At 40.0% G+C, this 144,179-nt stretch overlaps 1 protein-coding gene and 1 long non-coding RNA gene across 2 annotated transcripts; both read right to left on the bottom strand.

Annotated features, from left to right (window-relative positions):
• Positions 1-23,630: 23,630 nt before the first annotated feature.
• On the bottom strand, positions 23,631-25,565 carry LOC129628320 (uncharacterized). Its single transcript, XR_008702774.1, has 2 exons — positions 24,716-25,565; positions 23,631-24,477 (listed from the first exon to the last, which is right to left on the bottom strand). It is a non-coding gene; the product is annotated as an uncharacterized LOC129628320 (long non-coding RNA).
• A 1,060-nt stretch (positions 25,566-26,625) lies between these two features.
• Positions 26,626-103,879, bottom strand: SESN3 (sestrin 3). Its single transcript, XM_055547740.1, has 10 exons — positions 103,540-103,879; positions 52,133-52,198; positions 48,586-48,783; positions 46,399-46,581; positions 43,585-43,821; positions 42,813-42,987; positions 37,864-37,982; positions 36,849-37,039; positions 33,884-34,028; positions 26,626-31,457 (listed from the first exon to the last, which is right to left on the bottom strand). The coding sequence occupies exons 1-10, from the start codon at positions 103,615-103,617 to the stop codon at positions 31,371-31,373; spliced, it is 1,479 nt and encodes a 492-aa protein (XP_055403715.1). The 5' UTR covers positions 103,618-103,879; the 3' UTR covers positions 26,626-31,370.
• Between the last annotated feature and the right edge of the window lie 40,300 nt (positions 103,880-144,179).

Genomic DNA, 144,179 nt, shown 5'->3' with positions numbered 1-144,179 from the left:
GAAAGCCCTAAGGCTGAAGAGATGAGTGTGAGGATGAGTGGGGTGCAGGAGTCCACCCCCGGAGCCTGGGCCACCGTTGCACACATCACAGGGAAACTTGTTAGTGCTTGACCCCAACTCCCATGAACCCCCTGGATCGTGGCTCAGGCATAGATCTGCTCAGGGAGCATCTGTTAAATGGACAAGCCTAGCCTCTCTGACCGGAGAAGGCAATGGCAACCCACTCCAGTACTCTTGCCTGGAAAACCCTGTGGACGGAGGAGCCTGGTGGGCTGCAGTCCATGGGGTCTCAAAGAGTTGGACACGACTAAGTGACTTTACTTTCACTTTTCACTTTCATGCCTTGGAGAAGGACATGGCAACCCACTCCAGTATTCTTGCCTGGAGAATCCCAGGGACAGTGGAGCCTGGTGGGCTGCTGTCTATGGGATCGCACAGAGTCAGACATGACTGAAGTGACTTAGCAGCAGCAGCAGCCTCTCTGACTCTTGCCATCATGCCTCAAATGAACATAAACCTGGGACCCACTTCGTAGGGTTGTCCTTGAAAAGTTAAATGAGGTAATGAAAGGGAAAATGCCTTACAAGTAGCAGGCACTCCGTTGTATTTTAAAGATACAGGTTTGAGGACCTCATTGTCTCTCTTTTTTGTAACTCAGGTTTGTATGAACTTTACGGTTTATATCTCTTGATGGTGTCTTCACAATTATTAATAATTCCTGATGCGTGCATGGTAAACACTGTTACTCTCATTTTATGGATGAGGAACATAGGTTTGGGAAGGTAGTGATTTCCTGAAGGCTCACCTCTGATAGTGACTCCAGCGGCTAGTGTATCTGGGCATGTCTGTGCAGGCACTGGGTTGATGATCTTGCCTGCATCTTGCAACAACACCCTGAGGTGGGTATTTTACCCTCTTTTGCAAATAAGAGCACTGAAGCCTGAAGAGGATGGCGCGCTTAGTCAAGGCCACGAGGTGAGTGAGTGGCAGAGCCAGGTCATGAAGCAGACCTCCCGGTCCTTGCCTTGAATGATCTGTTCGCATCCTCCCAGGTCCTTTTCATGGTTGGCATCCTAGACTCTGTCCAGAGCAGGGCCTCACCATGGGCAGCAAGAGTGGCTGTCTCCTGGCTCTGGAGTTGGCCAGATCCTCTCTCCTTACATTCTCTTCTACCAAGCCTGCTGCAGGATGTGAAAGTTCATTCACTTCTTGGGAACTTTCTAGAGCAAGCTAGGGCAAAGCATTTTGGGTCATTGCTCCCTCTCTTTGAAATGTTCTTTCCCTTCTTGATGTGTGGTCTTTGGAATTCTGGGGAGCTCCTGGGTGTTTTTCCAAATCCAGCTCTACTGTAACACTTTCTTTGCTTGTACCGGACAGAGGTAGTCACTGCTTGGTTTCCATGACACTTTGTTCACACCTGTGTCACAACAGTAAAGAGTCTTCTATGCATTTGACAGATACCACCGTAAAAATGTGATCTTATTTTTTTTAGGAGAACCTACTTTTTCATGACTTTGTATCTGATGTGGTCTTTGCTTCTGAAACACATAAATGAATGAGTGACTTTCAATAGTCACCATCAAAATGATTTTCTGGATATCAAATACTGTTTCAGAGATGAGGAAATAGACTCGCAGAAGTGACTGCCCAAAGCCATTCAGCTAATTAAATATTGGAGCCTGAGCGCCGGAGAGGTGATGAGGTTGTGTCTTGTGAAATCTCTTGACAACTGGTGAAGCCCAAAGGTTCCACACCAGCCTTGCTTTCTCTTTATGATGCCATCCAGGGTCCCTGAACTCTCCCTCAAATGATCCTGCAGGTGGCAACAGAAGCTAAGTAAAGGTGCAGTGTCCTGGCCCGAGCTGGTCTGGAGGTGTGTGTAAGGAAGGCAGAGTTTTCTACAAGTGGAGCAAGGTGACTTGAAGAAATCCAAGCAAGAAAGAACATCCTATGCCCCATCGCGTGGAACTCAGCAGCTGTTTAGACACTTTCAGGGAGAGCACTGGTCCTGACGTGGAGAAACGTGCAACATGACGAAACGGAAAAGGCAACAGAAATAAAAGGACATCAGATAACAAAGTGAAACCTTACGTTTAGATGGAAAAGCCTCAGAATCCACCCCAAGTTACAGAACGTGGGACAGTGAGGGTCAGTTTCTGGACCACTATGCCTTGTTATCTGCAGAGCAGGTTTCTGTCTGGTGGCTGAAATCAGAGGAACCACGTGTAGGTTCGAGGACATTTGACGTGACCCAGAGGCTGTTTGGTCATCAGCTGAAGGCCACCTGGACCATCAGAGCTTCTGGCTTGTGAGTCTGTGTCCCCATCTCTGGCCTTGTACATATTTACCCAAGGCTCACTAAACAACAAAGGAAAGGTCATTAATTTTGCCAGGATGGGAAACTCTGAGTCCTACAGTACCCAGATGGAAGAGTGGTCAGGGGGAGATGGAACAAGGGGACATTTGCCCTATACTCAAAATAGCTGGGAGCTTCCCAGGTAGCTCAGTGGTAAAGAATCTGCCTGCCAATGCAGGAGCTCCAGGAGACACGGGTTCAATCCCTGGGTTGAGAAGATCCCCTGGAGGATGAAATGGCAACCCACTCCAGTATTCTTGCCTGGAGAATTCCATGGACAGTGGAGCCTAGTGGGCTACAGTTCATGGGGTTGCAAAGAGTCAACCACAACTGAGCAATTGAGCTACTGAGCATGCATGCATGCAAAGTAACTGGAGAAGGGCACTGCACAGAAGTGGCGTGGCTGGAGCAGTGGTGTATGTGGGGAAGAACGGGGCTGAGGCTTTTGTGATAACAACTCCTGTTTGGGCAGCACTTGCAAGGCACTTCCATGATCTCTTTACTTCTCTCCACACACTAGGAGGTGGTAATGGGGAAACTGAGGCTGGGAGCATCTCGTCTACCTGTCCGCTTACCATGGAGCTATAGTATCAGTTGTGTTTCTGTGATGGATTATTCTCTGCTTTGGGTCCACATCTTTAACCAGGCTACATGATCTGCTTCTTCTTTTTCCAGAACATCGCTCATCTCTAATCTTGCCATCTGCCTTCGTATAGGAGCTATTATTATCTGACTCTTTCTGGGACTGTTCAGCCTCTGCATTTGGTCTCATCCTTTCTTTCTCCCTGTTGGTTTGATATATGCCATAGGAGTAGGGTTGCCAGATTAAACAAAAAACAAACAACAAAAAGAGATGCTCAGTTCAGTTTGAAATTAAGAAAATTAATTTTTATTGTAGGGACATATTAAAATGTTTCTAATTATCTGAAGGTCAAATTGAAGTGGGTGTCTACATTTTATCTGGCAACTCTACATGCAGGTGACTGTCCTGAACACCATTTCCATCATTCTGAAAATGTCCAGTTTCCCAGGAATCCATAGGGCGGGGGCCTCAAGTACCTATGGTGCCTGGGCAGGGAGTGTCAGTGTCTGCATTGGGCGATGAGTAGGAGGAATGGTTATGGAGCTGAGCTGAAAACCGAAGAGCGGATGTTCTCCCACTCCAGACTTTCAAATTCAGAGTTTTATAATATCATTAAATATTTTAAATAAAACATTGAAGGGAAAAGCATGCCAACACGCACACAGGCGCACACATGACGGTCGGAGTCTGGCTTCTTCTTGAAGCCCAGGCTGGGCTGAACCACCGGTTGGCCTTGGTGGCCCCCGATCACATGTTCCGCCCTCCCCCTCCTCCCTCCTCTTCTGTCTCCCCATGTCCCCATCAGCTCCTTCTCGCTCATCACATACCCCTGGCTGTCTTCCAACCTGCCAGCCCCACTGGCCACTCAGATCCCCAGTGATCTTTCTCATTCCAAGTTCCAAGTGCTCTTCTCCCAGGAACCCTCCCCGCAATCGTATCCAGAGCCCAAAGGAGGCCAGGGAGTGACTTTGAGAGGCCCCCTACCATATATCAAGACCTTTACATACAGATCTTTGTTTCTGTTTGGTCTCCTGTCCTTTGTAGGATGGTGAATCACTCGAGAACCGCAACCCTGTGACATCCACCTTTGATTTCCGTATTGCATTTTGATATAAATATGTGCTCAGAGTACACTGAGCAGCGGGGTCAGGAAGGTACAAACTCGTGACCTCAGTAACTGCAGGCTGGAGGCAAGGTCCCAGTGCCTCCCCACCCCCGCATTTCCTCACCACATCCCCGTCCCCTCCCAAGTCTAGTTTCAAGCGTTTTTCTAATTTGAGGCTTGCCCAAGTTGAAGCCTTGGCTTACACATCCATCTTTTACAGAGCTGATGAGGACCTGAGTTGGAAAGATATTGATTCTCTTTTTGACCTCCGTCCAAAAAAGGTTAGTTTTATTAGGGAATTAACCGGAGCATCTTAAAGACCTCCTCTTGTGCAGTGAGTCAGACTCGGGGCTTTGAGAGGAATGTCGTTTCATCTTGACAAAGCCCCATCTTTTTATTTCTAAGAAGAAAAAAGTCCTGAGGAACATGGGTGACTTGGGGCAAAAGGCCAGTTGGTCCCAGGCATGATCTGCTTCCAATGGGAAAAGGACAAGAATCCTGGAAACACCTGATTTAGGCTTGGAAAAGGAAAAAAGGCACAAGCACTGGCTAGGCAACCTTCCCGTCTTCCTAGCTCCAAAGATTTCTCAAATGTTCCTTCCCTGGAACTCCTGGCCTCCCCCCATGCCAGTGCTAGCTGGGAGGTGCGGAGCTGGGCTGGGGACCCAGGCCGCCGCTTGGGCATGCCTTTGTAGCCAGTCGCACCTTCTTCACGAGCTCCTTCTTAAGACTTGCTCTGGGACCTGCCCTGACAGGGAACTTTCTGGAAGTCTGGTTGCCTTTGAATTCTGTTATTACTCTTTTTTAATATATGCTTACTAATACAGTTATGTAAAGTTTAAAAATAAAATAAAATTTAAAAAATAAAAAAAAGAAAAATAAAAAAAAAAAAGAAAATACTAATTAGTTACCTACACTAGACTACCTTATTGGAATTTGATTTTAATATATAAATATGCAAGGATAAATGTAATTCTGATAAGGAAAATAATGAAAGAGTGCCAGGCTTATGAGATATTAGAGGGTATTTTAAATCAAATGTCATAACATCATATGTTAAGTGATAAATGAATAAAGAAATCACTGGAAAAAAAAATAAAAAAATAAAAAAAAATAAAATTGGAATGTAATTTCTTTACAATGTTGCTGTGTTAGTTTTTTCTGTACAACAATGTGAATTCTCTTCCTTTCAACAGGAAAAGATCTCATGACAAAGACTACGTCTCTGTTTTATCATTAGGCTTCAGACCTCTCCATGGGGGAAAAATAGCTGTTTTTTTTTTTTTTAAGTTCAATAAACTTGAAGAAGCTCATTATTATTCATCAACTTCAAAGAGACCATCCTGGGCCCCTTGGACAGGACTCAGAGCAGTTTCCTAATCACGGGCAGAAAGAAAAGGAGACCAGGACACATGAGTGAGTTTTCCTGCATTAGTGGTTTTTCCTAAAATAGTCTCTGGTTTGCTGTCTGGGGGTGGGGGCGTTTTCACGTGCCTGTGTGCCAGCTGCTGCTGGGACCCAGGGTCGCCGAAATGCACGAGGCGCAATCCCTGGCTCTCCCTGCCCGCTGGAGGAGATGGGCTTGTGGGGAGAAGCGGGATAGTGCAGTGGTTACCGGTGCCGGCTCTGGGTCGGAAGGCCTGTGCCCTGGCTTGGCTGTTGCTGGGCTGTGTGGCATTGGGCAAGTTACTTAGCTTCTCTGGGCCTTAAGTTTTGCATGCTAAAATGGGGTTCATTGCAATACCTACATCCGTTGAATGAGCTCAAACAAAGTGCTTCCACCCAGTGCTTGGTCCTCGTGTTTATTATGATCATTCAGAGGGTGGAGAGGAAGTGTGTGGGAGTGTGGAGGAGCATGCAGCTGATTGCCTGGAGGTGGCAGGGGTGGCTTCAAAGAGCAGGTGACATTTGAACTGCGCCCGGAAAGGTGAGGAGGAGTTCGGTAGACCAAGGTGGTGCCGGCTGAACCCAGGGAGAGGGGAGCGTGGTCAGAGGCGTGAACTGCTGGAAGGAGGGCCGGGGGGCCGGTGGGGCTGTAGCCGAGGACTTGTATCTGGCCTGGGGAGGGAGTGAAAAATCACAAAAGGAGTCTGGAAATGCGGGGTCAGGCTGGATTGGGAAAGGCCCCCAGTTCCATTCATTTGGTCGTTAAGTCCCTGTGACCACATGTGATGTATTTGAAGTGCTCAATAAATATTAGCATTGTCATTATTATGATGATTTTCAAGTCTTCTACAGATATCATCTCACTGAATTCTCATAAGACCCCTGCAAAGTTGGTTCTATCATCCCCATTCTGTAAAACCGAGAAGGAAGGCAGAAGAAAGTTTCAGAACCTGCCCAGCATCTCTGAACCTGTAGAGTGGAGCCAGTGGGTGATGGAGCTGGATTTTGAACTTGAGTTTGTCTGAACCCAGAGTCTAAGCTCTTCCCTGTGACTTTGTGCTTTCTCACAGTGCTTAAGGAGGATGCCTTCAAACAGGGCTTCCCATGTGTGTAGTTAATGGGATTGTATATGAATGATTGGGGCTTCCCAGGTGGTGCAGTGGTAAAGAGTATGCCTGCCAATGCAAGAGGTGCAAGAGACATGGGTTCGATCCCTGGGTCAGGAAGATCCCTTGGAGTAGGAAATGGCAACCCACTCCAGTATTGCCTGGAGAATCCCATGGACAGAGGAACCTGGCGGGCTACAGTCCATAGGGTTGCAAAGAGTCAGACACGACTGAGCACACACTGGAGAAGGCAATGGCAACCCACTCCAGTATTCTTGCCTGGAGAATCCCATGGACAGAGGAGCCTGGCGGGCTGCAGTCCATGGGGTTGCAAAGAATAGGACATGATTGAGCACACACACACACATATGAATAATACTATACTGTTTACTTTGTAAGAAATTTAATTAAAGAGATCCAATAGAGGAGTCTGACAAGGGCCTTGAGAGAATAAATGCACCCTTCGGTTGGGGTGTCTTTCAGACAGCCTTCCCAGGCAGGGAACTCTTTTTTTTTTTTTTTAATTTTATTTTATTTTTAAACTTTACATAACTGTATTAGTTTTGCCAAATATCAAAATGAATCCACCACAGGTATACATGTGTTCCCCATCCTGAACCCTCCTCCCTCCTCCCTCCCCATTCCATCCCTCTGGGTCGTCCCAGTGCACCAGCCCCAAGCATCCAGTATCGTGCATCAAACCTGGACTGGCAACTCATTTCATGCATGATATTTTACATGTTTCAATGCCATTCTCCCAAATCTTCCCACCCTCTCCCTCTCCCACAGAGTCCATAAGACTGTTCTATACATCAGTGTCTCTTTTGCTGTCTCATACACAGGGTTATTGTTACCATCTTTCTAAATTCCATATATATGCGTTAGTATACTGTATTGGCTTACTTAGTTAGTATACTTAGTTAGTTACTTAGTTAGTATACTTTCTGGCTTACTTCACTCTGTATAATAGGCTCCAGTTTCATCCACCTCATTAGAACTGATTCAAATGTATTCTTTTTAATGGCTGAATAATACTCCATTGTGTATATGTACCACTGCTTTCTTAGCCATTCATCTGCTGATGGACATCTAGGTTGCTTCCATGTCCTGGCTATTATAAACAGTGCTGCGATGAACATTGGGGTACACGTGTCTCTTTCCCTTCTGGTTTCCTCAGTGTGTATGCCCAGCAGTGGGATTGCTGGATCATAAGGCAGGTCTATTTCCAGTTTTTTAAGGAATCTCCACACTGTTCTCCATAGTGGCTGTACTAGTTTGCATTCCCACCAACAGTGTAAGAGGGTTCCCTTTTCTCCACACCCTCTCCAGCATTTATTACTTGTAGACTTTTGGATCGCAGCCATTCTGACTGGTGTGGAATGGTACCTCATAGTGGTTTTGATTTGCATTTCTCTGATAATGAGTGATGTTGAGCATCTTTTCATGTGTTTGTTAGCCATCTGTATGTCTTCTTTGGAGAAATGTCTATTTAGTTCTTTGGCCCATTTTTTGATTGGGTCATTGATTTTTCTGGAGTTGAGCTGTAGGAGTTGCTTGTATATTCTCGAGATTAGTTGTTTGTCAGTTGCTTCATTTGCTATTATCTTCTCCCATTGTGAAGGCTGTCTTTTCACCTTGCTAATAGTTTCCTTTGATGTGCAGAAGCTTTTAAGGTTAATTAGGTCCCATTTGTTTATTTTTGCTTTTATTTCCAATATTCTGGGAGGTGGGTCATAGAGGATCCTGCTGTGATGTATGTCAGAGAGTGTTTTGCCTATGTTCTCCTCTAGGAGTTTTATAGTTTCTGGTCTTACGTTGAGATCTTTAATCCATTTTGAGTTTATTTTTGTGTATGGTGTTAGAAAGTGTTCTAGTTTCAGTCTTTTACAAGTGGTTGACCAGAGTTCCCAGCACCACTTGTTAAAGAGATTGTCTTTAATCCATTATATATTCTTGCCTCCTTTGTCAAAGATAAGGTGTCCATATGTGCGTGGATTTATCTCTGGGCTTTCTATTTTGTTCCATTGATCTATATTTCTGTCTTTGTGCCAGTACCATACTGTCTTGATAACTGTGGCTTAGTAGTAGAGCCTGAAGTCAGGTAGGTTGATTCCTCCAGTTCCATTCTTCTTTCTCAAGATCGCTTTGGCTATTCGAGGTTTTTTGTTTTTCCATACAAATTGTGAAATTATTTGTTCTAGCTCTGTGAAGAATGCTGTTGGTAGCTTGATAGGGATTGCATTGAATCTATAGATTGCTTTGGGTAGTATACTCATTTTCACTATATTGATTCTTCCAATCCATGAACATGGTATATTTCTCCATCTGTTAGTGTCCTCTTTGATTTCTTTCACCAGTGTTTTATAGTTTTCTATATATAGGTCTTTAGATTCTTTAGGTAGATATATTCCTAAGTATTTTATTCTTTCCGTTGCAATGGTGAATGGAATTGTTTCCTTAATTTCTCTTTCTGTTTTCTCATTATTAGTGTATAGGAATGCAAGGGATTTCTGTGTGTTGATTTTATATCTTGCAACTTTACTATAGTCATTGATTAGTTCTAGTAATTTTCTGGTGGAGTCTTTAGGGTTTTCTATGTAGAGGATCATGTCATCTGCAAACAGTGAGAGCTTTACTTCTTCTTTTCCAATTTGGATTCCTTTTATTTCTTTTTCTGTTCTGATTGCTGTGGCCAAAACTTCCAAAACTATGTTGAATAGTAATGGTGAAAGTGGGCACCCTTGTCTTGTTCCTGACTTTAGAGGAAATGCTTTCAATTTTTCACCATTGAGGATAATGTTTGCTGTGGGTTTGTCACATATAGCTTTTATTATGTTGAGGTATGTTCCTTCTATTCCTGCTTTCTGGAGAGTTTTGATCATAAATGGATGTTGAATTTTGTCAAAGGCTTTCTCTGCATCTATTGAGATAATCATATGGCTTTTATTTTTCAATTTGTTAATGTGGTGTATTACATTGATTGATTTGCGGATATTGAAGAATCCTTGCATCCCTGGGATAAAGCCCACTTGGTCATGGTGTATGATCTTTTTAATGTGTTGTTGGATTCTGATTGCTAGAATTTTGTTAAGGATTTTTGCATCTATGTTCATCAGTGATATTGGCCTGTAGTTTTCTTTTTTTGTGGGATCTTTCTCAGGTTTTGGTATTAGGGTGATGGTGGCCTCATAGAATGAGTTTGGAAGTTTACCATCCTCCGAAATTTTCTGGAAGAGTTTGAGCAGGATAGGTGTTAGCTCTTCTCTAAATTTTTGGTAGAATTCAGCTGTGAAGCCGTCTGGACCTGGGCTTTTGTTTGCCGGAAGATTTTTGATTACAGTTTCAATTTCCGTGCTTGTGATGGGTCTGTTAAGATTTTCTATTTCTTCCTGGTCGAGTTTTGGAAAGTTGTACTTTTCTAAGAATTTGTCCATTTCTTCCTCGTTGTCCATTTTATTGGCATATAATTGTTGATAGTACTCTCTTATGATCCTTTGTATTTCTGTGTTGTCTGTTGTGATCTCTCCATTTTCATTTCTAATTTTATTGATTTGATTTTTCTCCCTTTGTTTCTTGATGAGTCTGGCTAATGGTTTGTCAACTTTATTTATCCTTTCAAAGAACCAGCTTTTGGTTTTGTTGATTTTTGCTATGGTCTCTTTTGTTTCTTTTGCATTTATTTCTGCTCTAATTTTTAAGATTTCTTTCCTTCTACTAACCCTGGGGTTCTTCATTTCTTCCTTTTCTAGTTGCTTTAGGTGTAGAGTTAGGTTATTTATTTGACTTTTTTCTTGTTTCTTGAGGTGTGCCTGTATTGCTATGAACTTTCCCCTTAGGACTGCTTTTACCGTGTCCCACAGGTTTTGGGTTGTTGTGTTTTCATTTTCATTCGTTTCTATGCAAATTTTGATTTCTTTTTTGATTTCTTCTGTGATTTGTTGGTTATTCAGCAGTGTGTTGTTCAGCCTCCATATGTTGGATTTTTTAATAGTTTTTCTCCTGTAATTGAGATCTAATCTTACTGCATTGTGATCAGAAAAGAGGCTTGGAATGATTTCTATTTTTTTGAATTTACCAAGGCTAGCTTTATGGCCCAGGATGTGATCTATCCTGGAGAAGGTTCCATGTGCGCTTGAGAAGAAGGTGAAATTCATTGATTTGGGATGAAATGTCCTATAGATATCAATTAGGTCTAACTGGTCTATTGTATCATTTAAAGTTTGTGTTTCCTTGTTAATTTTCTGTTTAGTTGATCTATCCATAGGTGTGAGTGGGGTATTAAAGTCTCCCACTATTATTGTGTTATTGTTAATTTCTTCTTTCATACTTGTTAGCATTTGTCTTACATACTGCGGTGCTCCCGTGTTGGGTGCATATATATTTATAATTGTTATATCTTCTTCTTGGATTGATCCTGTGATCATTATGTAGTGACCATCTTTGTCTCTTTTCACAGTCTTTGTTTTAAAGTCTGTTTTATCTGATATGAGTATTGCTACTCCTGCTTTCTTTTGGTCCCTATTTGCATGGAAAATCTTTTTCCAGCCCTTCACTTTCAGTCTGTATGTGTCCCCTGTTTTGAGGTGGGTCTCTTGTAGACAACATATGTAGGGGTCTTGTTTTTGTATCCATTCAGCCAGTCTTTGTCTTTTGGTTGGGGCATTCAACCCATTTACGTTTAAGGTAATTACTGATAAGTATGACCCCGTTGCCATTTACTTTATTGTTTTGGGTTCGAATTTATACACCATTTTTGTGTTTCCTGTCTAGAGAATATCCTTTAGTATTTGTTGGAGAGCTGGTTTGGTGGTGCAGAATTCTCTCAGCTTTTGCTTGTCTGAAAAGCTTTTGATTTCTCCTTCATACTTGAATGAGATCCTTGCTGGGTACAATAATCTGGGCTGTAGGTTATTTTCTTTCATCATTTTAAGTATGTCTTGCCATTCCCTCCTGGCTTGAAGAGTTTCTATTGAAAGATCAGCTGTTATCCTTATGGGTATTCCCTTGTGTGTTATTTGTTGTTTTTCCCTTGCTGCTTTTAATATTTGTTCTTTGTGTTTGATCTTTGTTAATTTGATTACTATGTGTCTTGGGGTGTTTCGCCTTGGGTTTATCCTGTTTGGGACTCTCTGGGTTTCTTGGACTTGGGTGATTATTTCCTTCCCCATTTTAGGGAAGTTTTCAACTATTATCTCCTCAAGTATTTTCTCATGGTCTTTCTTTTTGTCTTCTTCTTCTGGGACCCCTATGATTCGAATGTTGTAGCGTTTAATATTGTCCTGGAGGTCTCTGAGATTGTCCTCATTTCTTCTAATTTGTTTTTCTTTTATCCTCTCTGATTCATTTATTTCTACCATTCTATCTTCTAATTCACTAATCCTATCTTCTGCCTCTGTTATTCTACTATTTGTTGCCTCCAGAGTGTTTTTAATTTCACTTATTGCATTATTCATTATATATTGACTCTTTTTTATTTCTTCTAAGTCCTTGTTAAACCTTTCTTGCATCTTCTCAATCCTTGCCTCCAGGCTATTTATCTGTGATTCCATTTTAATTTCAAGATTTTGGATCAATTTCACTATCATTATTCGGAATTCTTTATCAGGTAGATTCCCTCTCTCTTCCTCTTTTGTTTGGTTTGGTGGGCATTTATCCTGTTCCTTTATCTGCTGGCTATTCCTCTGTCTCTTCATCTTGTTTAAATTGCTGAGTTTGGGGTGTCCTTTCTGTATTCTGGCAGTTTGTGGAGTTCTCTTTATTGTGGCATTTCCTCACTGTGTGTGGGTTTGTACAGGTGGCTTGTCACGGTTTCCTGGTTAGGGAAGCTTGTGTCGATGTTCTGGTGGATGGAGCTGTATTTCTTCTCTCTGGAGTGTAATGAAATGTCCAGTAATGAGTTATGAGATGTCTATGGTTTTGGGGTGACTTTGGGCAGCCTGTATCTTGAAGCTCAGGGCTGTGTTCCTTTGTTGCTGGAGAATTTGCTTGGTATGTCTTTCCCTGGAACTTGTTGGCCCTTGTGTGGTGCTTGGTTTCAGTGTCGGTATGGAGGCGTTTGATGAGCTCCTGTCAATTAATCTTCCTTGGAGTCAGAAGTTCCCTGGAGTCAGGGTTTGGACTTAAGCCTCCTACTTCCAGTTATCGGTCTTAATTTTACAGTAGCTTCAAAACTTCTCCTTCTATACAGCACCACTGATAAAACATCTACATTAAAGATGAAAAGTTTCTCTACTGTGAGGGTCACTCAGAGAGGTTCACAGCGTTACATGGAGAAGAGAAGAGGGAGGAGGGAGTTAGAGGTGACCCAAATGAGATGAGGTGGAATCAATAGTGGAGAGAGTGGGCTAGCCAGTAGTCACTTCCTTATGTGCACTCCACAACTGGACCGCTCAGAGATGTTCACGGAGTTATACAGAGAAGAGAAGAAGGAGGCAGGAGGCAGAGGTGGTCAGAAGGATAAAAGGGGGAAATGAAAAGGAGGGAGACAGATCCAGCCAGTAATCAGTTCCTTAAGTGTTCTCCACCGTCTGGAACACACAGAAATTCACAGAGTTGGGTAGAGTAGAGAGGGGTTAGGGAGGAGATACAGGTGACCTGGTGGAGAAAATGGAGAGTCCAAAGGAGAGAGAGCAGTCAAGCCAGTAATCTCGTACCCTAGTGAAAAGTGGGTCCTGAAGATTGGGTTCTTAAAGGTACAAAATTGGTAACAAATACATAAAAGCAAAAATTAGAAATCTAGAGTAGAGTTTGGAATTTCAAAAATGCGATGTTAATGAAAAGAAGAAGGAAAAGAAAGAGAGAAAAAACGAACAAAGAAAAACAAATAAGGTCGCGAAAATTATAAAGAAACTACAGGTACAAAATTGATAACTAATACCAAAAAGCAAAAATTAAAAATCTAGAGTAGAGTTTGGAATTTCAAAAATACAACGTTAAAAAAAAAAAAGAAGAAGAAGAAAAATAAAGAGAGAAAACAAACAAACCAACAAAAACAATGTCGCAAAAATTATAAAGAAAATACAGGTACAAAATTGATATCAAATACCAAAAAGCATAAATTAAAAATCTTGAGTAGAGTTTGGAATTGCAGATATATGATGTTATATAAAAGAAGAAGAGAAAGAAACAGGGAAAAAAAAGTCACAGAAATTATGAAAAAAACTATAGGTACAAAATTGATAACATATACCCAAAGGCTAAAATTAAAAATCTAGAGTAGAGTTTGGAATTTCAAAAATACAATGTTAAAGAAAAGAAGAAAAAGAAAAAAGAAAAAAAAAAAACACGGTCAAAAAATTATAAAATATATATATGAAGTTTGCTGAAGAAGAAAAAAAAATAGGGTCTTTTTTTTTTTTGCAAAGTAATAGTTATAAAAGTGAAAATTAAAGGACAATAGAGGACTTAAAAAATTTTTTTTTTCAATTAAAAAAAAAAGAAAGAAAGATTGATCGTAAAAATAGTAAAAATATATCTAGGTCTTTCTCTGGTTTTGTTGTGAGTATTGTGGGTTCAGTTCATTTTTGGCTAGTTCCTTAGTCCGACTTATATTTCTCAAGATCTATAGGCCCCTTCCTATGTAATCCGTAGTAACCACAGGGTTTTAATCTATGGCCTGTAGCTTCCAAGGCGTTTCCCTCTGTTATAGCTTCTTCTGTTTGCTGGTCTCTTCAGTGTCTGGTTCCCGCCCTGACACAAAGGGGATGGTTGAGGACACTATTTTTTTTTTTTTTTTTTTTTAAATTTAGGCTCACTTGTTCAGCCGCGCTGTGGGGAGGGAGGGAGGGATGCTGCAAACAGATAACACTGGTGTGCGCTAGCAGTGCCTCAGCCACACTGGGTCTGCCCCCGCTCACGGCGCATGTAGCCTCCCTGCCCACACTGCTCGGGCTCTAGGTTGTTCTGCCGGGAACAATCAGAGGCCGGCCCTGGGCTGAGCTCCCAGGTCCAAGCCGCTCAGGTTCAGGCACTCGGGTAGTCCTCAGAGGCACAGACTCGGTTGGGCCTGCATTTTGTGTTCTTCCCAGATTCGAGCAGCTCAGGTGATGAGGTGTTTGGCGGGCGCCAATGCTGCGACTTATCACCTCCCCGCCACTCAGTTATCTGGGTGTAAAACCGGCGCACCTTCTCAGGCAGCTGTTGACCGTCCAGACCCCCAAGAAGTTTTAGTTAGCAAAGAAGCCTGCTTACAGTTTTATAGATAGTGTCTCTCTGGGGCTGCGATTGCCCCCTTCCGGCTCTGGCTGCCTGTCACCAGAGGGGGAAGGTCTGCAGCCGGCTATCTCTGTTCAGTCCTTTGTTCTGTGCGCGGGCCTGGCGGTGTCTTAGGTTAGGGCTGGCTTTTCGCGTGGTAGATATCCCACAGTCTGGTTTGCTAGCCCAAATTATTTCGCTCAGATAGCGCTCAGGACATTCGGCCCGATTCTTACTCTAAGGGACACAGCCCGCGCCGCACTTCCCCCAGGCAAGGAACGCTTGGGCTGTATACTCAAGGCGAGGCCCCAAGGCCCTGCCATCTAACCCCCAATGCCTGCAGCACAAAAGTCACCATGGCAACCCTGGTTAGCATTTCTTTGCAGACTGCTTGGCAGGGCTGAGTGGTACCTGACACCCTCTGGGGCACTCAGCTTTGAGCAAGTGCTTGGCTCCCTTAGGGGCCAGGGCAGGCCAGGTCATCAGGTCTCCAGGCTCAGACAAGAGCCCAAACATCTTCTGATTGGCACAGGGCCTGTGACAGCTTCTCTCCCACCCATTCACAGCTGGCCAGGCCTTTGTGTCTGGGGTCACAGTTCTGTAGGTAGTCTCCCGTTCTTTGGGGAGACTCACTGGGTGAGGACACTTAGTCCCTGGTCCCCCAGCAACCTCAGGGAAGATGCTGGGGAGGAAAGAACATTCTCTAGTGGGGAAGCAAGTGGCAGTCACCCAGGAATTCCCCTTCCTCTAACACCTCCCTCATCATTGTTCCCCGATGCCACCAATGCCAAGGCTTTAAGAAATCACAGAGGAACTGGTGACCTTGGCCCTGGGACAGCTGCCCCAAATTAACATCCTATGCAAGTGAGCTAATCTGCATAAATGTAACCTCCTCTGAGAACCCTGCCAGACCACAATTCACTCTTGTTCCCTGTCTTTCCCTTCACAACGTTTATTGCGATTTCTAGGCTATGATACTAAGATTTTCTTGCTTACTATTCCCTGCCCCCTTCTCCTGACTGTAAACATCTTGAGGGCAGGGAGCTCCTGTTTTATCGTCTGTTGCCTGCTGGCGGCATTGAGAATAGGCTCTGCACGTGGCATGTGGGTCCAGTCTCTGGAAGCTCTTGCCCCACCTCCTTCCCTGGCCTTCTCCTCATGTTGGCCTTGACTATTGAGTTTCTCAAGATGGGCTCTTCTTCTGCACAGCCTTTCTGGAAAGCAATTCGGCAATGAAGAACATTAAGAGTGGTTTTGCCTTCCGGCCGAGAAGTTCCATTTCAGGAATTTCCACTTCAGGAGATGTTTGTATCTGGAGTTTATGGTAGGGGTTTCATTTTCACTATGGGTAACCCGTCTCTGACACAGCTTCTTCTGGAGGCCTTTGGACTAGCTGCTTTGTTAACATGCAGTCTTCTTTGGTTTCTCTGTCATATACTGAACATCCAGAGTGGGTGAAGACAAAGTGGATTTAACACTGTGTAACTCTGTGTATAAAGTTGTCCGAGGGAGGGGGTGTCCCCAAAGATAGATGGTTCTCAAAAGGAGCCTCTTGTGGTGCAGAGTGCATAAAAGTTGTGTGGGGAGCTTGTAAAAAGGGACATTTGTATTGGTCCCTTACCTCCCATTCTGATTCAGTAAGTTTGGGTGGTTTCCAGGAACGTCTGTTTTTAAGAAGCTTCCCTGTAAATTTCATCGCACAGGGAGGTGATTTGAACACCATTCTTCACACTTGTAATCCCCCAGAGCCCATTTCATTTTTAAAATTCCCCTAGGCCTTATTTTCATGGAACTATTTTATGTCATACAGGATCTGTGCATTCAATAAATACTGAAATACCAGACAAGCATTCTTACCACAAAGTTATAGAGAGAAGAGTTAATTATGAAAGACACCACGTAACTGGTATACCACGCTTTCAAGGGTACACACTGCATACAGAGACAGACATCTAGAATGACTTCAGTCTGCAAAACTTGCTCTGCTCACAAGCAAGCATGGGCACGGCCTTCTTTTCCTGGGGTCACGTGAACTGGTTGTATGTTTCCATGTTCACCACCCATCTCAGCACTTCTAAGACTCTGCCATAAAGAGTGATTTTAGAAGGAGCTTGGAATTCCTTTTTGCCTCTCCCTAATCTGGTTCCCTTCTCTCTATTCTGCCTGGAGGTGGGAAATCAGGCTGCAGTTCTTTCCACTGTTAGGAAGGGGTCTACGTGGTGGGAGGGGTTATTAATTTCGCTCACTGGTTCTCAAAATGTGCTGGACATTGGAATGACCAGGAGAACTTTTCAAAACCAAATGTCTTGCATGCACCTCAGACTAACGCCACTAGAATCTCGGGGTAGGATTGGGGTTCTCAGAGATCAGTGTGGTTGAGAACTACTAATTTGGCCTAAACTTCACTTGGGGCAGGAATCGAAGTAGTGCAGGAAACTTTATTGAAAAGCCTGGAGAAAAACATTCCTTTTCCTTGTACCTTATTTATGATTATTTTCTGTGTTCACTTGTCTTCCTGTTGATTGGTTTGCTTTTCTTTTCACAGACTTCAATTATTACCCTGTTGTATCACCCTGTGGACTTTCCAGGTGGTGCTAGTGGTAAAGAACCCGCCTGCCAACGCAGGAGACCTAAGGGGCATGGGTTTGATACCTGGGTTGGGAAGATTCCCCCAGAGGAGGGCACGGCAACTCACTCCAGTATTCCTGCCTGGAGAATCCTATGATGGAGGAGCCTGGCGGGCTATGGTCCATGGGGCCGCACAAAGTTGGACACCACTGAAGTGACTTAGCATGCATGAATGCATGACTCTGTATTGTAGCTTCATTCCATTCAGAACTGGAAAGCTCATCTTGTAACCCAACCATTTTCCCCTCAAAGTCTGAGCATGTGGCCTCCCAGTTACCACGGATGCTTTTTAAAAGTGGAGATTCCTGGTATCTGCCCCATATTCATGAAATCAGAATTTCTGGGGATGGTTCCATGAACCTGGATTTTTAGCAAGTTCTTCAGTGATTTTTATAGTCTAGAGTTTGGGTATTTTGGCCCTAACCTCACCAGCCCAGTTATGAGTACAGTCATACTTTGGATCCAAAATATTGAGGATGAAGTCTTAAGAACAAGCTTAACAGGAATGCCATACATTTTACCCTGTGAAGATGGACATTCTGAGGACAAGGATGAACAAAGGGCTGATTATTAAGTTACCAATGACATTGACTCTAGAGATTATAAGTGGAAACCCCTATGACTGTTTTCAAGGCTCCCCTTCATCAACTGTAATATAAGAAGAAATTTCCCGATCTGGTTTCTCGGAGGGTGAAGAGCTAACTGCCTCCAACTGGTGTTCTATCAGTTATCCATTGCCACAGACATGCTGTGCGACATACAACTGCAAAACCTCAACGGCTCACAATGCATACTGAGCTCTGCTCATGAGCCTGTGGGTTGGTGGGGTGATTTTGCTGACCTTAACTGGGCTGGGTGAGGCACCACCCCCAAGTCAGGAGTCAGTAGTCAGGCTAGCATCCAGGCTATAAGACTTAACTGATCATGGGTGAAAAGACCCTGATGCTGGCAAAGATTGAGGGCAGGAGGAGAAGGGGATGACAGAGAATGAGATGGTTGGATAGCATCACCAACTCAGTGGACATGAGTTTGAGTAAATTCCAGGAGTTAGTGATGGACAGGGAAGCCTGGAGTGCTGCAGTCCATGGGGTCTCAAAGAGTTGGACACAACTTAGCGACTGAACTGAACTGACTGAATCTTGGGTAAGCTTTCTCACATCTCAGCTAGAACCACTGGGGCAATTCAGCTTGCTCCAAGTGGCTCATCCTCTGAGAGAGTGGAAATGGCCAAGGCCTCTTAGAACCTGTGTCTGTGACTTGTACGTTGCACCTCTGCCACACTGTTGGTCGGCTCAGCCACCGAAGGAGCCCACGTTCGAGGAGGAGGAGAAACAGACCCTCCCTTTTGACAAGTGAAGTTGTCAAGTCATGTTCCAAAGCATGTGGCTATAGGGAGGACATCCGTTGGTGCCATTTATGCAAACACATCGATCACTGAATCTTTTTCTCCTTAGGTACCACATGGTTAGAAAGCACCAAGCTCTGAAGGGTCTTACATTGGTTCTAGACATCAGGAGTGTCTGTGTGCACACAGGTGGGAGGGTACGCCAACCTGAACGCCAACAGTTTGCTTCGAGTGTCTTAGGCTTTACCAGTCATGGCCTGGAGTATATCACTGAGGGGGATATGCAAAAGCATTTGAGAAATTACTCAAGGCATTCAGAAAACATCCCAAAGAAGGCATCACAGTCACCTGGCAGATGCTGTTTCTATGTGTGCATGCATGCTCAGGCACTTTAGTCATGTCCGAGTCTGTGCATCCCTGTGCACTGCAGCCTGGCAGCTCCTCTGTCCCTGAACTCTCCAGGCAAGAATACTGGGGTGGGCCGCCATGCCCTCCTCCAGGGGATCTTCCTGACCCAGGGATTGAACCTGCATTTCCTGCTCTGCAGGTGGATTCTTCACCGCTAAGCCACCAGGGAGGCCCTTCTGTTTCTACACTGCCCTGAAATTCTAGTCAGGCTCTGGTTGCCAAGGAGATGCTATTGTTTCAAAATAAGGGACAACTCCATGCCAGTGCTGGAAAATGGTTTCCATCTCCTTTTCCAAATGAATAAATACAAGTTCTTTAGCCTGACCTTTCAGGCCCTGCACAGTCTGACCACATTACAGCTTCCAAATCCATCTTCTACTGTAGATTCCGCACATACACACTGCACAGTGCAGTGGGCGCTTGCCCCTGTCCTCCCTTCTAAAGGTGTAGCTCCTCTATCACTGCAAATCCAAATCTTAGCAATTCTACCAGCACCTGTTTCAATACTGGCTGCTTGAAAAACCATCACCATTAACAGCTAACAAAAATGCATGATTCTCCCAAGTAAATGGCAACCCACTCCAGTATTCTTGCCTGGAGAATCCCAGGGACAGGGGAGCCTGGTGGGTCAGTCCACGGGGTCACAAAAAGTTGGACATGACTTAGTGACTCACTCACACACACATATCTCTTTATTTGGCATCGAGGGGAAAGACGAGTGGTTAAAGCCAGACAAATCTGAGGATAGTTCTACCATCCACTTGTTCAGCCTCAGACAAGTTGCTTCATTTTGCTCTACCTCTATTTTTATCTCTCTAAAATGGGGAAGATACCTGCTTTCAAGGGGATTAGGATAAAATAATGTATTTAAAGTTCTTAATGTTTAGATAGGATACATGATAACTTAATAAATGATGGCTCTTTTTATACCATGTTACAAGTTATTATCTTCTTCTTTCCTATGTTGTCTCATGTTACCTCTCTTACCCACATTCCCCCGCCCCCCACCCCACCTTTTAACGACAAGGGCCATGTCTTCCTTCTTATTCCTGTTATCTGCAAGTATAGATGAGAAAATGGAGGAACCATAAGATCTGGTGATTTGTTCATGGCCAAATAGTTTGCCGTGGTGGAGCTGAGATTTGAATTTATTCTAGGACCTGCCACCTAAACCCCTGCACTGCACTGCCTTATCTTGCTGTGGACTTCCAGGAAGCAAAGCCTGAGATTAAAGTTTATTTGAGCTTGAGGGGCAGAAGTGGAGGACAGGGGGAGTAAAGCAGGAAAAGGAGGAAAGAGTGGACTGGTACTCAGTTCCACCAGGTCCTCTGAGTCTCTAAACAGAGACCCAGCAGATGGAAAGAAGCAAACAGTCACCCCTGGTCTCTGGTTAGTCACTGTGCAGGGGTTGACTGCTAACTCCTCACCCTTGTGGTTGTATGCGATCAGCATGGAGGTGCTGGAGACGACTCTTGAGAGTCCCTTGGACACCAAGGAGATCAAACCAGTCACTCCCAAAGGAAATCAACCCTGAATTTTCACTGGAAGGACTGATGCTGAAGCTGAAGCTCCAGCACTTTGGCCACCTGATGGTAAGATTCGTCTCCTTGGAAAAGACCCTGATGCTGGGAAAGATTGAGGGCAGGAAAAGAAGGGGATGACAGAGGATGAGATGGTTGGATGGCATCACCAACTCAATGGACATGAGTTTGACAAGCTCTGGGAGATAGTGAAGGACAGGGAAGCCTGGAGTGCTGTAGTCCACGGGGTCACAAAGAGTCGAACACGACTGAGAATCTGAATGACAACAAGGTCCTTCTAGTACCCTGCCACAAGAGCTCAGAGCAGCCCCAGGGCAGGAAGCCAGACCTAAGAGGTGCTTTCCCACTGTCTCTGGGAAAACCTGGCCCCAGCCTGTGTGAAGCTGGTGGCCACAGCATATGGTAAAGTGGTTGGTGTGTGAAGTGGCTGGTGTGTGTGAAGCAGTTGGCACTAATGCCTCAGCAAATAAAGGAAAGAGTCAATGGGTGGTAAAAGTGTAACTAGGAGTCTTCCTGAATTTCACGTTGATATGAGGATGAAGGGTTCATTTATGTTTATTTTAGAAGCAAGCTAGTGCAAGAGGGATTATTAAGCATTCTTGTCTCAGATCCCTTTAAAGAATTCTATGGGTGAATTAAAATAAGAGTTTTATGGAAAGGTGTGGACTCACCTGTGTTTTGAAACATGTCAAGTATGTGAGATTATGGGAGAAGAGACATTTTTCTGAGACAGACTTTCTTTTCAATTCAGCTAGAAAATTACCTGAGTTAGAAACTATGCCTTTGTATTGGTAACTTCCACCACATAGAAAGGTCCTAAAAATAAACAACAACAACAACACAGTTTTAAGTTTTTCTGGGTCTTCTTTAAGAAAAGGGTCAGTCGTTCTTTGCAACCGCATGAACTGTAGCTCACAAGTCTTCTCCGTCCATGGAATTCTCCAGGCAAGAATCCTGGAGCGGTAGCCATTCCCTTCTCCGGGGGATCGTCTTGACCCAGGGATCGCAGCTGGGTCTCCTGCACTGCAGGCAGATTCTTTACCATCTGAGCCCCCAGGGAAGCCCAAGTCTTCTTCAGGATCAGGCTTATTGTTCTCTTGGGAAAAACTTCCAACCTTTAAGCTGACAGGTGAACCTCCCCCCTAAGATATCATCTTTTAAATCAAAAGGCTTATTCAGGACTGGAGGGGGGAAAAAAAACCTATTTTTTGAAATTTAAAAAAAGTTGCAAGTTAGCCAGAAAAGTAAGTTATCTAAACTTTTGTTTGGGAGTTTGAACTATTCTTTAATTTTTCAAGCAAGATGTCATGTTGCAAGCATAGTCATTTATATCATTAACCAAGAAACTTAGGCTGGATTAAGGTAGTGAAGTTCAGTGTAAAAGTGGCGTCAGAAAGATGGAATTCAGATCCCCACTGTGCTGATTCTAAGGCACCAACTCTTGGGCAAAGCTCTCAAGACTGTTTCCTCTTGTGTAAAATATTATCAGTTCTTTACAAAGTTATTATGAGGATTAAATGAGACCGTATATGTGAAAAGACCAAGTACACACGTAAGGGGTTTCATTTTACTTTTAAAAATGGCTGAAGTTATTAATCAGTTCCTAGGGAACTAGGGTCAAAAAGCTGGATCTTGAATTGGGGAAGAAGTGGAAATTTAGCTGTTGGCTGAGTGTGGTCTGACATGCCCTGTCCTTTCTCTCTCCTGCTACTGCTGCTGCTGTTTCCTTGCCAAGTCTTGTCTGACTCTTTGTGACCCCATAGACTGTAGCCCGCCAGTCTCCTCTGTTCATGGGATTACCCAGTCAAGAGTACTGGAGTGGGTTGCAATTTCCTTCTCCATTATCTCCCCTAGAGGTCACATATTATTGAAAATGACAGACTCTAATCAGCAAGAAGCTGGTTTTTGCTGATCTCCCAGTACAGCTGGGGCTTCCCAGGTGGCACTAGTGGTAAAGAACCCACCTGCCAGTGCAGGAGCGGCTGAAGATGCGGGTTCCATCCTGGGTCAGGAAAATCCCCTAGAGGAGGGCACAGCCACCCACCTCAGTCTTCCTGCCTAGAGAACCCTGTGGACGGAGAAGCCTGGTGGGCTACAGCCTATCGGGTCACAAAGAGTTGGACATGGCTGAAACAACTTAGCACGCATGCGTGCTGTACGGCTGGACACATGGCACAAAGGGAGAGTTCCTGCCTTTGCTATGAGTTTTCGTGTAATTAGTGAGCTAAGAAAAATAGAAAGTTAGGGCTCTCCTTGGAATACCTTGCACAAAAGACTTTGCACATCCTCTCTAGCTTTCCCAAAGACTACCTTACATTTCTACTTGACAGTCTTACTATCACCTCATTACACGTGTATATACACCCCCGCCTCCGAAACTCTCCTTCCTAACTCTTTATTTCAATTAGCAACAGCACTATTCTCTGGGTTTTCTCAGGCATCCAATCAGACTCATCACTGTACTGCGTATTTCAAATCCCTTCTTACACATCACCCAATCTCAAGCAACTATCTCAAAAAGGCAATTATCTCCCTCAGATTGTGGTACAGAAATCATGGACCCTAGAAATCAAGTTACTTAAGGTCACAAAGCTTAAGTGGAAAAGAATAAGCTTTGAATTCAAGCTCTGACCCCAGGTTCAATGCCCCTTTCCCTATTCTACCTTACTATTTTTGGTTAGTAAGAGATAATAGTGAAATTAATTTTCCTATTGCTGAGATCACAACGGACAATTTCAAAGTAATAATAACTCTATATTTTGCACAATTTACACTATTCCATTAATGCAATATTAAGTGGTTGTAATAAATGTCACAAGAAAACTGTGGGTCAGGAAGAAACATGAGGGAAAATGACTCTTAAAACAATGCTGACATCTTTCAGAATGCATATCCAGTAATTAACAAACAAAACCTACATTAGAATGCTTCTTGAATATTCAATTAAATATATATATATATAAAGGCAAATAGTCAGTGTTCAGTTTTGCCAATTTTATTGAACCAATAAAATTCCTACTAATAACAATGAAATAAATTTCTGCAAGTATAAATGTGATACAGTTTAACAAAACCCATTGTTCTGTACCTATAAATAGATTTTTAAAATGTCATAAAAAGTGCAGTTATGAATTGTTAACATGTTAATACACAGTTGCTTTATTTCAAATGTGTTTGCCTTGACTCACCAACAGTTCCTTCTGTAGCTGTTCAAATAATATTACCCATCCCTCCAAAAAACAAAAAGAGGCATTAAAGCACTAGAATATTACATATAAACTGATCCATTGAGGTCAGCTTTAGTCAGAATTGTAAAATCAGCAACATAAGAGAAATAAAACCTAGTTATACATACAAAAAGCTTTCATGGGTTCTATACTCGTCTTAACTGCTGACTCATGTGGAGGGCATAATAGTTGAAAAGGCTTATATGGTTAACTAACTTAGACTACATCTACAGCAGGGTCTGATTTGCCAGAACAAGTTTAAAGTGGCTGTTTATCAAGTTTGTTGTCTTCAGAATTGAAGCTATAAATGTAAGATCACCATTTGACACTGAAAATTGTGTGAATCCTAAATTGCATCAATGATCTATTTGATAAAAGCTTATTCTAATTGAAAACCTTATATAGTAAGAGACTGATAGATATATAGCAGTCTTAAAGATCACGTCATCCGCCTCACATTAGTCCAAAGTCACGTGCTTCGTAAAAAAGAAAAAAATTACAGTAACAAAGCACAGGACTACAAAGGCAAAACATCACAGCTTCTGATTACATGGAATAAAAAGTACCAAGAAACGCAAAAAGATAATTCTGTATTAATACTGATGAATTAAAGAACTATAACAGACATTTCACAGCATGCTACATATATCGCTCACAACTTAAGGATAAAATGATGTCTAAAATTGAAAGATAAGAAGTTGGCAATCTGATTTCATGTGCAATTCAGCTACAAAGTCTTAATATATACATTCATGATGTAGCTGCCCTGCAAAATCAGGTTCTTTTTAAAAAAGAGAGATTTCAAGTTCAAATCCTATTTCATAAGCTAAAGGATACATCCAGTTCTTCCATGACCAGGAAAGTTATTTTCAGGGTTGAAGGAGCTAATCCAAGTAGCAAGGCCATGTTCCACGCTGGCCTGACAGGGTTCTGTGTAACCTTGCCCCAACTGTGCATGTGGCTGTTGAGTATTCTATCAGCATGGAGAAGATGCCAAACTGGCTTGTGGTTTGCTTTCTTTGTCTATCTTATCTGATTAAAAAGAGTAGACGTGAAAAGAGAAAAGAGGAAGGGAAAAAATGGTGTTTTCTTTCCAGGGAAGATATATAGATGTAAAGGGAATATCTGCACTAGGTATAGAGTTGGGATGACTTCCCTTGGTGAACAAGGGTAGCATTTAACTCTTTCCCTTTATTTTAGAGAATCAGTAAAATTCAGGAAGGAGAAAACAAGTCTCAACATTACAAAGGAAATTTCTTGGCTACCAACTGATGAATTCCCTTGATCCTACTTTTTGATCCTTCCTTATCAGATTTGGGAATCAGTCGACAACTTGTAAAGACTGATTAACTTAAGAAGGAGATGTATAATCAGTTTCATTCAGTAGGTGTCATAATGCATAAACTTAAGCTAATCAGGATTGATAAACAATACTTTAGCATTAAAGACTAGAGAGCCTCTCTCCTTTTGATTTTTTTATGAAGTTAAACTGAGGAATGCAAAATAGACTGCTTTAGCAAATTTATATACCCAAAATTACATTTATCATAGTTAGACTTACTAACATTTGATGTTGTACTATGAGCTGTAAAATACGGTGTTTGTTCTAATGGCCATTCTATAGTATGAATTTCATTACTTCAAAGATTTCCACAAGCATTGAGAAGAATCAGGTATTCATCCCCCAACCTGTCCCCCCCGCCCCCCCCACCACCCTCATATTCCTTCTTTTTCAACTCTGGACCTCACGGTGGTGCACTCATAATTAATTTAAAGCTAGAAGGAACATTTTATAACATAGGATTTAAGAAAAACTATTCCTTCAGGCTCTACTTATTCAAGTCTCATTTCTTAACTAGGCATATATTCATTCCTGGGCCCTTAAAGGTATTTACTGGACTGTTTTCGAGTTGGGGTGTTCACAAATGGGCATGGAAGGCGCCCGATACCACCACAGATCATAATATTTTAATCTGTACTTTCAAACAGGGTGGGGTTTGTCTTCAGGTCAAACAACTGTCTACAGATGAACACATCCCCCGTTAGAAACCTGACAGCATTCGTCTATGGACCGCGCTAAGCAGGCACTGGCCAGACCGGAAGTGCTGTGGCTTCTTCCCCTTCTGTGCGCTCCCTGTTCCTGGATGATACTGCCAGGATATCCTGGAAGTACGCCAGGGGAATAAGGACTATGAAGGAAGTGCATTCCCTTTTCATCTCACAGCTCATTTTCCCCAGCGACAAACAGGGTAGGAACAGGGGCTCCAAGCTTAGTCCAATGAGGGAAGCTTGATCAAATCCTTAGGTAGCCAATTTTGTGGTATTTTATCTATATTATAAATCCAGTGGGCTTCTGTGATCCAATGGGACTACCTAAACGCCGTTTATCGTATGTCCTTCTATTGGAAATACGTTTCAAGGCCCAAATGACACCCATGTCTATGCCAGAAATTTCCTGTTCCACTGATTGGTTACAGATTAGTCTGGACTGCTGGAGAATTTTCACTTTACATTCAAATAACGTGGACTAATGCAGGTATTTACTACCTAATATAGATCCAGGTTAGGATGGCATTTCAATCACTTTAAAATCCTGCTAAATGCTAAATTCTGCATGGTAGAAATAGTTCGATTTCTTATCATGTATAAATATAAAGATTCCTACTTTGATAGAAGGCAAAACTCTTCTATGATTTATTTAAAATATGGAAGTAGTACTTCTGAACAACAGAGAGTGAATCCATGAAAATGGTTGGATACTCTGAGTTTATAGGCTCTTTGGGGATGAGGTAGAGGAGAGCAAGATATTCTGGCAGCTGGGAAAGGGCAGAACAGTATGGGATGGACACAATCACACGTGGTGCTACATAATTTCCGGTAGGGGATCGAGGGCAAAGGTGAGCCAAAATATACCTAGATGATTGAGGGATTTGAAGGGAGTTGGGACAAGTTGTATTCCTCATGAATGGAGAAAAAGTAACTGGGAAAAGTAAATGCTGGTGATGATCAGCAGGTGGCTGGTGATGTCTGGTTTGTGAAACGGCGTTCACACCAAGATGGGCCGAGGGGAGGGGAGGAGAGTGAGCATGGTTGAGGCTGAGGCACTTGGGAGGAAGAATAAGCAGGCAGGAAAGGGTGGGCTGAATGTAGGCAGGAGCTCCCCCAACAGGAAGGGCTCCTTCAGACCGGGTGTGTGATGCTGAGGGCAGCCACGCTAGTAGAGTTATGGTCCATGTGTTCTTTGAAAAACTCTTCCTTCCTCACAGGGCTCTGCCTCGACAGGTACCTCTACCCCTGCGATCCATTTCACTCCAGCTGTTTTTGTTCTAGGTCTCACCTGAGCAGACACTACTGATGAAGCCAAATTAGCATGGAAGTAAGTTCCACATGGAGGGGGCACTGAAGTTCTGTTGACTGAGATGAATACATTCATGTTACAGTACTGTTTTAAGGAAAGACTAATTTGATTCTCAGTCTTCAGATGGATATAATCGGGAAACAGAGTTTATGATGATGGCCACCTAGAATAGGTTCTGACTATGAAATTAGGTAATTTAAAACTCAGTCTGAATAGAGGAGCCACATATCTTTCAGTTTCCTGTTAAATTATACTATTAGCAAATTTCATATACTATTTATATAACATTATAGTTGCATAATTTTCACTCCATGCAAGACCATCTATTTGCATAAAAGAAGAAAAAGTCCCCCTAGATAAAGAGTTTAAGGTCTTGCTTTCCAGAGGAATGATTTAGAATTGTCTTTAAAATACAACATAAAAAAAAAATGAAAACCTCATTTTACTAGCACAGTGCAAATAATTTTCATAACATGCACTGAAATTTATTTTTTTCCCTGATGAACTGCCCTTAGAGTTTAAAAGAATCTTACCACCATATAGGCATGTACTCTGCACAAAAATGGTGAACTATTTTTAAGTACACATTTTTAACTGCTGGTTGATAATTTCATTTTGCTGTAGCATAAAAATTTAATATTTTGGATTTAAAAACTCTGTAAGGTGGGAAAAAAGTTGCTTAGGAATAATGTTAACTAGGTTTTAGAAGCATTTGAAATCTTTAAGGGACTTTATAGCACAATTAAAATAGGGGCTCTGGTTCAAATATGATTTTGATATAGAGCTGACATTGAGAGTTCTATTCTAAGACAGTCTTGTGTTGTTATTATTTGGGTTTAAAGCTATAATTACAAGCCAAGACCATGCCCCAGGTTCCACATTAGCCATTTTTTAGTTAAAAGGTACCCCAAATGGGACAAAGGTTCTTCCTGAGACTGAGACAATATCCTTAGCTCAAAAAGGTGAAGAAAGTTACAAGTTGTCCCATCTCAAAAGCCTGCTTTCCTCTAATTATCACGAGTCCATCTGAGGAAGCCGAATCCGAAGGATTTAAGGAGGTACCTGTCTAGCCACTCCCATAGTCAAGGGACTGGGTTCACCATTTACTTTCAGAGAGAAGAGTATTTGGATTTTCTTAAGGTGATCCGAGAAAACTGAGCATTCTAACTCTAGTGGGAAAACTCGAAATTCGAAAGTAAACAGAGAACCATTTCAAGCATATACATCAATGGATTATCAGACTAATTTGAAAATAATAAGCAACGGAGTTAGAGACTTCACATGTGCTTTTTGTTTTTTTTCACGTACATGTGCACATCTCAGTTTGGCACAATGTGAGCCCAAGGGGTAGGTTAGCAGATCGTATAGTCACATCATGACACCAATTGAACCAGAGAGCTCTTTTAAAAAATATCACATTTTAATATAAAAAGCTATACTATAAATTACTACATAGTAAATTCAATACTCTGAAAAAATACCACCCTGGAAAACCGCATCAGAATTTCAAGTTTGCAGCAGCTGAAGTTCACAGCAAACTCGCTGTACAAACGGTATTCACAACCTAGAAGGCTGTGCAGGCTGCATCTTGGCAGGTGCTTTGGCACCTCCAAAGTCAATTTTTCTAGGCTGATTCAGTGAGGTTCATAAATATCTTATTTTTGTTTATAGTTCCAAGTCAACTGATTTTCCTGATTAGTGATAAGATACATCTATGCTAAGCTAAAAAGAAACTTTGCTAGGAAAGAGATCTAGTAAAGGCACTAATAATATTCCCATAACCCAAACTTCAACTACTTACATTTCTGGGGTGGGAAATGCAAAAACAGAAACTAAGTGGCCATTTTAGTTACTTAAACCTTGTTTCCTCTTTTGGTTTAAAGCTCTTATGATGTTCTATGAGAATTTTTCCTCCTTTTCAATATATAAATTATTTTTCAACCTCTAATACAGGTCACCTGCACAAAAACAAAGGGATATTAGCTGAAAGAATTCTAGTTAAAAAAAACAAAATGTCAAGAGTAAAGGGTATCCTCAACTTGAAAGTTTTAAAATTAGGGAAGTCAAATGGACATGCATGTTGTCATTCGTATTTTGCCATTCCCCTAAATACTTTCTTTGTAGTTAGTACCTATCTATATAATGTGATATGGAATAACATCAACATATGGTATATGCAATAAACAAAACAGACTCGATCTGGCATGAGTTCTTTGAATAATCTTTTTAAATAAACCACCCTGTCTTTAAAAATATTAGCAGTTTTTTTCCTCACATGGAAGATTTCAAACAAGATCCTGGAATCTAAAAATGCAGAACTACCTTATATTCATAGGTGTACAGTCATCTTTCTATTTTCTTACCTAGAACAAAGCCTAACAGAAAGCAACCTAATGGATTGTACCAGAAAAGAATGATAAATGGAAGGGGAAAATGACTGATGAGAACACTAGCCCACAATTCTTTCATGAGAGGAAAGAAAAAGTTAAGTCCTAGATTACAAGTCTAAAATGTGATCTTTGTGGGAATGCTAACGGAAAAATTTATCTTCTTTACTGTGAAAAAAATGGATTTTTTTTTTAAAAAATTAGCATGTTTGTGTAAAATTCAAGTCACTCTTAGTTAACCAAAAAGTGTTTAAGCAGTGCAGTCGTGTCCTACCGGATAGCTGTGAGCATCTCTTTAGGCACTTCACTGGTTCATTAACATAATACAAATTAAAGCTATAAATGTACAGCATTGTGCTCTGTGAAGATAGTCTAATCAAGCAACATAAACCAATGCAAAAATGTGACTTTGGGGATGCTTTTTCCTCCCGTAAGACTTGAGATCTTTTTTAAACCAGTTGTCCAAAGAGATTGTTCTGGGAATGGGGATGCTTTGGCATTGTAAAAGGAACATTGTTCAACCCCAGGAAGGCAAAAGCCTGGTGCGATAAAGAAATCTGAACTAAATTTCTTTATAGCTCTGTGGTAAAAGGACACTTCTGCAGTGACATACATAATAGGGGGAAAGTTTGTTGAGTCTTTTTCTCTCTCTCTCTTTTTTTTACATATTGCACTCTTGGGTTGTTGTTGTTCAATCACATTAATGCATAGAAACACAATTTTTACCTTTGAATAATCAACTGTTTAACCTATCATAAGAAAAACCATGGAAAGTAAGTTCTAGAAGCCTAACAGGAAAAAAATATAGGCATATTAACCTTCCTCTGCTTACTGTAATATAGAAAACACTATGAGAAAATAAAAATGTGCAAAGAAAATTTTTGGTCAGTCTTGTGTGGGTACATGTTTATATGTGCCAACTAAATGAACTGTAAGCAGTCCTGTGAGCACTGATTACTCTGATGACTGAGGATTACTGTCAGTGATAGAAAGGAGTGTGCATAATTCCACTTTGAATATATACATCTGATATGGAAAATGGAAGCTTCTGTTTCAGAAGAGAAAGAAACTAGCTGAATTTGGCATTTCAGTAGCATGCTATAGAATTCATCATGATCAATTTCACATTAAATTATGGACGATGGCTGTATCACATTTCATGTTATCGCCAATAGCAGTAAAAAAACAAACAAATAAAAAAAAATAAACAGTGCCTGACAAATAAACTCCTGGAGACACAGATGCGTGTCCTGTGAGCAGCTTAGTCCAACAGCGCATGCTTTTCCTCCACCAGGTGTAGGACACAACCTTAAAGTTCTAGAATGGCCAGAGGAGGTCATTCATTGCTGAATTCCGATATCTGAAAAACAATTGCTCGAGCAGATTGTAAGCGCTTTTCCTTATTAAAAGAAAAAAAAGGAAAGAACAAAAATACACATACAAACCCCAAAGCACTGAAGTTAAGCATTAACAAACCAGGTTCATGATTTATGATCAGTATCCGAAAACCCAACTACAAACAATGCCAAGTAGTGCTCCTCAGTATTATTTTTGCAATTGTTAGTCATGTTAAGCATCAAGGAAAAGAAAACACATCATTGCACATTACAGCCGCCCCCAAAAAACGGCTAAAACTTTGACACTAGAGAATTGAATAATGTTTGATGCTACATCACAAACAGCTTCTGATGTATATCCTATGTGAAAAGGTCTTTACACATATATGATATCTTCCCTGGGTGATGCTTCAGGTCAAATGCCGAGTTATGGCACGAAGAGCATAGAGAAGCTCAGCTTGCATCCGTGCTTCCATTAGAAGTAAATTGACATGAACCTAGAAATCAAAGTGTTACCGATTTAGTGCCCATTATAAACAACTGAAAAAACTTTAATTTATTTCATATAATCAGACATTCACAAATGTATTCTAACATTAGATATTATACTTTCACCAGTTTTATAGACACACATACAAACACACATGCCTGTGCGTGTTTATGTGTGCACATGATGTAAGACTCATAAGAAAACTGTTCATTAAAAAAATGTGAGCAGTAAAAATGACCCCTAGAATCTTAAAAAGTCCAGTAATTTTCTTAGGAGAGCTGTAAAGCCAGACAATCCTTTGGGTTATAAAACAAAAATAATTTTTGCAAATTACAGTTCTCCTACAAAAAATACTTTCTTCCAGATGTAAAATTTTATATGGCTGAAAATCAGCCTGTACTTATTCCTTAGAAAGTTCTTAAAAACATTTTTTACTATTTACAGGCATACCTCATTTTATTGAGCTTTTGCTTTAACGCACCACATAGACACTGCTTTTCTTTCTTTTTTCACAAACTGACGAAGGTTTGTGGCAACCCTGCATTGAGCAAGTCTATTGGCGTCGTTTTCCCAACAGCATTTGCTCACTCCTTTGTCACATCTGGTAATCCTCACAACATTTCAAACCCTCCACCACAAAAAAGATTATGACACTGAAGGATCAAATGGTGGTTAGCATTTTTTTATCAATAAACTATTTTTTAATTAAGGTACACATACTGTTTTGTTTTTAAAGACATGATGCTTTATACACTTAATAGGCTACAATGTATTATATATATATTTTTTTTTTTTAAATTTTATTTTATTTTTAAACTTTACATAACTGTATTAGATTTGCCAAATATCAAAATGAATCCACCACAGGTATACATGTGTTCCCCATCCTGAACCCTCTTCCCTCCTCCCTCCCAATAGGCTACAATGTATTATAAACTCAACTTTTACATGCACTGGGAAACCAAAAGTTCATGTGTCTTGCTTTATTGTGATATTAACTTTGCTGCAGTGGTCTAGAACCAAACCCAGAATATCTTTGAGGTATGCCTGTACATGGGAGAAACCAAGGTGAAAATCTGAAGCTTAAAGCAATCTGAAATTAGTATCTGGTAATTTACTGAGTGGTGGCTAAATTTTGGTTCTGTGTTTTGTCCAATGTGGAGTATAAAGTAAAAGTTTAGCATTGGGCTTTGAAGCACTGGATCTGACCCTGATGCCGGGAGATTGAGGGCAAGAGAAGGGGGCGCCAGAATATGAGATGGTCAGATGGTATCACTGACTCAAAGGACATGAATGTGAGCAAACTCCAGGAAATAGTGAAGGACAGGGAAGCCTGGAGTGCCGCAGTCCATGGGGTCGAAAAGAGTCAGACACGATTAAGGGATTGAACAACTTAGATATGCTTAGCTTGCCTACAGTCTTTCATATACAGCTGTGAACAAGCACCTGGGGGAATTTTTGAGGGGGATTCATCTCACCTGACAGGTTAAAATAAGCACCCCCCCAAAAAAATAAGCACCCACATATCTTCAAAAGCTTTTACAAAGAAGTATGATATATTTAAATTATTTTGATATCTTTCTACAGGTTAGATATATCATTGGATCTATTCTCTTGATGAGTAAGGAGAATTTCTAGATACCACTGAGCAAAGGGAGAAACTGTAATACAAACTTGTAAGTAGAGCATACAGATCTATCAAGGAGAGATGCTGGAGGTAAATGGATGTTTATCTGATGTGTGATTGGCTCTAAGACTTCAAGAAAGACTGCTAGGGATCGAGGTCATAACATTCTCTATCAAAGTCATATAGTTAATTAGTGAATATTAGGACTCTAAAAAGGTTTTCTAACTCTCAAGCTTAGGAACTGTGGTATAAATGGAAGATTCTTGGATTTAAAGGTCAATAGACTCATGATTTAAGGCCATACTTATACTATACCATTATAATGGTCATTTATTAGGTCTTAAATAATGTTTCCTATATATTGATATTTCAATCCAAAAAATTCCTCATATAATAATATACTTGGCTCAAAGGTCTGCATTATATTGTCAAATCACTAAATTACCAAATTGGAATGAGAACTATTGTTCTGATAGGTTAACTGTAAAATGGCTAGAATGAAAAAATTCTCTAAATGGATATGTCTTCTGAGCCAAGATCCAATTTTCAGATCCAGTCTTTCAAAGGCCAATGCTAAGCTTTTACTTTATACACCACACTGGGCAAAACACATAACCAAAATTTAGTCACCATTCAATAAATTTGAATTTTAAAACATTGTAAAAAAAAAAAAACAAACTGATGGCCAAATGATGCTACTTCCAACTTCTCTGATGGTGCTGATTTATTACTATTTTCACATTTAATTTTTCATAATCATTACTCCTTATGTGGAATATATGTCTATGTTAAGTCATGAAACACACCTTTTCTGAGTGTTTGAACTGACGCCAGTAACTATCATACATGCGCTTGGTAGTCCTCTCAGGATAGCAGGTCACTGTCTTAATGTAAACCTTCAGGCTTCGTTCAAGTAATTGATTAACTTCTCCATAATCATAGTCATCATACCTAGAAGCAATATGATGACAAGCTTTAGGATGGCAGAATCAACATTTCTGATTTCTAAAGTTATACCAAGACACAACAATTATCTAGTAATTAAATACCAAAAGCTCATTCATTAACTCCTTTAAATAATAAATGTTTGAGTGCCTACTATAAGCCATGTAGTTTCCATGTACTCCTTCAGGCACTGATGAAGCACAAATGAACAAAATAGACACAAAGCCCTAGTCTCATGGAATTTGAATTCTATTGGAGAAAAAAGAAAAATGAAAAAGAACACCATATAATGTATCAGATGGTGACAACTGCTATGGAGATAAAATACAGCTGGGCTGGGAGGAGAGTTGTGATTTTAGGTAGAGTGGGCAGGAAGGCTTCTCTGAGACTGACATCTAAGCTAATACTGGGAGGAGGAGGAGCAAGTGTGAAACCCTAAGGTAGGAGTCTAGGGTCTTAGTGAAAGTGAAAGTCGCCCAGTCATGTCCACCTCTTTGTGGCCCCATGAACTGTATCCTGCCAGGCTCCTCTGTCCCTGGAATTCTCAAGACAAGAATATTGGAGTGTGTAGCCATTCCCTTTCTCCAGGGGATCTTCCCGACCCAGGGATCAAACCCAGGTCTCCTGCTTGGCAGGCAGATTCTTTACTGTCTGAGACACCAGGAAGTCCCTAGTGTCTCAAGGAAGAGGGAATAATCTATTATGTCTGATGCTACTGAGTAGGCAAAGAAGATACCACGGAGAACTGGTCGAGGCAAGGAGCTATGGAGAGGTGAAGGGCAACCTTAGAAAGAGTAGTTTTGTAGTTCTGCTGCTGTGCAGGAGTAAAAGCCTGACACTGCAGTCAGTTCACAAGAGAACAGGGGATAAGAAAATGGTGACAGTAGATATACAAAATGTTTTCAAAGGGATCTGCTGTGCATGGGAGCAGAAGTGTGAGGCAACAGTCAGAGGGAAATGAAGGATGAAGAAAGGATTTCTTTTTTTGAGATGATGAGAGAAATAAAGGCATGTTTACATATTGATGGGAAAGATTCAATTAAGAGAGTAAAGCTAATTATGCAGGAGAGAGAAGGGAGAATTGCCAGAAGAGGGATCTTTAGATGAGAGGAGATGGGATTCTGTGCCCTAGTGCATAGGAGTGTAGATAGTTCATTCATAAGATGAGAGAATAACAGTGTAAACGGGCACAGAAATAGCTATGAGAGTAAATGTAGTGGTGGGAGCTTGTGGGCTTTTTCTTCTGTATTTTTGGTTTATTTTTAATCCAAACATAATACTTAGTTAAAAAAAAACAAACTCTGGGATTTTACATAAGCTTTATTTAGTAGCACCCAGCAGAGAAATATCACCAATTTATTGCCTTAAATATAATATTATTTTGAATATAATATTAATTTATAACATGTATTGAATTAAAATCTATTACTGTTTATTTTTCTTAATTAGGTTGGTATATTAAATTTTAAAATGTGATGATTCTTTCTAGAATAGTAAATGGGCAATAGCGAAGCTACTATTTACCATCATAATAGTATCTTTTAGGTAGAATATTTCATATTAGTTGACTTTTCCAGGAAATTTGGGATTTTTTTTTTAAGTCAAAGTTACAGAAACCACTTTGCTTAACAAATAGAATTCTAATTCCGTTCCATAAGGGCTTTGTGATACTATATCAGAAAGGATACAGTACAGAGTCAATTGAATGTATTCATAACTGGGGATTTTCTCTTTTGGCAGATCTATCTCCATAGACGTCTTCAAAACCCAGCTCAAAAAGGATGTTCTCCAAGAAGAGCTTTCCTGATTACACCATTCAGTCTTATTCACTCCTTCACTCTCAGTCCTCTCAATTCAAACTTTCTAAATTTAGGTGCCACTAATTTATTCTGACTTACAGTTTCATTTCAGTATTCTTACATGAGCTTATGTAAGTTTTATGAAGGCAGACTCTTATCTTAGTTTCATTTATACCCAAATTATACCATACCTTCAAAAACCAACCAACCAACCAGCACTTGCTATAGTTATCTAAGAGGGTATCATGGGCTTCTCCTGTGGCTCAGCAGTAAAGAATCTGCCTGCAATGCAGGAGATACAGGAGAAATGGGTTTGATCCCTGGGTCAGGAAGATTCCCTGGATGAGGGCATGGCATCCCACTCCAGTATTCTTGCCTGGAGAATCCCAGGGACAGAGGAGCCTGGCAGCCTGTAGTCCATGCGGTCGCACGGAGTCAGAAAACGACTGGAGCGACTGAGTACGCCTGCACAATGGCATATCATCTATACTTCTGAAAGGTTCAGTTCTTCCAGGAGGGATTCTCAAATGGAGAGTTTTACTACTGTCCCCAATGATTTCTGATGTTTTTTCCCTCCTTAGTAAGATTTTACTACTGTATTATATGTGCATATTAAGACTTTTAAACAAAGACAAATGCTCTTCTAGAAAATAGAGTTAATTTTTTATAGTCAGGAGTCTGCATGTAATTTTCTCCCCAGAAGTATATACTCTTTAACAGGAAAAAGGTAAGACTCCTGTCAGAATTTTCATTTAGAAACATGTACAACTGTCTCTATATGGCTTTCCAGGCGGCGCTAGTAGTGAAGAACCTGCCTGCCAATGCAGGAGACATTAGAGACACGGGTTTTATCCCTGGGTTGGGAAGATCCCCAGGAAAAGGGAATGGTAACCCACTCCAGTATTCTTGCCAGAAGAATCCCATGGACAGAAGAACCTGGAGGGCTACAGTCCTTGGGGTCTCAAAGAGTTGGACACGACTGAAACAACTTAGCACACACACACAACTGTCTCTATGATGACCATACCTGATTCCAAACATACAGTGAACGTAGTTAAATAAAGCTCTGCGCAGCATGGTTGTGTCAACATCCTCATGGGTGGCCATAGTGTTATAGGTGAGATTGTAGACCATGCGGAACTTCTCGTCAAGAAGATGTCCAATATCAGAGTAAAGTCTGTTCACCAGGGAGAACCCGTGATTTTCCCAGGTATAGTCCTAAAAGAATAAAATGTATCAAAAATGGTCACTCTCCATTTAAAGTCTATGTTTTTGTGAAGTATAACCACTGAAGCAAGTGGAGATATTTCAAAGTCTGTAATCCTTTCACGGATTCTAAGTTTGTCACTTTACCAAGATTGCTTTACCAACACATCAGTTTGTAGACGGGAGGGCCGTGCTGTTTCCTCACTGGGTCCAGGATGAGGGACATTGGTGATAAACTCTGGCTACTTCCCACGGTCATGTACTATGCAAACTACACTCTCATCTGGAAGAACCCTAGAAGGCCCTGGAATAGTCCTACATGACTAAACCTACTCAGTGACACGGGTGGCTAGCAGATCATCTGAAACAAGCACAGAGGAGTCTGTCTTTGATCTCGCCTGCACTGTCTTTATGAACCACATCACTACGGTGGCTCTTATCTAGGGATGGGGAACAGGTGGCCCTTCAGCCCATAATTATAGACATATGGCCTTTCTATAAAAATGCGTTATTATAAATGTGAACATGTCACTCAGTTTCCTCCCTGCTTCTCTCCAAAACATGAACATGATACTACTACCATGCAATAATGCAAGTAACCACATAAAGCAGTTGCCTTTGCCTTCTTGGGGTTGGAGGTAGAGGGGATGCTGAAATACTAATCCATCAACTGGGACATCAAATTAGACAAGGCTGAAAAGTAGGTTAAATAAAGATATTTATAGATTCTATCAAAATGATCTATTAGTTTCTATGGGAGTCAACTTATTCAAAATTTCACAGTTAAAGTAACAGTATCTCTTCTCCAATTTCTCTGAATTAAAGGCGTCTCATACCTGAGCTCGGAATGTTGGCAAATGTTCCTCCCCTCGTCTGGCAAAGTCTTCATATCCAAAACCAGGGTCTTCAATATATCGGGAGACATCAGATGTTATAATCATGTCATCCTCAAAATCTAAGGACAATAATGAACAATTTGGTGTTAAGGAAACTGTACAGAGTTAGAACAATTAATTAATTGTACTTTCTTCCAATTTTTTACTATAGCTTTTCCAAGGATTTCCATAGTGACAATATTGACTACATGCCTTACATTCACATAAAATACCTTTTGCTCAAGTTTTGAATACAATTTCATTACTAAATGCTGGCAACTGTAACATTTAGCTGTAGCTATTCAGGCAAAAAATTGACTAAATTAAAATATCTAAATATTAGTTTAGTCAAAAAGTTCACTTGGAATTTTCTGTAAGATGTTACAGAAAAATGTAAATGAACTTTTTGGCCTACCCAATACAAACATTTTTTTCCTAAATTTACCTTAAGAAGTTAAAATTTTTTTAAAAAGGAGTTAAAATTAATATTCTGACAAATCTAAAACTTTAATTTTAATTCTATTTAAACAAATATTTCAAACTCTGGACTCAAAGGAAATGGTACTTTGCATATTATCCACATTCTTCTGCTCCTAGGAGATGGATACAAATAAAATACAGAAAATACTATGTTACAGTAATGGAACATCATTCTAATTTGAAAAGCAAAAAACTAATAAATGTTAGTCAACTCTGTTACCAAGCTATAGAATAGTACCCTTGTAGAAAACTTCAAACATTTTCTTCAAAAGACTTGAAAAACTATTCTTAGAATCTCTAAATGGAATCTGAAATGCTTTATCATACTGATCAAACCAAGATACTTGTTATAGGGAAAAATAAGTTTCTATTTCCATTTTAAAACACGGTAAGTCTACAAAAATAACTCAGCCACATACTGAGTCATTTTTCTCTTATCTTCGTGTGACCAGCAAATTCAGTACTGGGAATGGTGAAGAGTAAAGAATGAAACAATTTATTTCCTAATTTATAAATGATGTAGCCTCTTGTTAAAATCAGAATATAACTTTCCACCAAGGTCTAAGACTTGCTTAGTAAATTCAAAATTCACTTTAGAAGGCAAAAGTTCTTGCTCAAGCATCCAAGAAGAGAAAGACTGACATTCTAAAATATACTTTCAATAATAAGAAAAGGGCTTCCCCAGTGGCTCAGTGGTGAAGAATCTGCCTGCCAATGAAGGAGGTACAGGTTCGATCCCCAGTCTAAGGGGATCCCACATGACACGGAGCAACTGAGCCTGTGTATCTCAACTACTGAGCCTGTGCTCTAAAGACAGTGCTGCAATTACTAACGCCCGTGTGCCTAGAGCCCATGTTCTACAACAAGAAAAGCCACAGAAATGAAAAGTCTGAACACGGCAACTAGAGAGTAGCACTATTACAATAGCCAGGACATGGAAGCAACTTAGATGTCCATCAACAGACGCTTAGGCAAAGAAGTTGTAGTACATATATACAATGGAATATTACTCAGCCATAAAGGAACAAATTTGAGACAGTGATAGTAAGATGGATGAATCTTTAAAACATTTTAAAAAGAGAGTAGCCCCCACTCACCACAACTAGAGAAAAAGCCTGTGTAGCAATGAAGACCCAGTACAGTCAAAAATAAATAAACAAAAAATTAAAAGAAATAAAACATTTATGTCCTTCAAGCTCTAGTTGTCTTGCTGCTGCTGCTGCTGCTAAGTTGCTTCAGTCGTGTCCGACTCTGTGCGACCCCATAGATGGCAGCCCACCAGGCTCCCCCATCCTGGGATTCTTCAGGCAAAAATACTGGAGTGGGTTGCCATTTCCTTCTCCAATGCATGGAAGTGAAAAGTGAAAGGGAAGTCGCTCAGTCATGTCCGACTCTTAGCGACCCCATGGATTGCAGCCTACCAGGCTCCTCTGTCCATGGGATTTTCCAGGCAAGAGTACTGGAGTGGGGTGCCATTGCCTTCTCTCTAGTTGTCTTAGACAAGCTTTAAAAAATCAATGTCTAGGGAATTTCCTGGTGGTCCATTGGTTAGGACTCTGAGCTTCCACTGCAGGGCACCTGAGTTCAATCCCTGGTCAGGGAACTAAGGGCTTACAAGCTGCCCAGCATAGCCAAAAAAAGATAAATAAATAAATACTGTCTGTGCCATCTTTCACTGCCATTCAGCTCCAAATATTTTCTAATTTCCACTGCAACTTTTTATTTCCCTATGAACTATTTAGAAGTATACTGTTTCATTTCTAAACATCTGAGAAACTTCTAGTTATTCCTTACTGATTTCTAGCTTACTTCTGTTATAGTCAAAAGTTATACCCTGTAAAGTTTAAATCTCTTAAAATTTGCTGATATTTGCTTCATTAACAATATATGGTTGATATTGGTAAATTTTCTATGTGCACTTGAAAATAATGGTACAGGTTGCAGTTTGGGATATAGTGTTTTATTTATGTCAGGTAAAGTATGCTAAATAAGTTTACTCTCTTTTTCTGGATTTTGTGTCCACTTATAGTTATAAAGAGATGTATATTAGAATTTTTCACCCCATGTGACCCCATGGACTGTAGCTGCCAGGCTCCTCTGTCCATGGGATTTCCCAGGCAAGAATATTGGAGTGGGTTGCCATTTCCTTCTCCAGGGGATCTTCCTAATCCAGGAAAAGAACCTCCATCTCTTGCATTGCAGGTGGGTTCTTTACCACTGAGCCACCAGGCAAACTCAAGTTTTTCACACTTACAAAAATTAATGTCTAAAAGTAAATGCATACTATACTAACTTTAATACAATGTTTGCATTTTAAAATATTGGCTTCCCTGGAAGGTTTACCCTACGCTCATTACTTTCCTTTGTCCCACTTGTTTTCTCTAGATGATTTTTTATAAACAACTCTTTTGATTTTAACACCCAAATATATACTGATAACTTCCAAAACTTTATTTCGGGCTTAAAACCCTCTCCTGTTCAACCCTGGCTTTCCAAGTGTGCAGACCAGGAGCATGGGCATTACATGAAGCCATGATTGAAACGTAGCTCCTCAGGTCCTGGCACAGACAGACTGAACACAAAAATCTGCATTTCAACAAGATTCCTCAGTGATTCACATGCATATTAAAGTCTGAGAGGCACCTGTAGCTGTTTCCAGACTGGTGGTTTTGTAGACATCACAAGTCAACATGTCGCAAATATGGCTGGTTACATGATCTTTAAGGCTGGAAAGGTCATCATGATAAGGTCTCTATCTACCTAATCAGCTTCCTGTTCACAATACCAACCTCATGTGTCACATCCTAACAACGCAGAACCAATTGCTCCTGCACCCACCATCCTGTTTCCTCACCACTGTGTGCTGGCTCAGGCAGGTGTGCTATTTACCAACTCCCCCCTCTCCCCCCCAGCCACTGCCTGACTCCCTTGCACTCAAGTCTCTAAGGTTTAGCTCAGAGCCAAGCGGCTAGAGGAGGTCTCTCCCTAGGACCCCTTCTGTGCACATTCCTAACTCTCCAACACTGCTCCATTTACTCCTCACATTCTGCTTCATATTGCATTTCTTTCTCTCCCACTAGCAATGAGAGCCTGCAGAGGGCAGCAATCACGTCTCACTTAGCTTGGAAGCATTACTGCCTACCACCCTGCTGAGACTACGTAGAGTACAATAAATGTCTGAATAGCAAACCAATAACTGAAACGCTTCTTTATATTTGGGATTTCCTGCTGGTCAGAAGTTCTGAGAAATCATTATTAAATATACTCAATTTGGTAGATAAAATCTTTCATAAAAGAAATCGCTGGGGAAATGATAAAAGAGGGATCTTGCTCTTCCTGGTAAAATTTCTGAAAGCTATTGGTCAATGTCATATTTAATATTAACAAACCAGTCACGGCCAAATCAATTACTCTCAGGATTTATGAGACTGACTAACCTTACGACTAGTCATTTTGAAGCCCTCTTTTAAACCTACAGAGCTCTACTTTAAAAATAAATGTTATGTAGATTGATGAGTTGGAAGGGTTTAAGCTTTCAAAGTCTACTGACTCCATGCTATTTTAATAACATGTACTATGTGGTATTTAGTATCTTTTTAAGTTGTAATTGAAAAGTTTCCCTCCTATTTAAAAGTCTCTCAGAGTATTAGGAAAAGAAATATATTTTAAAGACTAAAGCAAAGAAGCCTTTTGATACGGAAAAGCCTAATCAAAAGGCTTTTTTTATACAGGATGAATTTTTTTAATACATTTTTTTAATACAGGATGAATTCCTCCAAATTCAACCTAAGAAAATGACCTAAATAATACATTTTTATATAATTCCAAAGGTTTCTGCAAAGAAATGCAAATACAAGTGCAATGTAACTTTGGTGTAACTTTAGAAATAATCTGGAAAAAAGCAGCATTGTGAGAACAATCCTCCCACATACTCCACACCCACGAAAAAGGAAGAGATATTTCTTACAAATTACATCTATTGAAACAGGATTTTACTTATCATTAAAGAAAAATCACACAAGTAGGATGGATTAAATACTCTTATCTAACTTTATAAGCAGTTGGTCTGCTCTGAATAACATTTTATCCAGGATAAGAGCATGAACTACATACACAGCTGAAGTACCTCTCAATTGGATTTGAAATATATTCAAAGATGCAGCAACACAAGAGGGGAAGCAATAGCATCAGCATCAGGTAGAAGAGAACTAAATGAAAGGAACACGATAGTGGAATCATTCCATTATCCATATGGAAAATACTGAAGGTGGTCTGAGGTGGTCAGTCAGGGTTCTAAGAACAATAGGGACCTTCCCAACCCAGGGATGGAACTGGGTCTTCTGCATTGCAGGCAGATTCTTTATCGTCTGAGCTACCAGGGAAGTCAAAGGCAAAGAGAAAAGGCAAAGATAGTGAAATAGAAAAAGCACCTGAATGAGGAAATGAATGAAAAGTATCTCCAGAGACCACAAAAAGACTTTCTTTCTTCTCCTTCTCAAAGCGAGTGGTCATTTCTTCCTGAGACGCCTCTTCATCTTCCCTTTCTTCTTGAAGCCTTTTCATTCTTTCCATTAAGGCCTCTAGCTCACTTAGAGAATCGACAATCTGGAGCCAGAGAAGATAATATTGGGTGTTATTAATATTAAAAGTTGTTCGGGTAAATGTCTCCATCTCCCAATATCACCTTATGTACAGCGGCACTAGCATAGCCATTAATTTCCTAAGTGGGCTTTCCATTAACTCCAAAGAAAATCATATGGCAAAATCGAACATTTTCAGAGGTACAGTGTTTCTGCTTCAGCTATAAACACAGAAAGTTTATATGAATGGATTTATTTCATCTAGAATTCTACTGGGTTGGCCAAAAAGTTCATTCAGGTTTTCCCATAACAGCTTTCATAAAAATGCAAACAAACTTTTTGGCCAACCCAATACAACAAAATTTGATATATATTAGATTATATTATTACTTGTTTCTAAAACTGGGGCAGCCTTACAAGTCTTATGATTTGTAATTGCTTTAAAAGCCTCCTTAAGACAATTCAGAACTTCAGCAACGGGTTAAATTTTTAGGGTAATAAAAGATTATACAAAATATTTCAAGCATATAATATCCCGTTTAAGCAGATAATTTCTCTGGATGTTGTTAATGTAGCAAGTTTAAAGGCAAAGTAGTAAAGACAAACAGTTAAGAAAACGAACCCCGAAGTTGCTGCCTGTAAGGGATGCATTCTCTATGTTGTTGTCATTAGCGAGATCACACACACAGAAGTTGTTGACTGGTATTAGCCTGAATCCATTGGAGATTTCTGGATCTCTTTCTGGATTGATGCCACTACCAAAAACAAAGCTTGCCAAAGCGTGATAATGAGCCAGTAGGACCACAGCATGTACCAGTTCAGGCAGAGACCAATTATTTTCTCCAGTTTTGACAAGTTTCTGAAATGAGAAAGCCAATCAAGAATAAAAGTGAAAATCATAGAATATTACAAAGCAATTTCAAAAAGTATGGAAAAATGTATAAAATTTCATATTTCCATTTATAGTAATAATACTAAAAATTCCATTTAAACTGTTTCATATATTAAAGATACAGCTTTGGTCAAACAATATTACATTAAACTTATCAAAACTAACAATAGAATTACATTGTAGCTTCTCTGAAATTCCTTATACATATACTGGAGTTTCTGTTTCCAAAGCATTTTTCTATATTATGCTATTTTAATAAGGTATTTTAGAGAATCCAAGAACACTGATGCTAGAAGGGACTTTAAAGTTTCTCTAGCAAGACCACTTATTTGAAGGTTTTAAAGGTACAGACTCTACCTTAAAAATAACATAAATATTTAAATTCAGTAGGTCAACTTTTAATTGTCTTGGATATCGTCTCTGACAGAGGAAGAACCTACAGCAGATGATAGACACTGTAGAAAACTACCTCACATTTGAAGGGACATTTAAAAAAAATCTGCTCTATTTAAAATAGATAACCAACAAGGTCCTACTATACAGCACAGGTAACTCTGCTCAATGTTATGCAGCAGCCTGGATGCAAGGGGAGTTTAAAGGAAAACGCATATGTGTATATGTATGGCTGAGTCCCTTTGCTATCCACCTGAAACTATCACAACAATGTTAACTGGCTATAATCCAATACAAAATAAAAAGTTAAAAAAAAAAATATCAGAGCACTTTTTTTACATGCTATTTTACTGGATCCTCCAGATGAATGGGCTTCCCTGATAGCTCATCTGAAAAGAATCCATCTGCAATGCAGGAGGCCCCAGGTTGGATTCCTGGGTTGGGAAGATCCACTGGAGAAGGGGAAGGCTACCCACTCCAGTATTCTGGCCTGGAGAATTCCACAGACTGTATAGTCCATGGGGTCACAAAGTTGGCCATGACTGAATGACTTTCACTTTCACTTTTTCCAGATGAATGTTGGAATCATAAGTGAAGCCATTAAACACAGTAATCATTACAATTCCAGCTATTAATCCATTCAAGGTTTTCCCCATCAATCTTTATCTAATTAATCTTTCAGTGTGTGTATGGGGATCTGTTCTCCAATCTAAAACTTTCACTTGGCTCACTTCACATCTAAAAACTAAAACCAAAAAACTGCTTTTCTTTACTCTCCATTATTTAACTACATACAAATTTAATACATTACCAAAAGCTCAGGGAGAAAAAAAGGAAAAATCAATCATATTCTACCACTTTTATGTAACTTTTACATATCTTCTTTTTTCAAAGTATAATTAAATAATCAGAGTATACATCCATTTTTCTCTGCTTTTCAAACTTTTTGAAAAATTTGATTTTCATGAGGCTCCACTGTCTTCAATTAATTATTAAGCATGGGCATATTGTAGCCCAGAACTACAGTTACATCTCCTTACACATGTAAATTGCTTCTAAATTTCTTATTTGCTATTATAAATAGCACATTTTTGCTATAGCTTTGTTCATATTTTATAAACAGACCCTAATAGATAATACAAATCTGAGAGTACACAGACTGACAAAAGCTAAGTTTGGTTTAACTGGGCAAATAACTAACAAAATGAGGGGAAAAACTAAACCAAGAACATTTCTAATGCATTGGAAGAAGGGATTTTAAGTACATAAGGCTTCTGCTGATAATCATTTAGCTGATGACTCCTACTAACTGAATAGTGCCAAGCATGGTGCGAAGCATTAATTCAACAACCTCATCCTGGAGGCTTTTAACAGATGCTGCTTTTGAAGGGCAAGTGCTCCAGCCAATCACAGTTCTCTTTCTTATCTAAGTTCTAGTCTCTAGAAGCATGTAAGTATATACACATCAGTTGGCAAATCACTTTTATTTGAAAAATCATTTTTTCAAAATCTTAAAATTATGAAATGTTAGAATTGCAAAGAGTTTAGAACTCATTAGGCATCTCATTTATAGAAGGGTGAACTACCAAGGCCCACAAAAGTTAACTTACTAAAGGTCACATACTTTGTAGTTAAGAGTTAAAGACTAGAACCTATGTATGTTATCCTCCTAATGCATTTTCTTTGTTCTGCCTACTGCTTGAAAATAGAAATCAACTTTTCTTATAGCTATTTGCTAATTACTGATTACTTAAAGAGAAGTGGGCTTTCCTGGTAGCTCAACTGGTTAAGAATCCACCTGCAGTGCAGGAGACCCCTGTTCAATTCCTGGGTGGGGAAGATACACTGGAGAAGGGATAGGCTACCCACTCCAGGATTCTGGCCCAGAGAATCCCACAGACTGTATAGTCCACGGGGTCACAAAGAGTTGGACATGACTGAGTGACTTTCACTTACAGAGAAGTATTCACTTATATTTAACTTAAACCCAATGACTTACATTTTCTACACATTTCAATACACTATTTTTTTTTTTTTCAAATTCCTAACATGCAAGTATTTCAAAGTAAGTCTTAGGCAAAATACTTAACTGAAAATAACTCTAAGAATCATTAGTAAAATTTCTTTCTCCCCTAAAGAAATACTCAGTACCTGAATGTGCTCTTTTGTGATCAGCCAGGGTCGGTGTGCTAACAGCTTGTTTATTTCATTAAGATTTTTCAGTCTTTGTGGTACATATTGCAAACCATTCAACCATTCAGCAATACCTCCTGTCTTTAAAAATTCATCCACATGCATGTTTATTAAGTAAGAACACTGATGTCTAGCTGCAGCCTACAACACAAAGAAAAGATTTGGTGGATAAAACAGTCATGGTACGGTTTTATTCTACAATTACTAGGACAGTCATTATGGACTCCGTGGGAGAGGGAGAGAATGGGGAAATTTGGGAGAATGGCATTGAAACATGTATAATATCATGTATGAAACGAGTCGCCAGTCCAGGTTCGATGCACGACACTGGATGCTTGGGGCTGGTGCACTGGGATGACCCAGAGGGAGGGTATGGGGAGGGAGGAGAGAGGAGGGTTCAGGATGGGGAACACAGGTATACCTGTGTCGGATTCATTTCGATATTTGGCAAAACTAATTCAATATTGTAAAGTTTAAAAATAAAATAAAATAAAAAAAATAAAAAACAAACAAACAAAAAAAGTTCATTTTTATAGCTAATAATTCTTTTCTTAGAGAATGCTCTTCCTAAAACTTTCATCACAATGTTGTCATAGATTCTTGAATTGATACATAAAGCTGACATATAAGTAAATGTCACATGAAGCCAATTACTTCCTCATCCAGAAGTGGTAGGGGTCAATCTAGAACCCATTTTCTATTTATGTGAAGGAAGTATATGTTCATTTCATTATGGTAAGTAAGATCAACTATATTCTATTTAAAACACAATAAAATCTGATTAACTTGTACCAATTCAGAATATATACTAGTTTGAGTATTTTTCTTATTCCCTTTGAGATAACTGTGAATCAGCCTTATCTGTGCCCATCCTCCTATTGAGATGAAACTGAAGCTCACTGACCCTTTCTTTCCTAGGCAAGCCAGAATCAGCCTTGATAAATTGGTAAATCCAAGAAAAACAGACTTTTCACCGCTCGTTTCCTCAGGGCTGCTTCTCAGTTAAATAGTACTGTTTTACTCTGTTTTCCACATCTTATTTCTTTGTCGGTGACCATTCTAAGTTGGCTTTCAGACTTAGTGTCGTCAAAACCTTAAGCTGAGTAATCTTAGTCAAGTTCATCATTTAATAAAACACAGGATGCAGCCCTTTTTTTGTTGTTTAAAACTTCAGTGAGAGCATAAACAAATTAAACTTGATAAAAACTAACTCCTGGCTGGCTTTGATCACTCTGCCAGCCCAGATGTTCCCCTAACTTCTCCAAATATATTGCACTTGCATCTTGTTCTTTTCTCCAGCAACAGTCCAACTGTAGCACTGTTTCTACCTTCTTACTCCTGCTGTCCATCATCCCAATTTCTAATTAACTAGTTAACTAGCTTGCACCAAGTACTAAACTTAGTAGTAGTATAACTTATTTAGGAATTCTTCTCTGACAGAGTCGCCTAGTGCTAATACTTTGCTCTTATTTAGCCAAATTAGTGATATTCTTCATGTACAGAATGACTAAATAAAAAAGTCACAACCAACCTGTTTTATATTAATACTGAAAGAAAACTATCAGGAGTAAAAGGAAAATTTGAGGGACACTAGGAACATTACTTCGGAGAAGGCAATGGCACCCCACTCCAGTACTCTTGCCTGGAAAATCCCATGGACGGAGGAGCCTGGTGGGCTGCAGTCTATGGGGTCGCTGGGAGTCGGATACGACTGAGCGACTTCACTTTCACTTTTCACTTTCATGCATTGGAGAAGGAAATGGCAACCCACTTCCAGTGTTCTTGCCTGGAGAATCCTAGGGACGAGGGAGCCTGATGGGCTGCCGTCTATGGGGTTGCACAGAGTCGGACATGACTGAAGCGACTTAGCAGCAGGAACATTACTTTCGACCCTATAAACATCTTTAATCATGAGATTAAACATGGAAAACTTTACTAATAATTAAATCAGAAACATTCAGTATATTATGTGAGTTACAACATTCAAAATGTAACCAGTGGATTTGGAATCCAAAAGGTCACAAGCTTCTTGAGTTGTTGTTTCCGTGTGATTATACTTAGCTCTGCACCACAAGTAATACCAGCAGGGAGAGGGACTAAATGGGGACCAAGTCACGTGAACACAGGAACCGGAAGTGAGCGTACCATGATGGCGATGTAGTGCCGGTGCGGTAGAGGAAGGGGGCCATCCATGCGCAGCATGTAGAACTGGCTCCTCAGGAAGGACTCCAGGTACTGCGTGTGCAGGCTCATGACCTGGGTGATGTTATCCAAGCGACCGGATGTAGAGTATTCTTCCACAAGAAAGTTAGTACGTTCATCCACTGTGTTTGCCTGGACAACCTTTCAACCAAGAAACACAAAACAAAATCAAGGCTGAGAAGTAAACACACCAGTGGTTTACATGCATTATTCCATGACTGAAGCCGATGAAGGTCCTTTTGACATTAACAGACACTGAAATAATGCAGTTTTTCATACTAGAAACAGAAATGAAAATGAAAGCACCATTCATTTTTGGCTCTGGGACCACAATTTATTAAACAACAAATGTCAAATTATCAAACATTATACACACAGCTATGAAGTTGGAGAAAAGAAGCTTCCATCTGCTTTGCCAGGCACATAAGGCAAAAATTTTCAGGGCCTGCTTGCCTGGCTATTGTCACACTGATTCGTGGGGAGGGAAAGCATTTAGAATTTTCTCTCAAAAATAGCCTATGAACACACTTAATGACTATATCTTAGGACAGACATTTTTCAGTCTGATCCCTTGCTTGTTTTCATTATTCAACATTAAAAAAGCTTTCTGCAGTCTTTTTTGGTGACAAAGAAAAATAGGATAATTTGTAGGAAAGTGTTAATTGAAAAATTAATAGGATACTAGATTCCCATTTTGAGCCTATCATATTAATTACTAGAAACAAGGTAAGTTATTAAAATGGACGTGCAGCATCTGAGAAAATCAAAAGGACTTTTTCAAAAATAGATTATTCACATACAGGTTTATAAACAATGACAGCTTGGGCATCATACCAACAATTGGCTTCTGAAGGTGTTAAGAGCTTATTAGCACCCCATGGAAGGACTTGTTTCAGTGGGAATCAATGAACATCAGATGTGTGTTTCTCAGCTTGGTTCCTTATTTATTGGCATTTTAGAATTAGAGTTCTAGACTTAAGAAGAATTTGTCCCTTATTTTAGATAAGGTAACAGACTCAAGATTAAATTTCAGCTCATACAGCTATTTAATAGCAGAGCCTGGTTTAGAATCTGCTGCTGCTAAGTCGCTTCAGTCGTGTCCGACACTGTGTGACCCCACAGACGGCAGCCCACCAGGCTCCCCCGTCCCTGGGATTCTCCAGGCAAGAACACTGGAGTGGGTTGCCATTTCCTTCTCCAATGCATGAAAGTGAAAAGTGAAAGTGAAGTCGCTCAATCGTGTCCGACTCTTTGTGACCCCATGGACTGCAGCCCACCAGGCTCCTCCAGCCGTGGGATTTTCCAGGCAAGAGTACTGCAGTGGGGTGCCATTGCCTTCTCTGGGTCTAGAATCTAGGTCTCCTCAAATCTAGACTCGTGGTCTTTCTAAAGATCCACACTGCTCTTAAGAAGCTCTGTTTACTTTTCAGGGCTGGCCTCACAATCTCTTCTGAAGATAAGTACAAATTATACAAAGGCACTATTGATTGAGGAAAATTTAATCCCAAAGGAAATGTAATGTTTGAAAAGTGTTAATTGTGAGGAAATGTTAATTACAATTGTGTAAAAAAAAGGCAATTCCACTTTGGCTCACTATAAAACCAAATTATTTCCATTTGTTCATGTCCTCCCATTTTGTCAACTACAGGGAACCAAGATGACAGTTAAAAATGGAATGGATCATGATAAACTCTATATAATTAGGGACAGAATATTTGTTGTTTTGTTTTGTTTTCCAGCAGAAGATTCTTCTGCTTAACTGATGCCTAAAAGACATTAATAGATTCGTATGATGCAACAGAGCCTGAAAACAGCCGTTGCTTCTGCAAACCAGATTGTCTCCAAATACATTCTGTGTAAATGGCAGCATTTCAGGAAGCCTTTATATATGTATTAGGCAATCACTCTGCTAAGAGCAGCCGTGTGCTCTATGAGGGAAACAGGACAAGCCCAGCAGTTTCTCTAATGCATGATCACCTACAGTCCCTGAGCTCCTGAAACATTACAGGTAACTTTGGAGTTTCATGGAAATGGCAAGGTCGCTAAAAAGTCAAAATGAACATGATGGAACTGCTGACTCTAGTGCGACCTGATATGTATTATTATTCAAATTCTACTCATTCTTTAATGGATACCTGAAACATCACAGGTATTCAAATATATCTTGACTAATTTCTGAACAATATAGGAATAATGCTAGTGCTTTAAGATAAATGATACCTTTTTGCAATCAATAGTAAATCAATATATATAACCATGGTTAATATGAGTTAATAACTCCTTTAAGCAGAGAAAAACTCAATTAGTGGGCCTTAAATTTTTCTTAGCCCAAGTATAAGTTAAAGGCAGCTAGGAATCTCCAGGTCCTAAACATTGGTGTGATCTTTCATAGAGATGTATACCCACTAAACAGGCATGCAAATTTTCTTATAATATTTTTTGTGTCATTTCACAAACATTCTTGCTGCATTTACCATCTTGACTCCCCCAGCTTCATCAAAAGTGCAGCTTGTAGTGGAGATTCTCTGACATTCTGTCTCATCAGAGACTTAGAACCAAATGAAAAGACTAATTACTAGTGATTATTACTTTGCCAACAAAGGTCTGTCTAGTCAAGGCTCTGGTTTTTCCAGTGGTCATGTATGGATGTGAGAGTTGCAATATAAAGAAAGCTGAATGCTGAAGAATTGATGCTTTTGAACTGTGGTGTTGGAGAAGACTCTTGAGAGACCCTTGGACTGCAAGGAGGTCCAACCAGTCCATCCTAAAGGAGATCAGTCCTAGATGTTCATTGGAAGGACTGATGCTAAAGCTGAAATTCCAATATTTTGGCCACCTCATGTGAAGTTGACTCACTGGAAAAGACCCTGAAGCTGGGAGGGACTGGGGGCAGGAGGAGAAGGGGACGACAGAGGATGAGATGGCTGGATGGCATCACCAACTCGATGGATATGAGTTTGAGTAAATTCCGGGAGTTGGTGATGTGTCGACAGGGAGGCCTGGTGTGCTGTGGTTCATGGGGAAGCAAAGATTCGGACACGACTGAGCGACTGAACTGAACTGAATATCATGTTTTCTTCAATAGATTTAGTTGGGAAACTTACTTTTTCACTTTAAAATCTCTTTTCTTAACATTTATGTAACCTATAATCACCATGAAACACTGGCCATTTTAAAACCTTAAACCTATATGATAATATTAAGTTTTATTACTGTTAGCAGCTTTGTTCAGAAATGCTATATTTGAAATCAAATATGGTAAAATTTATATTTTTCTAAACTTGCAGTACTGTCTAACTCCAAATAAGATGATTATTACACATACAATCTTTCAAGTGAAGTTGAAAAGAAAATACTTCTGTGGTTTTCTGACAAATAAGAATAAGAGCAAAACACATGTTTACTTCCATATTAAAAAATGCAGATATTCTTTGACACAATTGAGTTATTTTAAAAATCACTTTATATATATTAAGACAGATTGACTTACTTCCTTCTCTGGAATAAAGGCACTTGGTCCTCTTGTCAAGGGTTGAGATACTCTGATTCTTTTATCCTGTTTTTAAAAGAAAAGTTTTATGTATTAATGATGACTTTCTATGAAAAGTTAAATTGGTATAAATTGCTAAAGTATAAAATAAATGGAATAAGTAAATAGAATTATGTAAACTCAAAGTGTTAGGTCTTGGATTCCGCCCCCTCCAGCTCCATAACAAACAACAACAATAACAACAACAGCAAACAACCTATGGGGTCATTGCATGAACAAGATAACAAGACAGACAAGCTCCTACCATGGTGCTGGGCACACAGGCAGGCTCCTCAAATGTTATTTCCCTCAGTCGTACTCTATAGCACCAGAGATTTTTTAGCCCATATGTGACATGACTGGAAACCATCAGCTTCTGTAATAAAATCATATCTAACAGTATACTAGCACACTGTTGAACCTCAATTTGAAGCTAAAGGAAAAGTTGGATTCTAAGAGTATTACACACAACCTCCTAAAGCAATGGTCTGATTTCTGTTTTTCTTTCTGAATAAAATAGGAATAAGCATATCTAATATAAACCTCTGAAGCTTTGGGTAAGAAAAATGTAAAACATGGAGAAGTAGAGGTTAATTTCACCTGAGAAATGGAGACTATAATAATGTTTATTGTTCTATCACTATTCTACTTAGTAGTAATAACTGCCAGATCACCAATGGCATGTCTGTGTTCATTTCAACTTTTTTAAAAATATTGTTTTTGTGTCCCCATTTAAGTACATTCATCTATAAGTCAGAAAAATTCCCATCAGGAACAAACTTCCTCCTCTGTAGGCATAAGGAAGAGCAAGAAGAGTCAGAGGCAGGCTCTCTGGTTTTGAAATGCTTCTTACCAGGAGAAGAGACAGGAGGAACAGCCACTTGACTTTCTATAATAAAAGTAATAAGTTTATGAAATAGAAGCCCTCCAAAGTCGTAACATAAAAACAGCAACTCTGCTTTGGTTTATGAATATTATAAAGACTGAGTGAGAAACTGAAGAACAGGGGAACAGACGTCTCCTGGAAAGGAGTGTTAACATTGAGCTTGCCCTTCTCTCCACTCCCTTTTTCCCTATTTCTTTCTCTGCAAGGTAGCCTGAATCTTTTTTGTTCCTTACAATCCAAGAGCCTACCAAACACAAAAAAGTATTTGAATCCCTTACTTCATTAGGAAGCAGTCAAGTATTTAACAATCTTTTGAGAACCGAACCAGATACTGTGGTAGCCTCAAGATACAGGGTGAGCAAGATGGACATGGGCCCTGCCCCTCAGAAGTTTGGCACACAATCTCCAACAATTTTCAGGGTGCTACTGAGATAAATATATTAAATAATGATCATCTTAAACTGCTAGTGCTTTAGGAAGAACTAATCATCTAGGTTATATTTGTGAAGGGATGACAAAGAGATCTCAATCTGCTGGTGAAGTACATTAGAAGATTCCATGTCAAAAGAAACAGTTTAGAATTTCTAATATTAGTATTTCTTGCCTGCATCAACCATCATCTGGGTTTACCTAGAAAAATAATTTAGAAGAAAATGACAGACTTCTTCTCCTTGCTAGTCTTAGTAAATTATAGGAAATGAAAATTTGAATACTCTCTATATAACACAGCCTAAGGCACCAGTATGTGAAAGGCAATTTCCTTGACAACTGATCACTTCAAATAAACAAAGCAGTTAGAGGAACTGATTGTGAAGACAGATCACAGGTTTGAGGGGAAAAACGTCAATAGGGAGATAAGTGGAGTCTTTTATATATATTTATTTCAAAAAATACATCAAATTCAAAGAAAATATGGGGAGAGAAAAATAAACTAAAAGTGTACAAAGGGACTTTGGAGATAGAGAATGATTTATTACTAATATGATTTATTTTTATAAATCATTATTTGATATATTTATCAACTGATTTATCTTTAAAGGTCTGAAATAGTTATTTTGCCTACAAAAATATTTTCTGGATTGGCCAAGGTTTAAATGTGAGATACATTTTCATCACAAGTGGAACTGCATACTACTATACTTAAAAGAATATAACATGTTAATTTTAACCAGTTGATAAGAAGCAACTGATAATGATTTCATTTGTGTCAATGCTCATTTGTTCATTTATCCAGCAGATATTCACTGAGCATTCACAATGTGCTAAGTACAGCCAAAGAACTGATGCTTTTGAACTGGGGCGTTGGAGAAGACTCTTGAGATTCCCTTGGACTGCAAGGAGATACAACCAGTCCATCCTAAAGGAAATCAGTCCTGAATATTCATTGGAAGGACTGATGCTGAAGCTGAAACTCCAATACTTTGGCAACCTGATGCAAAGAACTGACTCACTGGAAAAGATCCTGATGCTGGGAAAGACTGAAGGTGGGAGGAGAAGGGGATGACAGAGGATGAGATGGTTGGATGGCATTACCGATTTGATGGACATGAGTTTGAGTAAGCTCTGGGAGTTGGTGATGGACAGGGAAGCCTGGAGTGCTGCAGTCCATGGGGTCACAAAGAGTTGGACACAACTGAGTGACTGAACTGAAGTACAGTGGGGACATGAAAAAGTAGTAGACTGGCAGAAATGCATTAACTATATCATAGTTTGTATATGCATATAAAAAGCGGTATGGGAGCACATCATTTTATGAATTATCATTTACTTAGTCATTTGCTTCCCCAATGGCTCAGCAAATAAAGAATCTGCCTGTGATGCTGGAGACACAGGAAATGTGGGTTCAATACCTGGGTCAGGAAGATCCCCTGGAGAAGGGAATGGCAACCCATTCTAGTATTCTTGCCTGGAAAATCCCATGAACAGAGGAACCTGGTGGGTTCTAGTCCATGGGGTCACAAGAGTTAGACACAACTTAGCCACCAAACCACCATGGCTTATGTTGGTGTATAGTTTATATCGGTGTATGTACGGTTTCATTATTGTAAATAGTGCTATGGTGAATATCTTTGTATAAAGAGACTTGGGGGCATATTTTGTGGTATTTAAGATGGTTTCTTTAGAAAGATTCCCAGATGTGGATTTACTGGGGTTTAGGTTATAAATCTTTATAAAGTTCTTGTTGCATACTACCAATATGCTATAAAGTTCTTGTTGCATACTACCAATATGTTTTACCAATTTTATTTCCATAAGTTGAGAAAATGTTCTTAACTCACTAACTTCAAAAGTGAAAAACAGCCTTTAAAAAATGTTTTTGAAACTTTTAATTGTATACACGGTACTGGTGGTGACTTAGTCACTAAGCTATGTCTGACTCTTGCAACCCATGGACTGTGGCCCGCCAGGCCCCTCTCCCTATGGGATTCCACAGGCAAGAATACTGGCGTGAGTTGCCATGCCCTCCTCTAGGGGATCTTCCCAATCCAGGGATGAACCCTCGTCTCCTGCATTGGCAGGTGGATTCTTTACCACTGAGCCACCAGGGAAGCAACTGTATACATAGTTCAGATAAAAATTCCCTAAGCAGAGTTGTGGGTCAGATCTCTGTTTTTAATAATACAATTCTTGGTGTGATACAGTCACTCCAGAGGGGGGGGAAAAACAAACCCAAACAAACAAAAATACCCCAAAAGAAACAAACAAACAAACCCCCAGCTAGGAAGCTACTGCAATAGCCAAGGGGAGAGATGATGTGGCCTCACCTAAGAGAGCTATTTATACACTGAAAAGTGAGAGTTGCTCAGTTGTGTCTGACTCTTTGCGACCCTGTGGACTACAGTCCATGGAATTCTCCAGGCCAGAATACTGGAGTGGGTAGCTGTTCCCTTCTCCAGGGGATGGTCCCAACTCAGGGATTGAACCCAGGTCACCCGCATTGCAGGAAGATCCTTAATTGTCTTGAATCACCAGGGAAGCCCACTGAAGAGAAGGGAAAACTAACATTTTAAAATTATACCAACGTGTAGACTTCTTCAGTTATAGTTTTAAAATGGTGTCACAATCGAAAGAATCAGCCTACTTCCTGCTTCTGTAAAAGAAGCATCTTTTCTGGTGAGGATACTACTATCCTCTCAGTTAACTGCTTTGTATATTTATACGAAGTTGGAAAAGTTCTTTCAATCATCAAGGCAGTTTATAAATTCTCCTTAAAATTCTTTTACTGAACATTTATTCCCCACCTACTTTCTATCTCTATATGTTTTTAAAGTTGATAAAATAAACACAAAAGAAGTAGGATAGTACTGTTGACTTAAAAAACAGTCACAACCTAAAAGTTGAGTGAGTGAGTGAAGTCTCAGTCATGTCCGACTCTTTGTGACCCCATGGACTGTAGGAGCCTACCATACTCCTCTGTCCATGGGATTTTCCAGGCAAGAGTACTGGAGTGGGTTGCCATTTCCTTCTTCAGAGGATCTTCCTGACCTGGGTTCAATCCCTGGGTGGGGAAGATCCCTTGGAGGAGGGTATGGCAATCCACTCCAGTATTGTTGCCTGGAAAATCCCATGGATGGAGGAGCCTGGTGGCCTACAGTCCAAGGGGTCCAAAGAGTCGGACGCTACTGAGTGATTTCACTTTGTAGCTCAGTTGGTAAAAAGTTGAGAGTTATGTTTTATTTGATGGAAATTTTTAGGACTTAAGCCCAGGAGGCAGCATCTCAAGTAACCCTGAGAACTTCTCCAAGGAGGCAGGGGGAGGAGTCAGGTTATATAGAAGTTTGCAACAAAGGGCAGGTCTGAACATCGAAAGTATTTTTGTGAATTAAAGAAAACCAGATACCTCAAGTCAAGGAATTTAGCGTTTTTCTACGTATGGGAAGATGCAAGAGCCTGGGCTCACTGACATCATTCCTTTCATATGCATCTCAGCTCTCTGGGCCAGTATGCTGCATTTTTTTACATCCTGAGCTTCTGTGCTCACCACAGGGAGTGGCTGCAGCCATGGCTGCCAGATCACTTCAGCTTCCTGGGTGCCCTCAGGGCTCAGAAATTCACATTTGGAGAGATGAAATCACTGATGACCCTGACATCCTTTTTTACTGATATGGCAGGAAATACTCCATTTTCTCAATACCATATCCAAAAGATTCCATTTACATAAGCTGGAGTTCTCGTCTCCAGTAATACTTTGTAAAACCTTTCCTCATCTTTCATTTCAAATCCAAAATACCCAAGAACTGGGTTCCTACTTTACTTATGCTCTGATTAACTTTCCTGAAGTCTCTAGACCTGGGTTGCCTTATACAGTAGCCATCAGCCACATGTGACTATATTTAAATTCTTAAAATTAAATATAATTCAAAGTCCAGTTGCTCAATCACACTGGTCACATTTCAAGTGCCCAACAAACACCTGTGGCTCTGACTCTGACTGCACAGTCTGTGGAAATAATCGCCATTGGACAAGGCTCCACCATCACAGACATGCTACTCAAGACTACATCTGATTTTTGTGAAATCACATCTTCAGGCATCTTAATGCCTTTTGAAATGTTAAATGACTCCTCTGCAGAGTTACTGGTTTGATGGTCACACCTACTCAATCCCATAACCAAGCATTTTAATCTAATTGCAGAAATGCTCTCAACCATATTGAGAGTGAATTCAGACAGAAGCAATTTGGGAAAAGAAAAAAAAAAATCAGCCAGTTCTAAGAATCTTTTGTCTCAATGTCTGCACATAGTCTGCAAAAAAAGTATCAAGGACTTTGTCTTTTCCTCTTTTAAAACTTACGGTAAAAAATATATAACATGAGCTCTACCCACCTAACAAATTATAGTAATTACTGTACAGTACATTACTGTTAACTATAAGCACAACGTTGTGTAACAGATGTCTAGGACTTTGCCATCTAGCATAACTGAAACTGCACACCCACTGAAGGGCAGCTCTTCACACTCTTCAGATCCCAGCTGAGATGCTACCTCTGTGATCTCCAGCCTTCTTGCCTCTGTGCAAAACTCAGATCTGCCTTTTGCTAGGCAACTCTCCCCTAGTTTGGCTTTCCTGGCTCTGAAGCCAGGAAATCCTCCAATTTCTTTCACCACCTGTACCCTCTTCCTAGACATTCTCTGCATCTCCTTCATCAGCATTCATTCTCTCAAGTGAGTGTTCTGACCCATGGCTTCCATTTTCCTGATACAAACAAAACTCTGCTGGACTGTGTGAGCCTCACCATACTGGTGGGAGAAGGGTGGAGTGGGTAAAGGAGAGAGAAGGGTATGTGATATGAAGAGCAAGCAGGCCCTGTAACAGACTCCTGCACCTTTGCTAAGGAGCTCGAGTTAGCACTGCTCTGCCCTTCCATCGGACCTGGGCCATTTTGAACTGCCTGTGACATGCTGGAACCTTAAAATTAACATGTTTAAAACCAGTCTCCTACCATAAACCAGCTGGTCCTTACTTTCCTCTTTAAGTTATAAAATCACCACACAATACCAGTAACCCTGGCTCTGATTTACAGAGTTATCCTCGACCCTTTATCTTAGGAATCTGCATTTAGTTAGTTGCTAAATCTGATAATTGCCTTTTCCCAACAGTATCTTTCAGCTCTCCTTTCCCCAGCTCCGTCTCAATTCTAAGAGTGTCTCTCATGCTAAGAATTATTTCCCCCTCACAACTGAGAGTCATGTCAATTCTAGGCCCTAGCTTTTGAGGAGATAACACTTAAAAAAAAAAAAAAAAAACCAAAAACACAAAGTGCGATACAAAAGAAGATTCCACTTTTACTCTATCAATTTTCCCTAAAACAAAATAAAACACCCCAAACTAGAACAGCTGTGATATACTTTCTCAACATACACTACTCTAACAGAAGAATTCCAGGGTTGGTCTATATTAGAAGTGAAAATAACTTGCAGTTGCACTAATTTTGAGTAATAATATTGCCAAGTTTTCCTTTCTTAAATATAAAGCTAATATCCTGTCCTAGGGAATAAATGACTTTGATCATAGTAGTGAATCTTACACAATGACCTTTAAGTCATAAATCTTGTTTAATAACTGTGTAAAAATAAAACCAAAAATCAAGTCCGGGTTTGTTTGTTAACTGTACTGTCTATTATAGTATCCCTTAGCCACATGTGGCTATTTAAATTTAAGTTTGTTGTTGTGTTAATTGCTCAGTTGTGCCCGACTCTTTGTGACCCCATGGACTATAGCCCACCAGGCTCTTCTGTCCATGGAGTTCTCCAGGCAAGAACATTGGAGTAGGTTGCCATTCTCTTCTCCAGGAGATCTTCCCAACCCACGGACTGAACTCTGGTCTCCTGCATTGCAGGCAGATTGTTTACCAATTGAACCACCAGAGAAACCCAAATTTAACTTGATTAACATTAAATAGGAGATAAAAACTAAGTGTCTTGATTGCACTAGCCACATGTAAAGTATATAACAGCCACATGTGGGTACCAAGCTGAATTCTTCTATCACTGCCAAAGGTTCTATGGCACAGCATGGCTCCATAGTATTGATTAGTCTTGGCTTCAGCTACTCAGATAATGTAAAGATACAAAATGGTTAAAAATTCAGGAATGAACACAAGCAGAATAAACGAGTATTAAGGTAACTTCATTGGAGAAGGCAATGGCACCCCACTCCAGTACTCCTGCCTGGAAAATCCCATGGATGGAGGAGCCTGGTAGGCTGCAGTCCATGGGGTCGCTAAGAGTCAGACATGACTGAGCGACTTCACTTTCACTTTTCACTTTCATGCATTGGAGAAGGAAATGGCAACCCACTCCAGTGTTCTTGCCTGGAGAATCCCAGGGATGGGGGAGCCTGGTGGGCTGCCATCCATGGGGTCACACAGAGTCGGACATGACTGAAGTGACTTAGCAGTAGCAGCAAGGTAACTTCATAGAAATAAAAATTTGATTTGGATAGTAAGACTGGAAAACCAAAACACCAACAAATTAATCACAATGGCAGAAAAGTTTGCAGATACCATTCTTCAGAGTCTCAATTTGATGACAATTTTCAAATCACTAATTTAAAAAGAAGAAAGGAAATTCTCCAGTATGTTGACTTATTAAAATAAAAGGAGGTATGAAATATGTAAGAAACTTTAGACAGTAGTAAATTTAATTGATTTTCCTTCAAATATCTTAAGACAACATTCACAGAATTTGCTTAAAATTTTTTCCATAAAATCCTACAATTTCAATCAAGAGAAAAACTAGTTAAAAAAATAAGAACTCATACTTTTTATATATCAGTGTCATGTGTCCTAAGAGATTATTTTACAAAGGTTATGATCTCAAGAGTGGTACAAAACTTTATCTTTTTTCAGATATGTTATAACTGAAAGAAGTTATGCTTGAAATTCATCAGCTGAAATTATGCCTATTAAGTAATTATCTACTGGAAAACAAAAGACCAAAAGCATAAAGATGAATTATATTTAAAAAAATGCTTATTCTGACACTTTTCTGTTAGGTAATTTACTAGATCACTTTATGTAAATTAATCCCACTAGAAAATTAAGATATGTGAAAGTTACAAATTCTTAAAATTATGAGTCTTTAGAGGTAATCAACCAGAGAAGGCAATGGCACCCCACTCCAGTACTCTTGCCTGGAAAATCCCATGAATGGAGGAGCCTGGTAGGCTGCAGTCCATGGGGTCGCTAAGAGTCAGACATGACTGAGTGACTTCACTTTCACTTTTCATTTTCATGCATTGGAGAAGGAAATGGCAACCCACTCCAGTGTTCATGCCTGGAAAATTCCAGGGATGGGGGAGCCTGGTGGCTGCTGTCTATGGGGTTGCACAGAGTCGGACACAACTGAAGCGACTTAGCAGCAGTAGCAGCAGCAGCAGAGGTAATCAGCAAATTACTTGCCCCTAAGAGGCTAACTGTTAAAGAGAACTAATTGCTGCATTTTAAGCTACTAAGTATCTTTAAAATAAATTATTCAATTTAATTTTTACATTTTTCTTCTTGAGTGTATTTCATTAAAAAATGGAAAAGCAAAAAAAAAAAAAAAAAAAAGACAGAAAACCAAACCACAAATTCTATCCATTAAAATGTAAAAGAAAAACATACAAATTCTATCTATTCTTGAATTTATATCTATAGGAGAGAATAATACTGAGAATAATGTGTGTAATTAACTTTACATATAGACAGTTGAAGAGGTTAAAAAAATGTGTTTAACATATAAACAATTCTGGCAAAGCAGAAATTTTTGATTCCACCGAACATACTAATCCCTCAATTTTTGAAGATTTTTAAGGGCATCCTTAGAAGATAGTTTAATAGCTTCAAAAAAAATTTAACACACTGCAATGACAAAATAGCTTAAGTATAAAAAGCATGCTCAAACAAACATTTTAAGTGTGACTGTAAGAAAAGTAACTGAAATTATCAATACAAACAGTGATTACAGTTGTTGACTCTCCTCTCCTTTTTAGATGTTCCATTTTGGCAGAAACCATTGCAAAAAGGACAGAGATGGGAAGGTGGCTCAACGCTTTGAAATAATACTGATGTCATCTTATTTCTTGGCAGACACTTACAGAAATAAAGACTGGGTTTATAGAAATTGATGACATTACACATTTCAGAAGGAACGGACAAATGGAAAGGAACACAGAGATGTTCTAAAAACTCTCTATCCCTAAATGAGAAAAGCATGGGTTTTAAATTAGATTGTTATAGATGTGTAATTTTATAGTAAACTCATATTTAAATGTCTGCCATTACTTGAATATACATTATTTCCCATTATTCCAAAATGGCCTAAAAGATTATAAAATTATTACTTCTCTTACTCTAGATTAAAATATGAATTGACCATCAATACAATTAAAATATGTATTGTAATAAGTAACTGAGACCTAAGGTCATTTAGTGATAAAAGATTGGGAAGCAGAAAATTGTAATACCATCAGAGGCAAGAATCTTGCAAATTACACAACATCTCTTCTAGTCCTTGGAGCCTGAGTGTAATAGGGACCCCAGGAACATCAGGAGCCCAGCCCCAAACACAGGGTGTGGCAAATATTCGTTGAGGATACAAAGAGCACTGAAAATTCCCCTTCATAAGTGGGGAATCCTGTTGCCTTCTAAAGGTCTGAGACTTCGGTTCCCCTTTTTAACTGAGCTCTTAAAACCAAAGCAACCAAGCCCCTTCTGCAAGAGCTCTACCGCTGGGTACGATCATTTGAGGAACACTGCAAAAAAGATCTTATAACTAAGAGCATGAATTTCAGCTTTCTTCAACAACACATACTAATTAAGATTTCTAACTTCCAATCTCAAAACATTCCCACTAAAAGGAGTGCACTTGTCAGCTTCTCTACCTCCTTCTTCCCCCTAGTAAACTGTCAGGTGCGAGTGGACTGGGACAGTACCTTGTTCATTTTGGAGTACATCAACTTTAGTATGGAGTATGGTGTCAGGTAAACTTCAGTTCCATTTTTTAAAGATTTACATAAGGCCACATTAGCTACTCCTTTAAACAGTAAATCTAAAATCAAGTCCAGTGCCATCCAGAGGTAAGCAGCAAAGAGCACACCTACTTTCCCACTTTCCATGTAATACACCACAGAGTAGCATAAATCAAGCTAGATTCACTTGTCAATGAAAACTTGGGAGTTCTAATGTGGCAGATCTTTTCTGTGTTGTGCAGAATTTAGACATTTGAACCAGTATTTCCTGAGGCTCTGTCCTCTCTTTTTGATGTCTATTGAAATACTACCTATTCTTCCTTTAAGACCCAGCTCAGACACCAACTCCTTTGGTCTTCCTCCACTCACACCAACTCCCAAGTTCTTCTAGGAAATTAAAATGATTCTTCTTAAGGTTCACAATTCTATTTAGTTTTTCTCTCTGTTAGAGCTATTGAAGAATATTATCTTATCACTCTCTTCAGACCATAAATACCTTAAACAGCAGGATCAATTTCTAACACAGTATCTGTACCTTTATAGCACAGCAACATGAAAATAGTAGACCCCATGCATATGATGAGTTGAACTGAGGAGACAGAAGTCTGGTACAGGCTCTTCCATCCCTTTTCCTTCCTTCAATGGGCAAGAGTATCCTGTGGACTTAAGGCAGTTCTCTGTACTCTTATTGAGACATACCAATAAATTAAATTAATAACCACAGTCCTAGACATCAATCTACGACCTTCCTTGTATCATCTGGGTTCCCTATGTGACAAATATTCCCTTTTCTCTATTTGTTTATTTTCTACTGTTATTAAAACAAGCAGTACATGCAATTTCCTGTACTTTGTGCTACCTTCTTAAAAATCAATAATGATACTTCATGCCTTGACACTGATCTTGAGCGACAAAGGCTCCTATACAACCTTTTAAGTGTTAAACACTTTCTTTAGAGATGCAGAATGACAAAATATACTTGTTGAATATATTAAAATTTTGGGCTAAGTACCCCGAAAATGAGATTTCTCTCAGGTACAGAAAACTCTGCACCTGAGACAAAGTCCATAATAACTACTTAACTCAATGCTTCCCTAATAACATATAGATAATATACTTTTCTACCACTGATTATAAAATTGCTCCCCAGCTCCCCATGAAGTATTAAGAACTGCTTTACTTTTATACAGTTTTTAATGTTGTCTATTGTGTAGGTTTTCCTGGTAGCTCAGAGGTTGAAGCGTCTGCCTGTGATGCGGGAGACCAGGGTTTGATCCCTGGGTTGCGAAGATCCCCTGGAGAAGGAAATGGCAACCCACTCCAGTACTCTTGCCTGGAAAATCCCATGGATGGAGGAGCCTGGTAGGCTACAGTTCATGGGGCCGCAAAGAGTCGGACACAACTGAGCGATTTCACTGAGGTTTATTGTGTGGTAGTAAAAACTTGGCTTTAATTTTAGAAAGTTTTACCTATTAAAATTATGTCCCAATTAGATTAAAAGAAATAAAAAATGGGAACTTTTGAAATTAAGACTCCTATTAGAAACAATTACAGTTACAGAGTCCCTTGGACAGTAAAGAGATCAAACCAGTCCATCCTAAAGGAAATCAACCCTGAATGTTCATTGGAAGGACTGATGCTGAAGCTCCAATACTTTGACTACTTGATGCAAAGAGCCAACTCATTAGAAAAGACCCTGATGCTGGGAAAGATTGAGGGCAAGAGGAGAAGGGGGCAACAGAGAATGAGATGGTTGGATGCCATCACTGACTCAATGGACATGAATTTGAGCAAACTCTGTGAGATGGAGAAGGACAGGGAAGCCTGGCATGCTGCAGTCCCTGGGGCCGTGGAAAGAGTCCAATACGACTGAACAACAGTTACAGAACATTCTAGTATTACTCAGTATATGGCTGATAGCCTTTTAGAGAAATAAAAAAATATGCTGTGGATGTAGCTACCTGGTGTATGAAAGAAAAGTAGGGCTTTAAGTCAAACCTTTGTACTTAGCATCTACTACCCAAGTTGTAACAAAATCAAAAGGTCTTCTAAGTTATTCTAATGAACCAGAAAGACATGATAGTCTCCAGTTTTTTCAAAACACAATGATTAACAAAATAAAGGTCACTTGTTCAGCTTAGAGAAATTGTAAAAAAACATTAAAGCTGTGCTTTAATGTATACAGGTAAACTTAAAACCCATTGTAATCAAAATTAAAACATGACTTATTATGCTCATGTAAATAGATGGTTCACAAAATTTTTGATATTAGAAACTCTTTATATTCCAAAAATTATTGATCCCCAAAGCTTTTATTAATGTGATTTTTTTTCTTGTTTTGTTTTAGTTGCTAACTTTTGTCTGACTGTTTTTGCAACCCCATCAATTGTAGCCTGCCAGGCTCCTCTGTCCATGGGATTTCCCAGGCAAGAGTACTGGAGGTGGGTTGCCACTTCTTTCTCCAGGGGATCTTCCTGACCCAGGGATCAAACCTGTGTTTCCTGCATTGGCAGGTATATTCTTTACCACTGAGCCACCAGGGAAGCCCAATGTGAGTGATATCTATCAGTAATTATTATACTAGAAATTAAATCAAAGAAAAATGTAAATAATTCATTTAAGAATAAAAATAGAATAAATCCATTATATATTAACAGAAATGAATTTTTTGAAACTATAATTTCCAAATCAAAACAAAAATTTTACTGAGTAACATAATTAAACATTTGTGCAAATATCTGGCTTAATTAAAGACAACTGGATTCTTACATCTAATTCTATATTCAATCTGTTTCTATATGTTTTATAGCATGAAGAAGACTCAGCTTCACAAAAGTATTTTAATAACCTTTTAAGATAATTTTGGATATTCTATGATACTACATTAAGACTTGACAAATAGTAGCTTTTAAGTTTGTTGGAATGTGGAATCTGAAACCACATCAATAATCATCTTACTTTGTTACATTAAAATCCATTGGTTTATCTTATACTTTGAAGAGATTGATTACTCATATGTGATTTTATATTATTAGCCATTTAGAAAATATTGGATCAGGGATGTGGGAGGGGGGTTCAGGATGGGGAACACATGTACACCGTGGCAGATTCATGTCAATGTATGGAAAAACCACTACAATAAAGTAATTAGCCTCCAATTAAATAAATTTATATTAAAAAAAAAAGAAAAGATTGGATCACTGAGTTTGGCAGGCTTTCCAAATATTAAATATGTTAATGTCACCACTGTTCATATCAGAAAAATCTTTAAGCTTTGAGAAATGGACAAGCTCATGGTAGAGGAGATCAGTTTTCCAAAATTGTTTTCTCCTCAAAGTCCAAATTTTATTTTGGCAGTAAATCCTATTGGTTGTTTTCCTGGAAGTGATGGATTCACTTTGTTTATTTTTGTGGAAATGTCTGCCAAATACCCATCTGAATAACCATAACTATCAGTCAGTCATTTTTTCATATAAAATAGTGTTCAATAAAAAGAGACTAGTTTGGCTCACAACTCAGTCACACAGCTGCGTTTCTCAAGACAACCACCATACTTTGGCATAGAGAAGAGCTTTATGTATATACTCCCCATTTTGAAAATGATTAAGCATTTCATGGTCTAGATTTAATAAAAATGCCTAATTTTTACTGTTTTAACAAGGATATTCTTCAGTGAAACCAACTTTTTTTTTTTTACTGTGAATACAGAGCAGTGAGGAAAATAATGATTACTATGTCAGTAGAAGGCCACTGCTTTGTTTTGTGCTAAACATTTAGCCTGAGTTCCACAGCCCCACTTTGGGAAGCACTGATTGAAATGAATGTTTCCAATATACTCTGCCTCTCTTCCTTCTAATTATGTAACCTTCTGAAACAGTTTCAGTTGCAAAAAGATTGCTACAATTAACTTTCATATGAAGACAAGGTATGAAGGAATCATTATGAACAATTATTATTTTTTTTACTTTTCTCCATACTGCCATGGCCATAGAACTTCTATGGAAGTGTTCATTTCTTTATTTGTAAAATAAACTTAATTATAAAACAATTAAGCATGAATGATCAAGAAGACCCTGTAAAAGCAACGTAGGAGGGGTGCTAGCCTTACCATATAGTAAAACATAATAGTTCTGTATTTAAAGGAGCTGTTGCTGCTGCTGCTGCTAAATCGCTTCAGTTGTGTCTGACTCTGTGCGACCCCAGAGACAGCAGCCCACCAGGCTCCCCCGTCCCTGGGATTCTCCAGGCAAGAACACTGGAGTGGGTTGCCATTTCCTTCTCCAATGCATGAAAGTGAAAAGTGAAAGTGAAGTCGCTCAGTCGTGTCCGACTCTAGCGACCCCATGGACTGCAGCCCACCAGGCTCCTCTGTCCATGGGATTAGCACATAAATAGACAACAAGTGGAACTTCCCTAATTACGACTCAAAATCCGGAAACAACAAACAATTGATAATTCAACTACACATATACATACACACACTTTAAAAAAATTTTCTGTATGGTACAAAAATATGATAAAAATCAGAATGCAAATGTTGCAATTTAACACACAATGGCTAATATATTAGGAGCTCCTGAAAATTAAAAGGGAAAAACCAACAACCAAATCAAAAAATGAACAAGGAGTGGGCAATTAACAGAAGAAACAACTCATAAAAAGAAAAGCAAATGTTATGTTTCACACACCAAATTGGCAAAAATCCAAGGTAGGCAACATTTTTTTTGACAATACTACAAGGAAACAGGTACTCTCAAAACCTGTGGGAATGCAAAATTAAACAACCCTCCTGGATAGGGATTTGACAATGTCTAGAAAAATTACATACACATCTGCCCTTTGACCCATAAGTCTCACTGCTACTGCTGCTGCTAAGTCGCTTAAGTCATGTCTGACTCTCCAATGCATGAAAGTGAAAAGTGAAAGTGAAGTCACTCAGTCGCACTACTAGGGCTCTAATCCATCAATACAACCATAAAATAGGATGAAGAAAATGTCTATATACAAAAGTAATTTGAACATGATCAGTCCTGTCAGACTCTTTGCAACCCCATGGACTATACAGTCCATGGAAGTGTCCAGGTCAGAATACAGGAGTGGGTAGCCTTTCCCTTGTCCAGGGGATCTTCTCAACCCAGGGATCAAACCCAGGTCTCCTGCATTGCAGGTGGATTCTTTACCAGCTGGGCCACAAGGGAAGCCCATTTAATCAAGCATTTAGCCCCAACTTCAAATTGATAGAAAACAGAAGGTTAGAGGAGCAAATTAAATGACAACATGAGGACAACAAGCATAGAAAATGATCCAGGTTATGAAATATTCTAGAGGACAGCTGACAACAACCAGTTAAGGGCCTGAAAAGCAAAAAGCAACTGGAGGACCAACTCCTAAGAGAGACTTAAAAGACCTAACTACCAAATGGAATGGTGAACTGAATTCAGAAAAAGTTACCTCTAAAAAGACACTAAACAGTTGGGAGGAAATTGAATAAGATGAGGAATTAGATGATTTCAAGCAATAATCGCTAAGTTTGTTAGGTGTGACACTGGCATTGTAGCTATACAAGAATGTGTCTGTATATTTTAGAGATGCATACTGACATATGTAGGGGTAGAGGAAAAGAATTTTAAATTACTTCAGCAACAATGACAACAACGTGCGTGCTCGGTCACTTCAGCCATATTCGATTCACAAGATTGATAAAGAGTGGCAAGATCTTGTCAATACTGAATTTGATGATGGGTTTTGGAGGCTCATTACACTGTTCTTTTTGATTTTGTGTAGTTGGACATTTTTCACTATAGTTTTTTTTAAAGGTGCATAGCAAAGTCCCTGATATGAAATAGGCATTTAATAAATGGCATCTATTACAATAAAATTTTAGTACTTTATGAGTTTGAAGAAAAAAATGTGTTAGTATATTTTAAACCTTACTAAGATTAAACATTGCAACTTTTATAAAGAAGAACTATTAATGCATTCAACAGATTTTTTTTTCCTTTTTAAAAAATTTGTTATCTGGAAGTTCTTGGGCTAAAAATTGGAAGTGTAAAGATAAATAAAGCATAGGCACTGACCTCAAGAAAACATGAGGTAAATAAATTTGGATGCGCAGTTAAAAAACCTGTGAGGACCTTTAATGGAGTTGAACAGGATAGGAAAGCCTAAGTCTGCAAGGGGATGAAGCAAAATTGCCCTCCAGATAGTATAATTCTTTAGGAAGAAAAAAAAATCTGCCAGGTTACTTAGAAAATGGCTAGGTCTGGAAGAGTACAACATCCCAGGCAAAAGGAATAGAAAATACAAAGACATGACACATTTGGGGAACTATATGCTGGTTCTACATAATCCCTGAAACTGTTTTAGGGACTAAGATTGATACATAGGCAAGAGTCATATCATGAATGTCATACTAAAGAGTTTTGACTTCACAGAAATGATAGACAACATCAAAAGGATATTTATCTTTTGAGAACACATTTCTGACATCAGTTAGAAAATGGACTGGGATGGGGGAGGCTGAAGGAAATCAAGTCTCTTAGAAGGCTACTATATGTTCTAGGAAAAAGATTCGACGTAGCTAAGCAGTATAAATTTAAAAAAAGGAATTAGGTTGAGAGTTACTTAGGAGATAGAATAAATGGAATTGACTGACCATGAGGGTAGTGAGACACATCTAAGATGCATCACAGAATTCGGCACTGGATGAATGGATGATGCACAATGGTGACACCAGCTGGTATTAAAGAAATCAAGAGACTGAGGCAGCTTGGATTTAGGTTGATTCTAATAATCCAGGGATATATGTTTATGAGGTAGATGTATGGAAGGATATGGGGTTCAGGGAGATGAAACAGCTGCCAAGAGTCAAGAGTTTCATTCTTTTAATCTGCATCTAAAGTCCCAAATTTCCTATCATGAATAACATCCTAATATTGAACAACAACTTCACATCAGGTTCTTTACTTCCTGTTCATAAAGTTTCTCTCCACGACTCTAATATGCTTTCCATTTCCATCATCACTAGTCCATTCTGGGCTATGATTTATCCCCAGCTATGATGGGGGATGGGAGGGCATAAGTACAGTAAAAGCAAGAAAGGAAGGTTTTCAACATTCTGGCTCATACTGAGCTTTCCCACATTTGTTTTCCAAGTATTTCTGACATGAGCACTTCACTTCACCTACACTGATCTGCTGACTCCCCACAACTCCTGGACTTCTGCTCCTTCATCCTTGGAACCCCCAAGTGGAATTACCACATCCCTTCTTCATATTTATTACAATGTTACAGCTCATTCATCTCATAAGGCCCAAATGAATTCCGACATTCACCATACTGAGTCATTCAAATCCTGTCAATTGTCTCTCTTCAGGTTCTCACTTATACAGATACCTCGTCATATCCTTACATATCTTTATCTTTGTCACCAATTTGATTATGAAAGAAGTGTTTCATCTTAATTAACTTGAATAATTAATTCAAATCAGGTGCTCAATAAATGTTGGTTGATCACAATTTTTCTATATTACTGAGTCTATTACACATTTAATTAAACCAAGCAATAATTTTTGGACAACCACCTCCTTAAAAACTGTTTCTTGGCATGCTGGACTCATTCTTGTCCTAAAAAACACACCACACACACAGACATATTATAAACGAATAGGATTATTTTACAACATCCAAGGTTTTGAATTTGTTTTGGCAACAAAATTCTCATAACGTAGTTTCTGATGGAAAAGAAAGTGAAGTCACTTAGTTGTGTCCAACTCTTTGCAACCCCATGGACTGACTGTAGCCTACCAGGCTCCTCCCTCCATGGGATTTTCCAGACAAGAATACTGGAGTGGGCTGCCATTTCAAAGAGCTATAATTATGCTACAGTTGAGACCTGTGAAAATAATCATTTTCTAATAATCAAAAGACTTTCCTTAATTTGTCATTCTCCTGTTAGCTCCTCCCATTTTACAAGCTGGCTTATATACTGATGTTATCCATGCAACTTTTTGTCCTTTCTTATTCTATCTGAACTAACTTCACTTATTTTAACTAAGGATGGCCTGTACTTAAGGTGTCAGTATTAGCAGACTGGGTTCAGTCTTCTAGTTACCTCAAAATAAATAACAATCATTCATATAATTTAAGTATTACCAATTTTTAAGCACTGAAATGATATTTAATGGGAACCAGAACACTGCACTAAGCATTCTAAGTTAAAAACAGATATTCAAATCAACCACCCACCCAATCAATATGCACTAACTGAACTGTTCATTGTTAAACAGTTTATGCAATAGCTCTTTTAGGAATATACAAAGTATAAAAGCTGCCCCAAAGAAACTTACAAACTAGCTGGTGAAATTAGGCATATATACTTCTAACAATAATAAACAGATACGTAAGTGAATGGTATAGGCTAGGTGATACAATGAAAACAGTACAAAAACCCTGAGTTCTTTTCCCTTCTCAAGCACTGAGAGACCTTGACCAGTTTCTGGGGCATCAATTTTCTCATTTGAAAAACAAAAAATGAGAAAGATGATCTCCAAGGGCCTTTTTGCATTAACATTTTCTGGTTAATCACAATGTGGTGACAGGTTCTAAAAGCTGGTAGAAAGTTTTCAGAAGAAAAACAACCAATTTGCTTTAAAATGCTTTCTCATTGCTTTCACTAGTTTAAAACAAATACTGTTTTAAAAGTAACCATTTTTCTTATAGTCTATTAATCAACTGAGAAATAGTTTTTGGTAAAATGTTATAAGCCAAGATAACCTATAAATATATACTATATAATGTATACATCTTTATAACAGAATGACTTTAAGTATATCTAAGATTCTTTTCAATGATCCAGTTAAGAAAACATACCATACTCTAAAAAAGCTAAAGAGAAAAAGATCCATTTCTTGTCAGGATCCATGTTGCTTAAAGGTTTTCTTCTTTCTCTCATTTTTTTTTTTTTTCTGGCCAAATAAATCAAGGGATCATGATAAACTCCTTTGTGTGAATGATGAAAGTAGTCTTGTAAGTAGTCCTCATAAGATTTATACTCTTTTATATATCATAAATAATTTTTCAAATTCATCACAAAATAATACATGGATTTGTTGACTTGTTGTTCTCATATAATTCTACTTATCAACGTATTACAGAGTTTTGGCTTTGGCATTAAGAGTCACTAGGCCTGTCTATGGGGCATCCCTGGTAGCTGAGCTGGTAAAGAATCCACCTGCAATGCAGGAGACCCTGGTTTGATTCAGGGCATGGGGGATTAAGGGTCCCCTGGAAGAAGGGATAAGGGATAAGCTACCCACTCCAGTATTCTTGGGCTTCCCTGGTGGCTCAGACAGTAAAGAATCAGCCTGCAATGCGGGAGACCTGGGTTTGATCCCTGGATTGGAAAGATCCTCTGGCGAAGCACATGACAACCCACTCCAGTCTTCTTGCCTGGAGAATCCCCATGGACAGAGAAACATGGTGGACTACAGTCTATGGGGTTGCAGAGAGTCAGACACGACCGAGTGATTCAGCACAGCACAGCACAGGCCTGTGTATATTCATGAATTTTAATTTTCCCTAATGTATTTTTAGGGAATTTACACAATCTTAAGAGGTCTTCAGCTGTTTCTTCCCTAGAACACAGTCACCAAAAGATACAGGATTTTTCTCTTCTATGTTTTTGCTGCTGTTTATTTGCTAAGTCATGTCCAACTCTTTGCAACCCCATGGACTGTAGCCCATCCGTTTCCTCTGTCCATGGGATTTCCCAGGCAAGAATACTAGAGTGGGTTGCCATTTCCTTCTCCAGGGGATCTTCCTGACCCAGGGGTCAAACCCACGTCTCCTGCTTGGCAGGCAGATTCTTTACCACTGAGCCACCTGGAAAGCCCCTCTCTCTTCTATAGGAAGAGTCATACAACCATTGCTATGCCAAACATGTATACAACTATCAGCACGTTGGCTGACAGGTAGATGTCTCACTCAAATGCTGGCATCTGTGCTGGTTGTCTAATGGGTGTCTTGCTTCCTCTCCACTTGGGCAGCATTTGCTTCCTCCAAGTATGGCAGCAAGGTTCCAAAAAGAAGCCTATGAATGTAAAGGTTGAAGCTGCAGGTCTTCCTCATGAGTTTTTAGTGTTAGCCCTTTGAAGTGTAATTTTAGTTTGTAAAGCAAAGAATTTTAGTTTTCCTAGTCATGCTTCAAACTATCTTTTGTCTAAGAGGAGTGTACAAGAAGTGGGAACAACACTTAAGTTTCTTCAGGACAATTATATAAGTGATTACAAGATCTAAGGATTAAGTCCATATGACAAAGTATACGTCTAAATCAATAAACTAGTCACAAAGATAGCTTTTAGAGGATTTAAAGAAGAATCAAATGGTGATTTTATGTTATGCTTGAGTGGAAGTGAACTTAGCAAAGCTAAGACATTTACCCATGCAAATACAATTATTTTCAATAACATTTGAATAGACAAACATGATTATCTAATCAGTAGAATGTAGTTGGCAAATATTTTTAAACAATTTCAAGGTACCAAAGGACAGCTGCATTTCCGATAGCCAACAATTTCTTTTATATTTTGTTAATGTTATTACTTGATTTCTCAGAGAAAAATATGAAAATATCAAATAAGAATGCTATATGGAACAGAGGCCCCAGTTCAATTTCACAGATAAACACTGAGGCGGTATTTATTCTTATTGTGGCAAAACATGAAATATGGATTCATGAGTCTTGAGTGGCAACGTTTTACAACATTTTAAGGCAATGAGTTTCAAACAAGTGTTTCAAAAATACACTTGTCCTCTGAGGAAAAAGTAATGCATTATAATGGTAATAGTGCAGCACCCAAGGCAGCAGGTAAATAATCTCTTTAAGCCTTGATTTATTCTTTGGTCAAGTGGGGATGGAATCTCAACTTTATAAGATATGTTATGAGGATTAAATGAGATAAGGTACAAAGGAAAAAATCTAGTAATGTGTCAAGAATATAGTGGGCACAAAATGAAAAGTAGCCCTATATTTAAGTTTTGGATAGAATTCCTGGCAAGGGTTACTAATTTCCCCCATTATGGACCGTGTCCTCCTTAAGAGCCTCATGAAGGAACACATTACACTATTGTTAGTACAATACCCCCCCATATTTGTGTGCTCTCCCCACCTCTGTAGTTTTTCTTTCTTTAACTTTTTATTAACACTTTTACTCATGATGGGAAAAAAAATACAGAGAGCAAACAAAAGTTCCTCATAATTTTATCATACCAAAACTACTACTTCTGCTAACATAGTGATTTCTATCCTTCCAATATGGTTTTCTAGGCTTATTATATATGCAGATGGACAAAAACAAATGTGCTAGAGATCATGATTTTTTATAATTTTTAATTTTCTTTTTACCCCAAACATATATTTTCATAATGTTATAATAATAAAGTATGCTTTTAGCCTTTAATTTGGTTGATGGGTTCATGACAGTTCTCTCTGGGCCCCTCACAGGTGACATATTTTAAAGGCATCTGTGATCTCCAATGGTCCAATTATTTTAAAAAGTCTACTGAATTCCTATATGCAATTTATCACATCTATAATTAGTAAATTTACTAAATTAATCACACTATCACAATGAATTAATGAAAAGCCAAGGGTAATTTGGAAAGAAAAAAAAAAAAAGGAGGATAACCTTTTCAATTATAGTCATTCTGCTGCATCACAATATATGTGCCCCTAAAAATTTCACTGAACTGTGCAAAATCATTGGAGAAGGCAATGGCAACCCACTCCAGTACTCTTGCCTGGAAAATCCCATGGACGGAGGAGCCTGGTAGGCTCCAGTCCATGGGGTCGCTAAGAGTCGGGCACGACTGAGCGACTTTACTTTCACTTTTCACTTTCATGCACTGGAGAAGGAAATGGCAACCCACTCCAGTATTCTTGCCTGGAGAATCCCAGGGATAGAGGAGACTAGTGGGCTGCCGTCTATAGGGTCACACAGAGTCGGACACGACTGAAGCGACTTAGCAGCAGCAGTGCAAAATCATGCAATAAAACTATCGGCTTACAGGGAAAATGAAGTTAAGGGCACAATGCTTTAAAAACTGCATCAGTTTTACATTTTAAAAAAGGAACCTAATAAAAAATGGTATAAAAAGTTTCATACATGTTAAATTGCTAAAAATGACATAAGGATTAAAATAATTATGGCACATTACCTTGAAAAAGATCTGAAGGTTGTTTGTGGAAGTGGTTGGGAATTACAAAGCAGTAAGGAGGAGGAAGATCTGAAATTGGATGGAAAGCTGTGACACCAGACCTGGAGGGTGAAGGTTTGAGCAACATGTGTTTAGGGTATTCCCAGGCAGCTCAGGTCAGCTGAGTGTGGTTTTCTGAATTCACTGAACATTTCTGATGGAATTGCCAATAAGCAAATGCAAAATTCACTATCATGCTCAAATTATTCCCTGATACATCAATTGGAACAAATTGATGTGTTACAGTAGAACTAACAGCACGTTGCACTCTGACACTACACCAATGAGGCACAGCTCTCATTAAGACAGAAAGGAAGACTAAAAAAGTTTATTATCCCTATGGACCAGATGACTCAATACTATTTAATAAGTAGATGTGAAATTGTTTTTATTTTTTTTAAAAGTTAATTTGACAATGTTCACAGACAAGGGGAAGGCAATGAAAAAACTGAAACGTGCAAATTCTGTTTTTGATTGTCAGACAGTTCCCGATAAATTATACTCTATAAATATATACTTATCTTCCTTCTTGGAGAAGGCAATGGCACCCCACTCCAGTACTCTTGCCTGGAAAATCCCATGGACGGAGGACCCTGGTGGGCTGCAGTCCATGGGGTTGCTAAGAGTCAGACATGACTGAGTGACTTCACTTTCACTTTCATGCCTTGGAGAAGGAAATGGCAACCCACTCCAATGTTCTTGCCTGGAGAATCCCAGGGATGGGGGAGCCTGGTGGGCTGCCATCTATGGGGTCGCACAGAGTTGGACATGACTGAAGTGACTTAGCAGCAGCAGCAGCATCTTCCTTATATGAAAGATTTGGTCGTACCAAAAAAAAGTAAAAACAAAACTAGATTCAATTCAGGCAGTTTATAATTTGATTTGCATTACTTGAAGACCAAATCTAGAAAAATATATCCAATTTTATCCAGAAAAATGAAATATTCTGATATTAGAGTGATAAAATAGGATATAAATTCAGATAACCATCAACTACATCCCGTTGCATAGTTAAAGTATGTTTGTTAAAAAATAATGACAAATCGTGTTTGGGGGAGAATGGATACATGTACGTGTATGGCTGAGTCCCTCTGCTGTCTACCTGAAACTGTCACAACATTGTTAATTGGCTATGCTGCTGCTGCTGCTGCTAAGTCGCTTCAGTTGTGTCCGACTCTGTGCGACCCCATAGACGGCGGCCCACCAGGCTCCCCCGTCCCTGGGATTCTCCAGGCAAGAACACTAGAGTGGGTTGCCATTTCCTTCTCCAGTGCATGAAAGTGAAAAGTGAAAGTGAAGTGGCTCAGGCATATCCCACCCTCAGTGACCCCATGGACTACAGCCTTCCAGGCTCCTCTGTCCATGGGATTTTCCAAGCAAGAGTACTGGAGTGGGGTGGTTAATCAGCTATACTCCAATATAAAATAAAAAGTTAAAAAAAATGACAAATAGGATTTTCAAATTCCAAAGTTGTAACCCAGTAAAATTTCTATTGATCAAAAGTTATTTTTAAGAAGTATAGCTAGGTTACTCATACAAACACTAGATCAGTGACTGTTCCCTCTCATGCTAGACAGAAAAAAATCCAAATAATCTCAGTATTTCTTCTGCTTTTAAAGACCCTGCTGCTGCTGCTAAGTCACTTCAGTCCTTTCTGAATCTGTGCGACCCTATAGACGGCAGCCCACCAGGCTCCACCGTCCCTGGGATTCTCCAGGCTAGACCACTGGAGTGGGTTGCCATTTCCTTCTCCAGGGCATGAAAGTGCAAAGTGAAAATGAAGTCGCTCAGTCGTGTCCGCCTCTTAGTGACCCCATGGACTGCAGCCCACCAGGCTCCTCCATCCATGGGATTTTCCAGGCAAGAGTACTGGAGTGGGGTGCCATTGCCTTCTCCTTTAAAGGCCCTAGAAATAGAAAATCAAATCTATTACCTCTCTTGATAATGACTGTGTCCAGCAACTCTCAGTCAAGAAATGAAAACATATTTACTTAATTTCAGACTTTATACATTTATAAAGAAAAACAAAAATCTTGACACAGAGATGAAAACTCCTTGACAACTAGTAAACAAACAAACGTGAAAGCAGTTCGTTTCTGTTTATGAGATAGACATGGGGGTGACCCACTGAATTTCTATATGCCTTCCTTTTATTTCTGGATATTGAGAATTTCTACCTACATTGAGGGAAAGCGAATATATAAGGAATAGTTGGAAGTGTGGTCATCATAGTGTTAAGCAGGTTAGCTTGTGTACCTGCTATTCTCATCTATGAAATGGGGTAAATAATTCTACCTATCTCATAGGGTCATATGGTGTAAAGCCTAAAATTAAGGCTCAATATTATGTGCTCCTTAGGCATACGATGAAATCACTTCAGTTCTGTCACTCATTCATGTCCAACTCTTTGAGACCTCATGGACTGCAGCATGCTAGGCTTCCCTGTCCATCACCAACTTCCAGAGCTTACTCAAACTCCTGTCCATCAAGTTGGTGATGCCATCCAACCATCTCATCCTCTGTCATCCCCTTCTCCTCCTGCCATCAATCTTCCCCAGCACTAGGGTCTTTTCCAATGAGTCAGTTCTTTGCATCAGGTGGCCAAAGTACTGGAGTTTCAGCTTCAGCATCAGAGCTTCCAATGAATATTCAGGACTGATTTCCTTTAGGATGGACTGGTTGGATCTCCTTGTAGTCGAAGGGACACTCAAGAGTCTTCAGGAAGACCTCAAAAGGCCCAATTTGCAAGTTCTTCTCCTCACTTTGCTCATGAAGATAAGGTCTCTTAGCCAAATAACCCTTCTTATCAAATGGATCAGGTGCAATTCCTGCTGATCCCAGAGTAGCAGGTTTCAGTTCCCTACCAGCCCATGGAATTACTCAAGCAAGACATGCACAGATTCCCACAGGAACCAAGAGGTACCTCACTCTCTTGATACTACAAACTCTCCCTCCCATGGCCCCTGATTGCTCACTCCTGAATACAACCTCCATATGGCCTGTAAGACATGCAATGTTTTCTTTCCCTGGGCTGTGGTATATGTAACTAATAAGCTGTTGATCTCATCTGTCTAGTTTTGAGTGTTGTTTCTTTGGCGATCCCCATGACCTAAAGCTAAGAATCCCTTCCTCACTAATGGGATGAATAGGAGGCTATTGAAACAGGTAGTAAAAATACAATATGAGCTAATACCTGTCAAGCTCTTAAAACAGTGTCATATTATCTATTATATATGTGCTTGCTATTATAATTATGCAACACTGAGTTCACAAAGTTCAGTGTAACTAGCCAAAGAGTTTAAACATTAAGTTAAAGAAAAGATTTATAGAATAGACTGGATTTAGAAAGCTATCAATTGACTCACAGTAGTCCCTTAGTTCAGTATTTTGCTCAACAAATAACCAAATTAAAAATGGAAAATAAAATAAAGCTACTTAAATGAGAAATACTCATTTACAAAATAATTGATTATACTCTATAATAAGATGATCACTTTCAAGAATTAATTAAAAATGTAGAAAGTCATCAAGATCACATCACTCCACCTTAAAAGTAAGAACAAGTATTTGATATTTAATACTTGACTAACCTTCTTGGCCATACACTAGCATATTTGGGTAACTGAAGTTTTATTCATGCCTTCATAAATAATAAGATAAATAATAACCTATGAAAATTTATAAAAAACCAAAAGCATACACATTTTCTATTTTTACCTGCCTTCATAATAATTTAGTAAAGGTCTTCCTTTCCAACCACACAGTAAGTTCTCCAAAATCTAGTTCATATTCTGTATACTTTTGTATTCTTCAAATGCCCTAAAACATAAATACTAATTAAATACTATTAAATTAATATATAAATACTCATTAAGCTATAAATTAAATTACTTCACAAATTAATTAACTTTTCTTATCTTCAGGTCCTAACTGAAAACACCTCTAGATGAATATATAATGTTCAAATTACAGATTTCACACATTTCTGAAAATTATACAAGTCTCATCTATCATACAGTACACAAAAGCAGAATACAGTTGTAGCTATCTTTTGAATTCTAAATTAAAGAGAAAAAGTAGTTTTCTGATTAAATATTAGTAACTACATAAAAAAGAAAATTCTGAAATGACTACTATAACATAAAGGAATACTGTATAGAAATAGCTACAATACTGTCATTCATTTCCAGATTGTATATATCTGTGTCTACTTATCTGAGCACTCGTTAGTGTCAACTTCAAATTGGCACTTACCAAGAGTGTTGCCAATGACTGAACTGTAAAGGCATTTGCCATCTGCCATGGAGATTGAACCCCATGCTGCTATAGCTGTTGACCTTCAACAACCCCTGAGGGAGATCAGGGTGGAGTGAGGCATTCTGTGTCCCAGGGAATCTGGTGGGACAGGTCTTTAGATAGTTGGATGTTTTTAGGAACACATTTTATGATCTCAATCCTTGCATCTCCTCAGATCTAGAGAAGCACTAAAACTCTTCATGGTGACATCAGATCCTCATGCCTAACAAAAAACCTTTTCTAAAATAAGTGCTTCATGGTATTGAACTCCCCTTTCACCAAAACCTTATATACAGACTTTCCCCACTGCCACTTTGGAGCAGTCTCTCAGAGCTATCTGAGACTCTGCCTCCCAGGCTGCAGTCCTCATTTTGCAGCAAAAAAAAACTTAACTCACAACTCTCAAGTGGTACATCTCTTTTAGTCAACATGAGCCACCTACACACGTTATTTTTCCCTCAGCAATCTATCCATAGCTTCTATTAGTTCAGTAACTCATTTGTGTCTGACTCTGGGATGCCATGGACTGCAGCACACCAGGCTTCCCTGTCCATCAGCAACTCCTAGAGTGTACACAAATTCATGTTCATTGAGTCAGTGATGCCATCCAACCATCTCATCCTCTGTTGTCCGCTTCTCCTCCCACCTTCAATATTTTCCAGCATCAAGGTCTTTTCAAATGAGTCAGTTCTTTGCATCAGGTGGCCAAAGCACTGGAGTTTCAACTTCAATGAAGAACCTTCCAATGAACATTCAGGACTGATTTCATTTAGGATTGACTCATTGGATCTCCCTGCAGTCCAAGGGGCTCTCAAGAGTCTCCTCCAACACCACAGTTCAAAAGCATCAATTCTTTGGTGCTCAGCTTTCTTTATAGTCCAACTTGCACATCCATACATGACTACTGGAAAAACCATAGCCTTAGCTAGATGGACTTTTGTTGGCAAAGTAATGTCTCTGCTTTTTAATATGCTGTCTACATTGGCCATAGCTTTTCTTCCAAGGATGATCCAAGCATCTTTTAATTTCAATCACCTTCTGCAGTGACTTTGGAGCCTAAGAAAAAGAAAGTCTCTCATGGTTTCTATTGTTTCCCCATCTATTTCCATGAAGTGATGGGACTGGATGTCATGATCTTAGTTTTCTGAATGTTGAGTTTTAAGCCAGCTTATTCACTCTCCTCTTTCACTTTCATCAAAAGGCTCTTTAGTTCTTCTCCACTTTCTGCCATTAAGGGTGGTGTCATCTGCATATCTGAAGTTATTGATATTTGTCCCAGCAATCTTGATTCCAGCTTGTGCTTCATCCAGTCTGGCATTTCACATGATGTACTCTGCACATAAGTTAAATAAGCAAGATGACAATATACAGCCTTGACGTACTCCTTTCCTGATTTGGAGCCAGTCTGTTATTCCATTTGGAATGGAATAACTGGAATAACTCTAACTGTTGCTTCTTGACCTACATACAGATTTCTCAGAAGGCACGTCCGGTGGTCTGGTCTTCCCCTCTCTTTAAGAATATTTCACAGTTTGTTGGATCCAAACAGTCCAAGTCTGTGGGGTAGTCAATAAAGCAGAAGATGTTTTTCTGGAACCCTCTTGCTTTTCCGATGATCCAACGGATGTTGGCAATTTGATCTCTGGTTCCTCTGCCTTTTCTAAAACCAGCTTGAACATCTGGAAGTTCACGGTTCACGTACTGTTGAAGCCTGGCTTGGAGAATTTTGAGCATCACTGTGCTAGTTTGTGAGATGAGTGCAATTGTGCAGTAGTTTGCACATTCTTTGGCATTGCCTTTCTTTGGGATTGAAATGAAAACTGACCTTTGCCAGTCCTGTGGCCACAAATTTTTCCAAATTTGCTGGCATATTGAGTGCAGCACTTTCACAGCATCATCTTCTAGGATTTGAAATAGCTCACCTGGAATTCCATCACCTCCACTAGCTTTGTTAATAGTGATGCTTCCTAAAGCCCACTTGAATTTGCATTCCAGGATGTCCGGCTCTAGGTGAGTGATCACACCATCATGGTTATCTGGGTCATGGAGATCTTTTTTGTATAGTTCTTCTGTGTGTTCTTGCCACCTCTTCTTAATATCTTTTGCTTCTGTTAGGTCCATACCATTTCTGTCCTTTATTGTGCCCATCTTTGCATGAAAAGTTCCCTTAGTATCTCTAATATTCTTGAAGAGATCTCTAGTCTTTCCCATTCTATTATATTCCTCTATATCTTTGCATTGATCACTGAGGAAGGCTGTCTTACCTCTTCTTGCTATTCTTTGGAACTCTGCATTCAAATGCGTATATCTTTCCTTTTCCTTGCCTTCAGCTTCTCTTCTTTTTTCAGCTATTTGTAAGGCCTCCTCAGACAACCATTTTGCCTTTTTGCATTTCTTTTTCTTGGGGATGGTCTTGATCACTGCCTCTTGTACAATGTCATTAACCTCCGTCCATAGTTTTTCAGGCACTGTCTATCAGATCTAATCCCTTGACTCTATTTGTCACTTTCACTGTATAATCGTAAGGTATTTGCTGCTGCTGCTGCTGCTGCCAAGTCTTTTCAGTTGTGTCCGACTCTGTGCGACCCCGTAGACGGCAGCCCACCAGGCTGCCCCCTCCCTGGGATTCTCCAAGCAAAAACACTGGAGTGGGTTGCCATTTCCTTCTCCAATGCATGAAAGTGAAAAGAGAAAGTGAAGTTGCTCAGTTGTGTCTGACTCTTAGTGACCCCATGGACTGCAGCCTACCAGGCTCCTCCAATCATGGGATTTTCCAGGCAAGAGTACTGGAGTGGGGTGCCATTGCCTTCTCCAAGGTATTTGATTTAGGTCATTCCTGAATGGTCTAGTGGTTTTCCCTACTTTCTATGATTTAAGTCTAAATTTGGCAATAAGGAGTTCATGATCTGAGCTACAGTCAGCTCCCAGCCTTGTTTTTGCTGACTATATAGAGCTTCTCCATCTTTGGCTGCAAAGAATATGATCAATCTGATTTCAGTATTGACCATCTGGTGATGTCCATGTGTAGAGTCTTCACTGAGGTTGTTCAAAAAGGGTGTTTGTTATGAAGAGTGTGATCTCTGGCCTTCAACCTGCTTAGTTTTGTACTCCAAGGCCTAATTTGCCTGTTACTCCAGGTATCTCTTGACTTCCTACTTTGCATTCCAGTCCCCTATAATGAAAAGGACATCTTTTTTGGGGTGTTAGTTCTAGAAGGTCTTGTAGGTCTTCATAGAACCATTCAATTTCAGCTTCTTCAGCATTACTGGTTGGGACATAGATTTGGATTACTTTTGATACTGAATGGTTTGCCTTAGAAATGAACAGAGATCATTCTGTCATTTTTGAGATTGCATCAAGTACTGTATTTTGGACTCTTGTTTACTATGATGGCTACTCCATTTCTTCTAAGGGATTCTTGCCCACAGTAGTAGATATAATGGTCATCTGAGTTAAATTCACCCATTCCAGTCCATTTTAGTTCATTTTAGTTCACTGATTCCAACTCCATTTTAGTTCACTGATTCCTAAAATGTCGACGTTCACTCTTGCCATCTCCTGCTTGATCACATCCAACTTGCCTTGATTCATGGACCTAACATTTCAGGTTCCTATGCAATATTGCTCTTTATAGCACTGGACTTTACTTCCATCACCAGTCACATCCACAACTGGGTGTTGTTTTTACTTTGGCTCCATCTCTTCATTCTTTCTGGAGTTATTTCTCCACTGATCTCCAATAGCATATTGGGCACCCACCCACCTGGGGAGTTCATCTTTCAGTGTCCTATCTTTTTGCCTCTTTATACTGTTCATGGAGTTCTCAAGGCAAGAATACTGAAGTGGTTTGCCATTTCCTTCTCCAGTGGACCACATTTTGTCAGAACTCTCCACCATGACTCGTCCATCTTGGGTGGCCCTACATGGCATGGCTCATAGTTTCATTGAGTTAGACAAGGTTGTGGTCCATGTGATCAGTTTGGTTAGCTTCTGTGGATATCTCTTAAATCCATGAACTTCTGTTTTCACTCAAAGCATCTTCAATTTTCCATCTCACTTGAACTTGCTCTCTGTACTATCCTTCCCTTAATTTGTTCTAGTCTATTATTTCAAAATGCTAAGAGCTCTTAATATTTTTATGAAATACATATTGTTAAAGGGAACAAAAGGTAATGAAGAGAAAGATATGGTAAAATAAACTTCAGTAACCTCACTACCCAGAAATAAATTCTATTTATTTTGGAGTCAATCCTTCTGTATTATCTTTTTACATTTTTAAAAAATTAAAAAAAAAAAAACAACTTAATATCATTTAAAAAGGTCTTTTCCACTCAGTAATCTATTATGGACATCAGTTCATGTCAACACATCCTAAGAGTTGTCCAGTATTCCATGGTACTTATGCCACCGATTTTAATCAACTCCCTTCTTAATGATAACATCAGAGTATTAAGTATTTACTGATGATATTCTACAAAAAAGAAACCTGTATGCAAAAAAAGATCTTATGACCAGATAACCACAATGGTGTGTGTGATCACTCACCTAAAGTCAGACATCCGGGAGTGCAAAGTCAAGTAGGCCTTAGGATGCATCACTACGAACAAGCTAGTAGAGGTGATGGAATTCCAGCTAAGCTATTTCAACTCCAAAATGATGATGCTGTGAAAGTTCTGCACTCAATATGCCAGCAAATTTAGAAAACACAGCTGTGGTCACAGGACTGGAAAAGGTCAGTTTTCATTTCAATCCCAAAGAAAGGCAAAGCCAAAGAATGTTCCAACTACCACACAACTGCACTCATCTCACATGCTAGCAAAGCAATGCTCAAAATTCTCCAAGCCAGGCTTCAACAATATGAGAACAGAGAACTTCCAGATTTCAAGCTGGATTTAGAAAAGGCAGAGGAATCAGAGAGCAATTGCCAACAACCACTGGACCATTGAAAAAGCAAGAGAGTTCCAAAAAAACACCTACTTCTGCTTCATTGAAATGGGAATACCAGACCACCTGACTTGCCTCCTGAGACATCTGTATGCAGGTCAAGTAGCAACAGTTAGAACTGGACATGTAACAACAGACTGATTCCAAATTGGGAAAGGAGTAGTCAAGGCTGTATATTGTCACCCTGCTTATTTAACTTATGTGCAGAGTACACCATGTCAAATGCCAGACTGGATGAAGCACAAGCTGGAATCAAGATTGCTGGGAGAAATGTCAACAAGCTCAGATATGCAGATGATACCACCCTTATGGCAGAAAGTGAAGAGGAAATAAAGAGCTTCTTGATGAAAGTCAAAGAGGAGAGTGAAAAAGCTGGCTTAAAACTCAACATTCAAAAAACAAAGGTCATGGCATCCAGTCCCATCACTTCATGACAAAGAAATGGGGAAACCATGGAAATGTGACAGACTTTATTTTCTTGGGCTCCAAAATCACTGCAGATGGTGACTGAAATTAAAAGATGCTTGCTCCTTGGAAGAAAAGCTATAACCAACCTAAACAATGTATTAAAAAGCAGAAACATTACTTTGCCAACAAAGATCCATACAATCAAAGGTATGGTTTTTCCAGCAGTTATATATGGATGTGAGAGTTGGACCATAAAGAAGAGTGAGTGCCAAAGAATTGATACTTTTGAACTGTGGTGTTGGAGGAGACTCTTGAGAGTCCCTTGGACTGCAAGGAGATCAAACCAGGCAATCCTAAAGAAAATCAGTCCTGAATATTCTTTGGAAGGACTGATGCTGAGGTTCGAATACTTTGGCCACCTGATGCAAAGAACCAACTCAATGCAAGATACTCTGATGCTTGGAAAGATTGAAAGCAGGAGGAGAAGGGGACAACAGAGGATGAGATGGTTGGATGGCATCAGCGACTCGATGGACATGAGTTTGAGCATGTTCTGGGAGTTGGTGATGGATCAGGAAGCCTGGTGTGCTGCAGTCCATGGGGTCACAGAGTCTGACATGACTGAGCGACTGAACTGAACTTTTGAGAGATGATTCAGCTGGAAATTAATCCCATAGTTAGATAAGGCTTAGTCAAGGAGGAAATGAATATAGTAAAGGACAAAAGATTACAAAGGATAATGTGGTCTTTTTCCTTAGCCTCTAATACACAGCACACTGACCGACATTTCCTGAAGGCTAGGTGGCCTAGCAGTGAGAACTATAGGGTTTTTCCTCTTCAGTGGGTGTGGACTCAAGAGGTAACAAGGGCAGCAAGTTGCCAAGGGTGTCTTTAACAAGAGAAGTAACCCAAAAACCCCAAATTGTAGGAACTGGTTAAAAAAAAATCGCATAATTTGTTAAACTTTTGTTTTTAATCTTGTCATTGCTTCCAGTGTTCCAGAGATAATTTGGTTTAAATATAATCAAGAACGGCTCATAATTTAGTCAGTATTTTTATTCCTTATGAGAATAAAATTACAGCCAGTCCTAGGCAAGTTTTTTCTCTCAGGGTCCCAATTCTAATCTTGGACCTGAGCTCCTCAAATTTTCTATTAATCTGAAGATAATGATTATCATTCATTAATTAAGTGAAGGAATCATTCTATAGCATTTGAAATATTCAGACAAAAAGTGCTATGTGAAAAAAAGATATGTCAGCTTAATCAGTCATGCAAGAACTGACAGGAAATATTCTCATACCTTACTTTTGCTGTACTGCTATTTTAGACCATGAAAATGCCTTTTAAAATTTCCTTTTATATAAGTCTCAGAGTCAAAAGCTGACTGGCCATTGCCATGGAGACAGTTCTATTTAAGGTACTATATTAGTCCTTTCCTCACAGGAGGAGGATAAAAAAGTGGTCAATAAAAAAGCATCACTCTCCATGGTTGAGAATTAAGTCAGTAAAAATGCTTCTTGGGCAGGCAGCATAGAGAAATTTGGGAGTGGGGTAGGAAGGGACGATTTAATATGGTCCATTACTCTTCCTGAGTAAGATCAACACAGGTTAAATTTTAGTACTAAAAGCAGAGAAAGTATGAGGAAAACTCCATTTCCTCAAAAATAGATGCAACCAGATAGCAAAATAAAATTTCTTATATTCACTATCCTAGATAGAACTGCAACTAACTGAAATGATCTTTCCTTTTCAAAGGGTAATCTTTTTTATTCTTTTCATCTAGCTAGGGCCCATGTATAATTCCTTAAGTTTGTTTTAATTTTCAGGCTTCCAGACATCCCATTTGTAATTGAAGAGTAAGCTACCAGTTTACAAGTAAAAAATATATATATATAGTCGTAATTCATATACATATTTAATCTTGTCTAAGAGACTCAAAACTATTAAAAAAAATGTGCCTATTCTAAATCTGTCTTGGAGACAAATATAGTCATTTCTCCTTCTATTTAAGAAAAGACATTCAAGATAATTTTATTTTCCATGAAAATAAAACACCAATCTTCCTTGAAATAAAAGTAACCAAAGATGGTAAAACCCATCAGAGTCTACCAATGTTAGCACTAAAACACTTGTTTTTATGTAGAGGAGGGATTCCAAGAGATATTTTCACTTGATTTCAGTCATAAACAAGTTTACAAAATTCATCTTTTTTTTTTCCTTAGCGTTCAGTATCTGGCAACAATATAATGATATATTTTTCTCAAGGTGAGAGCATATTGTACCTAAAAGTCTGAAATCTATATTTTTTAAAAAGGCAAAAGAAATCTTACTGATTCTCGAGCTGGTACTTATCATTATTATCTCTAAAGAGTAGAGATTTAGTATTGACTTAATTGGAAACAATTTCTTCCTTTTATGATATTTCTCAAATAATTGATAACACATACTGAACATAAAATGGATGTATAAATTTTAATTTGCAGATGTATTTAGTTATTAATCCTAGATTAGCAATTTTCAGTCCAAGAGTGCTTCATGATCACCTGAGGGTCTTATTCAAATCCAGATTGATGGGTCCCTCCTCCAGAATTTCTAACTCAGCAGGTCTGGGATGGGGTCCAAGAATCTGTATTTCTAACAAAAGTCCCAGGTGATGCTGATATTGCTGGTTGCAAGATCACCCTTTAAGAACCACTGTCAGAGACCTTAAACAAACTTCTCAGACTAGAGAGCTGTTATTCCTTATTAATAAAATACTTCCATCTTTCCCCAAATGAACTATTTTAAATAGAACAACATCTTTAGTCCCTGGAGAAAAACAGTTAATCACAGCAATTTGGAGAGGCTATTCATTCAATCAAGACTATGTTAATTCCTAAAAATTGCTATCTAGCGGCTGGATAACTGCTGTGAGGTTACAGTGACATTCAGGAAAATAAACCCCTGACCAGCAATAAATAGCTTGTGTTCCCTATGAATCCTTGAAAAACAAGTATCTACTATTAAATCATGCAGAGGAACTTAGTACTTTAATGTAAATTTTTCTTAGAAATAACTGCAAGCCAATTATGCCAATTACCTAGGTTCCAGAAAAATGTAATTCTGTGAGTCCAGTGTAGCTTTTCCATTGATTTACATCTTCATTTTAGAAATCTTTGATCTTGGATTGATTGATCCACAACTGACAACACATTATATATATATATTTCTTCTTTGTGTCTCATTTTAATGTAATGAAAGACATCATGGATATAGACAGAGACACTGAGGCAGGCACAATTAATATGAAAATGGACTTGTTCCTTCTGTGACACTGTTACTGTTGGCATTTGGGTTTATCTAGTTGGCAACCCACTCCAGTGTTCTTGCCTGGAGAATCCCAGGGATGGGGGAGCCTGGCGGGCTGCCGTCTGTGGGGTCGGACACAGACGACAGACACAGACACAGTCTATGTCGGACACAGAGTCAGACACAACCGCAGGGACTTAGTAGCAGCAGCAGCATTTAGGAGATAATCTAGGTTTGCGTTTGTTGCTACTTTGGTTATCCTTCAATGTACCACACGCTTCACCCATCTCTAATAATGCCTTGGACAGCACTTTATATTTTAGTTTTCACATGCTCTACAGCTCTGTCAGACAGTTAATTACCCATAAACACTAAAATGCATTAAAATGACTATAAATATAGAATAAAAAGAAAAGACCTTTTTATAGTAACAATGTGCTCCTCTCCTTTTTTTATGCTCATGAAAAGCATACCTGTCACTGAACAAAAAAAGTGATGGACAAGTCAGGAGTTCTAGAGGACAAATTACTTCATTTTTATGACATCAGAGTACCTTTCAGGAAAGGTAACACAGTGGTTTGTTAAAAGCTAAAGTTACTAAATGCACACTGCCACATAAGATTCAAATTTTACTGGCACTCTAAAAGACGCAACACCCTATAGCACACTGGTGGCAGGATCCTCAGTTTCTCAGTAAGAAACGGCTTCTATAAATATCTGAAGTTAAATGAAGCTATCATCCAGGTAGTCATTAATTTTCAGTTTTTTCCATTTGCCGTTGTGGCAAATACATTCCCTGCAGAATCTTTAGTACAGACCATTAATAAAGGAAGAAACAGAAAAACATATAGACGTCATGTACTTACCATTAGAAGTTTAACATCAATTAAAAGTAAAATATTTTTCCATTAATGGCTGCTTAGACATTATGGAAATTTGTTTTTTTTTTTAAATCAAGTACATAAGATTCAGGATTACTTCATAAGATAAAAGAATAAGAATGATCATTTCATATCAATACATGGGTTATATAATTTAATTCTCCTGTATATAATCATAACCAAGCAATCGTAACAAGGGCTGGTCAAGAGAACTCTCTATCAGATCTAGTTTGAAGGACACATTACTAAAATGCATAGCTACCAATCATCATTTCAATGAAAATTCTGATTGACTGACCAGGGTTTGAATCTTGCCCACGACACTGGCTGGGTCATTGCCGTGGGTATCAATAGATCTCAACCACGGAAAACATCATATACTGATGTTTCTAAAATGTGTGATTTGGATAAATGGTGTCATAGTATATTCACTGATCAAATGCTCAGTGTGAAAATTTTAAGTTCATCTCCATAATAAGTATTCTGAATAGCTAATGATTTTCCATGCTTAAATTATTGACAGTCATCACTTCCACTCACCATAGAAGGGTTCTGTTCTGACGGTATCATCCTCCCCTCACACAGCCTCCAACACCAACATTCAGGTATCACTGCACTCAGATACCACCCTTGTCAGCTATGGACCATGTGTTTATTTTTCTCGAGTGTCACTCTGTGCATGTTTGTGGAAGGTAGGTAGGGAATTAGGACTTTAATGGAATAAGATAATGAGGTCAACACTTTAAAATTATTTACTATAAAAACTACAGTGCCAGTTGTACTGCCAGTTGTAGTCATAAGGAACGTCTATGGAGTTACCATACACGCTCTTCACGTGAGACCTCAAAGATAGTAAGAGTAACGGAGCTCTGAGATCCTAACACGGGTTTTCTGACCAGCACAAAGAGATTCTTAATTAGTTATGCATTAAGACATATCAATGCAAACCACTCATATTAGATTTTGGAAAACTCTTGAAATGTACCTAAAATTAAGATGTAAGCCTCTGTAATATATAATAACACTTGCACTGAATTCAAACAAGGCATGACAACTTTAAAAGCGGTACACAGCACTGCTAACAGATGCCAACTGACCTGACAAATATGCTTTCAAGTATATTCAATATCTACAGATGTGGATCCATCCAAATTACATGCTATCTTTCTAGGTACTAAATAGGCAGGTCACCCCAGTTACATGATTTTACAAATGGTAGTGCTTATAACATAGCTGGCTTCTGATTAATTTTGTACACCCGTGAAAGTAGATAGAATTACATAGAAAATACTTTAATAGGTCCTACTACTATTGATATTTTAATAGTAAGCAAAGCACAATTCAGAAAGGTCACCTAACTGAAGTGATGCAAAAATTCCGTGTACTAATTCTATACCAAGAGGTCAGCAAACTCCTAACTGCTGCCTAAATCTGGTCTGCCATCTGTTTTGCTACTACGTGTGAAGTGAAAGTCACTTAGTCATGTCCGACTCTTTGTGACCCCATGGATTGTACAGTCCATGGAATTCTCCAGGCCAGAATACTGGAGTGGGTAGACTTTCCAGGGGTTATTCCCAACCCAGAGATTGAACCCAGGTCTCCTGCATTGCAGGTGGATTCTCTATCAGCTGAGCCAAAAGGGAAGCCCAAGAATACTGGAGTGGGTAGCCTATTCCTTCTCCAGTGGATCTTCTGACCCAGGAATCAAACTGGGGTCTCCTGCATTGCAGGGGGATTCTTTACCAACTGAGCTATCAGAGAAGCCCCCTCTCCCCCTCTACTGCTTGAGTGTTAAGCATGGGGTTTATATTTGTAAATAATTGGGAAAAAAGTCAAAAGAATGTTTACAATGTCGAAATTATATAAAATTAAAATTTCAAGACCCCTAAATAAAGCTGTATTGGAATAAAGTCACATCCATTCATTCTCAGTCATGTCTATGGCTGGTTTCACAGTGCAGAGGCAGATCTGAGTAGCTGTCACAAAGAGAGCTATGTAGGCCTTACTCTAGACCAGCAAGCCTCCAATGCTTACTACCCACTTCTTTGTAGAAAGAGTTGCCAAACCCTGAGCTATACTATCTGCCAAGTAAGGGGCATAATCTTGAGGATGTCTTTGTGAGATCCAGAGGTATGACGCAAATGATCACACTGCTTAGGCAAGAACCCTCATGTCCACCCTTTGTGCTTTTTCTGTGTCTAACAGGTAAGCAAACTTAATGTCTTTTGAATGAACAAATACATGAAAGATATTCACCAAGTATGTGAATGGTTTCTAAATGTTTACAGCTTTTATATATCTTGCCTGCTTAAGAATATGGAAGCCATTAAAGAGTAATATCAGTGAGACCTAGAATAAGTGTAAAATGGCAATCCATACATTTTTACCAAAAAAGGACAATTGTTTCTACATTGTTATTTGCCAAAATAAATATTTTCCCTCATTTTAAGGGCACTGAATACTAAATAGTTCTCTTGCATAGTCAAAAAAATGTTTATAAGTTCATGTTAACTTTGAGTACTCAATATTTGCATAAAGAATATTAGAACCAGGACCTTGTAGTCATTTTAATAGCTATACAATATATAATAAATAATATATCACAAGATTATTAACTATATTGTCATATTAAAAAAAAAACTATAACAATCCTATAAATAGGATTCCACACTTCAGCTGAGAATTCATTAATTTCAAGTAATATATTAAACAGAAAAGCTTTGATAAAAGAATTTGAACACTACTTGGAGTTTAGTGCTAAGATACCTATACCTTACTGATTTTTTAATTCTTTCTGAGTGGAGTAAATTTGCTGGCGTAATTTGTTTTCTTTGTTTACACCAAAAGAATTAAGATACACATGTTAAATTCCTAATCACAAATAAAAAGGAAACTTTCTTGGGAGTTAAAATTATTTGTTTCATTTATATTACTTTAAAGACATCAGTAGGTAGTGATAGGAGAATGCAATGGCACCCCACTCCAGTACTCTTGCCTGGAAAATCCCATGGACGGAGGAGCCTGGAAGGCTGCAGTCCATGGGGTCGCTGAGGGTCGGACGACTGAGCGACTTCACTTTCACTTTTCACTTTCACGTATTGGAGAAGGAAATGGCAACCCACTCCAGTGTTCTTGCCTGGAGAATCCCAGGGACGGGGGAGTCTGGTGGGCTGCCATCTATGGGGTCGCACAGGGTCGGAAGCAACTTAGCAGCAGCAGCAGGTAGTGATACGCCATACCATATGCCAGCATATGCCACCCAGCTTGTAATGAACCATTCTGGTCCAGTCTGAGTACAAAGTGAGCAAAGATGGGCTAGCTTGATGGTGGCCCTTGGTTATCTCAACACCCTGATTATCATCCAATTTTTATCCCTCCCATCAACTCTTACTTGAATGTTGGATAAAACTGCATTAACACAGCTTTCTTATGAGACACAACAGCCAATAGCCAAAAATATCCTCAGAGTCAACATACTAAATCATTAACCTTCTTGGTGTTAAGCACACAAATTAGGAAAGATAGCTCCTGTGAAGCAGTTACTTAGATTTCACAATGTATTTTTTCCCCTGGAAACGATGTTACCTCTAGTGGTTAGGTTTCTTGCCTAAACAGTAAAAGCCTATTGAATATCCTAGTTATATTAATAGTCCTCTGGAACTAAATTAGATATCTTACTGTGTTTCTATGGAAAATTCTCAGAGTTTCAACTAAGAAATAGCAAAACCACATCTTCCCACATACCCCTCTCCCTAACATAAACCCTTTGTAAGACTAAAAAATTCTTCTGGAGACACAGCATTGTAGGGATAATGGTAGGGGAAGGATAAAGTCCTAGGGTTTCTTTGCTTTTTTTATAATCATCATTTTTTCCTTAACACAAAAAGCCAAAATGAATAGCAGGAATAAACGTTCATGCTACTTCTTATCTCTGTAGATTAACTCTTTACTGCAAAAAGTTTACCAAAAAGTGAGACAGTTTCTTAGAGGTCCTCTTTAAGAGATACAATACTTAAGCTCAAAATGTTCCTAGACAGCATCTTTTGTCACAGACATCATTAGCAGTATTGAATGAATCAGTATTAGTGAACTAATGAATGGCTGGTTGGCAAAAGGAGTGGGTCAAAGTTCGCTAGGAAATTAGGAAAAATATATCCTGGGATTAGGAAAGAATGGTCACATGATTAACAACAGATTTACATAGATAAAATAGCAAACTAGATAGGTCAAAACTGTTTGACCTCAATTTAACCTTATAGAGAGAAAAATTTACATTTTTCATGTAAAATTAAAGTAGTAGAAAATATCCGAACTTGAACTCACTCCTAGTAATCTCTTAGTAACCAAGTCCTATTAAGTTTAGTTAATTTTTACATTTTCTGAGTCTTGTAGATAAGGAAAACATGTGGAGGTTAAGGGAATACAGGGTTTATAGGTGTATAAAACAGGTTTTGGAGTCAGACTGGTTTCAAATCCTGAGCCTGCCACTTATTGGTACTATGATCTTAAGCAAGTAACCAAGGTTCTCTGAGTTCCAGTTTCTTCATCCATAAAGTATGAGTAATAATTCTTTATGGGTTTGTTGTGACAATTAACTGTAATACACACGTAGCACAGTCCACTGCACATATGTGATATTCAATAGAAGCTATTATTGTTGTTGATATTATAAAATATATTTCAAAACTAAGAGTTACAGTCTCAGGTAATTATCATAATCTTCCACAAAATCTGGTTTTAGTTCCCAGTGAGGTAAATTTGACCTTTTAAATTCTGCATATAAAGAAACAGATATTTCATTTAAGTGACAGGTTCCATCTTTGCAACATAGGAAGATGCAAAAATAAAATATAAATCTAAAAATGAAAACATATACCTCTAGTACAAGTAGTTCAAAGCTATACTTTAAGAAATCCCTGTTACAAGAAATAATATGGCCCTAGTCAGCCAGTTTTATGGCCATACTTGTTATACACAGGGTATGTTCGATACACTCTTTGTGAAACGTAGGCAAAATGCCTGTCATTCCTTACTAACTTTGAGCAGCAAAATTCAAGGTGTTTCAACCCACTGTTGAATAACCTGTAATATTCATGTGCTCCTTAAGTGGCAGTCAATATTTTGGTCCATAGACCAACAAATGACTTCTGGGAGGATCTAAAAAGCAAAGGCTAGCTAAAGGGTAGTCCAGGCCAAGAACAAGTCTCTGGTTCACAGTTGCCAAGGGAGTGCCTGCTGGCTGAAGAGATCACAGCCAACTCTGGAATATCCCAAAGTAAAAGACTCCTGGTGGGGAGGGTGGTAGGAGAGGGAAAGGCTTAGCCAGAATTATCCAGTGAAACAAACCCCAGGAGGAGACTTGCTGTGAAGCTTGAGGTTTTAAGATCATACCTCTAAAATAGCCTTCTCCGAGAGCTCCAGCTGACTCCAGGAGGTGCAGGATGTGTCCCCATCAAAGCAATCTCCATTTCACATTTCTGAGAAGGACCAGTCCCTAAGGGCTGTGTCCTGATACTCTTAGTGAATTAACATCCTGACTCCCTCCAAAAAGGGGTATGATATTTAATAGAAACATTCTCATGGTCACTAAAATGACCATGGTCACAACTTCTCAAAGTGGAGATGTCACAAGAGTTTTGAAGAAAACTTTTGAGCAACAAATAGAGAATCTCAACTTCTGTTATTAAAATTCTCAAAGTGTTCAGATAACCTTATTAATAAAGATGGCAAAGTATGGCTATAAAGAATAGACATATCCTGGAAAGTGAGAAAAATAATTGTCATTTTCTTGGATTATACTGTATCCAATATAAATGTACTGCCAATATTTGCTAAAAACAAGCTTCCCAATAACTATATCACAAATAAGAGGCAACCCAGTAGAGGGAAGATTATATATATATATATATATATATATATATATATATATATATATATAAAATACAACAAATGCAGTATACTTGAGCAGCATGGCAGTCCAGACCACAGAAGAAAAAAAGTTTGAAGATTAGGAAAGACTTTTTGGAGATGTCACAAGCGTTTTGAAGAAAACTTTTGAGCAACAAATAGAAATTCTACATGTTAATTGTAGGTTTAGATGGTGTGTGTGTGTGTGTGTGCCCAGCTGCTCAGCTGTGTTCAATTCTTTGTAACCTATGGACTATAGCCCACCAGGCTCCTCTGTCTATGGAATTCTCCAGGCAAGAAGACTGGGGTGGGTTGCCATTTCCTACTCCTGGGCATTTTCCCAACCCAGGGATTGAACTCATGTCTCCTGCACTGGCAGGCAGATTCTTTACCACTGTGCCACCTCGGAAGCCCTTAGATGGGACAGGACAGATATTTTCAAATAGTTTATAATGCAGCTACTTATAGATTTAAGGTAACTGTTATGCAACACAGGACTAAATGTCTTGGTTTGGCAATGCATGTATTATATATTATGAATTCCACCTCCTCCTTCTATCCCTACTCCCACCACAGTGATGCCTAAAAGGGACAGGTCAGCTACTGGTAATCATTTGTAGGTCTTACCAGATCTAATGAGGTAGATCCTTATGCCCATGCCTTCAAGACCACACTGAATTACAGCTACCATAGCTTTGTGTGCAGTGTAAACCAACCCCCCAACCACACCCCTACACCCACACCCTAAACAGAAAATGCACTATACCTTAGCAGGCTGCAATATTTAGGGACTTCCACATTTAGAGCTGTCCTATCTCCTATTTACCGTAGTGGTTTTCTTTTTCTTTATTGAAGCAATCTAGTTATCAGTTGTCTACACTGATACACCTCTTTCTTCTGATTCTTTTCCCTTCTTCTGTAATGCTTCTCCCACACTTCTCGGCTTTCAAGAAAAGTAGGCTAACCTTGCTACTCAGGGCCTTTATTTCCTCTTCAGCCAAAAACCAACCAATTAGAGCACAATGGCCATTATCTTTGGATCTGACCAGTCTTTGCTTGTTGCATAGTAAGTACTAAGGAGAACATTCCTTTAGAGCCAAAGAACTTTGTTTTTGTTCATCTTTGGTTTCTACCAGGTAAAAGGATGCTCACAAAACTTAAGAGAAAGATCATCTCTAGCTAGTCTAAGCTTTTACTCCACTTATTGGGATACATCCCAATAAACTCACTGCAAGTTGAAAAATATTATAAGTGAAAAATGCATTTAATATACCCAGCCTATCTTCAATGTGCTTAGAACAATCATCTGAGTCTACAGTTGGGCAAAATCAGCTAACACAAAGCCTGTTTTATAATAAAGTGTTAAATATCTCACATAATTTATCAGACACTGTACTGCAGGTGAAAAACAGAATGGCTGTATGGGTCTGAAAACATTGCACAGTAAGTGAGCTGGTTAATTTATGATCGCATGGCAGACCTGGAACTCCACTCAGTGCATCATAAAACATATGGCTATCTCAAGAAAAGATCAAAGCTCAAAATTCAAAGATACAGTTTCTACTGAAAGTCTATCACATTTTGTTGCTGTTCAGTCGCTAAGTCCTATCCAACTCTTTGTGACCCCATGGACTGCAGCACTCCAGACTCCTCTGTCCTCCACTATCACAAGGAGTTCGCTCAGATTCATGTCCATTGAGTCAGTATGCTATCTAACCTTCTCATCCTCTGCCACCCCTTCTCCTTCTGCATTCAATCTTTCCCAGTTTTTTCCAATCACCTTTGCACCACAAAAACTGTATTGAACCGTCCTCAATCAAGGACCATCTGTACTGTGGTACTAGAGAAGCTTCTAGTGTATCACTGACAAGTGCTAGGCAGCATCTGGAAGTGAGTCCCACATAGAACAGAGATGGCTGGGCTGGGTTTATCTATGCTTTCTGCCAGTGGTATTAGCCTTTTATTTCTCCCATAGTCACTCCAGAGAATTACATGCATATGCATCATATGTTGCTGCCAGGAACTGACTCAGCAGTTCTCAAAAGTTTTGGTCTTGGAACTCCTCCACACTTTAAAAACACCTTAAAAAACATTTTTGCAAATCTCTTCAATGTCTATTTAAAATAAGACAGCTAGATTTCATATCTCTTCTGCATTCAATCTGTTGTGATAGGTTTTGATTGAAGGTATGAAAGGAAAATCTTGTCTCACACGGATATGTAGTTGGATGATGCAAAAGATAATTGTGAATGTTCTGCTTTGATACTACACCAAAACTCGACAAGCGGAATTTCTGAAAGGTTAGCTGCAATGTGGACTCTTAACCCTAACCAGTAAACTTAACTTCCTATCTTAAAATTCATTTGTCTATCTTGTACTTTGAATGGATCTTTTACTCATGCACGACTTTGAAAAACTAAAGTCAGCCTGACAGGTGTTAAGTAAAAATGGGGTTCATTTTAAAAGTGGCTAGTTTAGCCTGCAACTGAAACAACTACACAAATCCTAGACTGCTGTGCAGTGAAAACACCTAGTATACTTCTCATCACTCAAGGATCAGGATTTAACAAAATTTAACAGTGATTACTGTTGGGTGCCACTACCTTTACTTATTCTAAGGGGCCAGTACAGTTTTACATCCATTGCTTTTACACAGTGAAAAAAGCTATAAAGTCTTGTATGATCATAAAAGGGCCTCCCAGGTGGTACTAGTGGTAAATAATCCACCTGCCAATGCAAAAGATGCAACAGACATGTTCAATCCCTGGGTTGGGAAGATCTGCTGGAGTAGTAAATGGCAACCTGCTCCAGTATTCTTGCCTGGAAAATCCCATGGACAGAGGAGTCTGATGGGCTACAGTCCATGGGGCCACAGAGTCAGAAATGACTGATCAACTGAGCATACACATGCATGCACGTGTGCACGCACACGCACGCGCGCGCACACACACACACACACACGATCATAAAAATAGTTTTGACTTCTCAGACCCTCTGAAATGGTTTTGGATACTCCCAAGGTCTGAAGACTGTATTTGAGATTTGCTGCTTTATATCATTCAAGAATTAACCAAACAACAGTTAAAGAGATAATAAAAATAGCCAACTAACTCTTCTCCTTCCCTTCCAGTTGATCTGCAGTCATGCGTCAAAGAGTGGCTAAAAGTCAAATTTCTGACTATTATTACCTGGAGAGTTTCAGGACTTTAAGCATCCCACAGATGCTAAAGCTGGCAGAGCGGGGATGGACGTTCCCCGATAGCATCAATACTGCAGGGGACAATTCGAACGTAGTTTTATTAGAGGCATATTAAAAATTAAATGGACTTTATACTAGTTGCATGACAGAGTCCATTCCTCTTAAATTTTCTCAGTTTGTGAGAACCAACTGATAATGTGAAAGCACTGTAAAAATTGTGAAAAGTGAAAGTCTCTCAGTCGTGTCCATGGAATTATCCAGGGCAGAATACTGGAGTGGGTAGCCTTTCCCTTCTCCAGGGGATCTTTCCAGCCCAGGGATCGAACCCAGGTCTCCTGCATTGCAGGCAGATTCTTTAGCAGCTGAGCCACAAGGGAAGTGCAAGAATACTGGAGTGGGTAGCTTATCCCTTCTCCAGGGGATCTTCCTGACCCAGGAATTGAACTGGGGTCTCCTGCATTGCAGGTGGATTCTTTTCCAACTGAGCTACTAGGGAAGCCAAGGTCTACACAATCATAAGTTATAATCCAGTCCGTTCAAAGGGGAAAAAGAGGATAAGACATGGGGAGAAAAAGGTTAATGCATTTTATTTCCCTAGCTCTTCTCCTAAATTAAAAGTTAACCATTCTTTGCTTTATCCTAGATTTGCCCCAAATTCTAGTAAGCACAATCTTCCTCAACTCTTAAGTCTTTTCATATCAAATACCAATTTCCCTCATCTGCTGAAGTGTCCAAAAGGCAATTTTTTAATTTGAAATGCCAGAAACACATTAATTATTTAAGGAAAGGGAGGGGTAGAATACAAATATAAATATGCAAATAAAAATTAGTAGTTGATCACCCTAATTAAAAGCATAATGTCATTACCTCTCATTTGCAGACAATAATTAGATAAGACAGAAAAGTGAAGACTAACCAAATTACTCAGTATGTATTGATATATATTGCCACAACATACAAAGGTCCTACTCTAGGAATAGGGAAAACACATAGGCTTGTCCTTCTTATATTCGTAGTTGTACTTTATGGTTTACAAAGTACTTTAACACACATTACCTCTCTCTAGCTATGCAGCAACCAGCAAGACAAGTAGAAAGGATCTACATTTTCCAGAGAAAACTAGACTCCAAGAAGTTAACTAAGTTGCCCAATACTCACAGACCTGTCAGAGACCTAAGGATGAGCATATCTTGTGACTTCCAGTGTTACTATATTTGCAGTTACATTTTAGCAAAAAAAGCCCCCACCAGGGGGCTTCCCTGGTGGCTCCGTAGTAAAGAGTCCACCTGCCAAGCAGAAGACCTGGGTTCGATCCCTGGGTCGAGAAGATCCCCTGGAGAAGAAAATGTCAATCAACACACTCCAGTATTCTTGCCTGGGAAATCCCATTGACAGAGGAGCCTGGTGGGCTACAAAGGGTTGCAAAGAGCAGGACACGACTTAATGACTAAATAACAATTTATCTGGTGGTGGAGAGGCTGTGGAAGCAGTACCATCCCTTTTATAAATGAAATCTTATATTGAACCTGAACTGTGAGACACATAAATATACTAAAGGGCTTTTATAGGTGTTTAATTATAAACTAACAACTACCGATAAGTTTGTGTTCTCACAAATGAAAATTGATCATGAGCAGATATGTAAAGGAAGGTTTTTCTAAAGGCCTGTGCCTTCATAATCAATGAGAGTCTTTCTCATCAATGTCTTATTAGCAAAAGTGTTCAAATACATGTACAAAGTGAACAGAACAAATTTGTCAAGGCCTGCACAAGAATAGTCTTGTAATGAATGATTTTGGGGTAGCTGTAATTTTGTACTTAAAATTTAATCCAACTCAAACATTTTCGAATACTGAAGCATCATGCTGCTGCTGCTGCTAAGTCGCTTCAGTCATGTCCAACTCTGTGCGAGCCCATTGACGGCAGCCCACCAGGCTCCCCCGTCCCTGGGATTCTCCAGGCAAGAACACTGGAGTGGGTTGCCATTTCCTTCTCCAATGCATGAAAGTGAAAAGTGAAAGGGAAGTCGCTGAGTCCTGTCTGACTCTTCGCAACGCCATGGACTGCAGCCCACCAGGCTTCTCCGTCCATGGAACTTTCCAGGCAAGAGTACTGGAGTGGGGTGTCATTGCCTTCTCCCACTGAAGCATCACAGGGCTCCATAAAAAGCAGTCTGAAAACCACTGCATAATGACTTGCTGTCATAAATTCACTTGCTTGCTCTCCACTTGGCTCATTTTGAGATAAAACTAAAACCTACTTTGACAATCCAAAAAATGTATATAAGAAACCTGATTAATAAGTATGATTACTATTTCACAGTCAAAGCAATACCACTCTTTTGGTTGAACCATATAAAACTGCCATTAACTGACAATTTTGACTATAAAAATAAGGTTCATATGGCTTAAACTAATATTTCTCATTTTATTTTCCCAGTCTCTTCACTCATAAAACTATCAAAAAATTGTCAAAAATAAATGGATATATAAGCAAAGTGGAAAAAGTACAATATCCAACAACAACAACAATCACTGGAGCTACCTAAACATATTAAGCATTTTAAAATGTTAAACCCTTTTAACATAATGTGCAGAGTTTTATTCACTTGAGTAGCACTAACTGCTCAACACTCAAAATACATTGTCATATACCCCCTTTTATTTACTGGAGGATGTGTGGGTTGATAGTTACCTACCTTTCTTAATGTAGATTGGCACTCCACTTTGAAATGTATCTACTTGTCAGTGCAATTTCTTCAAGCAAAACATACACACTTCAGAACTCGTCAACTTTTTCAAAGTAAATAGAAGCATTTCCTTTTTTATCAAAAACTTTATTGAATTATTTCATTGATAACAGAGCAAGTCAGAATAATTAGGAGTTATAGATTTGAAGAGAATTTTGTTTCTTCATTTCTATACCTATCTGGTTTACCTCTCCATTCTTCCCACTGACCTAAGGTTACCAAATTAGGTATATTCAATACTTGAAGAAGTCTCTCTTTTTTTGGAAGATACTGAATCAAAATTATAAAGGTACTTATAAGAATAAATGTGATTTTCATAAAACATAGAATTCAATTTTCAGATAGTGGGTTGAACCAAATCATTTACTTTGATGGAGAATCCAGTTCTTTTGTAAGTTCCCCCTCAAAATCAATACATGGCAACAAATTAAGCCACTTAGACAAAAAGGCCTCATGCTACATAAATAAAGGTGACTCTTTCCCCATCATTAGTGAGGATTATACAGTAAAGAGTAATTCACACTGGGTATGCATGAGTTTCATTCTTCCATCATGAACTACACTGAACTAAAATTCAAAATGCTGTGACTCACATGGTTATTACTGAACACTTAATATTAAGTGGAAAACACAAGATAAATCCAGAGAATCCCATTTTGAGAGTTACAGATGAATTTTTCTTAGAGTTATATACTTTCTATCAAAAAAAAAAAGCCCATTTCTTTATTAGAAAAGTCTTACATGCTATTTTTAGAATGATAAAGAATTTAAAATGCTAAACACTTGATATCTTTTAAGAGCACTTAAGGCACTCTTAAAAAGCTACAAATGTTGCCAAGTCATGTCATAACTGGCTCAAACAATCCCATTCCCATCTAAAGTTATTTCATGCTACTGCATGAATCAATATTAAATACCTTGGAGTTACTAAAAACTGGAAATTGGCATAGATGTGCACAGCAATTATAAGATATGAAAATGGTGAATATTCATTTTCCATATATTCTTTCTTTTAATAATAGAAGGATGTTTTCCTTCTAGGTAAAAAGAAATAATTTCTTAAAAGCTAAAGAATCCCTCTGCAATGCAAGAGACCCCGGTTCGATCCCTGGGTTGGGAAGATCCCCTGGAGAAGGCAAAAGGCTACCCACTCCAATATTCTGGCCTAGAGAATTCAATAGACTGTATAGTTCACAAAGAGTTGCAAAGAGTCAGACGCGACTGAACGATGTTCACAAGAGAAAGATAAAAAGACGTCTTGAAAGGTAGCAAAATGTCATGGATCATAGCCTTGTTTCTCTCAAAAGAAAAACAGATTTTGAAACTTAATACTACCTCCAAACATTTTATTAGTCTACCAAATTGCCAGAATCATTAAAAAAAAAAATCCAAGTTAATACAGGTCTTCCCTTCCCCCCCACCTTATTCAGTTAAAAAAGAAAAAGCTGTTTTTTTTTAAAACCAGGCTTTAATCAAATGTGTCTCAAAAAACACTTTTTCATATTAAAGACATAACATCACTTTTAAAGCTGGAAAATCATCATCATTTTTAAAAAAGCTAAGTTCAGATGACATCTGGCCCAGAAATGAAAGAGTTAACATTCAACTAAGCTGCTCTGCACTTCTGATCCTTTACATTTCTCACAAGCTGCCCTACAATGAGCTGAGCAAGTATCAACTGTAATTTGATCCCGGAGTTTATGGAAAAAAATAACTGCACATACTCAACATGCACATTTAATAAAAATCTGTTTCAAGAAAAACATACCCGATAAACACAATTTAAGGCACATTTAACTGTTTGATTAACTTCAAATATGCAATCCCTTTGCTTTCTTCGTGCTCTCAAATAAAACTGGGGGGGGGGGGGAAAGCAGCGGCTCTACTGCAGGGAAAAGAGGCTTGAAAAACAACTTTGATTGGCACTTGGCCTGACCCACAGAGGAAGAAAAACAGTTTTTGGACAAAGAGCGCAAATATTTGAGCTTGCTTACTTACATGTTTCTTTCTTTTTTTTTAATATAGAAAGAACAATCTCAATTGAACTGTAGTTAAAGAAATTGACTAAAAACGGTGTCGTATTCATCTTAGCCTTTCAGTCCCGACGCATTTGCACAGCTCAGCAATTTTAATTCATTTGTACTGGACAAACAGAAGCACCTCAACTACTGTTTCCACTTAATGAAATGTAAAAATAGTCTCGAGAAGAATAAGCTAATTATAATATAACCCAATGGCGGCTGTTAAAGTCTGATTAAAAGCTTTTCTCGGTCTAAAGCGACATCTTTTCATACTGCACCCCCCGCCCCCGCCCCCGCCCCAACCCTTAACGGAGCGATTAAACCAAGTGAGCTAAACAAAACTGGAGTAAACTTTCTCTCAATCACTCTGGGAAGCAATAAACTGCGCGTCTGATTTTTCTAGAGCAACACCGGGGTGCGGAGGTTGGGGGAGAACGGGGGATGGGGGGGTAAGCGCTAAAAAGGGACAATTCACGCCCACCCTCGTCTCCACCTCCCCCAGTCCCAGCTTGAGGAACCGTAACGTCGAACAGCGGTTCCCATGGGCATAAAGTTCAAACTGCTTTACCAGTTTCTTTCGGGATCGACCCGGAGCCACAAGACGACCATCAAAAAGAAGGTTAAAAAAAGAGAAGAGTATTCGGGTAGAGCGTGCAGAAGTAAAACCGAAATAAATAAAAACAACACCCGCAGGAGTTAGGCGCAGCCGAGAGAGAGCCAGGTTCCTCTGGACCAGACCAGTTCTGATTTCACACCGACTTGCACCCAGAACACCGGGAGGAGGACCGAACAGGTCCGTCAACCCTCCGCCCGAGGAGCTGGAATGGGGGTCGGGGGGGGCGGAGGCAAGGTAGCTAGGTGAACGGAGGGACGGACTGTAAGCACCCCCAAACCGCCGTCCCCCAAGCCCCCAGCCCCGGGGGCCAAGCGCTGCCCCGGCAGGAATCAAAAGCCCAGCAGGCTAGAGCCTCCGTTCGCGGCTCAGGCCCCCTTCTAGGGGTCCGGCGGAGAGGCCCCGGGGTCCCTCGGCCGCCGCGGGCAGGAAGCGCCCCTCGGGGCTGGACCCGGGCCGAGCCCGTACCTTCCGCAGCACTTTCCGGCAGTTGGTACAGAGCAGGTAGCTGGCGGCGGCCGACGGACTGCTGCCGCCGCGGTTCATCGCGGCTGCGGGCGCGCGGGCACCGCGGGCGGGCGGCGGGCCGGGGCCGGGCTGTCACTGCGGCCGCCCGCGCCGCTGCGGGGCCCAGACTGTCCCCCTCACACGCCCCGCAGGCCGCGCTTCTAGCCTCAGCCTCCTCGGGGCGGGAGGATGGGACGGGGGGGCGACGGCCGGAGAGCGGGCGGCTGCCCGCAGCGACCCCCGCGGCGGCTGCCGGAGCGACGGCGGAGACGGCGGCGGCGGCTCCTCAGCGGCGCGTCGTCCCGCCCGCCCCCATCCCGCAGACCCCCTCCCCCGCCCGGCCAGGACCAGCCGCCGCCGCCGCCGCCGCCGCCGCCGCCGCCACCGCCGCCGCCGCAGCGCCCCAGCGCCTCCGCGCGGCCCCGCCCCCGCCGCCTCAGCGCCTTCACCACCTCCGCGCCCCGGCACCGCCCCCTCCCGCCAATCGGGCCGCCCCGGCCACGCCCCCCGGCGCCAGCCCGCAGCCAATGAGCGGCTGTAGTCGGCTGGGCTCGGCGCCGGCCAATCACAGGCGCCGAGGTCGCCTCGAATCTCCGGGCAAGTTAAGTTTGTCTCCGAGGCTCTGAACTGCAGGGAGACGGCGGGTTAGTTCGGTAGCCGGGTGGGAGGGAACCGAGTTTGTGCCGCTCCGCCAATAGGGGGAGGGGGGTGTGTCACATGCAAATAACCCCGTGAAACCCAGCCCCTCCCCTAAGGCCAGACACAGCCCTGCGCTAGGTCCCTGCAGAAATGGGGAGGGAATGAGATAAATAGCTGGGAGCTAGAGTTCGCTAGAGGGTCTAAGACTCGACTAAATGTTTCCCGATTTCTTGAGAAAGACGGTGGGGGTGGGGGGAGCTAAAACGTTCATACCGATCCACCAGGGCAGTGGTTAGGCTTTCTCTTTCTTACCCAGAATCTCAGCTGGAAAGAAGACTGCAGTCCTGTAGCAGTTGACAGCCAAGGATCGCAAAGAACTTTATGCATCGCTTATCCTTGTTTTGCAAAAGACCAGTTACCTAAAGCTTCGGCAGCGGGTGGGGGATAGATGTTTAAGAACATTTACACCATTAGTCGGTTAGAGGGAAACAAAAGACTCAAAACCTGTGGGTTAGCGGTTTCCTCCTCCATCTAAAGCCCCTTCTCGTCGTAGTCTCTCAGCAACGAAAATTCTTTTATTTGTCCAGCTCGACAAGGCCAAAGAGAGGTTTGTCTTCCACCCCAAAGTCCTTGTGGGGCGGCTGGTTAGATAAACGCAGAGCTCGGAGCCCTGCCTGGGAAAGAAGCTTCAGAGAACAAATTGCCATTTAAAGCTGTTGGGCTAGACTTGCCTCTTGCAAAGCTACAAATGAATTCAGGATTTTGGTGTTCACGTTCTGGGGAGAGAAAGCAGATGTAACTGGGGAAACTCAGGCTGGCAGGGTGTGGGGGGGACGGACAAGTGGGAGAGTAAGGTCTCCGGAGGAGCTAGCAGCGCTCATGCTGGTCGAAGGCGGGTTCCGACGTGAGACACCCCAAAACCTGCTCCCCTGTGAGAACAAAGGCAGGTGCCGAGCGAGAGCCTGGTTGGTGCCGGACGCTCCCCGGCGTCCTCCGGGCCCCGGAGATTTCTTGCTCTGCCCACTGGAGCCGAGTTCCGTGCCCACTGGAGCCGAGTTCCGTGCACAGTGGAATCCCAGCTCCCCACCCGGCCCTGGCTGAAACCACACAAGACTGTGCGTTATGACATCACCTGTTTTCGGGCTGGAGAACGCGATCAGTATTCTCGGCTTCTGCTTTTCTTAAAGGTCGCTAGCGTACGAGGATCTGTGAAGGCCTGCAGTTGGCAGAATGTGTCTGTGGAGATGATTTACACGAATGATTTCACTGGTTTGCATTTCTTTCTTTTCTTTCCTTTCTTTTTTAATTTAAAAAACTACCCTATTGCCTTAGGGATTCAGTGTGGTGTTGTGATGCAAAATCAGAAAGGTACACTTGGAGGAGCTAGCAAGTTTAGCATATCAAAGCTATCAGACCAAATTATGTGGTTAAAACTGCCACTCTCCTCATTTTTCGACAGCTGCCCCCTCTCTGTCCCTTTTAGAGACCAAAGAGCATAAACCAAGTCTACACAAGGAACAAAGGAAATGGAAATCTGCCAGTGTCAGGTTTAAATAGATTAAAATAGACTGGAAAATCCCCAAAGGGTCTAAATGATGTGGTGGGGTAAATGTGTTGATCCATTTAACTAAAGTTAAATGATAGCTAAAGTTTAGTGATAGCTAAAGTTCTCTTGGTGTTGTGTGGATTTATACAGCCTAGGAGAGCAATGGCGTGGGGAAGGTGTATAACATTCTGTTAGAAGAAACTAAAAAAGAAGATTCCGCAGAGGGAGAAATGACTTACATACACTTCAATGCAGAGAACCAAGAAATCCAGGGAGAAAGTTAGGAAGGCACAGTTGTCCTAAGAACTGAAACACATATGTGTCCCCATTTAGTGGTACATTTCTTGAGTTATATTCCTGGCTTGGAAAGCAGATTTTATGTGAATACATTTTAAAGGCAAGTTGAAATTAAAGGATGAAATGAATTTTTGTGCAGAGATTGAATTTTCTCAAACAATATTTTAGCTTCAAATTATTTTCTATCATATACTTTTTATATCCTTTCATTTAATAGCTAAAATTCTTTCACAGTGAAGTCCCTTAAGTTCTTCAATAACCCAGAGAGGCAGGAAAAGAGAGGCCAGCCTCATACAATTATACCTTCTAACAGAGGTTGCTAAAAGGAGGTTTTAGAAGAATCTCTTCATTGATCCATGGTCATGTACATGTATGTGACCAAATGATGCCCCTCTCCTCCAAAATTTTATAAAATTAATTGTCTACACTGTCATTTATTTGGCAGTCAACCATGTAACATTTCTCTTATTGAATCACCATGTATGTGTAATATTTCTTCTATTGAGCCACAATATATGTGTTTGTGTCCCACCTCTGAACTTTCCAATCCAGTAACTCATTCTCAATACACAATGACCGTCCTTTCCTCCGGTTTCTCACACCCTCAATTCCATCATCCTTCTTCTCCCCTCTCCTGGTAATGTTCAGCTTCTGGACTCTTCCTTTCTTTTCCATCCCTCACCTGGCCTCTTTTTCTTTCCCAGCCAGCCTGGATACTAGGAGACTGTGACTTAGAAAATAAGTGACTTGCAAATCCTGGACCTCCTGTTAGTTAGAGAGAAGGAAACAAAAGCCCATTCTTTGAACTTCGTTCAGAGCAAGGAAAAACCCCACCCCTTTCATTGTCTGGTTGTCTAAAACAAGAAAGAACTTTAGGAAAGTAAGACAGCGGTGAAAATTAACAACCAATATTGAGCATTCCTTTTTTAAGGTTTTAATTACAAATAGAGAATGATACTTCGTTAAACATTTTACACCATTTAAAAATAATTTTTGCTTGTTTTGAACTATTTTTTCAAGTGTGACCTTTTTTCCCCCTAGTCGTACATAAAATCACGTGGCTTGGATGTACCATAAATTATTTAACCATTACTCCATCATGGAACATGTAGATTATTTCCGGTTTCTCATGATTATAAATAATAATCTGATAAACTTCCTTATATGTAAGTTTCTGGCAGCATCTTTGACTCCTAGATATGAAATTTCTAACCAGAAGGATGTGAATATGTTTTAAGACTCTTGATATAATGTACTAAAAGGTTTTGTGAAAAGATTTAACCAATTTGCACTCAACTCACCATAAGAGGGCTTCCCAGGTGGCTCAGTGGTAAAGAACCTGCCTGCCAATGGGGGAGACCCAGGTTCAATCTCTGGGTCAGGAAGATCCCCTGGAGCAGCAAATGGCAACCCACTCCAGTATCCTTGCCTGGGAAATCCCATAGGTAGAGGAGCCTGATGGTCTACAGTCCATGGGTCCTGAAGAGTTGGACACAATTTGAGCGCGCACGTGCGCACTCACACACTCAACAAATAAGCACAGAGGGGAGAGATCTCTTGGTAGATTAAGCATTTGTCAAAGCATCCTTTCCTATACTTTTTCCTTAGCATCAAACTTAATACTGATATGATTGGTTCAGATTCTATTTTCTCATTAGACTGTGAATGCCTGTAGGGCAGGGAATGGACTGCATTCACTTATTCACTCCCAGCTCCTAGCTCAACCCATTTTAAGAGAAATGCTTTAAAAATCTTGGAGAAAATATGGAGTTTTCACTCTGATTTTCCTCAATATACTGTAAGTCTAGGGCATCTCTTTTTAATCTCTAATTATAGCTACAGGATCTTACAAAAAGATCCCAACACATATCTGTGAATTGAATGGTTCAGAATGACTATTGCTGCAAAGCAGAGATTGGATTCATGTCCTTACCTGTCACCAAGTCCTTCTTGACACTGAACATCATGATCATAACTGAGGCTTGCTATCTCTCTTATAAAATGAAAGTTCTTACCACAAACCAAGGGTATAGGGAGAGAGGGTTGGGCACATTTTTATGTTCAGCACTTTTGAAAGAAGATACTGTGTTAATAACATGCTGTGACTTTTGGACTTGAAATTGTTTACTTCTCTAGATATTCTCATTCTACTGACCTAAGAACTGGGCCCCTTTATAGTTCCTAAATAAGGATTCAATTGAAAAAATAAATTACTGAAGATATTTTAAAAATTCCAGTTCTGGAGACAATAGGTCATTTTCTAATATTTTGCCTTCTCAAACTTCGTCTTTCCCCTGGGGGTACCCAAAGCCTTGGATTGCAGGGCAAGTACTGCATTATTTACAAATTTGCAAATACTGTAATTTGTTTTGTGCACAAAGGAATTTGCACTTCACACAATTGTAAATTGATTGCTCCCTTTGAGCTGTTAATTAGATTCCTGCTAATTTTTCCTAGGGCCTAAAACCAGTCAGTACTACTCCAAAGGAGGAATTAAGAAGATGTGATCCAAAAGTGGCTCTGCTTGAGTGCCCCTTCCCCTTCCACCCTCTCCATCACCCACCTCCACCAGGAAAATTATTCTTATCGAAGCTCATTTTCCAAAGAACAAATATTCCATCAAGATCCAGATTTCTGCCAGCTTTCTCTTCTAACTTCCCCTTCCAGAGTTTCCTGCATTAAACCCTGTAGAAAGCAGATTGCAAAGGAGAGGCCCACAGATCTGGGTTTATCATTGTTTGGCCTGCAAATGTTAGCCAGCACAGTTCTTTTTAACATTGAATTACTTAAAAACACTTGTTGTAGGAGATTTTTGCCGCCACCCGCACCGCCACCCACCAACAAGTCTAGATTTCTGGTGTCTGTTGAAAACAGTTAGATCTGGTTACACTGGCTGTACACTGGTATATGGCCACCATCTGCTGGAACCCAGCACCTGTTATCCGCATTTGGACGTGCATTTTCAGGTTTACCAACGTCTCTGTCACTCTTCTGGGGTTCCATTTTGCCACTTTATATACATTATCTTCTTGACCTTTGTAAGGATTTGCCATCTCAGAACTTTCTCCGGCACTCAAATTACTGATCTACTGACTGATCCTCTTAACTTTATCATAGAATATGAGTTAAAAAGAAGCATGTCATCTCTTGGCTATAGCAGAAGTTGAGGAAAAGGATCCAATGTAAAGAATATCATGATATGCAGTTGCCTGGGTGATAGTAAATAAGGGATGGATTGCAAAGTGGCCTGAGAAATCTTTTGCTGGTTGTGGAAATGATATGTCTCTTGATTGTGCTAATACTTTCACGGGTGTACATAACTGTCAAAATGCAATAAACTGTACAGTTTTATTATGCAGTTAATTGTGTGTAAGTTATGTCTCAATATAGTGGATTTTAAACAAAAACAGAATAATGGTTGTATAATATTTTAACATCTGTATGTATAACAATCTGTTCAGTCAAAATTCTATAATTGGATATTTGTGGGAATACTTTTAGTGAAAATAAATAATATCAAATATGCAAATTCACAAAAAGGATATCATGATATGTATATCAATTATACATTAATTAAAAATAAATTTAAAAAAGAGTACTCTGGTACTCTGACACATACATGTGTGTGTGTGTGTGTGTGTGTATATACACAAGGGGAAGGACAATTGTCTAAGAAGGGACTATTATGTCCTTTACACTGGTAACCTTACTCCTTATTCTAACTCTGTCTAAATTCCCATTCAAATTGTAGCTTTAGGAGAAAGGGACCAAAGGGAACATGGCAATAGTAGGAGGTCCACGAGAGTGTTTTCTTTGATAAGCATTATCATGTGGGGACTAAGAGCCTGGGCTTTGGAGTAAGATACAGATTTGAGCGCTGACTTAGCCCCTTACTAGATACATGACCTTGGGCAAGTCACTTACTGTCTCTAGGCTTCAGTTTCCTCATCTGTGAGATTGAGTAATAATGGTACTTTCTCAAAGGGTGATTGTGAAGATTGAATGAGACAATGCACTGTAGTGTTCAGGAAGCGACTAGAACCTTGCAAGCCCTCAAAAAGTGTTTGCTGCTAGCTGCCACAATATAAAGGATGTTATGCTCTGACATTGGTCTAGTTACCTAACTTTTCTATGTCTCAATCTTTGTCACCTAAAAAGAAGATATTAATATTGGCTTAGTTATAGACAGCTGTTTTGAGGATTAAGTGAGTTATATGTAAAGCACTGTAGGACAATGTCTTGCATATAAGAAGTGCTATATGAATATTTACTCTTATTGTATACTGTGGTCAGGAGATCTTTTTTATTCTCCTCTTTGTTTTTCTGTGAAGATCTTTGATTTTCAAGGTACTTCTCAAAAGTAAGGTAACGTGGTGTTGTAGAAGTAGCAATGGACAGAAAGTCAGAAGACCTAAGGTTTAGTTTAGTAGTGCTGTTAACTAAGTGATTTGGGGCCTCAGCTTCCTTATCTGTTAAATGTGGAAGGGTCATTAAGTGGGGTCAGGGCCAATCCAGATTATAGGAAAACTGAAACTTATGAAATATGGAGATTTTCCTTAAGAAAAAAATATGAAACTATGGATGCAAAATTATTTATGAAAGTGAATACTTATTTAAAATTAATAAATGGAATCAATAAACTTTAAAAAGCTGAAAATACTATAAACATCATAAAATCCAAATAAATAACAAAACTTTATCAATCAACTACCTGACACAACCCTATATTACTTTTTTCCCCTCCATATTTTTGGCTGTATATTTTGATTTTTCCTTTTCATATGAGAATGATTTTTGCAATATTATCTTCTATGGAGAAAATAGAAGGATGATTCATTTTTTTCTCTAGTCTAGTGCCCTAGGACACTTATGCATCATAAACATTTTCCAACCTACATCTTTGTGACATGATGCATGTGAATTGGCCTGGTGGCAGTAGAAATATTCCTAGAATCCATTCTTACATTGGGACAACTCAAAACCAACAACCACACATGAAATGACTATTATCTCTTTCTATACATATATAACCCACTAAACACAAGCTAAAGGTATCTCCATCTCAACTTCCCCTTACCTTGAATAACAAAAAGACCCATGGCTTCCCAATTTCTCTAGCATGAGGGAGAGTTTGAAAGAGGTAACTTGAGTACAAAGAGTTTGTGAGGTCCTTACCAATAGTGGTTAATAGCTTGTTTTTAAAATTTAATTAATGACTATGTGGACACATTTCTCTGGCCTCTCCAAAGGGCCTTGGAAGGGGCCAGTGCTAGTGATGGACACTAAGGTTTAAATGTCATTAAATTTGTGGTTAATTCATATCTGAGAATCACAAAGACCTATTCAAGCTCTAAAATTCTGTGAATTTGTTTTGTCTTACAATTTCCATGAGAATCTAGTGCAAGCAGGATTACTAAGACGGGAGAAGCAGGAGAATATCTGCAAGTAGGCAGGGAGAAAGTAAAAGCAGCTCTAGTCTCAAAAAATCCCCAAAGTTGCCCGGGTTTTCCTTTGTTCCCTTATTTCTTCCTGTGAGTCTATTCCTTTTTTTTTTTATTAATCTATTTGTACTCACCCTAGTTCTTAATATCTTTCTTATAGATGTGAGGAAACTAAGACAGAGAAATAATTTTATGTATTTTAAAGAAAGATCATTGTGGAATATGCTAGTTGGGTGTTGAAAAGGAAAGTGGGTGAATAAAACAAAAATCCACATTAGAGTAAGGGAGTTTGGAAATAGGATCCTGTTAATCAGAGTATAGAGGAGTTATAATTTTTAGACTCAAGTGTCTTAGATAACATATAACAGTATTTATTCTATTGTGAAGAATTTGCAGGAAATCAACATATAGTTGAAGGGACCCTTAGAAGGGAACAGCCTACACTTCAATTTTCATCTCTTCTGAAAGTGACAGTTACATACAGATTTTGAGCGTCTTCAAGGATGAGCCTTTATTCATCTGAATATGTCAAGTACTTGGAACCTAAGAGGAAGTGCTTGAAAAAGCTTGTTGGAGGAAATAATTGGATGTATTAGAGTTTGTTAACTAGAAAGTAGATACATTTTTACCAACAAAAGTTCCCAAGTTGTCTTAAAATTGTAAAATGATTTTCATGCAAAGGTAAAATTTGCCTTGGTAGCAAGAAGCAACTTTCAATAATTATATAAATGGTAACAACAAACAGCAATTTCAAAGATAAAGTGTTGGCATTCCTACATGAGCTGCCAGCTTGGAATCACAACAGTGTCTCATAAGATTTTGGAAAGCTAGAAGCATTTTGGAAGACTATGCTTCGAAATACACGTTGTCCAGATAGTCTTTTATTCACTCATTTATTTATTGGATATTCAGCAAGTAGTAAGTCCTGGTGATTAAACAAATAACAAAAGATAAGTTTACAATTTAATAGAGAGACTAAGGTATAATCTCTGCACTGATGTAGAAGATAAATAGATAATGGAGAACAGAGGGTAAGAGAATTATTAGCAAAGAATTTAGAAAGCTCCTTTGAGTAACTGTACGCCTCTTAGTGGTAGCGATGGAAATTCACTCCTGTGTTCATGTGTTCATTTGCTCAACGTGCGTCTGTGGAGTACAAGTACCAGGCTCCTGGCTAGTTAGGGAACATGAGAGTCGGGGTCTTACATAACAGATAATCTTCCAGAGAAGAGGGACTTCAAACAAGTAACACCAATATGTAATAAGTATTTTTATTTTTGGCAACACTGTGTGGCATGTTGGACCTTAATTCCCCAACCAGGGATCAATCAGGTGCCCTCTGAAGTGGAAGCTTGGGTTCTTAACCACTGGACCGCCTGGGAAGTCCCTGTAATGATTATTATAGTAGGGGAAACACAGGAAGGAAACATACAGCATGGGAATCTAATATAATCTGGGCTTCCCTGAGGAAGTAAAATGCAAACCCAAGTAGTGGACTGTCCACAGTTTATGACAGTGACTACCCTGTATGCCAGCCAGTGGGTCCTTTCCATCTGCAACTCACATCTTGATGTTTCAGTTCCTCTTTTAATATAGTTCCCGTTACAATTATAAAACTCCTATTAATCCTGAGTTTTTACATTACAGTAAACAAACCTTGGGCTTCCCTGGTGGCTCAGATGGTAAAGAATCTGCCTGCATGCTGAGACCTGGTAGGAGACCCAGGTTTGATCCCTGGGTCAGGAAGATCCCCTGGAGAAGGGAATGGCAACCCACTCCAGTATTCTTGCCTGGAGAATCCCATGGACAGAGGAGCCTAGTGGGCTATAGTCCATGGGGTCGCAAAGAGTTGGACATGACTGAGCGACTAACACTGACTTTCAAATAAACTTTAATACTGAGAGCAAGCCTCCTTTCTCTTTTATGAGGGACTATCCTTATTTAACTTCTTTTTCCTAATTAAAGAATATCATTTAACATCATTTCATGCTTGATATTTCTCATTTAGCGCACCCCCATGCTGAGTTCCATCCCTGTATGTGCAAGTTAAATGTAGGCACCATTTCTAAGAGGTACATCTATTTTATCTCTCTTAAGACTCTGAAGTATTTGAAAGCAATCCTCCTATCTCTAATCTGTATTTTCTAATCCCCACAACACCCATTGTAATGATACTATAATCATAATAGATATAGTAATAGAAGCAACCACTACCATTTACTGGGTGCTTACTGTGTACCAGCCATTTCACAATATCCTTTATATATTATCTTACCTAATATTTACAAAATGCCCATGAATGGCTATTGTTATCTTCATTTTTACAAACAATTTATAGGGATTAAAAGTTTGGTCAGAGTTATTACTAGACATTTGAGATTTGAACTCAGATTTTCTTAATGGCAGTATTATAGCCCATATTTATAGATAGTATTATGCAATCCTGTCTTTGCATTGTACAGTCAGAATATTGTAATTATTCTTTGAAATAATTCTCTGTGATAGGTTATCAAACTATGAGGTCTGCTGACTTAGGTCTCCCAATGTCCACCAAATACAGTGCGGGCATTTCTGGTAGCTGGATTACTATTGAAATCAATGCTATGGGAGTAGAAAAAGCAATACGTATTATTCTCTCTTCTAATATTTTATTGCCCATTGGCATATTACTCTAAAAGAAAACAACTGAATGATCCTGGGATTCGAAAAATCCTTTTGTTGACACTCCAAATGCTGAAATTCCAAATGTTTTTGATATTTTTGACGATCCCTAGGCAAGTGGTTAGTAAGGGAGTTAAAATGGTGTATATACTGAAGTTGAAGGAGAGGGGAGACGAAAGAAGTTACCCTTGTTCCTCTTATATGCTGTGTCAAGGATGGTCCAGCCCCTTTGTGATTGGTTGAAACTAGCTCATCTAACAAAGAAGATGAATGAACTGGTTTCCATGTAATCTGCTGGTGAACTAGAGGTTTTTATCTCAGCCTGGCCCATCCAGATCCTCCTCTAAGGAAATCTTCCTTTCTGTGGGCTCATTCTAAACAGTGATGCTCTGTATTATGTGTTTGCTCCCTGTCTTACATGAGTAGACCAAGGAGTAGGCACTTGGTGGAAAATAGCCATTCTGTGACCTGGCCAACCATCTGGATGGACTAGCTTAAAATGATGATCTGGGCCAATCAGTTCCCTTTCTGGGAAATTCGGCAATTGGAAACTAAAACACCAAGCCAGCTGGCAGCAAAGTCAGATTGTGAGAGGATGCCATGAACCAAAAGGAACCGAAAACTATGAAGGGCAGAACAGATAGTAAAGGTTGAGGAAGCAGGTTGGACAAGAAGGATGGAGGCAATGCACAGAAAGAAAGCAAAGACACTAAGACACTTGGAGGTGCCTTCAATCTTGGCTATTTCCAGTTCTGGTCCCTGCCATGTATCCTTGTATCCGATGATCCACCCCCACTCCACTCCACCCCTTCCCCCATCTAAATCTCCTTCCACCACTGATTTTGTGAAGTAACTTGAGTGTGCCTGTTTCTTTCAATCAAAAGAGATTGATTGAAACCATCTTCCTTCCCTTGCATGTCAAGCACTTAACAAATATGAAGTATTACTCTTAGTTCTCATTAGCAAATGGATGTGAAAGTCTGACATTCAAAAGAAAGAACTAGAATACACTGAGCCAGAAAACCCCATTTTGCTTTTTTTTCACATAGAAAAAAATCTTCCAGTGTAACGTTTCATTAAGAAAGTCTGCTCTCAAATTTTTAGGACCTTTTGTGCCTCCAGTTGAAGAATGAAGATCAGTAATCTAGTACCTAAACTGCTTCTCTCTAAGTTTAACATCAGTGTGATTCCAAAGTGTCTACTTGAGCAACCACCCATGAAGAAAACTTTGAGAGATAAAGGCTTTCTCTCTTTTTACTCTTATCCTTCATTCAGACCTCATGCCTGCTGGCCCAGTTTAATGATTTTTTTTAGAGTTCTTGAATCAAAAAGGATTTTTTTAAAAAAGTAAAAACAAACAGAAATGGAAGTTAAATGTCTCTGAACATTTCCAAAGAATTAAGTGGTGAAGAAAAAGATAAAGTAAATGAGGGCAGCTTTGGGTCAATTTGCAAAGTTAAAGATCACTATGGTGGTCTTTATGAAATAATGAAGAGGACCAGGTATGTAACTATGAACAGGTATAAATATTTTCATTTGACTCAACTTGCCAGATGAGAAATATGTCTGAACAAGCAATCTGTTTCTGTAGGGCCAATTGCTAGCTTCGGGAGCTCAAGCTTAACTCAGGTAGCCGTGATAAATCTGGAATAGTCTTGATTTCCATTACTGTTCCTCACATGCTTTGTGTCTGCGGAAGCCACTACTTTTTCTTCCTTTTCTAAGTGTCTCTCTCTCCCTCTCTTCCTCCTCCCTCCACATCCTTCTCCCTCCTCCCCCTTCCCACTCCCTTCCTCCTCCTCCTTCTCCCTTCTCCCTCCTCTTTTCTTCCCTCCCCTTTTCCACCACTTCTTCCCCTCCTTCCCCCTCCTCCTTCCCCCTCCTCCTTCCCCCTCCTCCTTCCCCCTCCTCCTTCCTCTCCTTCCCTTTTTCCTCCATTCTCTCTTTCCTCTTCTCCCTCTCTCTTTCTCTCTCACTTATATTGGGTTTATTCTAAACTCAGCCACCCTTGAACCCATTCTCTCTCCTGCAGGTACAATAGTTCTTAGGATTTGCTAAGATCTTGGAAAATAAAGGAGATGCTTCACCCGACCAGTGAGGATGCTCTCTGCCACACCTTTGGAAATGTTGTGGATAGGGAATTAAAGGAAGTGGTGTTCCACCACCAGGGGCCATCCCAGAAGGATTGTGGTTGTGCTGGACGTGCTGTTCATGCAACAACTCTACTGTTCTTTCTGTCTATTCGAGACCTGTCACTTTGCATTTTCCTTCTCCAGGAAGACCCAAACATCAAGAGACTCACATGTCTGGGGGGACTGGAACGCGTAGGAATGGAAACAAATGGAAATACATTATACCAGTGGAACTTCAGCTATGACCTGAAATGTGTTACCTAAGAGCTCTGTAAGGGAGAAATTGAAAACTTTTTTTTTTCTATCTTAATATTATATAATCTAGTCACTGTTGAAAAACCCTTCAAATTTCATTTTTTTTAGTAATTACTTTGTAGAGTTTTTTGAGGATTAAATGAAAAAATTTATGTAAAGTGCATAGAACAGTGTCCCTTCTGTTATGAGCACTCAATAAATATTACCTATTATTATTACTTTTAAAACTTTTCATGCAGCAATAATATATTTGTTCAACTGCAATTGAAATTTATTTGAATTTTAATGTTTTGGGCTCCCTGGTGTCATTTACCACTGTATTTGATTTAAAAGGGCTCAAGTACTTGGTAATATGCAAGGTGGATCATCAAGCATCTTTACTGCAATTGTGTTTGCAAAGTACATTCTGGTCTTCTCTTAGTCTGTTCGGTCCCACTATAAGAAAGAGAATTCTGTGTCAGAGATCCTATTGAAAAATGAAGAATCTAAGTGTCAGGAGAAATGAAATGACAACAATTAAATGACAACATTCTAACCTCTCTCTAGATGAAGAAGGACCATCTTCTCTGGGACTTGGGCTCATACGTGAGGTATATGCATCCACACTGGAGTAGGAAGTGGCAACCCACTCCAGTGTTCTTGCCTGGGAAATCCCATGGACAGTGGAGCCTGGTGGGCTACAGTCCATGGTGGTTGCAAAGAATCAGACATGACTGAGTGATTAGACAACAAGAGCAGTGCATCCACACACGTGAATATATGCCTTTATGTGTCCTACTCAACAAATTCTCTTTTTTTTCTTTTTTGGCCATGCTGTGCAGCTTGTGGGATCTCATTTCCCCAACCAAGAATTGAACCCAAGCCCTCTGTAGTGGAACTGAGGAGTTCCAACTCCTGGCCTGCCGGGTAATTCCCCAAAAATTCTTTTTCCTAGAGTATGGAAAGGCAAAAAGCTAGAGCTAGTGAGTCATAATCATTCCTTAAGCTTTTGACTGAAGAGCTGCAGCTTGTCAGCTAATGAAAAGGAAGTATTATTCCCATTTAAGAGCTGGAATCCTGAGATAGAGTGCCCTGGCTCTTGCCATCAAGATTTTTGCCTGCTAGCCAATAGCTGATGATCTCAGTTTTGCTCTACAAGAGGCAACTAACTACCTTTAGGAATATAGACAATATCACAAAAGATAACATGCCTGATGTATTTTGGATGACTCTAGTAAGAAGCTAACCATACTTTAAATAGGTCTGGGTTTTTTTTAAATATAGGTCTGGGCTGAGAGGGTCTTCTGGGAAGTGTAAATGGGGAGGATATATAAAGCATGGGCCAAGCCATGGATTCTTTCATCTTTGCCTTTTACAATTGCCCTCTGTTTATAGAAGTCTATTTATGAGTCTGCCTTGGTCATCAGGCAAAATGCCTTATTTATTTCCTGGCTGTTTACAAAACCAAGGACCCAGACTACAGGATATTTATACTGTTGTCTATCAAAGCATTCACTGGGAGAAGAGATAAGCAATTCATCTGCCAAAAATATTGTGGCTTGCAAAATAGGAGCACCTATGAAAGAAGTCACCACAGTACCATGTCGTGACAAAATGAGCGTGTTCTCTTGGATGATGTAGCTCATTTAGGTTGATTTCACCTTCCTCGGATATCATGAACATAATTTTTGCTTTTTCACTATAGCTCTTTGTTGCTTGGACAGGGACATCTCAGGTGGAAAGGGCCTGAAGCCGAGTCTGAGCTGGATCCTCCTGAGAACATCAAGAAGAGTTTACTTCCCTTTTTTTTTCAAAGGACAGAGGAGTATATTTAGCCAGGCAAACATAAGGTTCCAGATGTGGAAGATTACGAAGAACAGTAAGATTTTTCTAGATGGAAAAAAAGGGAAGGCAGACGCTTGGGTGTGTGCAGGGGCTTATAGCCCTGGGGCTGCCCTAAAGAGCTTCATCGTGAAGTCCAGCCATGTGACCCCCAAGGCTGGACAAGGACCTGGTGTGAAGAGCGGCTCCAGCCCCACCTGTGGGTTCCTGAGCCAGCTCGGCACAGTCTCAGCATTGTTCTATTTGGTCTTTGTCTTCAGGGCTTCACTGACATCATTCGACCCTATTTCTGAGTGAGATCAGGTTGATTTCTCAGAGCCCAAGGATCCCAATGACATGTCAGCTTTACCAACCTCGAGTCACCTCTGCTTCTCCAGAAACACATGCAACAAGACAATTATCATTTTTCAGAGCCTTTTAACAACAACGCCTTTGGCGTGTCACTTATCTGACTTACTTCTGACTTTTCCTGTGCCTGTGTCCCATCCCTTTAATTTCATCTGGCTCTTTTCTCCATCATCAGCCCTGCTTCCTGGCCCCATTTTGCTAGAGCAAACTGCCAACCCCAGGGCTTTTGCCCTCCTTTTCACATTCCCCTCAAAAGTCACCCAAGGTATCCTGGAAGCAAAGTAGAAGAGCTTATACTATTTTTGTAGTGGGAAGCCTTGCGATGACTTGTCTAAGCATGGCCTGTTTGCCAACTGAAGTGGTTCATGCTCTGGCCAGGGGGAAGGTACGGTGGGATTTTGCCCAGGCACATCTTGGCCATCCTGTGTTTCATGCTGCCTGTGCTGAGTCGGCTATTATTTTTCCTTGAGGAACAGTGTTGGAGGCACGGTTGGAATTCACATAACTGTAATCTTTCAGGTTGTCTCTGGTCCTGTCCAAGAACAGAATCTCAACTCCAGCCAAATACTCCCAAAAGCAAAGGGCATTTGTCATAGACTGTAAGCACCCTGAGAGCACACATTTCTGTCTGGGTTCTCCTCATTCCAGGCACACAGAATGGAGCCTGTCCCTAAGCCTGTCCCGCTAAGTCTTTGTTAATTTAAATTCCTGCCTGATGAAATTATTACTGTAGTACTCTAGTACGGCTTTGCAGCAAGGCTCTGCTGCATTAAATAATGCAATATCTAATGAGTATGGCAGGGCAGATTTTAATATGCTAACTAATATACACAAAGGAGAAAAAGATCTTTGTATGTATCATGGACTTTGAATGAACATGAACTTCTGAGGTCTGTAAATATCTTTCAGAGGACACGACTGAAAATGGTGGAGAAATATAATAAATTTTAAGCAGCGTCTTGAACATGAAAGAGTTGATAAAAAGAAAGGTAAGCTTTTTAATTATAAAAATATGAAATTGATAGATTTCCCTACTTATATGAAACACCAAATTTTCCTAGGACCTTAGTATTGCTATTTCCTAAAAAAGGAGGGGGAGCGGTGTTTATACTAGGTAAAATTCCCTCCAGTTCTAAAAAGTTGAGAGACTATAATTATAAATGATCAAAAATCATAAAAAAATAAGTAAAACTTATGTCTTTATTCTCTCTCAGGGGAATAAGTCTAGCCCTAGAAGAAAAAAAACCTGCAATAACCTGAAGTCTATGGTTGTAGTCTTTTGTGTATTTGAATTCCTTAAACTGTGTACAAAAATTTTATATATTTTTTCCCTTGAGGAACAAGGATCCATAGTTTTCATCCAATTCCCAAGGCAGTTTGAGACCACCCCCCCAAAACCTTGTAAGCTACTGGATTCTAACATTTTAGATTGTTTCCTTCTAAGGCTTGAAGTAATCCTTTCTGTATGTCAGGCATTATGCTATACATTTTATATGTATTTTCTCATTTAACCCTAACTTCACAAGCCTGCTGCTTTTCTGAGAAGTTAACTTTCTCAAAGACTGATAACTTTCTCTAAGCCGATAACTGGTGAAGCTGGGACACCTAACCAGGCTGAACCAGGGTGCCAGGCTTTTATTCATTATACAGAACTACTTTCTTTTTGGGAGACAGAACATCTTCTGGAAACCAGAGCCTTTTCATTCTTAGCCATTATTTTCCCTGTTATTCATCTTTTATATTTATACAATAACTGCTTTCTGAACACCCTAAAGCCTTTCTACACCCAGGAAGCATTTCTCTGTGGAACCAGCCTTCTAAAGCACTGAAGCAACCCTCTCCAGACCTCTCACCTCAGTTTTCTTCCATTGTACAACCAGGGCAGTAAGCATAATTTTGCCTTAACTATCTATTCTAGACTCAAGTCTGGCCACGTGGCACTAATGGACAACCCATACATTTGGAGAGACTCCAAGAAATCCATCCCAAGCCCTGAATGGTCCTGGCCCCGTTTCAGAATTTTACAAACTTTCCACAAATTGTGATTCCAGACACGTTCATACCTTGGCCCCCAGGATAATGGAAGCCACAAAAGAGACAGAAATTAAAATGTCAGCCCAGCTGGGCCCACATTGTAGGCCAGTAATTACAGTGGAACCCTTTGCCTCTTTGATCACCTGAGTGGAGCACATCTGTGCCTCCTGCAAAAAAGGATAACAGAGTAATTCAGAACAGTTTTTTTTTTTTTTTTTTAAAGATATCCCTTAACTCAGTGTAAGTAGAGTGCACTACTTAACAATGGCAACTAAGGTTTTAATAAACCACAGGAAAATTTTTAAAAGCAAGGGGAGAAGCAGAGATCAGCCTTCTAATGAGCTTTGTAATTCAGTGACCACTGTCATCCCTCAAGACCTAAATTACCTGAAATGTGTCCTCAAGGCCTCAGCAGCAAGTAAAAGAAAGCGTTGTTATTCTTTGCCTGAGAAAAGAGTTACCGCCCAAACCTTTCAGCTACAGCAGATTCTGAAGGACGATTTGTATGCCACGTCACTACGGATAGCAAAAAGGATGTCCACAGCCAAGGTGACATCTGAGAGGTCATATACTTTGTGGGATCATGATAGAAGTTCAAAACATCAGCCTGAGAAAGGTAAGTGAAACTGACAACCAAGTGTGAAGTATGGGTGGCACAAGGGATTAAATGGTGTGGGAATCAGGACATTGGCTATCTCCTTACTTTCTCCTTTAAAAAAATTTTTTTTTATAGACCCAGCCACTGATAGGAGTGGCTCATTACACATGAAGTGATCTGTTGTTTTCTGTGCCCTGAAGGTGCTGATTTCCAGTGTCTGTGATGTTACATCCCTGAGTTTTTCCAGCTTTGAAACTGAGCGCTCCAAGCACTTGGATTCCTTTTCTTCGGCTGCCATGCCAGGGAAACACTGAGATGACTTTGGCCAAAATAACCTTTCTGCCAATTTATATCCTAATCCAGAGAAGCAGCCGGTTGTGTTACCGAAGGAAACTGATGTTTGGTCATGAAGGAGTGTGATGAAACTTTCCCTGTATCTTTTTCTCTCTCCATATAACAAGATGGAGATGGGTTGTTTTCTTAAAGTGCTTGTCACCTGCTTTTTGATTGTTGTTTTACTTGGCTGCTTTCTCCGCGAGATTACAGGTTTTATGAGGACGGTTTTCCCCCTCAACCTATCTTCAATACAACAACAACTTTTTTTTTTTTTTTTTTTTGAGAAACGAATAAAGAAAATCTTCTAGTCTATGTTAATGTGAATAGTGACATCTTTTCAGGTTAGTAAAATATGGGTTGAAATTCTCAACCGGTGGTTGTCAGCTGAGTTTACATTAGGGGTGAATGTAATAGTGAATGCAGTTACAAGTTCTAGAATGCACAGTAAGCTCAGGCTGTGGTGGCTAAGTGCTATTTTTGTCCTCCGGCTCTTATTTTGCCTTCAGGTAACTTTTAGCCGGTGTTAGCCTTGGAAATCGCCCCTCCTTCATGCTCAGTCCTGTCCTGTTCTCCCCCTCAGGCACGCGGGGTCCTACACTGGTAGGTGCTCCTCTGTGCAGCAGAGAGCCGCCTACCCGGGGCCACTGGGCTTTGTTCACTCACGATCCCAGCTGGTCCCGTCAGCAGAGCGTGTCCTGTCTTTGCTCTGGTGAGAAGTGAGTGGAGTTCTGAGGTCCTCTACACTGAAGCCGACACAGGAGAAACTGGCGGGGTGGGGAGAGCAAGGGAAAGGGAGATCACGGGGGATAGAGAGTCCTGATGACATTACTGGAGACAATAAACTACCCACAACTTAGCTTCCCTGGTGGCTCAGATGGTAAAGAATCTGCCCACAATGTGGGAGACCTGGGTTCAATCCCTGGGTGGGGAAGATCCCCTGGAAACAGGAATGGCAACCCACTCCAGTGTTCTTGCCTACACAATCCCATGGACAGAGGAGCCTGGCAGGCCACAGTCCATGGGATCACAGAGTCGGACACGACTGAATGACTAACACACACATCCACAACTTAACTTTTTTCCTGTCATTTGCCACAAAAATAACTCTAACTTGGTCCAGAGACTCTGTTTTGTTCTTTGTTTTTATCTTTGTAAAAGAAAGATAATCCTTTAGATGGCTCACAAAGGAAGTGCAACTTGCTACATCTTGGTCTTGTTAGGAAATTCATTATTTTCTTGGATGGAAACCTCTGCCTTAGATATAATGTTGGAGCCTCTGGACCTACAGGTGACTCAAGATGCATGTATACTCTCCTCTACCTGAAAGCTCCATATGAAGAGAGCTATTATGACTCATTTGTTCACTCATGCAGTAAATAGTTGTTGAGCACCTACTATGTGCGGCCACATCTTTAGGATTTATGTTTAGATTTTCCTTTGAATTGTTTCTCATGTCACAGGGACTCTGGACCAACGCTGGAGTCCCTTTCTTAGAAGGACTCCAGTGTGTCAAAGACTCCCCCTTAAAATATAGCATCTGGAGCAAAGCATGACACCACCCATTCACATATTTTACACATGACTTAAGTGTCTACTGTGTGCCAGGTGTGAGGGTAACAGTGAATGAGGGACAGTAGTGTGCTCAAAGGACTCACCGCCTAGAAAGAGGAGTGCATGCATGCGTGCTAAGTCGCTTCAATATTGTCTGACTCTTTGCAACCCTAGGGACTGTAGCCCACCAGGTTCCTCTGTCTGGGATTCTCTTGACCCAGGGATCAAACCCAAGTATCTTATGTCTCCTTCATTGGCAGGCAGATTCTTTACCACTAACTTCACCTGGGAAGCCCCTAGAAAGAGGAGGTTGCCTTGTAAATAAGATAGGGAGCTAAGTGAAACCCAAATTGTAATAGGGAAGAGTAAATTATTTTAACCTTTGTACTCTATTGCTTTTGCTACAAGTTACTCACTAAAGAAGGGCTTCCCAGGTGGTACTAGTGGTAAAGAACCCACCTGCCAATACAGGAGACCTAAGAGACTTGTGTTCGATCCCTGGGTCAGGAAGATCTCCTGGAGGAGGGAGCATGGAAACACACTCCAGTATTCTTGACTGGAGAGTCCTACAGATATAGGAGCCTCGTGGGCTACAGTGCACAGGGCCGCCCAGAGTCAGACACAACTGAAGCAACCTAGCCTGCGTGCACACAGTCAGTAAAGGGATGTTGCCTATAGTTTAAAGCATATATAATGACCCACATGTAGGACCCCTGCCTCCTGTGTCATGAGCACTAAGCGAAAATACCTTTGTTTAGCCCACAGGAAGCTTCCTGACCAGGCCCACCTGCAAATGGCCACAGGAAGGAAGAAATGAACACATCCAGACCCAGGACTTTACCCCATCCATTCTAGTATTAAGGAATCCTGAATTTAACTCAGGAAAGATGGTTCTTTGGGACGCTAGTCCACCATCTCCTTGGCCTGCCGACTTTCTGAATGAAGTCCTGATTTCTTGTCCCAACGACTTGTCTCTCGATTTGTTGGCCTGTTGTGCGGTGAGCAGTATGAGCTTGGACTTGGTAACAAAATGAGGGAGCTGCCAGTCCTCCTTGGAGAGGGGACTCCTTGGGAATACTTCCCACCTGGGGGAAGTAAGTCAGAGTGTGCATGTAGACATGTGATAGGCAGATGGAGTTGGGGGATGGTCTTGTAGGGAGAGTCAGCAGCCTGAGCAAAGGTAGGGAAGAATGAAACAGCCTAGTGAGCTCCAGGAACTGCAAAGGCTTTGATAGGACAGGAGTGTGGGGTGTGAGAGCATGCTGCAAAAGGGTTAGGGCCAGAAAACTAGGCAGGGTAGAGCCTCGTAAGCCATACTTAGGAGCTTGGATTTTTTTTCCCTACAAGGTGACAAGAAATCTGAAGAGAGACAACATGATTGGGTTTATAAATCATCCATAGAAAGACGCTTTGAAGCTGCATGACCCAGGTGTTGGACCTCCAGGAAACTGAGGCAGGAAGAGCAGCTGGGAGATCAGATCATCTGGATAAGAGATGAGAAAGGATTCCAATAAGGCAACAACTGTGAGGATGGAAAGAAGGGGGTGTACTACAAGCAGGGAGGACACATGGGCAAGCAGTGTGGCAGGACTTGGCTACTCAAAGTAGGTCAGAGGACCCATAGCATCAGCATCCCTTGGAAGAAAAGCAGGTTCTCAGGCCCCACCCTAGACCTACTGGATAATGATTCGCAGCTTAGCAAGATCCCTCAGGACATTCACTCACAGACACACTCAAGCTTGAAACACACTGGTCCGGGTACTGGGGATTCAGTGGTGAAGACACAAAGCAGCTGAGATCCTTGCCCTGGTTAACACTTCATGGTGATGGTAAGTACCAGCAAGGAGACATATCAGGAACTGAGACACACCCTGGGCTCAGGGCTCAGGGAAGGTTTCCCCGTGTAGGTTTCAGTGACAAGTCATGGTGAACCAGGAGGAGCAAGTGGAATGTGGGTTAGTGTGAGGGGTTGGGGAGAAGTCTCCCATCAGAGGCCAGCATGTGTTTAGGCTGGAAGGGATGCCAGGGCCTTGGAGGAAGGAGCTGGGGCAGCACATGAGGAAGAAGGAGGGTCCTAGGAGGTGGGGCTGGAAGTCAGGGGGGATCAGGTCAGCTGCTCAATCACGCAGATGAGTCTGATTTTCACTGCCAGAAGAAATCTGGAGGAGAAAGCCCAGAGCAGTATCAAGAGGTGGTATGTATGAGGAGAGTTGATAGCTTACCCTAATGGTCTGACCAAAGCCCCTTGGTTAACGAAGCCTATTACTTTGGGCTTCTTCAGTTTTGACCCCACTTAAGAAAGCTTTATGGAGCACACACTCTATGTTAGCCCTATGTGAGGCAAGGGAGGGCTATTCAATATTTGAGATATGATTCCTGCCCTCAAGGATACCACAGTTTAGTAACTAATGATATTCTGCTTTATTAAAGAAGCTTAAAGTCAAACCAAGAAGAACTTCTGGTTAATCATTCCCCAGGTCTTTCCACATCGGCTGCTTCTGAGACAGCTTTCCCTCTCTCTGTTCTTATGTACTTTTTAGACAAAATTTTACATTTTTCTTGATTTCAGGCCATCCTCCCAAACTGTGATACCCTTTTAAATCCTGCTTCAGTCATCAATTTTTCAGCTCTCTCTCCCAACTTTACGCCACATGCAGATCTGATGAACATATCCTTAAAAAAACAAACAAACAAACTTAAGATCCTATGCTAAAAATTGGTGACAGATGTCAGAGGGCCCTTAAGCTTCTTAGCATGGTCATAATAGAGTTTCCTTTCTGAGTGATTATTGATTAGTTGATCAGTACATCTTGGGCTCCATATAGTATTTTTTTTTCCCCCTGGGAAGAGTCTCTCTGTCTTGTAGCTAGAGATAAATGCACTCTTTATGGGAACCCACAGCATTGGTGAATACCAGTGTTACAGTATTTGTAACATTGCATTTTAATTTTGTTACCTCTCTGACCATCACTATGGGGCTATTTTACTCATCACCCTATTCCCAACACTGAGCACAGTGTATTATTGCATATGGAGGGCACTCAATATACACTTTATTCAGTGACTTAGCCTGCATAAAATATTTTATGAATTTGCAGAAACAGCTAGGCTATTTGATACATTTCAAGGATTGAAATATAGAGTTTAGCCCTCCAGACCTTTCCCAGGTCTGTGGCCAGCTTAGCTCTACTTGGGTCAGTAACAAGGCCTCACATTGATTCCCCAGAGTTGGCACCACAGTATCATACCCTTTGCTTTCTGGAACATTTCTTGATATTTCATAAAAGTTTTTAGTGTCTTCAGCTTATCCTAGAGATTCTGCAAGTGATGCAGTGAAATCTGGAGAGAAGAGATGTGTAACCACTTCTACACATAATTGATCTCCCAGTTTCATGGCCAGGGTATGTCAGTCCCATCCTGAGAGTCAGATGGGTAACAAAATGAAAATGCAATGTCACACATATCATGATATGAGTATTCACAAGTACTAGGCATTCTTATAAAGAATACACTTACCTCTAGCCACAAGACAGGAAGACTCTAGGAAAAAAGTACCATATGGTGCCCAATATATTGGCTGGATTTTGCCAATAGAACTCTGCTTAATGGATATACCAAATATAATAACAGCCATGGTTTAATTTGGCAAAAGTCATTAATAACAACAATCAAAAAAATTCTTCTTTTTGATATTAATCATGTCGACATATTTCTAGTTTTTCATATTATCCCTACATGGCCATGCTGCACAACTTGAGAGATCTTAGTTTCCCAACTACAGATCAAACCCAGGGCCTGGCAGCAAGAACACTGAATCCTAACCACTGGACCACTAGGGAATTTCCATTTGTGTTTTTTAACCATGGGGTATTACAGATAACTCATTTTTGAAATTTGTTTTCATTAATACCTTGATTGTTTTCTTCTTGTGTCTGAATTTCTGTCAGTTTGACAAAAATACCTGGCAACCTATTGTTGGGAATGTATATTGGTACAGCCACTGTGGAAAAAAGTATGGAGTTTTCTCAGAAAACTAAAAATAGAACTACCATATGATCCAGCAGTTCATCTCCTGGGTAGATACTCTCCCCCCACCCCAAAATAAAATCCAAAAAACTAATTTAAAAAGATACATGCACACCAGTGTTCATAACAGCACTGTTTACAATAGCCAAGATATGGAAGTAACCTAATGTCAATCAACAGATGAATGGATAAAGAATGGCGATATGTATATATATGTGTATATATATATACACATGTACACACTGAATGGAATATTACTCAGACATAAAAAAGAATGAAATTTTGCCATTTGCAGCAACATGGATGGACTTAGAGGGCATTATGCTAAGTGAGATAAGTCAGACAGAAAAAGACAAAATACTGTGTGATATCACTTACACATGGAACCTGAAAAATAAAACACACTCACAAAAAAGAAGCAGACTCACAGATATAGAGAACAAACTAGTGGTTACCAGTGGGGAGAAGGGGGTACAAACCATTAGGTCTAAGATAAGCTACAAAGATGTATGGAGAATATAGGCAATATTTTGTAATAACTGTAAACAGGGTATAATCTTTAAAAATGGTATAAAAATTAAAAATAAATACTTGGTAACTTTTATTGGGAATTTTCTATATTCCACACCCCAGTTCTGCAATATATTTAATCCTTATTTATAAGAGGTATGTATATGACTATCCTTGATTTATTATTAAAAAAAATGACGCAAATGGAGGAGATTAAATTGCCTAACTCTAGTCTTTCCCATTCTATTGTTTTCCTCTATTTCTTTGTATTGATCACTGAGGAAGACCTTCTTATCTCTCCTTGCTATTCTTTGGAACTCTGCATCCAAATGGGTTTATCTTTCCTTTTCTCCTTTGTTTTTCGCATCTCTTCTTTTCACAGCTATTAGTAAGGCCTGCTCAGACAGCCATTTTGCTTTTTTGCATTTCTTTTTCTTGGGGACGGTCTTGATTCCTGTCTCCTGTATAATGTCACAAACCTCCATCCATAGTTCATCAGGCACTCTGTCTATCAGATCTAGTCCCTTAAATCTATTTCTCACTTCCACTGTATAGTCATAAGGGATTTGATTTAGGTCATACCTGAATGTTTTAGTGGTTTTCCCCACTGTCTTCAATTTCAGTCTGAATTTGGCAATAAGGAGTTCATGATCTGAGCCACAATCACCTCCCAGTCTTGTTTTTGCTGACTGTATAGAGCTTCTCCATCTTTGGCTGCAAAGAATATAATCAATCTGATTTTGGAGTTGACCATCTGGTGATGTCCATGTGTAGGGTCTTCTCTTGTGTTGCTGGAAGAGGGTGTTTGCTATGACCAGTGCGTTCTCTTGGCAAAACTCTATTAGCCTTTTCCCTGCTTCATTCTGTACTCCAAGAAATGGTAGGGACCTAACAGAAGCAGAAGGTATTAAGAAGAGGTGGCAAGAATACACAGAAGAACTGTACAACAAAGATCTTCACGACCAAGATAATCACAATGGTGTGATCACTCACCTAGAGCCAGACATCCTGGACTGTGAAGTCAAGTGGGCCTTAGGAGGCATCACTACAAACAAAGCTAGGGGACGTGATGGAATTCCAGTTGAGCTATTTCAAATCCTGAAAGATGATGCTGTGAAAGTGCTGCACTCAATATGCCAGCAAATTTGGAAAACTCAGCAGTGGCCACAGGACTGGAAAAGGTCAGTTTTCATTCCAATCCCAAAGAAAGGCAATGCCAAAGAATGCTCCAACTACTGCACAATTGCACTCATCTCACACGCTAGTAAAGTAATGCTCAAAATTCTCCAAGCCAGGCTTCAGCAATATGTGAACCGTGAACTTCCTGATGTTCAAGCTGGTTTTAGAAAAGGCAGAGGAACCAGAGATCAAATTGCCAACATCTGCTGGATCATCAAAAAAGCAAGAGAGTTCTAGCAAAACATCTACTTCTGCTTCATTGACTGCCAAAGCCTTTGACTGTGTGGATCACAATAAACTGTGGAAAATTCTGAAAGAGATGGGAATACCAGACCACCTGACCTGCCTCTTGAGAAACCTGTATGCAGGTCAGGAAGCAACAGTTAGAACTAGACATGGAACAACAGACTGGTTCCAAATAGGAAAAGGAGTACATCAAGGCTGTATATTGTCACCCGGCTTATTTAACTTATATGCAGAGTACATCATGAGAAATGCTGGGCTGGAAGAAACACAAGCTGGAATCAAGATTGCTGAGAGAAATATCAATAACCTCAGATATGCAGCTGTACCACCCTTATGGCAGAAAGTGAAGAAGAACTAAAGAGCCTCTTGATGAAAGTGAAAGAGGAGAGTGAAAAGTTGACTTAAAGCTTAACATTCAGAAAAGTAAGATCATGGCATCCAGTCCCATCACTTCATGGCAAATAGATGGGGAAACAGTGGAAACAGTGTCAGACTTTATTTTTGGGGGCTCCAAAATCACTGCAGATGGTGATTGCAGCCATGAAATTAAAAGACGCTTACTCCTTGGAAGGAAAGTTATGACCAACCTAGACAGCATATTAAAAAGCAAAGATCTCACTTTGTCAACAAAGGTCCATCTAGTCAAGGCTATGGTTTTTCCAGTAGTCATGTATGGATGTGCAAGTTGGATTATAAAGAAAGCTGAGTGCCTAAGAATTGATGCTTTTGAACTGTGGTGTTGGAGGAGACTCTTGAGAGTCCCTTGGACTGCAAGGAGATCCAACCAGTCCATCCTAAAAGAGATCAGTCCTGGGGTTCGTTGGAAGGACTGATGTTGAAGCTGAAACTCCAATACTTTGGCCACCTGATGTGAAGAGCTGACTCATCTGAAAAAATCCTGATGCTGAGAACGATTGAGGGCAAGAGGAGAAGGGGATCACAGAGGATGAAATGGTTGGATGGCCTCACTGACTCAATGGACATGGGTTTGGGTGGACTCTGGGAATTGGTGGTGGACAGGGAGGCCTGGCTTGCTGCAGTTCATGAGGTTGCAAAGAGTTGGACACGACTGAGTGAACTGAACTGAAATTGCCTATACTCATTTATATTGATTTCTGTCCCTCCTCCCAGGCTCCTGGTGTGTGGAGCGCTGAGGTCTGAATGAGGCTTAATTCAGGGCCCAGACTCTTAACCCAGCACACACAATTCTGCAAAGGGTCCAGAGAGCTTAGAATACTGTGCCAGAAGTGCCCTTTGAGAATGTCTAGCTTGGAGCATTATACTTGTGGACCTGATTCTGTCACTTTCTGTGCAAAACGATTCTCCCAACAGAGACTGAATGGCTGAGTGGGGATGGGAGGAGTGGGAGAAGGGGGAGGGGATGACTCTAACTCCTAGGATCCCAAGAGAGGACTTTCATGTTCAAAGCTCTGGAACTGAATGGATATAATATAAATCTTTAACTTACATTAATGTATTACACTTCATCAAGAAAATATTCATTGAATAATTAAGTGAGTTTGGAATCACATTTTAGCATTAACCACCATATAACTAGCTATGTGGCCATAGTATTTAGAGGAACTAAGAGCCTCCTGACGAGAGTGAAGGAGGAGAGTGAAAGAGCTGGCTTAAGACTAAATATTAAAAAAGCTAAGATCATGGCATCTGGCCCCATTACTGCACGGCAGATAGAGGGGGAAAAGGCAGAAGTAGTGAGAGATTTCCTCTTCTTGGGCTTCAAAATCACTCCGCACAGTGACTGCAGCTGTGAAATCAGAAGACGATTGCTTCTTGGCAGTAAAGTGACGACAAACCTAGACAGTTTGTTGAAAAGCAGAGACATTACTTTGCCGACAAAGGTCTGTATAGTCAAGGCTATGATCTTCCCAGCGGTCAGGTATGGCTGTGAGAGCTGGACTGTAAACAAGGCAGAACGCCAAAGAAATGATGCCTTAAATTGTGGTGCTGGAGAAGACTTCTGAAAGTCCCTTGGAGAGCAAGGAGATCAAAGCAGTCAATCTTGAGGGAGATCAACCCTGAATATTCACTGGAAGGACTGATGCTGAAGCTGAAGCTCCAATATTCTGGTCACCTGATGTGCACAGCCGACTCATTGGAAAAGTCCCTGATGCTGGGAAAGATTGAGCGCAGAAGAAGAGGGTGTCAGAGGATGAGATGGCCGGAAGACATCACCAATGCAATGAACACGAACTTGGGAAAACTGCAGGACATGGTGAGGAAGCAGGGAACCCTAGTATGCTGCAGTCCATGGCGTTGCAAAGAGTCAGACACGACTGGGCTACTGAACAACAACAACAATGTATTACTTCATCAAGAAAATTTTCGTTGAATAATTAAGTGAGGTTGGAATCACATTTTAGCTTTACCATATAACTAGCTTTGTAGCCATAGCATTCCCCACCCCCGCTGCCCCAACATTTGCTGAGTCTTAACTGTGCATTTTTAAAGACATACATTTGGGGCAAAAGGATAGCAGTAGTGAAGGAGTGATGTGTTCATGGAACAGAGAGGGGGGATCTGGATCTAAGAACTGTCTTGGTTCACTCTGGAGAGTCCGTAAGAGTGAAATGCTATTTTTTCAATATGAAAAATTATTCGTTACCTTAAAACAACACACCAAGACAAAAATCAATAGTTTTGTACCTCCACTGTCAGTGAAAGCGTGAACATGTGAGCAGTGTGAAACGAATAGTTTCTGAGAGAGCATTTTGCTGAAATTGAGAGTGACGTGTGTGTATCAGTCATACACAGCAAGCAAGAGACAGGAAGATGGAGGAGGACACGCAGCCCCACAATGTCCCCAAAGGCAAAGAAGGCAACTCTTGGGAAAATGATGGAAGCACGCAAAGTCCATGAAATCAGCTGTGTCAATTGTGAAATATAAGTCCTCATGCCATGTATTTGGAGGCTGCAGCCACAAAGATCAAGAGAGAAGATTAAAAACCTACACTTTCATGTCTGAGTCATCTGTGCCCCTCACCCCTACAATTCCCTCCTCCAACATTTTCATCTGTCTTTTGTTGAAGGATTCACTCTCACTGAAAAATAAGGATGGGTGAGGCAGAATTTTCACCTGAGCAAATCAGATGTGGTTTGGCTCCATGGCAGGACTCCATGTTTTACTGGTCTGCTTATGTAAAAGTAACTGGGGGAAGCTGAACTATTTCAAACGTGTATGAAAAGTTGAAGAAAGAAGGTTTTGGAGCAATGAATGAGATGAAAGAGAAATCTGTGCCAGGCAAACTGAAAGCCAAGCAAAGGGCAATTAATTATCCCAGCTGGAGAGGGACAAGAGAAGTCCAGTGTCTCTTTAGAGATGAGGAAGAGCCCCACTTGTCAGGGCAAAAGCATCTCTGACATCTAAGTGCCTGAGCTGGGTACTAAGCCTGCTATTTCTGCTCTGTCAAAGTCATTCTATTAAAAGTTAAAATAAGACTGCAACTAGAGAATCTTACCCCTTATAGAAGCCTTATGTAATGTATGCAAATGTGCATCTAAATTATTAGTCTTCTATTTTTTTCCCCTTCAAAGCTGCACTTAATAAGTAAAAGCCTGTGAAAGCTTAGAGATTTCTAAAATAAAGTGTATCTAAGAACATCTTTAAGGAAAACGCTTGAGAGCTAGCAAGAGGTCTAGGAGAAAAGGCCTTGTATGAAGAGAGGGGATTGCTGGGTCCTGGCACTGGTTTTAGCCCCTTACTCTGCACTGGCTTTTGCAAACCGCTTAAATTCCCAGGACCAAAAGAGGCTATGTCTGAGTGGGAAGAACTAGAAACAAGGATCCGAAAGTCTGGGTTTGAGTCTCCACCTTGTCATAGATGGGCCATGTAGCTGACAAAGAATTTAATATTTGGAGGCTTGTTTCCTAATCTTTCAAATAGAAGAAGTAATAGAACCCAATGGCTGAGTGGGTAAATAAGCTGCCTGCAATGCAGGAGGTACAGGAGACACTAGTTCCATCTCTAGGTGGGGAAGATCCCCTGGAGGAGGATATGGCAATCCACTACAGTATTCTTGCCTAAAAAATTACTTGGACAGAGGAGTCTGATGGGCTACAATCCAAAGGGTCGCAAAGAATCAGACACAATTGAGCACGCATACAGGCACAACAGTACATCATTCATGTTGCCGTGATGGACAAGTAGACGATGTACATAAAAGGGGCTTTGCAAACTGTAAAGGGCAAGAGACAAGTGAGCCTTCATTTCCCTTGGTTATCTGTGCCTCACAGAATACTAGGAGAAAAAATGAAAACTAGAAAGGGTTTATTATAGAAAGTCCAAAGCACTACTTCACAATCATTATAGCGAGTAAGGACATACTTCAAATCTGTTGATAAAGGGAAACCAGTCAGAAAGCCAGCTTCAACTGGGAGATGTTTAAGACACCTTCCACCTACACTCAAAGGAAAACGGTTTTCTAGAGGGTGCTGGGGGTTGGGTGGCCTAGAGGAGACAGCGCCACACAAAAGAGGTAGCGAGATGGCGGGGCATGGGGAAGCACGCTATCGTCTAAGAGGCCTAAGGGAGCTGGAACGATCGCACAAAAAGGAGGTCTTCTAATTCCGTTTGAGCTGTAATCTGATTTCACGCTGGGTACACCGTCCCCTCCAAGTCAGCGTTGAGGGCGGTGCGGCAGAAGTTTTCCACCCAGCAACAGGATGACGTCAGCGGCCTGAGGCCTGCCAATCAGGAGGCGGCATGAATCAGAGCGCGCTGGGGTTCTGCTCAACGGTCTCCTAGCAAAGCAACCTCAGGTCTGAAGCGCAGAGGCTGTTTGCACTTCCTGTGCACTTGAAGCTGAGACGGAATGGCCCCTCAGCTGAAAGGGTACCAGTGGGGGTGCAGGCCGTTAAGATTATTCACATCCAAACGGCCAGTCCTCTGGGTCATATAAGAGTCATAGCTATGTTTTCCTGCGAGTATTTTCGGCAATTAAAAATTCAGAATTAATATTTTAAAGGCTTGATTTCTATGGCATGCCTTATAATTGTTTGAAACCTGCTTCATTTCATGCATTATGTGCTACGGGGCGGCTCTTAGCCCTTAAGCTATATATACGGGTAAATACAGTACCTTACAGAGCTTGAGCTTGCTTCTTAGGTTTCAAGTCTCCTCTCCAATGACAAGCAGTCTGGAAGTCAACAGCTGTTTCATTTCTGGGTCAAAAGCTCCAGTTCTGTAATTGCACTGAAATGTGTTTTGTGTATGCTTTAAAAATAAGCATAAGTGGGAAGGTGATGAGGTGATTTGCAGAAATGCACTCACCCTGGGGAGGGTTGAGCTTTGTGGTACTGCTGAGAACATGCGGTTATCTCCTGGCATTTTGTTAGTTTTTCTGACCTTAGTAGACAGTGACAGCAGTCCTGGAAAAGGGCTCAGAAGGTTAAACCTCCCCACCCAGCATCACAGTCTCTTTCTTACACTTCCCAAGCAGGCTCCTCACCTACCCAGCATGCCCTGTGCGAGGACGGTCTACACTAACTCTGTCCTAAGGCCAGAGGACTCTCTCCTGTGAGTGGAGGAAACATCTTCCCTAAAGAAAAATATATGTAACCAAGAAGGAGTGATTTTCCACCTTGTCTCCTTTCAGAGTCATCGGTCTCAGGAAGGAGAATGGACTAGGATTTATAAGCCCAGACCTGCCGCAACCTCTTGCCTTCCACAGCTGCTTCTTGGATGAATGCCTCTTCTTTTTTCCCTCATTACTGAGATGAAGAAAGAGTTTACAAAAGCTAGCTAATTAGGGCTAATTAGGGGCAAGCCATTCTGAAATATTGAGAAGACTGACTTGGGAAATATATTTTAGAGAAAGGCAGACCTAACATGTCCAAAGGGTGGTGCTGCTGGAGGAAGGCACATGGGTTCTGGGGATCAGGCTCATGCAAGGTTGAATCCCAGTTCCAAGACTTAGCAGCTCTGCCCCGGAGGGCCAAAGCTCCCTTCCACAGGTGCAGACTGGGGCAAGGCGTAGTTCCAAGGATGGCAGTGAAGAGAAACAATCTCGCACTGAGAGCAGGCAAGCACATTGTAGCTACTCAATAATTCATAGACCCACCGCCCCCTTTACACTGGAAATAAACAACTTGTTGGCAAATAGAAATCCCAGAGGGACTGGCTTTCACAAATACCCGAGGGTTTGTAATTAGCATGAAAAAGGATTGTTTCCAAGCCTTGAAAGCAGGTCCTTCTTTACAGGCTCCGGCTTACTTGGGAAGCCTTGTTTACACTCTAGCATTAATTTGCTCAGCAAATCCTTATGGCTAGGGTGAAATTAAATTTCAGTCCAGGCTCTGTTTGAATGACCCCAAACTCCAAATGAAGGTAGCTTTAGTGTGATCTAAGTTTCACTTTTCGGAAGCCTTGAGATGAATTCAGTGGGCTTTCTAATACTTCTAGTAAGGCCTGACACTCTTGGCAAGAAAGATAACACTGTCAAGTAACTGACCCCATCCTGTTCATTCCCTTCTTCATCTGGTATCCCTGAAGGGTACATGCTCCTGGTGCCAAAAGGAGTTTAGAAAAGATTTCTGCGGACTGGGACAGACTGGGAGTCTCAGGGGGTATGAAAACCCCAGGGCAGGTTAGAGGTCAGAGCAGCTGTGATGCCTGGAGGAGAAGGCAGGAGGAAGTCCGGGTGGGGGATGTATTTCCTGGGTGAGACTAAATCAGCTATTTTAGACTCTTTGGTTCCTCTTTAGTCAGCAGTCAAGAAGACTACAGAAATGGTAACATTCTATTATTTCCACAGGGCCTTTCTCTTGAAAAATGCATTTACTGTCTAAGATAAAATGCTGTAGATTTTCTGTTCCCTTGAGGTTTATTGCACCACAGAGAAGGTAATGAGAAGACACCTTCTTCCCACTTTACAGAGAGGGAAACTGATAGCTGGTGGGTGAAGCTCAGAGATTTGGGAAAGATCAGTCCATCTCTGAACAGTAGAGTGGAGATACTGAATCGGGAACCAGTGAAACAGAAATGTGAGCTCTCCTGACCTTTCTCTGCTATTACAGTCATTTCAAATCCAAGAAAGAGAAGTTAGAAATGGGTAAAATTGCAGCTATGCTTTAACCAAGAGTCCAGACTTGCCTGTTTTTGATTGACTGAACCTCTGTACACATGCACACAAGGAAAGCAAATCTTTCCCTGTATTTCAGTGCGGGGAAGCCAGTTTATTCTGAGTGCCAGTTTGTGTCAGAACAATTTGATATGGGGTTATAGGTTGAATCCTGTCTTTCCCCTCCAAATATGTTGAAATCCTAACCCCTAGTACTTCAGCATGCAATCTTATTTGGGAATAGGTTAATTACAGATGTAACTTGATTCCCAGGTGGCTCAGTGGTAAAGAATCCTCCTGCCAATGCAGGAGACACAAGAGACATGGGTTCTATCCCTGGGTTGGGAAGAGCCCCTAGAGAAGGAAATGGAAACCCACTCCAGTATTCTTGCCTGGAGAATCCCATGGACAGAGGAGCCTGGCAGGCTATAATCCATAGGGTCACAAAAGAGTCAGACACAACTTAGTGACTAAACAGCAACAGACATAATTAGTTAAATTAAGTGAAGTCATCCTGGAGCAAAGCTAGTCCCTTATCAAATATATGTGGTGTCCTTATAAGACAACAGTGTAAAGACAGACATGTACAGGGAAAATGCAATTCGAAGACAGAGAATTGGAGTGCTTCATCCACAAGCCAAGAAACACTAAAGATTGCCAGGAATCGCATTCTTCTACAAGTTTTGGAGGGAGTACAGCTCTGCTGACACCTTGATTTCAGTCACACTCTAGCTTCCAGAAATGTGAGGTGATAAATTTGTTGTTTTAAGGCACCTAGCTTGAGGTACTTTGTTGCAGCAGCCCTAAGAAACTAAGGTGTATGGCATTAACCAAAATTACTGATGTCACTTTAGACTGGATAAAACTGGCAGCTGCGTGCTTGGGCAAGTTATCAACCTTTCTGGAAGAAGGTTTTCTAATCCATGAAATAGAGATGGAGTAGATGATTCAAAGGGCTTCCCTGCTGCCTCAGTAGTAAAGAATCCATCTACCAATGCAAGAGTCATGGGTTCGATCTTTGGTTCAGGAAGATCTCCTGGAGAAGGAAATGGCAACTTACTCCAGTATTCTTGCCTGGGAAATCCCATGGACAGAGGAGCCTATAGCCCATGAACAGTGGGCTATTGCCCACAGGGTTGCAAAGAGTATGATATGATGTAGTGGCTTAGCATGCACACACGTGGTTTAAAAGAACTCTAAAGTCCTTTGAGACTAGGTAGTTTTCCCCAACAGGTGATAGCTTTTCTTCTCCTGATCTAGTTCTTGAGTCCTTCCCCATCTCTCTCTACATGTGCCTGTGTCTGAGATCAGGCCGTCACTGCTTGCTTGGAAAATTGGAAAACTATTGTCCCCTGCAACCTATACATTAATACAAGTGGCTGAGGGTTCTTTGTAGACACAGATCCAATAACATCATTCCTCTATACATGCTTTCTACAGCCTGACTTTGCCTAGAGAATACTATTATAAGTCCTTAGGTTGGCATGAGGTTCTTGACGACCAGACCAAACCTCTCCCATCAACTCCCACCAAGTTCCACACACCCCACATTTCGTATATTCTAACCAGCCTAAAGTACTAAACAAGCCATGGACTTCCCTTTCCTAAAATCCTGCACCCATCTGCTCCCCAGAGACTTTCCACCCACCTTTTGATTCTCCACAAGACCATGAGCAATTTGAAGGCAGGAACTGTGTCTTATTCACCGTTTCTCTCCATTACCTTGTACTTTACTTAGCATGGAGTAAAAGCTTAATAAGTATGAATTGAAGAAAGGAATCTGTTATTCCTCAAGACCCATTTCAATGTGTTTTTTTTCCCCCCTGTATAACTATCTAAATTAGGAGTTCCCTCCCAGCTACCATGTTGCTCTATCAAGATTTTATAATATCCTTTCTCCCATCTATGAATCTGCTTTGCACATGGTACCAAACAAATTGTTGTAAAGTAAATGGACAGATACATAATGGACACCTTATTACCATATATGTGTGGGTGAATTTCCCTTGCTTAGTGTGAAACTCTGAATCATTTGCAGTAAGTAGAAAAGGTTAACCCTAATTTGATTGATTTTCCTTGTTTCATCAGATTGTGATCTTGGCAGTTTAGTTCAGTTGGTCAAAACGTGTGCTTGTGCCCTTGCTTGGGGTCACACACAGCTAACTCCCACACCCCGGGCAACACTGGGGAGCTGCAGGGCAGGGCCTCTCCTCAGTCACTAGAGTCCCAGAGTGAAGGAGGGCAGAGGGGTTGGCACAAATTCACGATGAGGGTCAGTAGCCTAGCCTGAAGGTGATGGCCAGGAACTGGGGCAAAACTAGAAATGAGCTCCATGCAATGTGGGTCTCTCCTTTGGGAGGCTCCCCTTTCTCCTTCTCTATGGCTAAGTTTGGCCAAACAAGACCCTGAGTGAGTGAGGGGAAGGACACACACCCTCCCCTCCAGGCAATTCTTCATAACAAAGAGGCTCAGGGCAGAGCATCAGATGCTGGGCTGAGTTTCCCAGAGGTCAGGAGATTCATCTTTTGAATTGTAATACCTTTAGTGATAATGACCATATACTGGACTTTTACTATGTACCAAGAACTCTCTCTCTGTCTTTATATATATTTAGATACAACATACAAAATAAACATAAAAAAATATATAAATACATACTGTATAAAATATATAGTATACAATATATGTGCTATTAAATATATATGCCATATATATATGCACACAATACAATAAAATACATACAATGTGATATAAAGTGGGTATATATGATCTTAAATATCTCTATATATGATTAAAGTAAATTCTGATAACTCTGTCGGGTAGATATTATTATTCCCATTTTCCAGATATGGACATTGGGGCAATGAACACAAGTTTACAGTTAGTGAGTGGCAAAGACAGGAATTTAGGGGCTTCCCTAGTGGCTCAGTCGGTAAAGAATCTGTCTGGAATGCAGGGGATCCCGGTTCGATCCCTGGGTTGGGAAGATCCCCTGGAGAAGGAAATGGCAACCCACTCCTGTATTCTTGTCTGGGAAATCCCATGGACAGAGAAGCCAGGCAGGCTATAGTGTATGGGGTCGCAAAAGAGTCAGACATGACTTAGCGACTAAATCACCACCACCATTTGGTTTAACAGACTTTGCTTTTGACAACTGAATGACTGCTTTCTCAGTCGAGTGTAGTTTATCAGATTAATTAATTAGCCAAAAATATTTATTTAAAACCTACTATATATCATTAACGGAGAAGGTGATGGCACCCAACTCCAGTACTCTTGCCTAGAAAATCCCATGGACGGAGGAACCTGGTAGGCTGCAGTCCATGGGGTTGCAAAGAGTCGGACACGACTGGGCGACTGCACTTTCATTTTTCACTTTCATGCATTGGAGAAGGAAATGGCAACCCACTCCAGTGTTCTTGCCTGGAGAATCCCAGGGACGGAGGAGCCTGGTGGGCTGCCGTCTATGGGGTCGCACAGAGTCGGGCACGACTGAAGCAACTTAACAGCAGCAGCAGCAGCATATATCATTACAGTTGAGGTTCTGAAGATACTCTGGCAAACTCCCTGACTTTATGGAGCTTACGGTTTAGAGATAGGAGATAGACAATAAAAAACATAAGCAAATAATTCTAGCTGACAATAAGTGCATTGAAGAAAATGAAACTGTAAAGTATAGGGTTTCCCTGGTGGCTCAGTGGTAGACAATCCATCTGCCAATGCAGGAGACACAGGTTTGATCCCTGATCTAGGAAGATCCCACAAGCCATGGAGCAACTAAGCCCATGCACCACAACTACTGAGCCTGTGCTCCAGAACCCATGGGCTGCAACTACTGAAGCCCACATGCCCTAGAGCCTCTGCTCAGCAAGGGAGGCCACTGCAATGAGAAGCCATGCACCACCTCTCGAGAGTAGCCCCTGCTCTCTGCAACTAGAGACAAGGCCATGTAGAAACGAAGACCCAGCATAGCCGAAAAATAAACAAATAAATAAAATTATTTTTAAAAAGCTGTAAAGAAAGGATAGAGTGTTATTGGCGGCCTCTGAGATAGTCCCCAACAGTCTCCTCCTTTCAATAATCATGTTCTTGTGTGATCACTTGGGTGTGAGCTGGACCTACTTGCTTCTAGCTAGTAGAATATGGCAAAGAAAAAGGGATGCCATTCATTTCTGAGAAGAGACTGTGAAAATCCTTTTAAAATATTTTGAGATACTTTATGGATGTAAGATTCAGTGAAATGCATGTTCCATTAACTGATGTTACTATTCTAATTTTTATGCTAGTGTATTAATTAACCTTAGAGACAAAACCAAGATTTAAAAAATATTTTGTAGAAAGAAGAACATCAACTATTAAGACAGTTAACTTCCTTCAGCCATGAGACCAACAGATTTTATGCTTCTGTCCAAATTTGTTTAATGTCCCTGGTCCAGGCAATCCTAAGTGTTCACTTCATACAAGAGGCCCATTTTTGATGTTGTCCAATAATCCAGATTGCAGAGAGCTAGTTGCATTAAAAGCCTGACCTTGACTATTATGAGTACTAAAAGGCAACATTAAGGCTTTCAGGGAGCATTTTAGCATTTTCTCATGCTATACAGAAATATGAAATGAGAAGTTTCTTCAATTAGGTTAGGCCTGAACAAGAATTTAAAAATTAAACATCTGTGAACAATAAATATGCCAGAAGTTATAACCTCATTCAACATCAAAGAAATACAGAGGCAACAATGAAATATAATTATCCTCTTTCAAATTGGAGGATATGATTCTTAATCCATATAGGATTCAGTGAAATGCAAGCTGTTCAAACAGCTCATGTAGGATCAATGACTAGAACAACCTTTTGAGTGAAGCACTGGGCCCACGCATCAAGATTCTTAACTATAGTCCTCCCCTGTGACCCAGTAACACCATAGTATATTCAGCTCCTAAACTGCAGCTGGCACATTATAGATATTTTAGTATTTGTGGACTTAATTAATTAGTTAATCAAATCTGATATAATCTTAATGAAGCTTAAGAAAGTAATATCAGCTATAAAATTGTATCTAGAGGTTTTGTTGTTGTTGTTTAGTCTCTCAGTCGTGTCCGACTCTTTTGAGACCCTATGGACTGTAGCCCACCAGGCTCCTCTGTCCATGGGATTCTCCAGGCAAGAATACTGGAATGGGTTACCATTCCCTTCTCCAGGGGATCTTCCCGACCCAGGGATTGAACCCACATCTCCATGTCTCCGCACTGTAGGTGGAGTCTTTGCCACTGAGCCACTGATACACAATACATACATTTTTATCAGTTGTAAAAATGCTCGTAGATGTTTATTGAAGCATTTATTTTAATTAGGAAAATGGAAGCAGTCTAAATGCTTAAAACTGAAGTTTGATTAAATGAATCAAATAATATACATTTGGTGGAATATTTTCCTGTCCTCAAAATAAGGCTTCTGAAGAATTTGTAGTAACAAGGTACAACATGGACAAAGATCAAGATTCTAAACTGGGTATAGCATTATCTTTAACATGCATATCTAGAAGGCAAAGCTGGAGCGTTACATGAGAAAAAATAAGCACAAAATACTCCAAAGTGTAAACAGGGGTTATTTCATAAGTGATTTTTCTTTTTTTGTCTCTTCTGTGTTTAAAAATATTACTTCAAGACCTTTATTTACATTTTTAGTCAGGAAAATAGCAATGTAAATATTTTTAGAGTAATTTTTCTAAGCCTACACAATTGAGGCCACTAAACTATGACTATGCATTGAACCAAAAGTTTACAGTAAAACAAATGAACAGACAAAAAACACACTTTGAGTTTTCCCCAAATATTAGAATTAAGCAAGTTTTTCTTCTTTCATTGGTTTTAAACAAGGTAAATCAATCTGGGTCAGCATAGAATGAGGCTATGTGGAATAGTGGTGATGAGCCCAAACCTGGCTTTGTCAGTTTATTCCTGGGCTCTGACTCTTACTAGCTTGGATGACCTTTGGCAAATTATTTAATGTCTTGGAGTTTCATCTGCAAAATGGAAATATTAATAGTATCTGCCTCATAGAGTGATTGAGCTTATTAAATGAAAATAATATGTGTAAAGCACTTAACACCATGCCTGGAAAATACTGAGTATCTTTGTGTTTGTTGTTGCCATAGTATGACTTCTACCCAAGCAGAGCTCTGTTTCATGTCAAGGGTTTGAAATCCAAAGCCTGTGCCCTCCACAAGTCAAGAGGAGAAGCTTGATGCTGTGGTTTCTGTATTATTTGGATGTCCATGTGTCCATGATTTATGGAAGAAATGACAAAGATGATGAATTGAATTTAGATGAACTGAACCTTAAATGTCATGGCCTTTTAAAGCAAGCATTTTGAAGTATACTTTATTATGGGCACTTGGAGCTCTCTTGTTATCAAATTGTCCAAAATAATAGCAAGTCTCTCAATTCACAGAAGGGTTCTCTCAACCTGAATGGAGAAGCAGAATTAGCTTGGGAGTTTCATCCCCTGAGAAGGAGAGTCTCCTGCTTTGGACACTCAATAGACAGTTGAGGTCTAGATCAGGCTCTTCCTTCACCAGGAAGTCTCTTTTCACCTGCTTAGCAAGACCAATTCTTTTCTCTTCTAAAATCCCTGAGGCCTTTTTCTAGAGCCCCTTGTGGACCGTCCCTGCTTCTATCTTGTGTTATTATTCTGTGTGTCCACATAGATCTTAAATTCCACATTTTATTCTTCCTGACATCACCCAACTCTACCTAGCACAATGTATTAGTCTCTCAGTGGTGTTGGACTCTTTGTGACCCCATGGACTGTAGCCCTCCAGGCTCCTCTGTCCATAGAATTCTGCTGGCAAGAGTACTGGAGTGGGTTGCTTGAGGGGATCTTCCCAACCTAGGAATTGAACCCCAGTCTCATGCATTGCAGGCAGATTCTTTACTGTCTGAGCCACTAGGGAAGCCGTATCTAGCATAGTAGAATCTCAAGTTTTTTTGAAGGAATTAGATAATAAATCACTAGATATTTGGAGGAAAAGATTTGAAGATTCCATTTTAGAGCTGAAGATCTGGAGGTATGGTGCTAGGAACCATAAACTGCAAAAAGACCTCAAGTTTTAATCAGGCTGTGATTAAAACACAAGGTATGTGATCTTGGGGAAATTTCTAACTTTCTAATAGCCATCATCCTTATCTGTAACCAGGAGGATAACAATACCTATCTAAAAGAACCGATTAGAGGTAGAAAGAGTCAATTATCTTCCAAGTGGTTGTCACTCAGTTACACAGGTGAAAACCATACTCAAGGCCACCCAGTTTGGTAGCTGCTAAAGCTACTGCCTTGTACTCTCTTACTTCTCTGTCTTTGACCAACATTTAGGCTTTGCCCAAATACCATGGCTCTGATATGAGAATCTCTTATAGGAGAGGAGTAAGGAGAGGCAGTAACATTTCTTGAGAGTCTGCTCTGTACTGGGGACCTGCACTCTGATCTATACCTGTAGTTCTTGAAGCAACTCTATGGCAAAGCCTATGGGAATGGGTGAAAAAGTCAAATGAGCTGATATTACATTATCACATTTCAAGCATTCTTGAGCATTTTCTCAAGATTGTATTCACTTTAGTCCCTCTTATTTGGACTCTGGGATGTCTGGAGATAAATCAGGTACTGAAAACCTCTGGGAAATGAAAGTAACATTCACTTATGTGGAATAATTGGAATTTCTGGTTACTTGAAATTCCCTCCATTATGAAACTCTTCGAACTGAAGTGCCAAGTAACTTACAGTGTTCCTGGGAATCCCACAGCTGTTTCAAGTAGCACAACAACTTGGCCATCATGAGATAATGTGCCGTGGCTAATTTCCCAGCAAGTAGAGTAACTCAGCATTTGTCACTGGTCTATCAATGGCTT

The sequence above is a fragment of the Bubalus kerabau genome, chromosome 15 (genome assembly GCF_029407905.1).
Source record: "Bubalus kerabau isolate K-KA32 ecotype Philippines breed swamp buffalo chromosome 15, PCC_UOA_SB_1v2, whole genome shotgun sequence".
NCBI classification, from domain to species: domain Eukaryota; kingdom Metazoa; phylum Chordata; class Mammalia; order Artiodactyla; family Bovidae; genus Bubalus; species Bubalus kerabau.
This window is presented reverse-complemented; position numbering and strand designations above follow the sequence as displayed.

Coding starts and splice junctions, on each gene's coding strand:
- SESN3 (XM_055547740.1), bottom strand. CDS start 103,617: ATGAACCGCGGCGGCAGCAGTCCGTCGGCCGCCGCCAGCTACCTGCTC. Junction 42,988..43,584: donor TTACAGGCAGCAACTTCGGG/GTTCGTTTTCTT, acceptor CTCTGGCTCCAG/ATTGTCGATTCTCTAAGTGA. Junction 31,458..33,883: donor AGTTCAAACACTCAGAAAAG/GTGTGTTTCATG, acceptor TTTGATTTCTAG/GTTCATGTCAATTTACTTCT.